At 44.0% G+C, this 144,179-nt stretch overlaps 5 protein-coding genes and 1 long non-coding RNA gene across 7 annotated transcripts in view; 3 read left to right on the top strand and 3 right to left on the bottom strand.

Moving 5' to 3' along the window:
- LOC106580088 (ladderlectin) overlaps window positions 1–726 on the top strand; it is a 996-nt gene extending 270 nt beyond the window's left edge. Inside the window, exon 1 of the mRNA XM_045702981.2 lies at window positions 1–726. This exon is cut by the window's left edge and continues 270 nt beyond it. Coding sequence (XP_045558937.1) covers window positions 1–470 — 470 coding nt within the window. The 3' untranslated portion in view covers window positions 471–726.
- A 3,486-nt stretch (window positions 727–4,212) lies between these two features.
- On the top strand, window positions 4,213–36,852 carry LOC106580086 (guanine nucleotide-binding protein G(q) subunit alpha). Its single transcript, XM_014160719.3, has 7 exons — window positions 4,213–4,641; window positions 21,780–21,964; window positions 24,459–24,613; window positions 24,723–24,851; window positions 27,208–27,337; window positions 36,034–36,187; window positions 36,373–36,852. Exons 1-7 carry the CDS (start codon window positions 4,506–4,508, stop codon window positions 36,561–36,563), a joined length of 1,080 nt encoding a protein of 359 aa, XP_014016194.2. The 5' UTR covers window positions 4,213–4,505; the 3' UTR covers window positions 36,564–36,852.
- A 5,559-nt stretch (window positions 36,853–42,411) lies between these two features.
- LOC106580085 (guanine nucleotide-binding protein subunit alpha-14) lies at window positions 42,412–58,408 on the top strand. Its single transcript, XM_014160718.3, has 7 exons — window positions 42,412–42,840; window positions 54,104–54,288; window positions 54,449–54,603; window positions 55,708–55,836; window positions 56,156–56,285; window positions 56,515–56,668; window positions 57,123–58,408. Exons 1-7 carry the CDS (start codon window positions 42,717–42,719, stop codon window positions 57,311–57,313), a joined length of 1,068 nt encoding a protein of 355 aa, XP_014016193.2. The 5' UTR covers window positions 42,412–42,716; the 3' UTR covers window positions 57,314–58,408.
- On the bottom strand, window positions 43,145–44,303 carry LOC123729128 (uncharacterized). The gene is made up of 2 exons (XR_006760862.2): window positions 44,088–44,303; window positions 43,145–43,804 (listed from the first exon to the last, which is right to left on the bottom strand). It is a non-coding gene; the product is annotated as an uncharacterized LOC123729128 (long non-coding RNA).
- A 62-nt stretch (window positions 58,409–58,470) lies between the features above and the next one.
- LOC106580084 (intermembrane lipid transfer protein VPS13A) lies at window positions 58,471–113,777 on the bottom strand. Of its 2 annotated transcripts, XM_082966217.1 has the most exons (70): window positions 113,473–113,777; window positions 110,341–110,384; window positions 110,186–110,228; window positions 109,788–109,883; window positions 109,613–109,714; window positions 109,336–109,445; window positions 109,176–109,235; window positions 108,917–108,976; window positions 108,721–108,801; window positions 108,548–108,602; window positions 108,191–108,318; window positions 107,717–107,823; window positions 107,298–107,469; window positions 106,362–106,424; window positions 105,956–106,091; window positions 103,487–103,581; window positions 103,215–103,357; window positions 102,637–102,838; window positions 102,361–102,475; window positions 101,933–102,069; window positions 100,920–101,052; window positions 100,592–100,709; window positions 100,340–100,484; window positions 100,128–100,212; window positions 99,827–100,005; window positions 99,535–99,691; window positions 98,923–99,002; window positions 98,739–98,798; window positions 98,405–98,600; window positions 97,940–98,056; window positions 97,496–97,599; window positions 97,185–97,352; window positions 96,682–96,989; window positions 96,263–96,410; window positions 95,961–96,141; window positions 95,744–95,868; window positions 95,459–95,628; window positions 90,866–91,107; window positions 90,420–90,739; window positions 89,899–90,261; window positions 89,152–89,253; window positions 88,849–89,001; window positions 86,863–87,124; window positions 84,745–84,905; window positions 84,353–84,456; window positions 83,711–84,005; window positions 83,137–83,571; window positions 82,868–82,972; window positions 82,539–82,685; window positions 82,160–82,291; window positions 81,871–82,004; window positions 81,257–81,334; window positions 80,140–80,266; window positions 79,185–79,414; window positions 78,823–78,976; window positions 78,509–78,655; window positions 78,230–78,311; window positions 77,428–77,497; window positions 77,229–77,343; window positions 71,881–71,994; window positions 71,510–71,655; window positions 66,990–67,071; window positions 66,661–66,774; window positions 66,426–66,501; window positions 66,101–66,264; window positions 65,584–65,868; window positions 62,568–62,653; window positions 62,314–62,437; window positions 60,709–60,783; window positions 58,471–60,524 (listed from the first exon to the last, which is right to left on the bottom strand). In XM_082966217.1, the coding sequence occupies exons 1-70, from the start codon at window positions 113,570–113,572 to the stop codon at window positions 60,474–60,476; spliced, it is 9,798 nt and encodes a 3,265-aa protein (XP_082822343.1). In that variant the 5' UTR covers window positions 113,573–113,777; the 3' UTR covers window positions 58,471–60,473. The 2 variants fall into 2 exon arrangements, with proteins under 2 accessions (XP_082822343.1, XP_082822344.1); XM_082966218.1 differs by lacking the exon at window positions 81,257–81,334 and having other exon boundaries at window positions 95,985–96,141.
- A 29,026-nt stretch (window positions 113,778–142,803) lies between these two features.
- Window positions 142,804–144,179, bottom strand: part of LOC106580267 (forkhead box protein B2-like) — a 1,733-nt gene continuing 357 nt past the window's right edge. The window contains exon 1 of the mRNA XM_014161087.3: window positions 142,804–144,179. This exon is cut by the window's right edge and continues 357 nt beyond it. Coding sequence (XP_014016562.1) covers window positions 143,081–144,016 — 936 coding nt within the window. The 5' untranslated portion in view covers window positions 144,017–144,179 and the 3' untranslated portion in view covers window positions 142,804–143,080.

Genomic DNA, 144,179 nt, shown 5'->3' on the forward strand with positions numbered 1-144,179 from the left:
AACTGGTAGAAAACAAAGTAGAGCTTGCTCTACCTGAAGAGGGGGAAGCTGAGGCTGATGCTCTTGCGCTGGTCCAAGCACCAGCGATAAGGTTTTTGCACTGCCCTGACGGTTGGTACCTACATCAGTCACGCTGTTTCCTCTTTGTGAACTCATACTTGTCGTGGCACAACGCAGAGGAACACTGCAACACTCTGCATGCAAACCTGGCCTCCGTTCAGAACCCCCGACAGTATCGCTTCCTACAGCAGTTAACGACAATGGCCAACCGGCACAGCGCGTGGATCGGTGGATTCTATCTCCAGGACAGGTGGCTGTGGATCGACCGTGTAGGATTCTACTACGAAAACTGGTACACACACCTTGATGTGGACCGCAACGCTTGCATCCATCTGCGCACTTCAGTGGGCTGGTCAAATGCTCACTGTGGCACAGGTCTCCCATTCATCTGTGTGAAAATGTCCTGTTAGTCAAGATTGTGCTTCCTGCCAGCAGCATGATTTCAGTACGAGAAAGCATTGTTAGTTGGTTGATGTTATTTCTAACTGCTTTCCGAATTTTAGCGCAATGAATGCAGTCTGCATCACATCCGGCCGTGATTGGGAGTCCCATAGGGCGGCGCACAATTGGCCCAGTGTCGTCCGGGGTAGGCGTCATTGTAAATTAGAATGTGTTCTTAACTGGCTTGCCGAGTTAAATAAAGGTTCAATAAAAACATTGATTTTATTATTGACTTTATTCAGTCACTCTGGATGTCTGCCAAAAGGCTAAATGTGACGTAGGCAAGATGCAGTCATAGGATTCCATTGATCCAGGTTTATTCTACAAAAGCAATGACGCCCAATATTATTATATTATATAATATTGCGACATGTGTAATGCAAACGGCAGATATATGATACATTTATGAAAGATCAACAACATTTTTATCTCTTCGACAGTGGTGGATTTTTATTTTGTCGAACTTTCATTATTGCAACAAATAATGGTGTTTTTCGAATAAATAATGATTGCAGAATAATTTTGAAGGTAAGCGGGGCACGTGATGTCATCACGTAACTTATAACGCTCCACACTTCATTCTAAATGCCTGCTGCTAGCAAAATCCCTTTTTTCCACTCTAAAAAATGTTTCTTTTCTGGGGGGGTGACATTATGTCCAGCTGTTTTTTATCGACACAAGATAGTTAAATGGAAGTGCACCGTAGTAGGCGATCTATTTTCTATGCGAACTTTCTAAATGTCTACAACAAAGCACTGGACAAGTTAAAATGGAAACACAAAGTAGCTACTGATGATGGAAACTGTGCTCTTCGAATAAATATGATTGCCGAATAATTTTTAAGGTATGCTGGCACATTATGTTATCAACTATAAAACTCCACTCAACAATAACAAATAATGTTTATTTTTTGCGGGACAAGGATTGTATTGACTTTCAAAAATGTCTGAGTTGCTTCACATTGCAATTCGAAGTTTCAACATCAAATTGCTTCAGATCATCTAGGCCTGAGTGACTGCAAGTTACACCATGGCACGGACAGTGGCGATAAATTGACATATGAGAATGATAAGAATATGGCAAATATTAGTCAATTTTTGTATTATATCCATCCTGGCTTTTGCGGGCTACCTGAGACATGAAAGATAGGTGGGCTGGGCATACAGGCTGTAGCCACTTTATTAATGCGCAATATGCCTAATAAGATGATGGATACACTTCAAGCACATTTATATTCGACATTTTAGGTTTTTGCCCCGCAAATTTTAGGGGGGGGTGACGTCATTACTTCCAGCTGTTTTTATCGACACAACAGTTTAATGGAAACGCACCGTGGTAGGCAATTGTAGCGTCTGTGAATTAAATGTCAAGAAAAAAATCACTGGACAAGTTAATGGAAACATAGCTATTGCAAGTTTTGATTACCTATGTAATTGCTTTCCTGTTATAAAGATGTTATGGATTTGTTTTATTCTTTCTTTCCTCCTAGTGTAGTAGTTAACATACCATAGCAGACTGGCAGCAACACTTTGGCTAATGTTTACCTGTGAGTGTTGCCCTTCATTTCAGACACAGGTTTACTTTTTATTTCATTTAACCAAGCATGCCAGTTAAGGACAAATTCTTATTTACAATGACGGCCTACCCCGGCCAAACCCAGACGACGCTGGGCCAATTGTGCTCCGCCCTATGGGACTCCCAATCACGGCCAGATGTGATGCAGCCTGGAATCGAACCAGGTACTGCAGTGATGCCTCTTGCACTGAGATGCACTCGGGAGCCTGAGTGACTGGTGTCCCCTGACAGCAGATCTGGGACAAGGTACATTTCCCTAAACGCTCCTCACTCTTTTTTTTTATGACACCATTTCATGGCTCAAATGGGTTGCTTAAGTTACCAACACTCAATTCCTCAGTGAGATAAACTCAATTGTAACTGTTAGTTAGTATGCAAATAGAGCATCCAAAACTGCCAATGAGAGGAGCCACAGGGCTTAAATAAACATAAGTCTATTTCCATGGCTCAATAATAATACTTTACATAGTATAATATGTTTTACATATAATAATGTTTAAAATAAAAAGTTGTACATATCATTATTTGCTCTATAGGCCTACTCTATTTTGGAGCAGACTTGTCATGGAAAATGAACATCCTCCAACTCCGTAACAAACATGATGAAAAACAAAGGAAACATCAACCAGCTCATCAAGAACTAGTTCCATTAACTTTCAATCACTGTAGCTACATTCATTCCATGACCTAGGTAATGATCCATCACGCAGAAATCATTTGCCCATGTGTTTTTTCAGTGCTGGTACAGAAACCCAACCTGTACTATATTAAGGAAGGGTTGCTAGACCTGAAGCATGGACCAGTGAGGCTTTTTTAAGATGACCAATTGAATAGATGTAAAATGCCTTTGCTGCTCATTTAATTAAAATGTGCATAATAGAAGTACTCAAGGAAATTTGAGAAGTGCAGTATCCTGTCCATTACCCCCATAGACAGGAAGCACAGCAGTGCCCTATGATTTGAGTAAACACAGCGAGTGAAGAAGCACAAGTTAAAGTTAAGAACTGCAGTGGCTGGTAGTCCGTGTTCAAAAAGGTAGTCCGTGCACATTAGCCTATAGGCCTACAATAGATCTGCAATAGGTCTACGGGCCTTGAACAGGTTTGTGTTCCACTCACTCAGCAAAATGTATTTTCCTTTCCTTGCAATCATGTTTTTAAATCCTGTGAGTTTGCAGTGCCGGAGTTCAGGGATTTTAAAAGATTCTATGAGGTTGTGTGGGCTTCAAGTCATAAATTGCACTTATTCCATGGCCCTAACTGTGACACTGAAAATAAACAGCAACTTAGATACTTATAGGGCATTTTGTTGTTATTGTTGTTGATTAAAGGTCAAGTTGTGCAACACAGACCAATTCACTACTGATAACATGGCATAGCATTTCTCAGATAATGGTATGCTAGATGAGCCTATACCGCTTTAATCTGCTTACCTTGGGTTTTTCTTCTGCTATGCAATAATGCCAGTCTCTTTGCATTACTTTTTTTTTTTTTACATGCAGCTACTACCATCATGCAAATGTAGTATGTATTATTCTGTACAGCCTTTAGGTAGAGCAGGTAACATCAACCGCTTGTTATGGGACTAGGCCCACTTTCGAGTCGCTTTTCTTCTGAGGACACTCCCTACCACTGTCCGACGTCACCGACCAGGAGTGAATGGTCTCTGTAAAAATACATGGAATTGATGAAAGGGAAAGGCTCAGGGCTGTACGAAACATGATCGTTTTTTCTATTTGTATTATAGGCAAACGTGGAGCGGAATAATCGACGTTTTCCTATTCATGAAGGCACACGGATGACGAGTTTTTCCGTTTTGTAAAGTAAACATGCGATTTGTGTTGCGTGTTTTTTCGTGTTGTTTTTTTGTTGTTGTTGCGAGTGAGAGATAACTGTATTCATGTCTAGCGGATTGGAATGAAAGTCCGCCATATTCTGCTTTACCACGCCCGGGAGTCGAGCTATTGGAAATAAAGCGGACACGTTTATTCATGTATTTTTTTTCATCAAACGGATGATATGATAGGACTATATTGGACGTAGGATATGAAGACATGCCTTTTAATAAAATACGTGAAAAGGATGACTGGGCAAGAATGAGAATGCTTATCACAAAGACTACGGACGGATCTGTTGATCATATTTAGAAGAGAATTCACACTACCCATTACCCAATTAGAATTTTACTGACATCTAGTTAACTCCCCGAGCCACTGTCTTCTGACTGACAGGCGATCAGAAAGGACACGAAACGGGGGTCAACACAAATATACATTTTATTTTCACCACATCTAGGCTATGTCCAATTTATATTAAACGCGTCCATGTTTTTTTCTGCAGCTGTGAGGGCGTGATATGATATTCGTTAACTGTTATAATTTATTGCAAATGGAATCTGCATAAAGAAGCAGGAAAAGTGATTTTAAAAGAATGACCCTTGACTCCATAATGGCGTGTTGCCTCAGCGAGGAGGCGAAAGAAGCCAGGCGGATCAACGACGAGATCGAAAGGCAGCTCCGCCGGGATAAGAGGGATGCTCGGCGGGAGTTGAAGCTGTTGCTTCTCGGTAAGCTAGTGGTGATGATGAGATGCAAGTAAAGCCCAATATTCCATTTGGGTAGTGATACGCGAGCTACGCCTGCGAATCAGCCTGTTAACTTTGTAAACAGCCACACATGTCGAATTGCAGTTTTCAATCTTAAGTGTTCCAAAGCCATCTTATTTGAATATATACTGAACAAAAATATGAAAGAAACAATTACAAAAATGTTACTGAGTTACAGTTCATATAAGGAAATCAGTTAATTTAAATAAGTACATTTGGCCCAAATCAATGGATTTCACATGACTGGGAATAAAAATATGCATATGTTGGTCACAGATACCTTTTTAAAAAAAGTAGGGGTGTGGATCAGTAAACCAGTCAGTATCTGGTGTGACCACCATTTGCCTCATGCACCAAGACACATCTCCTTTGCATAGAGTTGATCAGGCTGTTGATTGTGGCCTATGGAATGTTGTCCCATTCCTCTTCAACGGCTATGTGAAGTTGCTGGATGTTGGCGGGAATTGGAACACGCTGTCGTACACGTTGATCCAGAGCATCCCAAACATGCTCAATGGGTGACATGTCTGGTGAGTATGCAGGCCATGAAAGAACTGGGACACGACAATGGGCATCAGGATCTCGTCACGGTATCTCCATGCATTCAAATTGCCATCGATAAACTGCAATTGTATTCATTGTCCGTAGCTTATGTCTGCCCATACCATAACCCCACCTCCACCATGGAGCACTCTGTTCACAACGTTGACATCAGCAAACCACTCGCACACACAACGCCATACACGTGGTCTGCGGTTGTGAGGCCGCTTTGACGTACTGCCAAATTCTCTAAAACAACTACGTTGTAGGCATCTTATGGTAGAAAAATAACATTAAATTATCTGACAACAGCTCTGGTGGACATTCCTGCAGTCAGCATACCAGTTGCACACTCCCTCAAAACTTAAGACATCTGTGGCATTGTGTTGTGTGACAAAACGGCACATTTTATTGTCCCCCAGCACAAGGTGCACATGTGTACTGATCAAGCTGTTTAATCAGCTTCTTGATATGCCACACCTGTCAGGTAGATGGATTATCTTGGCAAAGGATAAATGCTCACTAACAGGGATGTAAACAAATTTGGGCACAAAATTTGAGAAAAATCAGCCTTTTGTGCATATGTAAAAAAAAAAGTGGGATCTTTTATTTCAGCTCATGAAACATGGAACCAACACTTTACGTGTTTATATTTTTGTTCAGTGTATTTAGCTACCATTTTTTTAATCACTCGCACCATCCAACAGTTGATTTCAGTGATAGTTGAGGATGATAGTTGTGATCCCTAAATCATTCCAAGTGGTTTCCGTCTGTTTACTGATGAGGCCAAAGTCTAGGCGTTTTATTGGTAGCAGTTACAGGGTCTAGAACTCCTGAGATAAAAGCGTGTTTACAGTGGTGTTTACCTGTTGGCCTACACTATTAAGCATGTAGACATTCCTGCATGTTTCGAGTCCGAACAATTGGCCCAACAATCTGTGCACGCCACTCGCCCAAATCTCTGAAATAGACAGCTGTTTTTGAAAAGCTTCAGGTGATAGAAATCTGAACGCACTACCAGCGCTTTGAAAAGTTGCACGTAATTATACTTTCCTGTGGATATATTGTCTCACATTCTGCTTGTGAGAGGACATTTTTTCCAAACAAATGTACAACATTAATCTCACACTGTGAACCAGAGGTATCACAGTCTGATTATCAGGCAAGCCTACCCATTGTCTCTTGAAGAAGATGCCTAATGTTAACACAACTGTCCTTTTCTATCATACCCACAAAAAATAAGGTTTTATTACTGTTTACAGACAAGAAGACCGCAAGCAAGAATAATAGCTATAAAATATGTTTAGAGCTATCATGTGGATGTCATGGATTGTCAGTCCTTGCATCTAGAACGCTGGCTATATGCCTATACCTATACCAAAACAAGTGGCAGGGACCACGTTTGACTGCATATCTAATCCCAGAATGTAGCTTTAATGGACTATCTATTACAAAGTTACTATTAATGACTAAATGTAGTCTATTTGATCAACGTTTCATATATGGCCTACTGTATGATGAATGTTACTTACGTAAAAAGGCTGGGGGTTTTAGGTCTTTGGCTTGTAAATTAACTGGGTTTAAAAGGGGCAGATGTAATCAAATCAACTCCTAGCTGCCTGAACTGAAAGCCTGCACTCATAGGCCTACGGACATGGGTCAGTAAGCTGGATTTCCCTCACATTTGTTGCACGGCAGCAGCGAATCAACAATTCCTTGAAATGCAGTATGGGTAATTCACAGAAAAACCACTCATGTGGGAGGTCATTACTAACACTCTAACATTGACCGTTCACTTTAGTTTTACGAGTGTATCAAGGAAGCAATTAGGGTTAAGTGCCTTGCTCAAGGGCACATTGGCCAATTTTTCACCTAGTCGGCTTGGTGATTCTAACCAGCAACCTTTCGACTACTGACCCAACACTCTTAACCGCTAGGCTACCTGCCGCCCAGATATAGCATCGTTGCCATTGTTTTAACACTGTACTGTAACTATACCAGATCATTGGCCTTGTGTCAACAGTTTCCTGACTCAAATGCAACCCCTCAAACACCACTCAGAATACAGGCTCTCTAGAACCAGGCACACACTATAGATTTTTGACTGTCCCCTCTGAATGCAAACAAGTGGGACCTCTTTCTACTCATTGGCTCTTTGTCATCACACTGGAAGAAGGTTATTCCACAGCCTCTTGGTGTTCTATGAAAACCGAGGCTGCGTTCCAGCCTGACTACATTGCAGACGCCTGCCATATCTCACAACACCCGGATAGGTGTTTAACAGTTCAGCTAACCGCATCATATGACAAAGCAATCTGATGCCCAACTGTGCAGTCAATGGCATGGCGCACATCCATTGGTTGATGCAATGCAAAGACTGCAATGTAGTTGGCCTGGAAGGTAAGGAGGAGATGGTGGTGGAGACCCTTTCTTCCTTCCTCCCGCTCTCTTTACTTTTGAAGCGGAAGTGTCATGGGGATGATCTTATACTTAAGTTATCCCGATGGGAGCAAGATCTCCCCTAGAGCTGTCTGTTTGTGAATTCAGGTGGGTAACATGTATGTATAGTAGACCTCAGATACATAGTATAAGAACATCCAACATTAGAATGAAAAGCACTAGCTATATAAATTACATGTATTATGTGATCGGTCCAGAAAGGTTCCAATCTATAGCAGGGTGTGGTGTATACAGAGGAAGAGTCTGCTTTTTATGATGTAAAAATCTAAAATGGTATATTTCATGTTCATATCATGGCACTCGGCAGGTTCAAGAAAGGGGAAATAAAAACCTAGCTCGGTTCAGAGCACTTCACTTATAAACCAAAGAGTATTTCAAAAATCAACAAAATAAACAAATCTCTTTTGTGTCTAGGCTTGACTTGGCTAGGCTTGACTTTGGCTTTTGGCTACGGGAATCACTCACGCACGTTCTTCGTCTTTTAATGCATTATTTTTCTTTGTCTCAATGTCCTCTTCTTTCTTTTTCTTGTTTCTTTGCTCTATATTTCTCCTCGTTTCTTTGTCGATTCGTTCCTTGCCTTCCGTGTCTCCATTGTTCTCTTTTGTCCGTGCGTAATTGGCCCTGTGCCTTCCCCTGCGCCGGTAATAAGGGGTGTGGGGGAGTCTTGTGACATCGTCAGGGATTCCCTGCGTTCCCCCGCCCCTCTGACTCCCATTGACCGCCACACCTCTGGATGGCTCACACCCCCGTCCTCAGAATCTACCCAGCAGGTCGAGTGCCCTCTCGCCGCGGCGGGACAATAGTCTGCATTTCCATGATGGACCCTGAATCTGTAGTTACCCTACAATTCTCTTTGTTTCTCGACATTTTTTGTATTATTTTTTTATTTCACCTTTATTTAACCAGGTAGGCAAGTTGAGAACAAGTTCTCATTTACAATTGCAACCTGGCCAAGATAAAGCAAAGCAGTTTGACACATACAACATCACAGAGTTACACATGGAGTAAAACAAACATACAGTCAATAATACAGTAGAAAAATAAGTCTATATACAATGTGAGCAAATGAGGTGAGATAAGGGAGGTAAAGGCAAAAAAAAAGCCATGGTGGCGAAGTACATACAATATAGCAAGTAAAACACTGGAATGGTAGATTTGCAGTGGAGGAAAGTGCAAAGTAGAAATAGAAATAATGGGGTGCAAAGGAGCAAAATAAATAAATAAATACAGTAGGGGATGATGTAGTTGTTTGGGCTAAATTATAGATGGGCTATGTACAGGTGCAGTAATCTGCCATGCAGGTGAGTGGTGCGTGATCAGTCAATAGAGGCAATTTGCTTCCTAACAGATAATAGCGCTAGCCCCTCTCTTTCAACCGTGGCATATTTTCTTTTTCTCTCGGAGAGTTTACAGCCGATGTAGGCTATGGGGTGCTTGTCCTCTCCCAACCCCTTGGAGAGCTGCTCCTATGCCGAAATCAGAGGCCTCTGGCTGCATAATGAAGTCCCTGTCCAAGTTTGGTGCGCTTTGTACTGGTTTTGCGCACAGGGATTCTTTCAACTTTTGGAAAGCTATTTTGGCTGCTTGAGTCCACTTCACCTGGGTGGGAAGGTCTTTCTTTGTCGGGTCGGACAGTGGAGTGACAATAGATGCATAGTTGGGTATAAAGCACTGGTTGTAACTTGTGATCCCTAGGAAGGATCACACATGCTTTTACACACTGGCCTTGGCCACTCCCAGATAGCCTCCACTTTCTTTGTCTGGGGGCATATGAGACCACTCCCAATCGTGTAGAGCGTAGAGAACACTTTCTTTCCCTTGTCTTCTGGAGCCAAAGGCACCTGCCAATAGCCTTTATAATGAAATCTAGGTTAGTTATGTAGCTCGCTTCTCCCAACCACACTATCAGCTCATCTACCCTCGGCATTGGGTATGCGTTAATTTGGAGATGTCATTCCTTCCTCAGAAGTCCTTAACAGAATCTCATCATTCCGTCTGGCTTCGGAACGAGAACTATCAGACTGGATCATGCGCTGTGGAACGACTCAATAACTCAAAATCAAATCAGATTTTATTGGTTGCATACACATATTTAGCAGATGTTATTGAGGGTGTAGCGAAATGCTTGTATTCCTATCTCCAGCAGTGCAGTAATATCTAACAATGCACACCGATCTAAAAGTAAAAGAATGAAATGAAGAAATATATAAATATTAGAACGAGCAATGTCAGATTCCGGGAGTATAAATATATTTATAAACTGGGTGGTTCGAGCCCTGAATACCGATTGACTGACAACGGCGGTATATCAGACCGTATACCACGGGTATGACAAAACATTTATTTTTACTGCTCTAATTACATTGGTAACCAGTTTATAATAGCAGTAAGGCACCACAGGGTTTGTAATATATGGCCAATACTCCGCGATGCGCCATTTCTAAAAATAGCCCTTAGCCATGGTATATTGGCCATATACCACACCCCTTTGTGCCTTATTGCTTAAATATGTGATGGGATGTATAGACATTATAGACATTATGGACAGTGTGAGGATAGAATATTTAGTATATCTGTAGAATACGTAGGATAGGATAGTATATATGCGGCACTAGTTTAATAGGATGAAATATAAAATGAATTAAACAGTATGTACAGTTTTAATAAAGTGACCAGTGTTCCATTATTAAGGTGACCAGTGTTCCATGTCTATGTACATAGGGCAGCACGCTCTCTCCAGAGCGCTGCAGGGTTGAGTCAACCGCGGTGGTACGGCCCCCCGGCTAGTCGACCCAGTGACCTAGGAGTTGCAGGGCAGGGTACTGGCATGCGAACGCCTGCGCTAGTGACTGGCTACTTAACAGTCTGATGGCCTGTGAGATAGAAGCTGTTTTTCAGTCGCTCAGTCCCAGCTTAGATGCAGCTGTCCTGACCTCCTGGATGATAGTGGGGTGAACATGCCATGGCTCGGATGGTAGATGTCCTTGATGATATTTTGCCTTCATGTGACATCAGGTGCTGTAGGTGTTCTGGAGGGCAAGCAGTGTGCCCCCGGTGATGCCTTGGGCAGACTGCACCACCCTCTAGAGAGCCCTGCGGTTGCAGGCAGTGCAGTTGCCATACCGGGGGGATACAGCCCGACAGGATGCCCTCAATGGTGCATATGTAAATGAGGGTCTTAGGGCCCATAGCAAATTTATTCAGCCTCCTGAGGTTGAAGAGGCGCTGTTGCGCCTTCTTCACCAGTCTGTCTGTGTGGGTGGACCATTTCAGATTGTCAGTGATGTATACGCTGAGGAACTTGAAGCTTTTCAACTTCTCCACTGTGGCCCAGTCAATGTGGATGGGGGCGTGCTTCCTCTGCTATCTCCTGAAGTCAATGATCAGCTCCTTCGTTTTGTTGACGTTGAGGGAGAAGTTATTTTCCTGGCACCACTCCGCCAGGGCCCTCACCTCTTCCCTGTAAGCTGTCTCGTTGTTGTTGGTAATCAGGCCTACTACTGTTGTGTTGTCTGCGAACTTGAGTTGAATGATTGAGTTGGAGGGGTGCGTGGTCACGTAGTCATGGGTGAACAGGGAATAAGGGAGGGGGCTGAGCATGCACCCTTGTGGGGCCCCTGTGTTGAGGATCAATGTAGCGGAGGTATTGTTTCCTACCTTCACCACCTGGGGGCGGCCCGTCAGGAAGTCCAGGACCCAGTTGCACAGTGCGGGGTTCAGACCCAGGGCCCCGAGCTTAATGAGGAGCTTGGAGGGTCCTATGGTTTTGAAGGTTGAGCTGTAGTCAATGAACAGCATTCTTACATAGGTATTCCTCTTATCCAGATGGGATAGGGCAGTGTGCAGTGCGATGGCGATTGCATTGTCTGAGGATCTATTAGGGCGGTATGCAAATTGAGGTGGGTCTCGGGTGTCATGTAAGGTGGAGGTGATAGGATCCTTAACTAACCTCTCAAAGCACTTCATGATGACAGAAGTGAGTGCTACGGGGTGGAAGTCATTTAGTTTAGTTACCTTTGCTTTCTTGGGTACAGGAACAATGGTGAACATCTTGAAGCAAGTGGGGACAGCAGACTGGGATAGGGAGAGATTGAATATTTCTGTAAACACTCCAGCCAGCTGGTTGGCACATGCTCTGAGGATGCGGCTAGGAATGCCATCTGGGCCGGCAGCCTTGCGAGGGTTAACATGCTTAAATGTCTTACTCACGTCGGCCATGGAGAACGAGAGCCCACAGCCCTCAGGAGCGGCCCGCGTCGGTGGCACTGTGCTTTCCTCAAAGCGGGCGAAGAAGGTGTTTAGCTTGTCCGAGAGCAAGACGTTTGTTCCCACGACATGGCTGGTTTTCCCTTTGTGATCCTTGATTGCAACTCCACTTTCTCTGTACTGACGTTCTGCCTGTTTGATTGCCTTACGGAGGGCATAACTGCATTGTTTGTATTCAACCATATTCCCAGTCACCGTGCCGTGGTTAAATGGGCTGGTTCGCGCTTTCAGTTTTGCATGAATGCTGCCATCTATCCACGGTTTTTGGTTTGGGGATGTTTTGATAATCACAGTAGGAACAACATCCCCTGTACACATCCTGATGAACTCAGTCACTGTGTCTGTATATACGTCAATGTTATTCTCAGAGGCTACCCGAATGGAGTCGTGAACCTTGTTGCCATCCCAGAAGAGAGAGTAACAATGGTTGAGAATTTCGGTTGCGTTTTCCTTCATATTTTCTTTGTTAAAGTCCCCAGCAAAAATAAAGGCTGCCTCAGGATATGTGGTTTCCAGTTTGCACAAAGTCCAGTGTAGTTCCTTGAGTGCTGTCGTGGTATCGGCTTGAGGGGGAATATACACGGCTGTGACTATAATAAAAGAGAATTCTCTTGGAAGGTAATACAGTCGGCATATGAGGTATTCTAGGTCCGGTGAATAAAGGACATGAGTCCCTGTACGTTATCACAATCACACCATGAGCAGTTAATCATGAAACGTACACTACCACCTTTCTTCTTCCAGGAGAGTTATTTCTTCCTGTCTGTACGATGTACTGAGAACCCAGCTGGCTGTATGGACGGGGACAGTATATCTGGAGAGAGCCCTGATTCCGTGAAACAGAGTATGTTACAGTCCCTGATGTCTCTCTGGAAGGAGATCCTCGCCCTGAGCTCGTTTACTTTATTGTCCAGGGACTGGACATTAGTGAGTAATATACTCTGAAGCGGTGGATGGTGTGCATGGCTCCTGAGTCGGACTAGAAGTCCACTCCGAATACCTCTTCTCCGCCAGCAGCGTCTTGCAGCAGCCTCTGGGATAAGTTCAATTGCCTTGAACAAAGGATCCATTTTGGGAAAGTCGTATTTCTGGTCGGAATGCTGGTGAGTTAGTTATTTCCATCTGTATGTAGTAACACAAAAATAATTATAGTCTAATATTGTAAGAAATAGCAAAAATTTAATTAAAAATCCTGCCAAGTTCCTTAGGAGCTAGAAGCAGAGCTTCCATGACTGTCAGCGCCATCTCTCACTCCCTCCTTGATGATTTATCATCACTCAGCAGGGATTCTGTAAGGCCTTACATTTACTCTCTTGCCTGGCTCTGTGTATAAATTATGCTGGATGAGGTCTGTATTCCCTGGGAGGGGGGAAAATACCTCCCAGTGTCGGTCAACTAGGGCCCGTAGGTTCTGCTCTTGCTCGCACGTCAGCAACCCCAAACTTCGGGGCTGGGCAGTCCTGTTGTAGACTCTTTGTTACGCTTCCTGCGCACTCTCCATGTGTTCCTTCACTATTGGCCACACCGTGGCCATCGGGTCTCGCATTAGAACGACAGTGTTCTGTGGAGACACGGCTGGGATTCCCACGCCTCCTTGGCGAAGTCCTGGATCCCTCTGCACTGCCTCCCATATAACAGATAGAATCGAGAGAAGCCCGTTGACGAATGGGGCACCTTCCTAAGAGCAAACAACAAGTGAGGTAATAACATGTCTCAGTTCCTCCCGTCTCACTCAATCGCCTCCTTCAGCATAGACTTAACAGTTTTAATCAGGCGTTCACATAAATCATTGCTCTGGGGATGATATACACTTGTGAGTATTTGACTCATATTGTGTGCAAGTCATATTGTGTGCAAGTCTTTCATTATGCGGGACATAAACGGGGTCATTTGGTCCGACAAAATAGAGGAGGGTAGGCCAACTCTGGAGAAAATCTGAAACGGCTCCTTTGCAATATCTTTAGTGGACATATTACACATGGGTATGGCTTCCGGTAGTGTGTTACGTATTCGATTACCACCAGTATATATTTGTGCATCCATGCTGATTTGGGAATAGGACCCACCAGACCCATTGCTATCTGCTCAAAGGGTGTTTCATTGGTGGGATGAGCAGGTTTCTGTAATTGACATCGGGGGTCGTCTTTTGGCACTGGTCGCATGACTTACAGTACTTTTCTACCTCATTCGTAATATGGGGCCAGTAGAATCTACTCATGATGCGCTCTTTAGCTTTGTTAACGGCCAAGTGGCCTCCCAGCACTTGCTAATGCTCCAGGTACAGTAGAGTACAGTGTCTTTATATGATCCAGGCACCATTAAGAGATCTAGAACCTCGTCCCTCCTCTTAACCACCCAGTACAGTAAGCCCTTCTTTATGCAGTAATACAATGATTTACCTCGTTGATGCCCTCCCTACAAGTGCTTCCCATCCACTACTTTCACTTTGCGCCGCTCCAAGACCAGGTCTGTGTCCTGCAACTGTGCGGTGCCAAACTGTACTATCAACTCATCAGATTAAGGAAGATCTTGGCTGTCTATTCTCAGTGGGGCCCTTGGTCTCCTCCGCTCTCTGTTGGGAGACCTGGGCACGTGTCGTCCTCTGTCGTTTCTTGAAACAGCTGCCTGAGCCTCTGATCTAAAATGTCCTTTTTCTTCCTCCCCAGCACTCGATCTGGGTGAAGAAGAGACGTCTCCCTGCAGTGCCAGTAGGGCGCAGCGAGTGCGCGCCTGTTGGGGATGTGTTTTCTCCAAGTGTGCCAGTGACTGCTTCACATTGCTTATGTGTATCGAGGCGGTTCTGTTTACTCTGCCATAGGCTCTCGAACAGCTTACAGTATCTCCTAGCAGTACTGGTAAATGGTTCACCACCCCCATTTTCATAGTGCACTTGCCTTTGGTAGTAACTAACGTAACCTGCACCACTGGGTATCTGCGTGTCTCACTATGGATACAGGAGACTGGCATATGTTTCTGACACAAATCTCCCTCCTGTACTGTGACAGAACTAGGCTAATCTTACTACCTGAGTCGAGGGCTGTGGCAGTCACAACATTTTGTCAGCCGGTTATTGTCATGCAAAAGTATGCCAGTCTCATGGTAATTGACTGTTAATTAACATAAACAGGTTTAGCATATCTAGGCCTCCACGCATACAAGCCACGCAAATTTTAAAAAGTCGAATAAATCAATGTAATATACATCATCACAATAAATCCATTATTTATTTTAGTCAGGTCTAAAGAAACATTGTGGTATGAAGAAAATGTATTTCAGAAGAACAGAATATGTTGGCTTACTGTATGTTATCTGGCTATGATCCATGCAATAGGCTGTAGGCTTGTTCATTTAGCTGACAAGATTTGCTTATAAGTCAAGTGCCATTATTTTATATTATATGATTCTCTAGTAAGAAGAATATAATTTAACTTAGTTGAATGAAATAGAAAGGATATTTTTCCCATTCCGGAGCAAGTGCGCATTCGAAGTGGCTATGTTGAGTGTAAAAGTGATAATTTGAAACATTTACATTTACGTCATTTAGCAGACGCTCTTATCCAGAGCGACTTACAAATTGGTGCATTCACCTTATGATATCCAGTGGAACAACCACTTTACAATAGTACATCTATATCTTTTTTTTTGGGGGGGGGGGTTAGAAGGATTACTTAATCCTATCCCAGGTATTCCTTAAAGAGGTGGGGTTTCAGGTGTCTCCGGAAGTTGGTGATTGACTCCACTGTCCTGGTGTCGTGAGGGAGCTTGTTCCACCATTGGGGTGCCAGAGCAGCGAACAGTTTTGACTGGGCTGAGTGGGAACTGTGCTTCCGCAGAGGTAGGGAGGCGAGCAGGCCAGAGGTGGATGAACGCAGTGCCCTTCTTTGGGTGTAGGGACTGATCAGAGCCTGGAGGTACGGAGGTGCCGTTCCCCTCACAGCTCTGTAGGAAAGCATAATGGTCTTGTAGCAGATGCGAGCTTCAACTGGAAGCCAGTGGAGTGTGCGGAGGAGCGGGGTGACGTGAGAGAACTTGGGGAGGTTGAACACCAGACGGGCTGCGGCATTCTGGATGAGTTGTAGGGGTTTGATGGCACAGGCAGGGAGCCCCGCCAACAGCGAGTTGCAGTAATCCAGACGGGAGATGACAAGTGCCTGGATTAGGACCTGTGCCGCTTCCTGTGTGAGGCAGGGTCGTACTCTGCGAATGTTGTAGAGCATGAACCTACAGGATCGGGTCACCGCCTTGATGTTAGCGGAGAACGACAGGGTGTTGTCCAGGGTCACGCCAAGGCTCTTAGCACTCTGGGAGGAGGACACAATGGAGTTGTCAACCATGATGGCGAGATCATGGAACGGGCAGTCCTTCCCCGGGAGGAAGAGCAGCTCCGTCTTGCCGAGGTTCAGCTTGAGGTGGTGATCCGTCATCCACACTGATATGTCTGCCAGACATGCAGAGATGCGATTCGCCACCTGGTTATCAGAAGGGGGAAAGGAGAAGATTAATTGTGTGTCGTCTGCGTAGCAATGATAGGAGAGACCATGTGAGGATATGACAGAGCCAAGTGACTTGGTGTATAGCAAGAATAGGAGAGGGCCTAGAAATGAGCCCTGGGGGACACCAGTGGTGAGAGCACATGGTGCGGAGACGGATTCTTGCCATGCCACCTGGTAGGAGCGACCTGTCAGGTAGGACGCAATCCAAGAGTGAGCCGCGCCGGAGATGCCCAACTCGGAGAGGGTGGAGAGGAGGATCTGATGGTTCACAGTATCAAAGGCAGCAGATAGGTCTAGAAGGATGAGAGCAGAGGAGAGAGAGTTAGCTTTAGCAGTGCGGAGAGCCTCCGTGACACAGAGAAGAGCAGTCTCAGTTGAATGACCAGTCTTGAAACCTGACTGATTTGGATCAAGAAGGTCATTCTGAGAGCGATAGCAAGAGAGCTGGCCAAGGACGGCACGCTCAAGAGTTTTGGAGAGGAAAGAAAGAAGGGATACTGGTCTGTAGTTGTTGACATCGGAGGGATCGAGTGTTGGTTTTTTGAGAAGGGGTGTAACTCTCGCTCTCTTGAAGACGGAAGGGACTTAGCCAGCGGTCAAGGATGAGTTGATGAGCGAGGTGAGGTAAGGGAGAAGGTCTCCGGAAATGGTCTGGAGAAGAGAGGAGGGGATAGGGTCAAGCGGGCAGGTTGTTGGGCGGCCGGCCGTCACAAGTCGCAAGATTTCATCTGGAGAGAGAGGGGAGAAAGAGGTCAAAGCATAGGGTAGGGCAATGTGAGCAGGACCAGCGGTGTCGTTTGACTTAACAAACGAGGATCAGATGTCGTCAACCTTCTTTTCAAAATGGTTGACAAAGTCGTCCGCAGAGAGGGAGGAGGGGGGAGGAGGGGGAGGAGGATTCAGGAGGGAGGAGAAGGTGGCAAAGAGCTTCCTTGGGTTAGAGGCAGATGCTTGGAATTTAGAGTAGTAGAAAGTGGCTTTAGCAGCAGAAACAGAGGAAGAAAATGTGGAGAGGAGGGAGTGAAAAGATGCCAGGTCAGCAGGGAGGCTAGTTTTCCTCCATTTCCGCTCGGCTGCCCGGAGGCCTGTTCTGTGAGCTCGCAATGAGTCGTCAAGCCACGGAGCAGGAGGGGAGGACCGAGCCGGCCAGGAGGATAGGGGACATAGAGAGTCAAAGGATGCAGAAAGGGAGGAGAGGAGGGTTGAGGAGGCAGAATCAGGAGATTGGTTCGTCCATTTCCGCTCGGCTGCCCGGAGCCCTGTTCTGTGAGCTCGCAATGAGTCGTCAAGCCACGGAGCAGGAGGGGAGGACCGAGCCGGCCAGGAGGATAGGGGACATAGAGAGTCAAAGGATGCAGAAAGGGAGGAGAGGAGGGTTGAGGAGGCAGAATCAGGAGATTGGTTGGAGAAGGATTGAGCAGAGGGAAGAGATGATAGGATGGAAGAGGAGAGAGTAGCAGGAGAGAGAGAGCGAAGGTTGCGACGGCGCAATACCATCTGAGTAGGGGCAGAGTGAGTAGTGTTGGAGGAGAGCGAGAGGGAAAAGGATACAAGGTAGTGGTCGGAGACTTGGAGGGGAGTTACAGTGAGATTGGTAGAAGAACAGCATCTAGTAAAGATGAGGTCAAGCGTATTGCCTGCCTTGTGAGTAGGGGGGGAAGGTGAGAGGGTGAGGTCAAAAGAGGAGAGGAGTGGAAAGAAGGAGGCAGAGAGAAATGAGTCAAAGGTAGACGTAGGGAGGTTAAAGTCACCCAGAACTGTGAGGGGTGAGCCATCCTCAGGAAAGGAACTTATCAAGGCGTCAAGCTCATTGATGAACTCTCCAAGGGAACCTGGAGGGCGATAAATGATAAGGATGTTAAGTTTGAATGGGCTAGTGACTGTGACAGCATGGAATTCAAAGGAGGAGATAGACAGATGGGTCAGGGGAGAAAGAGAGAATGTCCACTTGGGAGAGATGAGGATTCCAGTCCCGCCACCCCGCTGACCAGATGCTCTTGGGGTATGCGAGAACACGTGGTCAGACGAGGAGAGAGCAGTAGGAGTAGCAGTGTTTTCTGTGGTAATCCATGTTTCCGTCAGCGCCAAGAAGTCGAGGGACTGGAGGGTAGCATAGGCTGAGATGAACTCTGCCTTGTTGGCCGCAGACCGGCAGTTCCAGAGGCTGCCGGAGACCTGGAACTCCACGTGGGTCGTGCGTGCTGGGACCTATACACCTGATTTAGAGTTATTTGGCAACTTTAGTTGTGAATGATACAAACCTTAGAATGTCTTATAAATCAAACATTTACAGACTGCATGATGCGACTATAGGCTATTTGAGAAAGTCAAAAACAAAAGCTTGCGATCTGTTTCTTGCCTCAGGCTGCACATGCTGTTCTCTCATCAAGTGATCATATTTTCACCCATCAGACTATTCTCAACTTAGTCTTGTCTTTACTAATATGTACAATTGGTTTCAATTTAGAATGTCCCATTTTGAAATGGGCAGGAACAGGGGCAGGGGATAAAAATACCTGTCATGTGTATGCAGTCGAATAGCAAATGGAGTCCGCACGCTATTCCACGGTCTGTTTTTCAATGATGCCAGGTAGGCTACAACGGTTTTATAGCGCAGCATGTGCTTAACATGAACAGCTGAGAAATAAATATAGGAACACTTATATTAGTCCATGTATCAACCACTGTTTGAGGAACATGCTCACGCTGCGCAACAGGTGATATTCCGGCCTAAACTCTGTATGCAATGGGCTCTCCAACCCTGTTCCTGCAGCTACCCAGTGCTTCATTTGGGAAACCAAATTAAATCTGTTCGGGAGCATCGATAGTAACATGTTTTCACAACAAAAGATATTTCACTAAACTGTTGACAGCCCCTCTGCACGCTCTAGTAAGGAATAAGGGAGCGAGAGGAGGAGATATTCTGTATCGCTAAAGGTAATGTGTCACCCAATTAATTATGAAAATATAAAAAATGCAAATTCACTATAATTGTAGGCTAACTCTCTGTAAGCCTCCCTGCACAATCAATGAACCAACAGCATCTCCTGGGGCTATACGTTCTCTCCCAGACTCATGGATAGAAATGTTGGAGCGTAGCATAAAGCGAGATTGTAATCCACGTGAGACGAGCTAGTAGAATGATGGGGGAAGACTGCTGCCTTGATAAAGTCCATCCTTAGAACACATACTAATTGGTATCTATAGTTTAGGCGGGGTTTACCTGCTGCTCTGTTGGTGACAATCACATCCCTGTCATTTAATACAGTGTCACCTTACCACATACATAAATGTATCATGAAGCTCCTGATGAACAGTTCTTGTGCTGACATTGCTTCCAGAGGCAGTTTGGAACTCGGGAGTGAGTGTTGCAACTGAGTAGAGCCGATTTCTTTACTTGCTACACGCTTCAGCACTCGGCGGTCCCATTCTGTGAGCTTGTGTGGCTTACGACCTTACGGCTGAGCCTTTGTTGATCCTAGACGTTTCCACTTCACAATAACATCACTTACAGTTGACCGGGGCAGCTCTTGCAGGAGAGACATTTTACAAACTGACTTTTTGGAAGGTGGCATCCTATGGCAGTGCCACGTTGAAAGTCACTGAGCTCTTCAGTAAGGCCATTCTACTGCCAATGTTTGTCTATGGATATTGCATGGCAGTGTGCTCGATTTTATACACCTGTCAGCAACGTGTGTGGCTGAAATAGCCAAATCCACTCATTTGAAGGGGTGTCCACATATGCAGAAATTGCTCCGCCATTTCCTGGTTGCTAAAATTCTAATTGGTTGCCTAATTTCTGTTTATGTGACAAAACAAGCAAGTATAGTGTAGAGAATCACTGTACCATCTAAACTGCTGTGTAATATATTTTACATAAACAAAAATATTGTATTTTCAGCTGTTTGAAGCTGGTGTACAAAACTGAAAGTAAAAGACGCAAAAACTAAACTTACGAACGGTATGCATAGAAATAGCGCATGTAGAACAGATTAACACTTCTTATACTTGCTTTCAATAAGAATGATAGATCTATAACTGTTTTATGTGCACTATTTCTATACTTCCCATTCTAAAGTTTTGTTTTTGTGTCTTTTACTTTCAGTTTTGTACACCAGCTTCAAACAGCTGGAAAAATATATATTTTTTGTTATTGAAAAGAGATTTCACAGCAGTTTAGATGGTACAATGATTCTCTACGCTTGTTTTGTCACATAAACTGAAATTAGGCTAACTATTAGAATTTTAGCAACCAGGAAATGGCAGAGCGATTTATGCGTAGTGCATATTTAACACTATGATTTGACTATTAGATGTCAAAGCAACGAAATAACTAGGACTTTACAATGATGGTAAAAACTTGAGACATTTGGGAGTGTGGGTTAAAGTCACAGAGGGTGCACAGAGGGAAATGCATTATATCACATAGATCACATAGATCAAGTCTTTAATCAGATTCAAAATCAGATTTATTGAATTCTCAATGTGGTCTATATTAAAGGTCACTTCATTTAATTTAAAAGGCTTTTAAAATGTAATATTGGTGCACAATTTCTATTTAACATATCAAACGGACGCAAAAGGCTATCATTTTGTGGAATGATCCAGTACACGTTAAATTCTGCCCATTGGACGTAGGTTGCAATGCTCTCTTCAAGTTTGTTTGTTTATTTGTCAAATGCACATTAAAAACATGGAGTCACTACTTGACTGATAATATATAATGTTTGTAGTCATTTTTGTAGTCATTTAAATGCATTTTAGTGCCTTTGGTACGTGTCAGGTACAATGAAAATGCATTTTGACAAAATATATAATTTGGACATTTTTTTTTTTATTTGCCATACGTTTTAATTAAAATATATATTTCTTGCAAATAAATGTAAATGCATGTAGGAATATTTCACAAAACATTACCAAATACATTTTAAAATGAATTGACCTAATATTTTGATAAATACATATATTTCATAATGTATTTTGAAATATATTAAATAAATCTTACGATGCAGTTAACATATATTGTGATTTACAGTTTACAAACATTTAAAATACATTCCGTAATATATGTTGCAATGTGTTTAAAATGTATTGAATATATATATATATATATATATATATATATATATATATATATATATATATATATATATATATATATATATATATATATATATATATATATATATATATATATACACATTATTTGGCCAATTTTAAATATTTCAAAACATGTACATTTTAAAACTCAGTATCGGTAAATAATGCCTCACAATTCTTCAAAGACCCATGTATTCCTTCCTTCCCCCTCCTCTCACCCATCTCCCCCTTTCCCAGGTACTGGAGAGAGTGGGAAGAGCACCTTCATTAAACAGATGAGAATCATCCATGGCACGGGCTACTCAGAGGAGGACAAGCGCGGCTTCACCAAGCTGGTGTACCAGAACATCTTCACTTCCATGCAGTCCATGATCCGCGCCACGGAGACCCTCATGATCCCTTACAAATATGAGCACAACAAGGTAAGGAGGGTGGGAGAGGGAAAGAATGGAAGTTGTGGGAAAGAGTGGGAACGAAAGCTGTGTGTGAATGTGAGTGTGTGTGCGAGAGAGAGATGTGTTAGAGTCATCTTCTTATGCTCACTATCTTTCATAGTCATGGAACAGCCTTCCACATTCACATCCTGTCTGTTTTGGTACTTCCTGTGTCTTCCTGTCACTCTCAACCCATTCCATGTCATCCAGCCAAGGGTGTGTGTGTGTGAGAGAGAAAAATAGTTATCTGGTGTACTGAGGTCATATTTCTCGGTTTCAGTTGTCTGCGTAGACTGAAACTGCTCATATGAATTCCTCTACTTTGATTAAGACTGATGCCCTTTATCCTAAGCCCAAGTCTAATTCTGGCTATCATTTTGGTTACAGAGAAAAGAGAGGTCTCAAAAGTAAAGTTTAGATCTGCAGGTAATTCCACATGAAACAGTCCGATTGAGGTACTGAGGCCTATCAGTAATTGACGGGCCATGTCTTATATGAATCACTAGGCCTGGTGTGACATCTGACCATGTAATCTCAGGTTGTTAGTAGAGGATAGGGTCGTTCCCTTATGTATGTTACATTGTATACATATTATTCTTTAGTGCTCATATAGTCATCACAAGTTTTAAGTGGCCTGGATTGTATATGAAGCCTGTGGTATTTTCCTGGTGTGTTATGTTGGCTTAAGGATTGTATATGAAGCCTGTGGTATTTTCCTGGTGTGTTATGTTGGCTTAAGGATTGTAGATGAAGCCTGTGGTATTTTCCTGGTGTGTTATGTTGGCTTAAGGATTGGGGGCAGTAGCATGTCATTTTCCCCGGTTGTCACCGGTCAAAAACAATCACTACCTTTTGGGATTTTGGTGTACAAGGTACAGTAGAGATAAGTAATGAGGTGAGGTCAGATAATGAAGTGAAGACAGTCATGTGACTCGGGGGAATTCAGAATAAATCATTTAACTTTTTCGAAGCAATAGTAGAACGAAATACTGCTGGAGTTGGGCTAGGTGGGCTACGTGGTAGCTTAATATTAGGCCCTTAGAGTCCTCTGTGCAGCGGCATATAGTGAAACAAATAGGCTGTGTTCTTTTTTTGCAGTTGCACTCACTGTGCATCTCAGAAAATTACTATATCATATTAAATTGCTTCCTAATGTCACGGATCCCTCCGGAACTGTCATTACGCACACCTGGTCCCTATTCCCATTGATTAGTAATTGTATAAGTGTGCCCTTTGTTTACCATTGTCCTGTTGATTATTGTTCCAATGTCCGTTGGTCGTGTGAGTACCTGTGCTGTGTTGTTTTGGCTTTCGTGCTGTGTGTATTGTGCAGATGATTACGGGTCTCGTCTGGTGTGATAATCACTGTGCGATTGTGTATTTATTCGAGGTACTCCTCGCTCTTTTGTTTGGGTCTCAACCCTGTGTTTGGTTTACGTGTTTGTTTGGTCTTCGTCCCTGTGCCTTTACACGGTAATTTGGGCAATAAAAACCCCTATTACGCATTCCTGCGCCTGTCTCCCGATCCCTTATACCAGCGTGAGACCTAACATGCTGACCACACCGCTCACGTCGCGTGCGCGAGTGTTGCAAAATAAATGTACACATACATGTTATTCAATCATTGCACCCACACTGCTCTCGCGCGCCAACGAGGGTCTGCGTTGCCAAGCACAAAAATAGAAGTCAGTTCTATTTGTGACGCTGAATGCAGTGCAAGTCCTGCCTCTCCCATCTCCTCATTGGTGTATAGAAGCAGATACCCAAGTGCCATCTCCTCATTGGTTATACCCACGTGGGTGATTGAAAGATGAACTGAGGTCAGTCGGTCGTGGTAATACACCTATGAAAGTTAGATGCCAATCGCCATATACAGTGCAAAGAAGAAAAGGCCTGGAAGGAGGAGAGATGACTAGAAACGATTCGGTTGACCGTTTTATGTGTGGATTAATTGTCGGAGTAGAGGACCTTGTGCATTTCAGGGAAAATAACTCAACGTTTATATCCCAGGACAAATTAGTTAGCAACAGCAAGCTAGCTAAATAAGACAAATTAGCTAGTTAAATTGCCATAAATGTTTCATGCTTTTCGACCTGTCCCCAAATTAATATAATTGGTTCAGAGTTTGTTTTGATATTTCAACCTGCGTGCCGTGATCGCATTTAGTGTCGGGGGACAAAATCTATTTGCGCACGATGGCGCACGCGCGTTTCCGGTCTGGGCATTGTGTTAGACGTTAATTAAACACCTATCCAAGTGTCGTGAGATCTGATCGTCTCCGGATTACAACTGCAAAATAGACCACCCGGAACGCGGCCATACTCACCGACAGGATTGTTTGCCTGAGCCTGGGTCATGCTTTAGTACCAATTCAGACAGACAGAACCTTGAATTGATGCCATTTAATTTGTATATTTGTTTCTGTCGACTAAAAGTCTGACCTGGAGAAGTGTCTCAATCAGTTTTTTCTTCCCTCCCTCAGGGCAACGCTAACGTGGTCCAAGAGGTGGACGTGGAGAAAGTCTACACGTTTGAGAACCCCTACATAAACGCCATCAAGTGTTTATGGAATGACCCGGGCATCCAGGAGGCTTACGACAGGAGACGGGAGTACCAGCTGTCGGACTCCACCAAATAGTGAGTAAATGAGATCTCTAACTCTACTACTACATCACATTTCCCCTACTGCTAGGCAGTGGGCACTCACAATACCCCCCCCCCCCCTCATTTTTTCCCGTCTCCATAGTTACATGAATGCGTTGGACCGGATCGCAGAGACCTCTTACCTGCCCACCCAGCAGGATGTGCTGAGGGTTAGGGTCCCCACTACGGGCATCATCGAGTACCCCTTTGACCTCCAGAGTGTCATCTTCAGGTATGCCAACCCTCAATCTCACTGAGCTATTCAATTCTATTCTACTACACTACATTATATTCTATTCTATACCCGACACAGTGAGATTGAGGTTTGTCTCTGTTCTCACACTAGGCACTGCTTATATGTAGCCTTCAACTTCCGTACTGATGTAGTGGGGAGAACAGACCAGAGGGTGGAGCTCTATCAATTGATGTTATGTTCTTAGGGTATCTACAGTACAGACTTGCAAGTTCACTACAGCTCATTCTTAGATAAACATGTGTAACAATGGTTCCATTGAAACAGTAGCTCATGCCTTGCTTTACTGTGTATACAACAACATTAGGGATGATATTTTATCAGCTGTCCAGCGAAAATAGTAATTTTAACGGTCTAGATGAAAATAATAAATTGTGTGAAATTTATCAGGTAACAATCATGTAAATAATATGTATGGTATTTTCTTTTTTGATGTACCATGTTTGACTGTTTGTTTTTTAGTATCTAAAAAAGCTATTTGAGTGTTCCACAATATGTTTTAAAAAAAATCTGTATTTTCAATTATTGTATCGTTGTGTAGTGACACTTAAATACACTTTCCGAAACACTAAACTTCTACCACGGGTTGGTCAAAATAAGCATTGTGATTGCTTGAGATCCGTTCTAAGCTGATCTAAAAAAGCCATTAACAACAGGTACATCGCAAAAAACACTTGTTTACTGTTCCATCCGAAATGTCATTGCTTTTCTTGATACCAGGGCAAATGATAAGAGAAAAGCAATATGGCTTTTATTTAACACATTATTACCCCTTGTTCTAGCTTAACGTTTGGTTTGCAACAACGGGGGTTTCTACAAAGGTTGCTGTCTGCCTCTCCAACCTTTGCAACATTGTATTTTTTTATTTATTGTGATCTCCACCATCGTGTAGACTAGAGAATGAACGTGTCTGTCAGGATGAGACAGACAGCTTTTCTCATACTGGAAAAATCATACATCAACACAATTTTCATGGTTATATACAAAGAAATGCCAATATAAAAACAAGTCAAACGAATCGAAATGCTGCTAGTTTGCTGTCTCTCCAGCTTCAGTTTGAAGTGATTGTGTGTAGTGGTGGAGTGTCAACTCCAAAAGAGTCGATATCTCGACTCCTTGACCACCGAGAGTTGGAGTCGACTCCAAAAATCCTGGAGTAGTCAAAAGAAAGGTAGCCTAGCTACGCTGACGTAGGCTACTAGCCTTAAATATTTTGTTGAGTAGAGATTGTCAGATGGCTCTCTATGCATTGCTAATCAATTACCCAAATCAAATCAAATTTGATTTGTTACATGCGCCGAATACAACAGGTGTAGACCTTACCGTGAAATGCTTACTTACAAGCCCTTAACGAACAATGTAGTTCAAGAAATAGAGTTAAGAAAACATTTACTAAATGAAATAAAGTAAAAAAATATATAAAAATTAACACAATAAAATAACAATAACGAGGCTATATTCAGGGGGTACCGGTACCGAGTCAATGTGTTAGTCAAGGTAATTTGTACATGTAGTTAGGGTTAAAGCAACCTAATGAACCCAGAGTGTGCAAAGCAGTCATCAAGCCAAAGGGTGACTATTTGAAGAATCTCAAATATTAAATATATTTTGATTTGTTTAACACTTGTTTGGTTAGTACATGATTCCATATGTGTTATTTCATAGTTTTGATGTCTTCACTATTATTCTACAATGTAGAAAATAGTGAAAATAAAGAAAAACCCTTGAATAAGTAGGTGTTCTAAAACTTTTGACCGGTAGTGTACATTGTACAACACAGCAGCTTTTTTAGCATGGTTTTGTATTTAAAAAAATTATAGACGTTAGCTCTTTTTCAATGGGAGGGAGGGTCAATGGGGAAGACAGATTGTTTTCCCCCAAAGTGGGCGTGGTCTAGGGGAATTCCTTCTTATGACGTGAATATTGACTGGGACCATTGAACAAACGACCAGACGGCTCGGCTAGCAACCCTAGATTTGTGTCGGGACTATCCTTGTGGAAGGATGAAATAGTATGAATACATATATCAAACAAAAAGTGAATGAAAATATGTCACACATTGTTTTAATGTTATGTTGGTACTCAGCTCCGCCTCGTACCTACGACCGCAGCACAGCCGTGCTAAAAAAGTAGTTTAACACATCCTCTCGTGTACAGTTGCTTTAAAATGAGTCTCAAGCATGTCTTTGCTGTTTTTTTTACACCAAAATGCTATGTTTAAATGAAACAATAATCATCTAGCAAACACGAATAGGAACTAAAATATATTCCCATATCAACTGTAGTTGTATTCTACTCATCTGTGCTTGATGTTGTTCCTCTCATCCTATGACAGGATGGTGGACGTGGGGGGTCAGAGGTCAGAGAGGAGGAAGTGGATCCACTGCTTTGAGAACGTCACATCCATCATGTTTCTGGTGGCACTCAGCGAGTATGACCAGGTGCTCGTAGAATCTGATAACGAGGTGAGCTTTGTTATTAACAACCGTACAGTATGCAGGGCTTGACTTTAACTTTTTTTTTACTTGTCCAAAAGTTGTATGATCATTGTATGATGCAAGGAACCATTATACAAAACTAAAATGCGATAGAGAATCAGACAAAAATGTAGGCTATACTCTGCCTATTGGCTTCTTTGCATATTCAAGCCTGTTTAAAAAAAAAAAACACTGCCCCTTTAAGGCTCTCCTGGAGGATGGTTGGCCAACCTTGGTAGCCTATAAAATATTGCAATATTACAATTACAAGTCTACAGTTCAAAACAAACTCTGGGACAGACCACTGCACACCGCACGTAAGAGTGGTTTCATGTGGCAGAAATGAAAATATCTGTTAGAAATTAAGAAAGGGTAAAGATGCATCAACTAGCATGCACTCTGAGGAAAAAAAGGTTCCTTATAGAACCAAAAATGGTTCTATCGCTTGCTTCAAATATGGAACCACTAAACGTTCTATATATTGATCAGAACCCTAGAGGTTCTTCTTCACTGAACCAAAATGCTTCCATATAGAACCCTGCATGGTGCCATTTATAAATGATGGCTACTACTATTAAATATAAATGTTTTTTGCTAAGAATATCACTTAATAAATAATTAAACAATGGACAAAATAATTATCAGCATTGTTTTTTAGAATGTATTATCATAATATGCAAACAGATTGGAAATGTGCACTGGTGTCCAGGGAGGCATCTCTTCGTTTGAATGATGGTCCATGTCAACTCTTGCTAACTTCTTTACAATACAACTTTGTTCATTAGTTACAGTGAACAACAAAAATGTGTCACTGCTCAGTTTTCAACCCCCCCCCCCCACAAACAGCAGACCTCACCCCTCCAGTTGAGACAGTCACCACCTGGATGCTCAAGGGTCCAAAGGTAGGGGAATGTTTTTGAGCATGAGAAACCATCAGCCCTCCAGTTATCAGATACATTTCGTCAATTTTTTTCCAACTGGCCACCTTTCATCCACAGGTAAAACTCCTGCCACCGGTCCAACTCCTTAGCCACTGGGCTATCTACCGTCAGTACAGTATGGGTTATTGCCTGACTGGTTCCAGAGAAGAAGAAAAGAGGAGCAAAAACATGAGATAATCATTAGAACTAAGCATGAGTTCATCTGCCAAAATGAAGACAAAATGCTATGCAGGCATAGAATTACTATGATGTAGAAGAACAACTTACACGCAGTTGTCAGCAGCAGCAGAAAGAGAGATCCCCTGGCTCTGTTAGTTCTGGGTTACTGCCAGACTGAGCAAAACATAAACAGTGTGTTTAAAAGTCATGTAATGATTAACTAGGCTGTTAAATGATGTATTATACATCATTTATTATAAATAATTTATACATACCTCCTCTCAGTCAGCAACAGTCTTCTAATGGCTTCATGAAACATAGTCCCCTCAATTGACTCCACACTGGAATAAAGTAACAATTAGCAAATTGCCAATGTCAGGCTGGGTCTGTTGCTCTATTTGGCATATCCCATAATAAAAAAGTATGTTTATTTGAAAGAGTTAGCTGGCTAACTTGTAAAGTGGCAAATGCAAGTAGCCTAGCTTTTCTTTGTTTAGTTAGCTAAGTTAGCTAACGTAGCTAGCAATCTTACAAACATGCTCAAATTCTTTAAACTTTATTTATCTTGCGTATAGTTTATCATATGACTTTGATTTCATTTCATATTGTTGAATTAAATAATCAACTTTGTTTACCTTAATATATTGAAAAATAACGTGCTTATTGGTAGGCGACATGCAAGTTGGTTCAATCATCGTCCTCTTGCGTGGTTATGCTGGAATGACAGTTGGTTTCCATATAGAACCCCTTTTAAAATCTAAGACTGTATGCTTTCATTAAACACATTATTTCCTCATGCTTCTAGATATCATTTAGTTTGCAACAGCACTGGTTTGTATCAACCTTGCTGTTTGTCACTCGGCAAAAATGTTTCAAAATATGAAATCGATCATCCTCCTGCCATAGAGGGCTAACGGTTTCAGACGTCAGCTAGCCATCTTTCTGACCATGCCAAAAAAAACATATTTCACCTTTATTTAACCAGGTAAGCCAGTTGAGAACAAGTTCTCATTTACAACTGCGACCTGGCCAAGATAAAGCAAATCATGCAGCAGCATCATTAATATGGCTATAAATGTCAATGCAAAACAGCTGAAACAAATTAAAAGGGAATATTAGCTGTCATTTCAGAGTTTGATGTGACTGGGTTAGCTTTTGTTAGCATTTTATTTCTAAAATCCCCATTATACTCAAAGTTCTTTACTGGGTATATATAGTTCAGTGCCTTCAGAAAGTATTCACACCCTGTTACGGGTGTGTAAGGGGTTACGGGTGTGTAACAGGCGCACTTTTATTCCGTTCCAAAAACGACATCACAGAATACAATAAACGTGCCCAAAACACGGAACATGAACAAAATACAGGCGCGTGGTAAAATACCCACGTAACATACAACAATATCACACAAAGACATGGAGGGGAACAGAGGACTAAATACATGCAGTGTGATTAGGGAATGAAAACCAGGTGTGTATGGAACAAGACAAAACAAATGGAAATATGAAAAATGGAGCGACGATGGCTAGAAAGAAAGCCGGTGACGTCGAATGCCGCCCGAACAAGGAGAGGAGCCGACTTCGGCGGAAGTCGTGACACACCCCTTGACTTTTTCCACATTTTGTTGTTTTACAAAGTGGGATTAAAAGGGATTAATTGTCTTTTTTTTGTCAACGATCTACATAAAGTACTCTAATGTCAAAATGGAAGGAATATTTTTAACATTTGTAAAACATTTCTGAAAAATAAAACAAATATATCTTGATTAGATAATTATTCAACCCCCTGAGTCAATACATAGAATCACCTTTGGCAGCGATCACAGCTTGAGTCTTTCTGGGTACGTCTCTACGAGCTCTCCACACTTGGATTGTGCAACATTTGTCCATTTTTCTTTTAAAAATACTTCAAAATCTGTCAATTTGTTTATTGATCATTGCTAGACAACCATTTTCAGGTCTTGCCATAGATTTTGAAGCAGATTTATGTCAAAACTGTAACTCGGCCACTCAGGAACATTCACTGTCTTCTTGGTAAGAAACTCCAGTGTATATTTGGCCTTGTGTTTTAGGTTATTGTCCTGCTGAAAGGTGAATTAATCTCCCAGTGTCTGGTAGAAAGCAGACTGAACCAGGTTTTCCTCTATGATTTTGACTGTGCTTAGCTCCATTCCGTTTCTTATTTTTCCTGAAAAACTCCCAAGTCCTTAACGATTACAAGCATACCCATAACATGACTCAGCCACCACTTTGCTTGAAAATATGGAGAGTGGTACTCAGTAATGTGTTGTATTGGATTTGGCCCTAACATAACACTTTGTAGTCATGACAAAAAGTGAATTGCTTTGCCATATTTTTTGCAGTATTACTTTAGTGCCTTGTTGCAAACAGGATGCATGTTTTGTAATATTTTTATTCTGTACAGGCTTCCTTCTTTTCACTCTGTCAATTAGGTTAGTATTGTGGAGTAACTACAATGTTGTTGATTCATCCTCAGTTTTCTCTTATCACAGCCATTACACTCTGTAACTGTTTTAAAGTCACCTTTGGCCTCATGGTGAAATCCCTGAGCAGTTTCCTTTCTCTCTGGCAACTGAGTTAGGAAGGTCACCTCTATCTTTGTAGTGACTGAGTGTATTGATACACCATCCAAAGTGTAATTAATAACTTTACCTTGCTCAAAGGAATATGCAATGTCTGTTTGTTTGTACCCATCTACCAATAGGCATTAGAAAACCTCCCTGGTCTTTGTGGTTGAATCTGTGTTTGAAATGCACTGCTCGACCGAGGGACCTTACAGATATTTGTATGTGTGGGGTACAGAGATGAGTAAGTCATTCAAAAGTCATGTTAAACACTATTATTGCACAAAGAGTATGTCCATGCAATTTATTATGTGATTTGTTAAGCACATTTTTACTCCTCAACTTATTTAGGCTTGACATAACAACAGGGTTGAATACTTATTAACTCAAGACATTTCAACTCTTCATTTTTAATTAGTAAAAATGTAGAAAACCCAAATTCCACATTATGGGGTATTGTGTGTAGGCTAGTGACCAAAAAATCTAAATTTAATACATTTTAATTTCAGGCTGTAACACAGCAAAATGTGTAAAAAGTCAAAGGGTATGAATGCTTTCTGAAGGCCTTATTTGGTAAAGGGTTCTTTAATCTTGTCCAAAGAACCAAAAGGTTTTATATAGAACCCCAAATAACCCTTTTTTTCTAAGATTGTGGGTTACTGGTATGACTACGATTATGCCTTTGGCTGCTGGTCAATAAAATAATGTTGATTTGAAAACCAATAGAATATGAGAAAAATTATTCTTTCAATGGCATATTAATTGTTTATAAAATAATTCCCTCAACATTTATATGGTTGTATTTTGGCTAGCCTAGGCTACTTTGAAAAAACTTCCATGTTATAAACAATTAAGTTTATGGTTAAATAATTTCAAAATGCTGACCTCCGCTCAGGTGGATGATGTGCTCCACTGTTCTTCACTGTCCGGCCTTGTGACCATTTGATCTGAACGGACAGTGCCATGAGTAGGCCTATTGTCGACAGAATCAAACCTTTAGACACTAATGTTAATTATCTTTCATTATATTTGCCAAACATGACTAGCGCTTAGCCTATATTTACGTAATTTAAAGTGTGATTAAAGTTTGGCTACATTTTCTGGCGCCTCTCTCGTGTTAGCATCCGTTTGGCCAATATGCGTATCACCTACACTTTGACATGTATGCTTTTTTATTTATGGACTTGAAACATTTATTTTAATATTTATTCCAGTGTTGGCCTCACTGATCCAATTTTGATCGGAGTAATTGTTTGATATTGTGATTCTTCTTCTTGTCTGACAATTTTGTTTTACATGTTCCGGACAAGAAGACAAGCACAAATGTCGAGCCCTGCAGTATGTTTAACTAACACACACACACACACACACACACTCAGAAAGTACATCTATTTTACTATTTAGATAACAACAGCACTTTGCATGAAGTTACATCATTTGACAATAGGACTTCAAGTAATCTCTAACAAAGTAAGTTAATTTAGGTCTGTGAACCATTGTACAATTCAGTCTTTCTACTCGAATTACATTATTCCCATGTGCAAAATAATGTGAATATATATATGGCTATGGTCTTCTCTCTCTCAACTATGGTGTGTATGGGTGTTTTAGAGGCACACCTCACTGTGCTTCTGAAAGAGAAAGGCTTGTCCTTATTTAAAATAATGGAAATAAGACACTGCTTTTTCATGGCTTTTTCCAGCTAGACCTCCCTTTCACTTGGAAAGCAGTTGTAAATTACTCCTACAGCTGTTTTGAATACAGTCTACGGGCGACAGAACTTCTTCAAGAGAATGCACACCATCTGTGTGTTCCCAGCATGCTCTTGACTTTTCCACTTTGTCAGTGGAAACCTGTGTCCATAGGATAAAACCAGAGAGAGACCATTAAAACATCTGTAATCAGGCAATTAATGTTTACAGTGACGATACAATATAAATAACATAAGACCAGTTGGTTGAATGTAAAGCTATATTAAAAACATGAGCTGGCGCACACTCAGAGAAAATGATTTTATGTAGAGGTGCTGACTAACGGCGAATAAACAAGAAGCTATAAAGATAAAGAGAGTCGCACACTCTCTATATAAACTCCCAGTAATTTATTGGGTAAATCAAATCAAATGTTATTTGTCGCATGCACCAAATTCAACAGGTGTAGACCTTACAGTGAAATGCTTACTTACAAGCCCCTGACCAACAGTGCAGTTTTAAGAAAATACCTAAACTAAATAAGAGATAAGAATAACAAATAATTAAAGAGCAGCAGTAAATAACAATAGTGGGGCTATATACAGGGGGTACCGGTACAGAGTCAATGTGCGGGAGCACCGGTGTCGAGGTAATTGAGGTAATATGTACATGTAGGTAGAGTTATTAAAGTGACTATGCATAGATAATGACAGAGAGTAGCAGCAGCGTAGAAGGGGTGGGGGGCAATGCAAATAGTCTGGGTAGCCATTTGATTAGCTGTTCAGGAGTCTTATGGCTTGGGGGTAGAAGCTGTTTAGAAGCCTCTTGGACCTAGACTTGGCACTCTGGTACCGCTTGCCATGCGGTAGCAGAGAGAACAGTCTAGCAGAGAGAACAGTCTATGACTAGGGTGGCTGGAGTTCCTTGCGGTCGGAGGCCGAGCAGTTGCCATACCAGGCAGTGATGCAACCCGTCAGGATGCTCTCGATGGTGAAGCTGTAAAGCCTTTTGAGGATCTGAGGACCCATGCCAAATCTTTTCAGTCTCCTGCGGGGGGATAGGTTTTGTCGTGCCCTCTTCACAACTGTCTTGCTGTGCTTGGACCATGTTAGTTTGTTGGTGATGTGGACGCCAAGGAACTTGAGGCTCTCAACCTGCTCCACTGCAGCCCCGTCGATGAGAATGGGGCGTGCTCGGTCCTCCTTTTCCTGTAGTCCACAATCATCTCCTTTGTCTTCATCACGTTGAGGGAGAGGTTGTTGTCCTGGCACCACACTGTCAGGTCTCTGACCTCCTCCCTGTAGTCTGTCTCATCGTTGTCTGTGATCAGGCCTACCACTGTTGTGTCATCGGCAAACTTAATGATGGTGTAGGAGTCATGCCTGGCCGTGCAGTCATGAGTGAACAGGGAGTACAGGAGGGGACTGAGCACGCACCCCTGGGGGGCCCCCGTGTTGAGGATCAGCGTGGCAGATGTGTTGTTGCCTACCCTTACCACCTGGGGGCGGCCAGTCAGGAAGTCCAGGATCCAGTTGCAGAGGGAGGTGTTTAGTCCCAGGGTCCTTAGCTTAGTGATGAGCTTTGAGGGCACTATGGTGTTGAACACTGAGCTGTAGTCAATGAATAGCATTCTCACATAGGTGTTCCTTTTGTCCAGGTGTGAAAGGGCAGTGTGGAGTGCAATAGAGATTGCATCATCTGTGGATCTGTTGGTGCTGTATACAAATTGGAGTGGGTCTAGGGTACCTGGGATAATGGTGTTGATGTGAGCCATGACCAGCCTTTCAAAGTACTTCATGGCTACATACGTGAGTGCTACGGGTCAGAAGTCATTTAGGCAGGTTACCTTAATGTTCTTGGGCACAGGGACTATGGTGGTCTGCTTGAAACTTGTTGATATTACAGACTCAGACAAGGAGAGGTTGAAAATGTCAGTGAAGACACTTGCCAGTTAGTCAGCGCATGCTCGGAGTACACGTCCTGGTAATCCGTCTGATAATCACCAACGTTTCAGCTGCCGACTCTCTTTATTTTGATAGCTTATGGATGTAAATCTATGACATTTTACCGTTTTCCCCCTGTACGTCAAACCTGCAGTTTAAACCTCCATGCAAATCAGAGGTTTGGAAGACCTGAAAGGTTGTTTGTAATGCTTGTGAAGCACCACACACAAATGTTTTATTTGTCACATGGACAAGTACAGTGAAATGCTTCAATTGGAACCGCTACCCAACAGTGCAGTATTCAATATCAAAATAGTATAACTAATAAACATTTTTTTTTTTTAAACAAGAGAAATAAGAAACAGAGTGGAAGATATATACAGGGCCAGTGCCAGTACCAAATGTACATTGTGCAGGGATACTGAAGTATTTGTGGTAGATATGTACATGTAGGCAGCGATTAGGAGGAAGTGACTGGTAGCAGGATAAATAATAATAATAATAATAATAGTAAACAGTATGGCAGCAGCATAAGTGGTGGGTGGGAGTGTGCGTGGTGGTAAGTGTGTGTATGTAAGCGTGTGGTTAAGAGTATCAGTGTTTGCCTGATAGGCGGAAATGTAAACAGGGCTGAAAATGTGTGGGTGATGTGGGTGTGCACCCTCCCCTGTTTCCTGTAGTCCACGATCAGCTCCTTGGTCTTGCTGATGTTGAGGGAGAGGTTGTTGTCTTGGTACCACACTGCCAGGCCTCTGACCTTCCTCCCGACAGAATCAAACCTTTAGACATCAATGTTAATTATCGGTGTTGAACACTGAGCTGTAGTCGATGAAGAGCATCCTCACATAGCTATTCCTCCTCTCTAAGTAGAACAGGGCAGTGTGGAGAGCAATTGAGGTTGCGTAATCTGTGCATATGTTGGGGCGGTATGCAAAGTGGAGCGGGTCCAGGGTGTCTGGGTCTGGGATGATGGAGTTGATGTGTGCTATGACCGGCCTTTCAAAGCACTTCATTGCTTACCGAGAAGGATGGTAGTCAGCTTGAAACGTGGGAGATGTGTGACAATACTCTTGTTTAAATGGTGATGACACCATAGAACAGACTTTTTGTGGACCATTTAATGTGCTTAAGGTGGTGTGTGTGTGTGTGTGTGTGTGTGTGTGTGTGTGTGTGTGTAAATGTTAAAAGAAAGTAAATAACAGCCCAGTGGTGAACTGAAAAAACATCTGGAGGCCTCTCTCTCTCTCTCGGGCTGTAAAAAGTTGATTAAAACCTGTACTTAACGGGATAGTATAGCGAAACTGAACTATGCATTCTAATGATAGCAGCTGGACTTAACTGTTTTCTTCTCTCCTCGTTTCTCCCTCAGAACCGAATGGAGGAGAGCAAAGCCTTGTTTAGGACCATCATCACATATCCCTGGTTCCAGAACTCCTCTGTCATCCTCTTCCTCAACAAGAAGGATCTACTGGAGGAGAAGATCAATTACTCCCACCTGGTTGACTACTTCCCGGAGTATGACGGTGAGTGGCCGCACCCGTTTTCTATTTGGAGTCAGGGGCCCCGACCACAAATGAAATTCCCTCAGGAAAAATAAAGTTCTCTAAAACTGTACTAGCCTCTATGCTTTATGACTTGTTAAAAGCACGAATGAGCCTTCATAATGTGTTATAACAAGGCTTGTAATATGTGTATGTCTCTAACATAGGTCCCCAGAGAGACGCCCAGGCGGGCCGCGAGTTCATCCTGAAGATGTTTGTGGACCTGAACCCGGACAGCGACAAGATCATCTACTCTCACTTCACCTGCGCCACGGACACAGAGAACATCCGCTTTGTTTTCGCCGCCGTCAAAGACACCATCCTGCAGCTCAACCTGAAGGAGTACAACCTGGTGTGAAAGCCATAGAGTTAGAATCCTAGAAGGGACTTCTTCGGCATGAGCGGAGCACGACTGGGGCCGAGACCCTTCTCCAACATTGACTGACTGAATGTCAAACTGACTGTCAAAACAAACATCTAATGGTTGCATAATGCTAATTTATTGCCATTGTTGACCCTTCCTTTCTTTTGTCAGCACCGTTCCTCCAATTGTTTTAGGCTAAGCGTTGTGACTTTTTATTTTGAAGACACTGAAAGTGACAGCTGGGTTTTGTCCAGCTCTGATCTTGATTCCAAGGTGCTCCTGCCTTCTGTGTTTCTGATTCGACCCAGTCGGTCCTTTCCACCGCCAGTATGTGGCGTCCATTCTTCTGCCTAATACTTCTTTTCCTCAGAAAAGGTGAAAAGGGTTGATACTGTGATTTTTTTTTTTAAATGATTGTTTTTCATTATTGCATCAAATGATTTGGTAGCGTTTGACGTGGGAGTCGTTTGAGCCACACAGCATGGCGGGAGGTTAGCCGTGTAACTAGGTTGTGGAGTGAGCACCATGATACTCATTGTCCATCACAGGCCCCGGGGTCAGGAAAAGGTTATTGATGAGACAGTGTTGACGTCGCGCTGTGCCACGCTCACTTTTTTAAGGTCCTGTTTATTGCCTATGCCAAAAGGACGTACAGTAAGGTTAACTCGACGCTCCGCTTTGCACAGTTAACTAGAAAGTGTAATTAGAAGCGCGACGGGACACAGCCTTTTGAAGGCACCAAGAGTTGCCAATGCACACGTGACCATTTTAAAGTGTTTTCCCCCCGTTTTTGGTTATACACTCCTCCCCCATCTCGTATTCATCGTTGAATGCCAAACCACTCGTTTGAGTCAGTATGCCAAGCCTGACAAAACACACATTCACTAGAGTTCATAGAGTTGTGTTGTTAATGCCAAATTGAGTGGCCAGCCGTTTTGTGGTCATTGTATGGAAATTATAATACTATTGACAGTAGAAGCTGACGTCCTCTTGTGACCAGCTGTGACCAGTTGTGATTATGTGGTCGGTTGTATTCCATAGGCCCATTTTTCTCCAAGTCTTGGGTTTGGTACACCTTACACAGTACGAAATGGTTATTTTCTTTTGACCAGACGGAGGCGGGGACCAGGGGGATGGAGGACCTTGCTCTATTACTGATGAGTCACACAGATTCAGTTGTGAGAATCTGCTTTTGTCAAGGGCTCTTCTCTCGTAGAGGGGCTGCTAGTCTTCTCTCACTGCCTGGACTGAGCTGGGCCACCGCAAAGGCAGCTGTGGCAGCCAATCACAGTGCCAGTGTCTCGCATAGACTGAGAAATCACAATGCAGCTCTGTCCTTTTGACTGTCCAATTACAGGCTAGCTGTCTGACTGTTTTAGTTTGTTAGCAGTGGAGATGATTAGCCGTTTCCCACGTTCAAAGGGGCAGTGGCTCTGACTCCCAGTTATTTCTCTGAGTATATACATTTGTTGTAACAATTCCCTAAACATAACCCTGTAATTGACATTTTATTGAGGTATAGTGCAATTATGAATGCTATAATCATTTTACATACATCTCTCTCATATATGTATGATATGTATGTATGTATGTATGTATGTATGTATGTATGTATGTATGTATGTATGTATATATATATATATGTATGTATATGGCAGCATCCATGTTGGCTTTGTAGTCATTATTTTTTGGCAGATTGAATGTGCGGTATTGAAAAAATGTATCTATGTAATTGTATTGTATGTCTAATGTATGGCTAATTCGTTTGGGGGGAAAAATATTTACGTTTGTTTGTTTTTAAAAGGAGAATGTATATGTTTTCGCCAGTTCATTTCTCAACAAGAAATGAAGTGCAGTTTCAGAACTGCTTAAGGAGTAATCAATATGATCTAACGAAACGATATGCCAGAAGCTGCAATCGCTTTTGCTAATTGACTTTCGTATAAAAAAACTGCAGACTCAAATTACAGAGCTAATTCCATTGGTTCAAATCTAAATACTGGCTTCAGGAAAAGAGCACTTGTCATGTAGGAATGACCACATCATGCATTCTCCGACTCCTTTCTTTATTTGACTACATTTGTTAGCTATTTTATTTATTCAAACAGGGCCTTGGAGACAGCACTCTGCAGTTTCCCCATTTCCCCTTGTCATCCCCACACTGGGACTGTGCGTTCCGTTGGGGCTAATTGTTCATTGGCCATTTAACGTAATGCTGCACCCCCTGAGGTTTCTTATGTTAACATTTAAGACTGAGCTGTGGCCAGGAGGACATTGCTCCAATGCCCAGTAAGAACAAGCCATTCGCCTCTCAAAAACACCTTCCAGTGTCTTTTTGCTGTCGAGGGTCCACGAAAACCACCTCTACATTCGAACCACCCCCTAGTCCCTACATGCTTGAACTTATCCTGGGTCGTGTTCATTATGCATGCAACAAAAATGTTTTTTTAACAACAGAACAAAAAAAAGAGTTTTTCTTATTGGACAAAGCCCGGTTTCAGTTGATGTTTTACGTTTGGTGCCTATTCAACGGAGTTAAGAACGTATGGTAAATTCATTCCTCAGCTAGCGTAAAATGTCGCCAATGGAGCTAACCAACTGGTACCTTTTTGTATAGCTCAAATGGTTTGCACGTTGTCAAGCGGGCGGTCACGTGTGTTGGCAAGGTAGAGGACCCTGGTTCAGTCAGAGGCAAGTTCTGGGAGGCAGCGCTATATGCTAAGCTAGCACACTGATGCCAGCTACACATAATAAACACGACCTAGTGCGTTCAGATCTATAACACTGAAGGGGTAGGGGGCTAGGGGATGGAACATGTGGGCACTTGATTACTGGGGTGGGTGATGGGTTAGAATGCAGGTCGGGGACCAAATGTGGCACTTGCCAAAAAAAGAATGTGCACCACGCTCACAATATGCTAGGAACCCAAATTTGTTTGAATGGATATATTAATGGATGGTACACTAATAAAAGCTTTTGCTTTTGTTTTGATGGCCATTCATCAGAATGTACAGATTTGTTTATTAACTACATACAGGTGATAGAAAAAGTTAACTTGTACATGTTGTCTTATTGTGGGAGCTGTGCCTCCTGCTCTCATTTAATTAAGGAAAATTTCATCATATGTTACCTCTCTCTGAATGAGACTCCTCTGTGAACATGTTTCAGTATTCACACAGACCAGAAGGCTAGGAAGCCAGCTAGAACTTTTCCCAGGGAAGATAAATAAAGTGAGTACAGCAAAGTATTTTCCGACAATAAATTTGCAACACAAACACATACATAGAGACAGTGCAGATAAAGAGGCCATAAAGAACTCCTATCCTGGAGTCACTTGCCGGATATTTACCTTGTGAGGTGACTGGCTTAGTTGCGACAGACAGGTAAACCCTGCAGAGGAGTTCAAGAGGACTCATATTTATGTTACATTTGATTGAAATGTTAGACTTAATATAATTAGCCCAAACAAAGAATTCAACTAATCTTATTTCTAAAGCAGGAAGACTGTAAATTGGAAGTCTTGATGTAGTGTTCCTGTTATCATTTTGTCATATGGTCCTAGATATCCAATTGGCCAGGTCAAATATTGTTACATTACAATGCTTCCTGCCAGGGCCGGTTCCAGGCATAAGTGACATAACCCCCGAGCAGGGGGCCCCTGAACAAGAAAAATATACAGTACCAGTCAAAAGTTTGAACACACCTACTCATTCAAGGGTTTTTCTTTATTTGCACTATTTTCTACATTGTAGAATAATAGTGAAGACATCAAAACTATTAAATAACACATATGGAATCATGTAGTAACCAAAATGTTATATTTCAGATTCTCCAAAAAAGCCACCCTTTGCCTTGATGACAGCTTTGCACACTAGGCATTCACTCAACCAGCTTCATGAGGTAGTCACCTGGAATGCATTTCAATTAACAGGTGTGCCTATTAGTTCTATTAGTTCATTTGTGGAATTTCTTTCCTTCATGCGATTGAGACAATCAGTTGTGTTGTGACATGTTAGGGTTGGTATACAGAAGATAGCCCTATTTGGTAAAAGACCAAGTCCATATTATGGAAAGAACAGCTCAATTAAGCAAAGAGAAATGACAGTCCATCATTATTTTAAGACATAAAGGTCAGTCAATCTGGAAAATGTCAAGAACTTTGAAAGTTTCTTCAAGTGCAGTCGCAAAAAACATCATGATGAAACTGGCTCTCATGAGGATCGCCACAGGAATGGAAGACCCAGAGTTACCTCTGTTGCAGAGGATAAGCTCATTGGAGTTACCAGCCTCAGAAATCGGCGATTAACTGCACCTCAAATTGCAGCCCAAATAAATGCTTCACAGAGTTCAAGTAACAGACATATCTCAACTGTTCAGAGGAGACTGCGTGAATCAGGCCTTCATGGTCGAATTGCTACAATTAAACCACTACTAAAGGACATAAATAATAAGAAGAGACTTGCTTGGCCAAGAAACACGAGAAATGGATATTAAACTGGTGGAAATCTGTCCTTTGGTCTGATGAGTCCAAATTTGCGATTTTTGGTTCCAACCAACGTGTCTTTGTCAGACACAGAGTAGGTGATCTCCGCATGTGTGGTTCCCACTGTGAAGCATGTAGGAGGAGGTGTGATGGTCTGGGGTGCTTTGCTGGTGACACTGTCTGTGATTTATTTAGAATTCAAGGCACACTTAACCAGCATGGCTACCACAGCATTCTGCAGCGATACGCCATCCCATCTGGTTTGCGCTTAGTGGGGCTATCATTTATTTTTCAACAGGACAATGGCCCAAAACCCACTTCCAGGCTGTGTAAGGACAATTTGACCAAGAAGGAGAGTGATGGAGTGCTGCATCAGATGACCTGGCCTCCACAATCACCCGACCTCAACCCAATTTAGATGGTTTGAGTCAGACCACAGAGTGAAGGAAAAGCAGCTAACAAGTGCTCAGCATATGTGGGAACTTCAAGACTGTTGGAAAAACATTCCAGGTGAAGCTGGTTGAGAGAATGCCAAGAGTATGCAAAGCTGTCATCAAGGCAAAGGGTGGTTACATTGAAGAATCTCAAATATAAAATATATGTTGATTTGTTTAACACTTTTTTGGTTACTACATGATTCCATATGTGTTGTTTCATAGTTTTGATGTCTTCACTATTATTCTACAATGTAGAAAATAGTAAAAATAAAGAAAACTCTTGAATCAGTAGGTGTTCTAAAACTTTTGACCGGTAGTGTATACATTTTAGGAACTGGAGTCGGGGTCTCAACTTACTATTGAGTGATAGAATAGTAAAATACACCAGGTGTAATTTCATCAGCAGTTTTTATTTTGTTATTTCAGTCACTGACAGCTACTTAATTAGCCATGTCATCTACCAATTTTTACATTGTTAGTTAATCTAGCCAGCTATCGAAACTTATAGTAATCATGGCCAACTACCTACCAGCTCACGGGGCCTGACCTCCAGGGAGCCCTGTTGATTTTGTAAGTCATTCTAACTCAGATACAATATTAACATGGCATAAGTCATTCCAAAATGGCTAGAATTGCAGGAAATTTGCTGTAAAACTGCTAAATGTTTCCCTCCGACTCATGACAAAATGTGTAGAATTGCAGGAAATGAACTTTCCTCTCCACCATCAACAGGGGAGCTGCTAAAATATTTTGTACAAGGTGGGGGGCCCCCAACCAAACCTTGCTTAGGGCCCTCAAAGGCTAGAACCGGCCCTGCTTCCTGCAGGCTCCTTGTAAGTAACTATATCATAGTCAGGCATCTACTGTAGGCGCGCCCGTCCCCGCCCCGGTGGAGATGTGTCCTACTGCCTTGGATAAAGTTCAGGATGTGACCAAGCGCCAGGAAACATATGCGCACTGCCAGTCTAACGTTCACCCACAGCTTGTAGCTGTTACCTGTAGAGCAGGTTAGTATTCCTATACCGACAACTGGGAAGGAGACGAACTTCAGACAGAAAGATCAAAGGGGAAAACGAAAATAACAATTTATTTGCTATGCGCATTCCGACTGGGAGGAACTAATTGGACAGACAGGTTGGCCTTTCATTGGGACTCCCGTGTCTACTGCTCCATCTTCTCCACTGCTGTAAGTGCAAACAGAGGGGACATTGGACAGTGACTGCGTCAATGATGGCTGGATGTTGTATGTCGGCCGAGGAGAAGGAGAATCAGAGAATCAATCAGGAGATTGACAGGCAGCTGCGGCGGGACAAGAAAGACTCGCGTAGGGAACTCAAACTGCTGCTATTAGGTGAGAGCTATCACATCTGTCAATAGGTGCACACTGCTTAGTGCATAGCCAGGGCTGTAGCCAGGGTCCAATACATTTGAAGAAAGTTGAAGCTCATTTACTTAATTTCTATACAATTTAAAAACGTTAAAATGCTATTTGGAGAACAAAAACAAGCAAAAATGACCCCAGCCATTATCAATCACATTGGTTGCTGCAGCTTCATTCACCTCAGTCGATCTACAAACACAGCCTATTAGCTGTAGCTGCTACACATGAACTCACATTAACTCAGCACCGGGATTAAAAACTACAATTGAATATGTACAGAGGGGAAAGTATTTTATTAACAAATGGTAAACACATACATTTGCTTGACATGTTTTTATTGTTGCAGTTGTAAAGCACATTTTATGAAATTCTACACAATTTGCAATGACATGTTAAGTGTGGGTCCCCTGAGCAGGTGCCCTGTGTGCCCAGTCGGTACTTCATGTTTAGATAGCGGGTTTAGTTAGACTAAATTGACAAATTTATCCCCCAAAAATTACTGACATGGGCTAACTGAGTGACTGTCAGTGAAGGAGATATAACAAGAGGAAAACTGTTGACGCACAACCAAGTTTCTAAATTGGCTACTAGGCAAAGCGTGGACCACACCTGGCCATAGGTGTCAAGTCAGGTGAGGAAAGGATCAGTAGGCTAGGCTATCAGTGATGTAGACGTGCTAATACAGTCTGATAATTGTTAGACTATAACACATTTCATATGTTAAGTAATAGGTCTATAATGTGTCCATGCTCATGCTGTGCAGATGTGGGAGCACATTCCTTTTTTTTTATCTCCTTTTAATTTCATTTCCTTCACCCAGACTTCACCCTCCCTCTCCGGATGTGGTTGTGGTGCGCTCTGGCGCTGTTCACTGAGCTTGGCACAGTTGTTCCACATTGTTCCATGTCAGCACTGCACAACTTCTTAACATAGCCTAGAAAAAAAAAGTGTGAGTGCCTAGGCTATTAGCATAACTTAAAAATATATATATTGCCAAGGCTTACTAAATAAACAGTTGTGCTGCTCAGATAGAAGGCGCCTTTGCAAGTAGCCCATTCATAGACAGCAATGTTACACATATACCGTGTATTTACGAACCTGTCTGCCGTAATGTCAATACGCCTCACTTGCAATACGGTTTTGGAAACATTTGGTACTGAACTTTCAAATCGACGAGAAATCATTTTCAAAAAACAAAAGGTTAAATTACTACACACCTTTATAGAGTTAGAGTTCCGGCTCCTTAACCGTACATTATTGGGCTACTTTGTACCCAGTCGAGAGAGGTGAATGAAATTGTATTGGTGAAAAAATGTGTTGGCTTCACTTTCATTGTCAACAGATAGAATAGCTTACTTTACTAACAACTAATAATAACTAACTGCGAAGCTTTCAATTACGAAATGTTGGTGGCTTGCCTTGGGGCGTTGGCCACCGATGTGTTTGTAGTCGCAGGTAGCTGGTGTGCCACGGTTATTTTCTCATGCAAAGTCATGCAAATACAGCCGAGAGTATCGTTTCAGTTTTGCCTGATCAACGCTCCTGGAAAGTGTGCTCCAAACACACACACACACACACACACACCACACACACCCCCCAAAAGTCTACAATGAAAAAAGAAGGGCTTGTAACGCACATTCTCATATAAACAACTGGATATCTTATGTTTCTAATAGACCTTCACCTGTTAAACACCACAAAACCGTTATAAAAGCCATATCTTATGTTAAGAATACATCAGAATGTGTCAGACATGTCTACAACTTGAATAGCTTTGTTTGCCATATAGCAGACAAACATAGGCCTAGTTGTGCTATAAGGAAAAACCTTAGATGGTGCTCTTCTGTCCAGTGTGTGTGTGAGAGGCAGTGAAGTGTGTGAGCTGCTATGTCCCTGAAGGTATCATTAGACCAGTGACTGCCCACAGTAAAACCCACAGGAGACATTCAGCACATGATAAAAAGGTAAATACTGCAGGGTTTCTGGGCCAGACCAACATATGATCACCATGTGTATTGTGTAACACTTTGAACTATTGCTTGTTAGCATTGGTGAACAGAGGGCATCAGTCATCACCGCAGGCAAAGTAACTTACTTTTCACGTGAGTGTGGTTCAATGGACCACCTCTGTTTTTACACCAGCATCTGCCTCCTCATGCTTCAGTAAGAGACTATACAGATTCTGCAGCAGGGCTTTGTGTAGGCTACTGTCCTCACACCTTAGCTCCCACAAATGAGGAAGTGGAGGTTTGTGTGTCTGTTTGTGTGGTCAGGGGGGCAAGCTGGGTGGTTATGGTTATAGCTAATGCCAGTAATGCCCACAGCTGAATGCTCCTCTGAGCGGGGGAGGGGCCAGCTGGGCAGGCAGAGACAGACAGACAGACAGACAGACAGACAGACAGACAGACAGACAGACAGACAGACAGACAGACAGACAGACAGACAGACAGACAGACAGACAGACAGACAGACAGACAGACAGACAGACAGACAGACAGACAGACAGACAGACAGACAGACAGACAGACAGGGAAGCGGACTGGTGGTGGTAACCACAGTGGTACTACTGGTATGGTAATAACCCTATTTCACTATTACATCACCGTGTAAACCAAGGGGGAATAACATATGACCTTGCGCTCCAGATGAGGGCTGAAATCCAATTCAATCCGTCGTAGTAAGAAACTAATAGCCTGAATCTCTTTTAGAATATTCTTGGTTTTGGTTAAAACAAACTACTAACAGTTTAACTTAAACCAGATAGAAACTGTAGAAATTATCATTTACCTTTGTATATATTTTCAAAATAATTCATAATTCTTTGAACTATAACCTGACATGTCAACTTCTAAACACGGGATGTTAAAGGGATAGTTCAAATTACAAAATTACATTTGTTTCCTTACCCTATAAGCAGCCTATGGACAAGGTAGACCAGAAATCCATGCTTTGGTTTAGTTTCCCTTGTGTGGTTTCCAAATGCTAATGTTTTAGCATTTGTGGCACAAATCCCATTCAGGTCATGGAACCGATATTAGCATGTTCAAATTGTCACGACTGTCTGAAGAATGGGACCAAGGCGCAGCGTGTGTTTCGTTCCACATTTTATTTAAACTGTGAAACTATGCAAGACATACTAATAAACAAACCGTGACGAAGAGGAGCAATATACACTTACTCAAAATAATCTCCCACAAACCCAGGTGGGAAAAACAACCACTTAAATATGATCCCCAATTAGAGACAACGATGACCAGCTGCCTCTAATTGGAGATTATGACAAAAAACAACAACATAGAAATACAACAACTAGAACCCCACATAGAAATACATAAACTAGACAAAAAACCCAACATAGAAAAAAGAAACTAGAACCAACATAGACATAAATAAACTAGACAAAACCCTCTGTCACGCCCTGACCTACTCTACCATAGAAAAATAAAAGCTTTCTATGGTCAGGACGTGACACAAATCTTCTATAAGTGACTTTGTTGAGCTTCACAATCAAATGTAGATACTTTCGGATTATTTGAACTATCATGCAAACACACAGGCAGCTTTTAAAATTGCACTGTAAAGTTACAGAATAGATGTCCCAAATTCTATACATATCTGAGAGGATTGGACAGGTGTAAGCCATACAACATCATTTCTAGTAGCCTATTAGAGGGCAAGTTGGAGCTACTGTCATATCGCTTAAACCTGTCACATCCTCTCACATCACGACAATTGTCTAGGGGGCAGGGACTAGGGGTTGTTTCTGGATAATGCCCTTAAATCTCCTGCCTGCTTCTCCAAACATTGCTATGAAATCTTAACCTTTGACCCATGTCTCCCTGTTGAGACTGCCTGGCAGACTGAATCATGCCTTCACATCCTATATTAGAGATTCATTCAGAGAAAATTTTACAGTGATGTGCTCAAACATACAGTGCATTCAGAAAGTATTCAGACCCCTTGACTTTTTCAACATTTTGTTTCGTTACAGCCTTATTCTAAAATGTATTAAATAGTTTGTTTTTCCCATCATGAATCTACACACAATAGCCCATTATGACAAAGCAAAAACATGTTTTCAGAAATGTTTGTGAAAAAAACGGAATAATCACGTTTACATAGGTATTCAGACCCTTTACTCAGTACTTTGTTGAAGCACCTTTGGCAGCGATTACAGCCTCGAGTCTTCTTGGGTATGACGCTATAAGCTTGGCACACCTGAATTTGGGAAGTTTCTCCCATTCTTCTCTGCAGATCCTCTCAAGCTCTGTCAGGTTGGATGGAGAGCGTCGCTGCACAGCTATTTTCAGGTCTCTCCAGAGATGTTCGATCGGGTTCAAGTCCGGGCTCTGGCTGGGCCACTCAAGGACATTCAGAGACTTGTACCCAAGCCACTGCTGTGTTGTCTTGGCTATGTGCTTAGGGTCGCTGTCCTGTTCGAAGGTGAACCTTCGCCCCAGTCTGAGGTCCTGAACGCTCTGGAGCAGTTTTCATCAAGGATCTCTCTGTACTTTTCTCTCGTTCCCTGAATCTCCCAGTCCCTGCCGTTGAAAAACATCCCCACAGCATGATGCTGCCACCACCATTACATTTTTTTATTTCACCTTTATTTAACCAGGTAGGCCAGTTGAGAACAAGTTCTCATTTACAACTGTGACCTGGCCGAGATAAAGCAAAGCACTGCTACAAAAACAACAACACAGAGTTACACATAAACAAACGTACAGTCAATAACACAATAGAAAAATCAATGTACAGTGTGTGCAAATGTAGAAGAGTAGGGAGGTAAGGCAATAAATAGGCCATAGAGGCAAAATAATTACAATTTAGCATTAACACTGGAGTGATAGATGTGCAGATGATGATGTGCAAGTAGAGATACTGGGGTGCAAAAGAGCAAGAGCATAAATAACAATATGGGGATGAGGTAGTTGAGTGTGTTATTTACAGATTGGCTGTGTACAGGTACAGTGATCGATAAGCTGCTCTGACAGCTGATGCTTAAAGTTAGAAAGGGAGATATAAGGCTCCAGGTTCAGTGATTTTTGCAATTCGTTCCAGTCATTGGCAGCAGAGAACTCGAAGGAAAGGCGGCCAAAGGAAGTGTTCAGATTTGGGGATGACCAGTGAAATATACCTGCTGGAGCGCGTGCTACAGGTGTGTGTTGCTATGGTGACCAGTGAGCTGAGATAAGGCAGGGCTTTACCTAGCAAAGACTTATAGATGACCTGGAGCCAGTGGGTTTAGCGACGAATATGTAGTGAGGGCCAGCCGACAAGAGCATACAGGTCGCAGTGGTGGGTAGTATATGGGGCTTTGGTGACAAAACGGATGGCACTGTGATAGACTACATCCAGTTTGCTGAGTAGAGTGTTGGAGGCTATTTTGTAAATGACATTGCCGAAGTCAAGGATCGGTAGGATAATCAGTTTTACGAGGGTATGTTTGGCAGCATGCGTGAAAGAGGCTTTGTTGCGAAATAGGAAGCCAATTCTAGATTTAATTTTGGATTGGAGATGCTTAATGTGAGTCTGGAAGGAGAGTCTAACCAGACACCTAGGTATTTGTAGTTGTCCACATATTCTAAGTCAGAACCATCCAGAGTAGTGATGTTAGTCGGGCTGGCGGTTGCGGGCAGCAATCGGTTGAAGAGCATGCACTTAGTTTTACTAGCATTTTAAAGCATTTGGAGGCCACGGAAGGAGTGTTGTATGGCATTGAAGCTCGTTTGGAGGTTTGTTAGCACAGTGTCCAAAGAAGGGCCAGATGTATACAGAATGGTGTCGTCTGCGTAGAGGTGGATCAGAGACTCACCAGCAGCAAGAGCGACATCATTGATATATACAGAGAAGAGAGTCGGCCCAAGAATTGAACGCTGTGGCACCCCCATAGAGACTGCCAGAGGTCCGGACAACAGGCCCTCAGATTTGACACACTGAACTCTATATGAGAAATAGTTGGTGAACCAGGCAAGGCAGTCATTTGAGAAACCAAGGCTGTTGAGTCTGCCGATAAGAATGCGGTGATTGACAGAGTCGAAAGCCTTGGCCAGGTCGATGAAGACAGCTGCACAGTACTGTCTTTTATCGATGGCGGTTATGTTATCGCTTAGGACCTTGAGTGTGGCTGAGGTGCACCCATGACCAGCTCGGAAACCAGATTGCATAGTGGAGAAGGTACGGTGGGATTCGAAATGGTCGATGATCTGTTTGTTAACATTCAAAGATTTTAGAAAGGCAGGGCAGGATGGATATAGGTATATAACAGTTTGGGAATTTGCAGCTCTTTCAGAACATAAGCTGTCTGGATTTTGGGGAAGGAGATTGTGCCAGGTCTGGACACTGTGCTAACAAACCTCCATTATTGACCATAGGGATGGTGCCAGGTTTCCTCCAGACGTGATGCTTGGCATTCAGGGTAAAGAGTTCAATCTTGGATTCATCAGATCAGAGAATCTTGTTTCTTATGGTCTGAGAGTCCTTTAGGTGCCTTTTGGCAAACTTAAAGTGGGCTGTCATGTGCCTTTTACTGAGCAGTGGCTTCCGTCTGGCCACTCTACCATAAAGGCCTGATTGGTGGAGTGCTGCAGGGATGGTTGTCCTTCTGGAAGGTTCTGCCATCTCCACAGAGGAACTCTGGAGATGACCAAAGCCCTTCTCTCCCGATTGCTCAGTTTGGCCGGGCGGCCAGCTCTAGGAAGAGTCTTGGTGCTTCCAAACGTCTTCCATTTAAGAATGATGAAGGCCACTGTGTTCTTGGGGACCTTAAATGCTGTGCCTCAACACAATCCTGTCTCTGACCTCTACAGATAATTCCTTGGACCTCATGGCTTGGTTTCTGCTTTGACATACACTGTCAACTGTGGGACCTTTTATAGACAGGTGTCTACCTTTCCAATTCATGTCCAATTAATTGAATTTACCACAGGTGGACTCCAATCAAGTTGTAAAAACATCTCAAGGATGATCAATGAAAACGAGATGCACCTGAGCTCAATTTCGAGTCTCATAGCAAAGTCTGTAAATAAGGTTTCTCTTGTTTTTTTAAACCTGTTTTCACTTTGTCATTATGGAGTATTGTGTGTAGATTAATTGAATCCATTTTAGAATGAAGCTTGACGTAACAAAATGTGGAAAAAGGGAAGGGGTCTGAATACTTTCTGAATGCACTGTACATTCATACAACATATTTGTTGAACCAGCTCAGGCTGGTAGTGTGTGAGGACGTGGTGTTCTTGCAGTAGGACTCGGAGAGGAATGCTAGCAGCGAGAGTGTGTGATGGGGTCTGCAGAGAGGAGCTGAGAGAGCCGATAAACATGTCCAAACAACCACAGACAGAACCTCTGACAGTCTACAGAGCATCACCCTCCCTCACCCTCACACCACACACACACACACACTTCTCTTTGCCCAACAGATTGGCCATCACAGTAACACATACGCACGCAAGATTGTGCACACACACAAATGTAGGTTCTTATGCAGCCCATTTTTTTGCCTGAAGACTCATTCTGAATTGTATTCTTCTGCTCTAGCAATCACTCCATAAGAAAGGCTAGTAGGTGTGGCGTTTGTGGATGGGTAGTCAGGCTAGCTCTTTTTAACTGCAGGTTCAACAATGTTAGTTTTTCTTTAAATACAATGATCAGTTCACACACTTTGCCCTTTAGTGATGCTGGGTGACCTATGGGTGGGTAGCCAAATAATTACCAACTTTATCTTCCCGGTGTTCATTTTTTTGACACAAGATCAGGAATCACTGAGAGTGAACAGTTTCCAGAGTATAATTCATCATCAACAATCATCTACTATATATTTTTGAAGGCAATGGCCAATAGAAATGGTCAAATCAAGGGTTTTCTGCATGGATGGGATGCTGCATGTATACTGAACAAAAATATAAACGCAACATGCAACAATTTCTAAGATTTACAGGAAATCAGTCAATTTAAATACATTAATTAGGCCCTAATCTAAGTATTTCACATGACTGGGAATACAACCATTTATCTGTTGGTCACAGATACCTTAAAAAAAGGTAGGTTGTGGATCAGAAAACCAGTCAGTATCTGGTGTGGCCACCATTTGCCTCATGCAGCCCGACACATCTCCTTTGCATAAAGGCAGATCAGGCTGTTGATTGTGGCCTGTGGAATGTTGTCCCACTCCTCTTCAATGGCTGTGGGAAGTTTCTGGATATTGGCGGGAACTGGAACACACTGTCGTATACGTCAATCCAGAGCATCCGAAACATGCTCAATGGGTGACATGTCTGGTGAATATGCAGGCCATGGAAGAACTGTGACATTTTAAAACATGAGGTGATGGCGGCGGATGAATGGCACAACAATATCTCTGTGCATTCAAATTGCCATCAATTGTGTTCGTTGTCCGTAGCTTATGCCTGCCCATACCATAACCGCATCACCACCATGGGGCACTCTGTTCACAACGTTGACATCAGCCAACCACTCACCCACACAACGCCATACACCCTGTCTGCCATCTGTCGGGTACAGTTGAAATCCGTGAAGAGCACACTTCTCCAGCGTTCCAGTGGCCATTGAAGGTGAGCATTTGCCCACTGAAGTCTGGTACGACGCTGAACTTCAGTCAGGTCAAGACCCTGGTGAGGACCTGTTGTGAGACAAAACTGCACATTTTAGTGGTCTTTTATTGTCCCCAGCACAAGGTGTACTTGTGTAATGATCATGCTGTTTAATCAGCATCTTGATATGCAACACCTGTCAGGTGGATGGATTATCTTTACAAAGAATAAATGCTCATTAAAGGGATGTAAAAAAAATTCTGCACAACATTTTAGAGAAATACATTTTTTGTGCAAATGGAAAATTGAACTGGAAATCATAAAGTTCTTCGATGATGGGTGGTGGGCTTTGTGTTATATTATATTTTTTAAAAGTAGGGGTCTGAAAGAATGCATAATTAATGTTAGCATAAAATAGTAGGTGTATTGGCCTATAGCTAAATCCTGTTCTGTTCTCTGTGTGAAGGTCCTAATGGATGGAATTAAGTTGGTATATTAATATAATTAATATAACTCATTGTATTTATTTGGAAAACTTTCTAATCTCAATGGCAAAACGATGGATCAGCCCTCTCCAGTACAGTGTTTAAAATATAATTCAATGGAACATTGATATTGTATCTCTATGGTTTAATAGGTCATGAGGGTAAGTGTCAATACCAGCTCCCCCTGTGACTGCTTTGGACAGTTGTACATGCTAACTCTCCCTTTTGATTGGTCAACTTAATATTCACAAGTGCCTGTGACCTCTTTGATTGGTCATGGTCAGGCACAAGTCCCTGCCCATTATGTCTGACTGATGGATGGATGTGGCAGCTTATTGAGGACAGGTTTTCATGTTGTTCTCATTAGGATATTGACTGGCTAATTTTTGAAAGTCAAATTCATTCAAATTTGTCAAAGCCTATGTACAGATGTCTGCAAATACAGTTTCCTTAGCAACAACTTACTTATTTGGTTTTAGTCTCTTTGAAACCCTCCATCGCAACTCTCACACGTACAAACACACTGTAAAGAAGCATTTTTGAAGACCACTTCCATTGTCCTCCAAGAGTAGCTTAATGTTTGGCTGGAAGGTGGGTGTTTGAGTGAGGTGCATTGGATTCACAAGCAACTAAAGACAGAGGAGACCCAGCAACAGAAGAACTTGTGTTCTGAATCTGTTGGTGTCTGGTGTGTGTTGGCAGCATTTATTCCTATGCTGACATGTTTAAATCCCGAGGGGCTCCAGGAACTGTGACTAAATGGTGGTCAGGAATGAGCCCGTCTTTGACTTCCTCTCAGAAACGACGCTAAACAGTTTACAGAACGAGAGAAGACTGTTACCCAGCTGGCCCCCTCTTTAAACAGCATACTTCTCAAGAACATGCTTCTCTCCTCTCCCCATCCCCCTTTCTCGCCTCTCTTTCCTTTCGCTCGTCTCTTTTTCACCTCGGGCCTATCCAGGTGAATTCCTCTAAACTGACAATCCGGAGTCACTTTCTTCCATTTCTCAACCACTTCAAGAGAAGTTAACAATCTGGTTGCAACAAGAGTTATGTTTAATACATGCTCCGTTACAGCTCTTCCCTGTTTTGGGTCTACGAGTGTCTTCATAATATATTTTTGATCAAGATCCCTATTCTATTCGTCAATGAATCTGCCAATCATGTATGGCCTCAGAGCAGTTCACTTAATATGTGTTGCTGTTGCCCGACTCATTTGATAATGTGTGTGTGTGTGTGTGTGTGTGTGTGTGTGTGTATCAGTGCTGTGATTGGGGGATGAGGTTCAACCTAATCCTGCCATAGTGCTGATATAATGCGTCCAGATTTATATTTTCAGAGGCACAGAAACAAAAAGCTGGGAGTGAAGGCTGCCGTGCTGCTAGAGCACTGCTGCTGCTGGGATACATACAAAGGACAGAGGCCCTGGCTCTAAGGTCTCCTTGTCAACTAGACACACACACTACTCATTGTTCTTACAGTGTGTGTTTACATCCTGGTGTGGTTGTTTTGTGATGGAGTTAACCGCGGGTGATTCATAGAGCAGCGCAGGTGGGGTTATACAGTCACAGGCTCTGCTGTTCTATCTGCTGGACACTCATTGCTCTCCTGGCCCTCTCCTCTTCCCTGGGCCCTACTCATTCCTCTGCAGCTGTAGTAGCATGTATTGGCAACTCACTGAAGACCACATTAAGTGTTTCCCTGTGACTTCAGCAGACCTGGAATTCTTATATATTTTGTATGCTTTATTGGGACAGTTATGATGAATGAATCAGAAAGGGAGACAGGCCATTGGGAAGGGGGGACGCAGAGATCAAACCCCCGTCTCCGGCGGGGAGAGGTATACACTGTATCTAGAGCCAGGAGCTTTACCGCTAGACCACGGGCTCTGCACTGCTCTAGTGCAGGTCCTGTTGGATAATGAGATTGAGTACTTTGGCTTTTGATATGTCGCTGTTGGTGGACCAGGTGCTGAGCGTATCTAGTTGCTTCTGCATTGATGATGGTTGCTGCAGCTTGCCTGTTTCAAGTCTATTTATGTCACTGACATATTTCCACACAGGGTCAGTAGCCTTTTATGCAGCATCATTGATGAGGGCAAGGAGTAGGACTGGGCCAAATAGAGTGCCTTGGGGAACACCACATGTAAGGGGCTGTATTGTGATCAACCCTGTCTCTTTCCTCCATCCTTTCTGTCAGGTACTGGAGAGAGTGGGAAGAGCACCTTCATTAAACAGATGAGAATTATCCATGGCGCCGGCTACTCAGACGAGGACAAGCGCGGCTTCACCAAGCTGGTGTACCAGAACATCTTCACTGCCATGCAGTCCATGATCCGCGCCATGGAGACCCTCAACATCCCCTTCTCTGATGCCCAGAATAAGGCAAGAATCCCAGCAACATTACACTTCAGCCCTACCTCAGTACTGGCTGATCACAGAGCCAAAGACTTTTGTTTTCCTTTGTGAAGTGTTTTAAAGCCTTTTTCCGTTGCGTGCCCTAAGGAACAGGCCCCAACCATCTTGTTTGCTCCCTCCCTCCCAGGGCTATGCCAGCATGTTGAGTGAGGTGGAGGTGGACATGGTGAATGATCTGGAGAGAGGCCACGTGGACGCCATCAGGAGCCTGTGGATGGACAGTGGAGTGCAGGAGTGCTACGACCGTCGCAGGGAGTACCAGCTATCTGACTCCGCCAAATAGTGAGTAGACTTAGGTCATAGGGCCAGGAGTTTTTCTTGAACTGGTCATGATCAGGAAAACCACAGGTCAGGTAACTTGGCCTTAGCCAAAGACAACATGTCTATTGCCAAAAAGTAATGACACTATAACGTAAGACTGCAAAGCCGTAAAAAATGTTAGTCCCTGAGCCAAGTGGTTGCTTCCAGTCCTGTTGTGTTGAGGGGGCTGTTGTGAGTGGGTCGTGTGAGTGGGGCTGTTGTGAGTGGGTCGTGATGCGGTGATTATTGAGACCAGGGGGCTGTTGTGTGTGGGTCGTGATGCGGTGATTATTGAGACCAGGGGGCTGTTGTGTGTGGGTCGTGATGCGGTGATTATTGAGACCAGGGGGCTGTTGTGTGTGGGTCGTGATGCGGTGATTATTGAGACCAGGGGGCTGTTGTGTGTGGGTCGTGATGTGGTGATTATTGAGACCAGGGGGCTGTTGTGTGTGGGTCGTGATGTGGTGATTATTGAGACCAGGGGGCTGTTGTGTGTGGGTCGTGATGTGGTGATTATTGAGACCAGGTCCAGTGACTCCCATTCTTGTGTCCAGGTGAGAGTTGTGTTGAAGTCATCAGTGGGTGCGTCTTCACAAATTGGCGCGTCAGGTGTGGGGCATTGAAGACTATTTCAATCATTTTGTGGGTAGTTTCGAGTCTCGGGTGTATGGGGGGGATGTTTGTCAGGACAGGGAGTCAGGAAAGCGGGTAGATCGTTGTGTGTCAGTGATGATGTGCTTGGCGCCGTTTAGCTGGGTCAACTCTGTGTGCGTGTGACAACCTTGACCAGACAGGTGCACAGTACTCTGCCGTTCAATGAACCTGAATTAAAGATGAAACCTGTGCTGCTGCAACGTTTCCCCTGCACGCTGTATAAGAGAACTAAATCAATATTCATACTGGAATGTGAATATGCTGCCAACAAGCCCTGTTTATTTAAATGGACAATATTTGGACTCTAGCTGGGTTTTCTTCAGCGTATACCAATGTAAAGTGTGTATATCATTGGTTGTGGTATCATTGTTCTTCTCTTCTCTCGGCGAGCACACATCATTCCTTTAAACTTTCTCTTCATGTGTTGTTCAGTTATCTGAGTGACATGGACAGGATCGCAGAGCCCTCCTACCTGCCCACCCAGCAGGACATCCTGAGGGTTCGAGTACCTACAACGGGCATCATCGAGTACCCCTTCGACATGGAAAACGTCATCTTCAGGTGAGGGACACTTTGGTTCTCCAATCGCCACGAGAAACACTACAGACCCATTTCCTGTCTGTGTCATGACAAGTTGCGTGGGCAGTTCCAAATCAGAAAGGGGTGTGTTAACATGGGAGTGGATAGAGAATGTTTTCATGGTCATCAGTCACTGTTAAGTTTAGCAAGATCCCAACTTCAGCGTTAGCTATCCTGCTACAGAGCTTTTTGGCTGATGCGCGCGTCACTCGAATGAGACGTTTGCTTGCAAACAACAAATATGTCTGCTGTCTATTGGTATACAATAAGCAGCGCTCCAATCATTGGCTTGTTGTGACAGGATGGTGGACGTGGGGGGTCAGAGGTCAGAGAGGAGGAAGTGGATCCACTGCTTTGAGAACGTCACATCCATCATCTTCTTGGTGGCGCTTAGTGAGTACGACCAGGTGCTGGCTGAGTGTGACAACGAGGTGAGCTCCCGTCAGTCAGAGCAGTTACCGGGCCTTTGCCTGATACACTTGCAGGCCGCATTCGCTGAGCTAGCACTCTGTCGTGTGAAATTGATGAGTAAAATAAGCTATTAAGTGAAATGTACACATTACTCACATGTACTCACATTAAAATGCATAAGTTAAATGTATCTCACAAATTCGACGAGTATGGGCCATCACTTACTGTATGTGCATCAACTTCCCCTAGAACCGTATGGAAGAGAGCAAAGCCCTCTTCAAGACCATCATCACATACCCCTGGTTCCAGCGCTCTTCTGTAATCCTTTTCCTCAACAAAACTGACATCCTAGAGGAGAAGATCACACACTCCCACCTTGTCAACTACTTCCCAGAATACACCGGTAAGCTCTAGTAGTGTTTGTGTTGTGTGTGACCGCTATACTGATTTGTATAGCTACTGTATATAGCCTGTCTATTTCCTGTTGTTTTATTTCTTTACTTACCTATTGTTCACCTAATACCTTTTTTGCACTATTGGTTAGAGCCTGTAAATAAGCATTTCACTGTAAGGTCTACACCTGTTGTATTCAGCGCACGTGACAAATAAACTTTGATTTGATTTAGTAAGTGAACACATTACTTAACACACACACACACACACGTGACCAACCTGGTATCAAAAACAGGCTGCCACATGACTCAAAAACATGTTAGCCCACTGAGCTAAAGCCTAGGCATTCGGTTCTGGGAGCTAACACATTTCCAAGTCTCAGGCAAGGTTACTCATCACGAGTGTAGTTCATCCAGCAACCTCCTCTAGGCACACACGCCATAACTAAAGCTCTTCGTTTCCAGGGCCACAGAATGACCCTAAAGCAGCCAGGGAGTTCATCCTGAAGATGTACCAGGAGCAGAACCCAGACAGAGAAAAGACTGTCTACTCCCACTTCACCTGCGCCACCGACACAGAGAACATCCGCTTTGTCTTTGCTGCTGTCAAAGACACCATCCTCAGACACAACCTCAAGGAGTTCAACCTGGTTTAGAGGAGAGCTAGGGCTCCTGCAAGGTTAGGAGACATCTAGACTGGTCCGAGATGATGTGCTTCAGCCAACTTCTCTATCGTTGACATGAGTTGGTTAAAGCACATACAGATCTGGGATCTGGCTAGGAGACCTGAGAGTAGATGTATAGGGTTAGGTTGGGAGGTCAGATTGATGTGCTAGAAGAATATGCTCGGACTGCCAGATTTGTAGTGCGGTTTTTCTTGTCCAGGGTGCTTTTTAGGTTGAGCATCTATACCAAGAGAAAAGCTCCTCTAGATAACTTTTCAAAAGGATGAAAATTCTACTCATATGTATAGTGACAGGGCTGCCAACGTTACATTTTATTAAGTAAAATATATTTTTATTGTATGGTCGTCATACCAAAAACGTTTTTTCTTTGAAATGGACGACTTTAATTTATTTGTTGTGGAGTTAGCACAGAGGGAGGAGTTAAAGTATAGCACCTTTTGATTTATGTAAAACTATGATCTAACAATTACATACAACACTCCTCAGGATATCTTTCCTTGAGCATTAGTGATGACAGTGAGAGTGCAAGTGAAATTGTGAATTCAGTCCAAGTTTTTTACTTGTTTAAATGTGAGCAACACTTGGCTGTAAAAATGCAATGTTTTCATACAGATACTGTATTTATGTACTCCGTCTTATATCTAAACGGCGAAGACGTGCATATTTTAGCCAAGTAATCAGTCTAAAGTGCCTTGTTTGTGAGAGGAATAACAGAATAATTCCAGTGAACTATAGGGACATTTACCGGAGACCTTCATTTAGGAGCAAATCCTTACTTCCACTTGATTCAAATTTTCAGTTGGTGTCAATGGGAAACTAAGTGAAAATTCAAATATGAAGTGGGAGTTATTTATGCACTTTGGGGTGAATCCTATGAATAGGTATTCCTAACAACTGATTTTGGGTCATGAAAGAATTCTCCATTCATAGATTATGACCACTTACTTATTAAATATGTGCATCAAGTCATTTCTACATTGTTACATTTCAATAAATTGTTAGTCAAATATACAATTTTTATTGGTTCGTCTCAGATTAAAAAGTGTCAAGCAGAACTTGGAGAAATATGTGCTGATTGTATGTCTTTGTAGATCCCATCATGACAGAAAGACCCAATACCAAACAAATGAAATAGACCCTTTATTTTTCAAAAGAATTGCAGAATTTTATCTGCACCAGTGATTTTATACTGCCTCACAATGAGAGCACTTGCTGACAAAGGCAAAACAGATTAAATAATTTAGTTACATCAAGTGACCCCAAACCAAAACAAACCCTTAAAACATTTGAGTATGAATGTAGCAGCTGACAATTTATAATTTATTTTAAATATATGTCTCTCCATTGCATAACTCTTCATCGTTAATGGCATTGCATACCTGTGGTATAAAAACATGAAAATCGCAAATGATGATATACAACCCCTCAATAGATCATCTTAAATCACAGCAGGCTGCTGAGGGGAGGACGGCTCATAACAATGGCTGAAATGGAGTGAATGGATTGGTATTAAACACATGGAACGGTACAGAACAAACACATGGTTTTCACGTGTTTGATACCATTGAAATGTATTCCATTCCAGCCATTACTATGAGCCCGTCCTCTCCAATTAAGGTGCCGCCTGCGTCTTAAATAGAGAGAGAGATATCTATACACATAACTTCCAAAATAACGGAAACACTTGAGTAAATGAGGGGTACAAATTATATTCAAGTCAGGTGCTTCCAAAGGTGTGGTTCCTGAGTAAATTAACCATATCCCATCATGCTTAGGGTCATGTATAAAAATGCCCAGTTGCCCATGAGGGGTCTCAAAGGAGCATAGGGGGTTTAAAGGATGGTGTGGATGTCTCAGCCACCAGATCCTAAGCATTGTCCACCACCATCAACAAAACAAAAATATTACATTTATTGTGGAAGAATGGTGTCGCATCCCTCCAATAGAGTTCCAGACACTTGTAGAATCTATTCCAAGGCGCATTGAAGTTGTTTGGGTGGTCCAATGCACTATTAAAGACACTATGTTGGTGTTTCCTTTATTTTAGAAGTTACCTGTATACACACAGGATACTCTATTGAAATCATTTTACAGCAGATTGACATGTAACGTATAAAAATAGCATGCTTTTTTTTCTCCGATCGCGTGCAAAGTCAGCTTACAGAAATGTATAGAAAAACATAAGTTAGTGATTTAGGAAGAGGGGGAGTATTGGTACAGAATAACTCTCACAACAAGCAGATGAACGTTTGTTTCCCCCCCATCCAATATCAACCAGTAAAATAACAGTGTAACATATACACATCAAGGCAGTTAAACCCAGTGTGCCGAGTCCCACAATAATACTTCATATTTGGCCACAATCTCTTTTCAAGCACACCACTCAGTAACTGGCAAACGGATTGAAATGTGATGGATAGGGCTGCTTCAACAGTGGCAGTTTGAAAAGTCATTCAGGTACCCTACTTTTTCAACGAAAAAAACCTCAAAAACATTTATTTGGGGAAAAGGAGAAATCTCTATCACGTAGTTGTGTACAAATCGGAGCGGTGACAGTGTGTAGGGTTTTGTGTTCGCCGTTCACAACACATTGTTTTACAGACAAGACTGCAAGCTGATATAGAGATAGAGGCTGACTCCACACATCAGAACTAAAGCTCTTCGTTTCCAGGGCCACAGAATGACCCTAAAGCAGCCAGGGAGTTCATCCTGAAGATGTACCAGGAGCAGAACCCAGACAGAGAAAAGACTGTCTACTCCCACTTCACCTGTGACGCCGACAGAACATCCGCGAGAGGTTTGCCGCCTTCGAATACTCCCGCCGCGGCCTCGTCGGGTACAACCTCATGCAGGATTACGGTAGTGCAAGGAGTTAGCCGATATTCCTGCCATATTGCTGTGCATAACCGAAACAGTGATGGTGTTTTTGATAGTGGAGTCCGTGTGTGTCTGCAAGATGACCAGACAGACCGTGTGTGTGTGAGAATGAAAGAGAAAGTCTAACCTGAGAGTTAGTAGTACACTGATGGAGGCACACCCTACTCTCCTAGCATGCATACACACTATAACAGTCAACGTTGTACTTTTGTCATGTCTCAGTGCTGGTTGGTGGCCCTATTAGAGTGGCCAATCAGTATTTGTGTAGACTCTCCCTGGCGTCTTCAAGCTTGGTAAGAACCCACTGCAGATAAACAAAACCACACATATTTAAAAACCACACCATCAAAAGTCACATTACAACTTGGAACCACATCCTAAATAAACTATTGTGTAAGTTTTGTGTTGTTCACTGACAAATACTGTTTGCTATGTTTAAAAGACAGAAAAATTTGGCAGCAGTTTATATTTCTGTTATGCTAACCCACCTTGGCTATTTCTGGACTTCTGAAGTTTATAATCTTCCCAAACTCTTTGGCATGAAACACAGACTTCACTCTCTCCTGAAACGCACACAGGAAATAGTTTTTAGTTCAACTCAACACGAGTTCTGAGAAATGGGGGGGGGGGGGGGGGGGTGTACAGTGAGATACTGTCAGCACTAGAACCTCTAAAACAGTCATTTTGCTTGGTTATGAATGTATTGATTTTATTACTCTGCTATTTTTTAAAGTCATGTCCACCTCTGCCCTTGACTTTTCCTAAATAAGTCTATAGAACACACTGCCCGTGTTAGAATCTTAATATCACAAAACAGAACTGGAGTTATAAACAGTTTTAGGAAGGCATGTCATTATTTGAATTGTTTTCCTACTTCTCCCAGTAGGGCCTGCTCCACTCATTCTCCCGACATTGGAATAGAGCTCCCTCACTCCGCACAAAATAAGGCACACGCACCGCCGTTGTACTCCACAACGGCGATAAAGAATGACAAGACAGCACTCACACTTTACCAAAGCAGGCCAAGAAATATCATCACTGTCACGAGCACCATGCAGCCGACAGTTGCCGTCGACGGAGACGCGGTAAGAGAAAACCGGATACTACGACATGCTACAACCAAGCAAAGGCATGTCAATACTACATAATACGCGTCGCCATATATAGATAAACTTATGCGACGCATTATGCTCTTCTGTATAACACGTGTTGTTTTTCCTATGGGAAAATAATGCTCATGTTTTACTACTCCATTCTGTTCCATAGTGTGTGCATCTTAGAAGGCACGGCTGTACTCTGAAAGCAGGCACCCGCCAGCTTGCCTGTTGCTGTCTTCTATAACAAGCTTGACTTGGCTGCTATCAACACGTAAGTGTTGTTCAAGCAGTGCATCAACACCAGCATGCCCAGGAGACTTCATCATGAGCCTGGCATACGGGCTACGTGGCCAGAGACATGAGGTCCAAGGCAGCAGCGAAGAGTCCACGCGAGCCAAATTGCGCACAGCTCCCAGGGGAGGACACAGCGCCGCGTGGCCAGACGCACAAAGAACAGAACCCAAGACAGCTGTTTGTGGGATGTGTGTCATGCGAGTCAAAGTGGCGAAGATTCGTGTCCACTGTCAAGACAAAAAAAAACATGATTTCTGTTTCATAGTTGTAACGAAAGACCAGACTATAAAATTGATTGAACAGTTCAATTTGTGCTTTTACATATAGCCTACAGTAACAAACTAATGAAAATGCTATTTTATTATTATAAAATGTTACTTAACGCCTTCATGAACACAACCAAATGATTATTTTACCAATAGCATATATGAAACTTATTAATTACATTGTTAGAAAGTTGTAGTCAGAATGACTGCTCATTAGCTTGAAGGGGTGTCCCTCGTGTTAACACAGAGGCACAAACAGTTTGGATGCAAATGAGTGAAGGGCTATTTCCTAGGCAGGTGTGAGTATCATGATGGTTGGAAACGGGAGTGGTTATTCAGATGGACATGATGAGCAGTTTGATAAAGGAGAGTTTCATGGGGTAGTTATTCATTCGTGTGTTCCTGTGTACGGATGACGATAAGCAGATGAGGATACCTTGGCCTCGATCCGAAGCCGCCTCCCCTCCACGATCATGGGCTCCTTGGTGAACTCGTCGAACAGATACTGCCACTCGCAGGTCAGCTGCCCAAATGTACCTTTGGTCACGAAAAAGATTCCCCTGGTGAAAGGCAAGGTAGAGGCTCAGAACATTCACTGACAGCCAAGACGGTGACACGGGAAGTGAAACAGCAGCACTCTGTAGATCAGTGCAGTCCACTTTTAGAAACAAACCCCAGCCAGCCTCTTACCTTTTGGTGATCATCAGGAAATCGGACTCGTTCACTTTGGCGTGCGCAAAGTATCTGTACTTGGCGAACCTTCCATTTTCAATTTTCTAAAAAGAGAAATATTAAACTTATCAGGTTTGTTCAAACATTTTCTAGAAAATATGTACAATATTTATCAAATTGGGTATATAAAAACACATGCTATGCTAAGTCTACTGTCGATATGATACATAAATGAGTCACTCGGTACCTTTTTCCAAAGTTAGATTAAAATGGCTTCAGGATGTTCACCATTCACACAGGCTCTGGCCGATGATCTGATTGGTATTGTTACTGATCTACATCTACGTTCCCTCCTGATCTGACAACTTGTATACTGGACACATCCTAGGGTCTTTGATTACGTCCTTCCTTTCTCCCTTCTTCGAAGAAATTCCTGATCTGACATGGCTGGATTGAAGAACGCAGTGCTACAACACTTGCTTACACATCAAATTGCATAAGATCGGTGATCACTTCAAGGGAAGCAAGGTTGCTTTTAAAAATATTAAAAAAAAAAAAACAGGGCCATCGTCTTTGACCCGGAGACACTGATACTTCCTTGAGTCCAATGCATACCTGTTATAGAGCGTTTATAAACTGCTCATAACAGCATGTTAATGAGTGGTGATGAAGTGATGGGAAAAGGTAGGGATGAGAAGACGATGAAATAGATGTTTCAAAATGCACTTTATTCAGAAGGGAAGTGGTGCTAGCTATGAGTATGTGACTGCGCGCATAGCAAGGACTCTTATGAAAGAGGGAAGAGCCAAAATGCCAAGAAGGAGGACTGCTGACTGACTATTGGATGAATCCAGTCCAGACCAATACAATAGATTTCATATTAACTTAAAGATGGAATCTGCATTAGGGGAAACAGCACCACTGTCCACCCCAGTACCTTTGTTATTGTTTTTGTTTTGTGGACAGAGGTGAGCATGCTAGCTGATACCCATAGACTTCCAGTCATTGTGCTAATGCTAGTTAGCATTGGCTTGCAAAACTACCTCCAACTTCCTTCATACTGGACAGAGAGACATAAAAATAGTATCCACTAGTTCATCTGACTCTGGGGAAGTAGATAAAAAAAATCCAGAAGTGTTCCTTTAAGGATTCCAGCTTTAATATGAATAATATCAACTTGCTCTGAAATAGAATATTCTGATTGACGAGTCTCTTGGCTTTCTGACTCCTCCCCCTTACACGATAGGGTAGAAGGTTGGATGACAGAAGACGATTAAAGTAAGTAGAATTATGGTTTTACGTGACAAAATGCAAGGGGTCCTGCAGAGCAGCAGAATCCTGAGAATACATGGGTGTTTTATAAAAACGATTGAAATACAGTGCACGTCTAGAGTTAACAGAAAATACGAACAGCCGAGAATGACAAATTGGCTGGCAGTTGGTTATTCGTGTTATTCGGGATGCATTGAATGTTAAAATATCCTGCTGGAGCAGGCTACTCCACATTGACTGACAACACATTAAAAGCTATGGAAGACTAAAGCATCAACTAGGACTTAGCAATTCCATTCTAGCTGTCATCATCATCATCATCATCATCATCATCATCATTGCCAGTCCTACTCCATTCAGTGAAGGCCACCCTTTTCTGTGGACATGACAAGAGAGAAGACAAAGCCAATGTCAGAACAGACAAGCCTGTCTCTAATCATCTCTAGCGCTACAAAAACATTGAGTTTCCACTGAAGCAAACGATCACATTTCACCACTCAAGAATGCCAGTACAGTGGTACAGTGGAGCTTCAAGATAAAGTATGAAAGACCAAAGCATTAACTAGTGCTTATCAATTCCATTCTACTTGTTATCATCCACATCAACAATAGTAACAATAACACATTTGATATGTATAGCACTTGTTCATCATCATCATCATCATCACTGACAGTTCTACTCCCTTCAGTGAAGGCCACCGTTTTCTGTGGACATGACAAGAGAGAAGACAAAGCCAATGTCAGGACAGACAGACACACGCACATACAGACAGAGACTACTATTAATCTCCAGCTCTACGGATATCTTGTTTTTTTTTGCATTGAATAAAATGACGACATCACTTCAGCATTCTCAGTGAAACATCAATACAGAAGTACAGTACAACTTCAAGATAATCTGTTAGTACTCAAGCTACAGCTAGAAACCACAAGTATAGTGACCCCACAACTTCACAAAACTAAATTACAGCCAACACCTCAATGCCTTAGCTCACTACAGCTTCTGCTCACGACAGTCCCATTCCACTACAGCCCTACAGGCCACTGACAAGGGTTAGGTCCATTCCAATTAAACTCAGAGTCAAATTGAATTGACTGAATTGAAAATCGGACCAAACTCCGGTCATGTTCCTGCTCGACTACATCGCAGACGCATGCCCGATTTTACAACGCCTGGATAGGTTATTTAACATATCAGCTAACCACGTCATGTGATATAGCAATCTGATGCCCAGTCAATGACGTGGAATGCAACCATTGGTTAATGCAATGCAACGCATGCGTATCTAGTCGGGCAGGAGCTCGACCTCTGCCATTCACATCACTAAGTGGGACTCGCACACAGAGAGCTACAACAGCCATGCGCTATGGGAGAACTTTAGAGCAGGTGGGTGAAAGCACAGTCACAGGATGAAAGCCATAATGACGATCAATATCTATCTGGACTGAAAAGCAATAAGGGGTTGAGAAGTGGAGCGAGAGATGGAGAGCAAGGGGGTGTTTCTATGTGAGGCCACACTCATTAACATGAACCCTGACCTCAGGGTCGTGTTCATTAGGACACGAGAGGGAAAACCCTTTTCAAAAGTTTTGCAACAGAAAACGAAGATGAGCGTTTCTTATTGGACAGGTTCGTGTAGTCCCTTCCCGATGTCAGTTTTTTTCCTTCCATTTGGTGCCTAATGAACACCACCCTGGTCAGGGGAGCCATCTGTTTAGAGGAAATAAGGGTTAGTTTTGTTTTCCCGAGAATTCCTGTTACCTGTAGCATCTGGCTGCCGATGCCCTCTCTTTCCTTGTATGGTCGGATGACCCCGTCCTCGTGGATGAAGCGAGGCGGACGCAGACTCTCCACATCTTGGGACGTCTCAGCCGCCCTCTTGATGCCCTGGAAGGTGCTGCTGGCCATGTCGATGATGCCTCCAGTGGGTCTGGCCACAGCACCGACTAGCCCCTTGCCCACACCCTTAAAGAAGCCCGCCGCGCCCTCCTTCTGAGCACCTTTAATGGGCTTGGTGACAATCCCTGTGATCCCACTGACAAAGCCCTGAGACGGAGAAAAGGGGAGTGTCACAGACAGAGCAGCAGATTTGAGAGAGAACCGGTCTGAGAGACTGTTTCTACTGCTCAGTTATACTGGTTGAGTTCAATTGACAACAATGCTCATCTACGTTGGGTCCTACTGAACAGGGCCCGGTTGTGCTGGTGTTGCTGGGTCAGACTATCTGACACCAGTTAGGCTGTACTGGTGTTAGCATACTATAGTAGGTCAGACTCACAGAGACCAGTCCTTTGCCTCCGCGGGTCAGGCCCTCTCTCAGACCGCTAGGCTGCTTGTTCATGGCCTCCCGTCTCTTCTGCTGGTACTCCTCGTCCATCGTCATGGCAGCCACACCCTTCGCCATGGCGCCTGTGATCCTGGAGGCAGCGCCCGCAATGCCACCTGGGAGAGGGGACAGAGTGAACACACAGTGGAGAAGAAGAGAGAGGCCAAGTAGATAAGAGAGAGAAGAGAGAGATACGTCAGGGGGGATACACAGTTCAGTCGGAAGTGGAGGGATGGCAATGAAGGAACTAAAGAGAATCAAGGTTAGCATTACTTACCTACTGCTCCTCCAACCAGCGCTTTCACCCCCAGCGCCATACCCTCCACAAACTCCTCTGGCCCCTGGATAGCTCCCTGTGGAAGCCCAAAACAGAGTTACTCAGATACATGCCATCTACATGGATAACTACCGCACTGTGTCAAGTACTACACATCCATACTGGTTGTGTTCGGTGCTACAAGTGATTTAGCGCCTACCTGGTGTGGTTCATATTGGTTGTACAGTGGTCTCACCTGATAGGGCTCGTAGAAGAAAGCCTCCACTCCCTCCGACAGACCTCGGATCAGTCCAAAGGGGTTTCCCAGCACGTCCAAGCCCAACACCAGCACATACATCTGCTTTATCGCCTGGGACACAGACGAGAACACGGCTCAGTCGCATATCATTAGGAACTCAACGAGTTGTTAGAAAGGAGAATCCTAACATGAGGAACCTGGCTTGAATTAACATTTTTCACATGAATCATTCATTGAAGTGGGAACATCTGCGTTGGACGTGCACATTTCCAGTTAGGATTTGGCCATTAGAGCCCACTTGGAGTGGAGTGTGTGCGAGATGGTACCTGTTTCGAGTAGTGTCTGATGACCTCCCATTGTAGTTGCTGGCGAGTGCGAAACTGGAAGGTCAGCTGGAAATAGGCCAATCTAGGGAAGTTACAGAAAATGACTTTGGGTCAGACACTAGCGAAAATGTATACAAAAAAAGGACATGGTTGAATAAAGCCTTGCCATAAGCAAATAATTAGCATTAAGTGGTTTTGTAGAGTCTATGTATGGTGTGTGTGTGTGTGTGTGTGTGTGTGTGTGTGTGTGTGTGAGCCATTGCCATTTTACATGATACATTCTACTCTGGTTAAGCCACTATTTCCTATATTCTCAGAGTTGACCCTGAGTTGGCTCTAGAAAATGTCTCCTACATATTTATTCTCCTGGCAGATGAACACACCCCATTAAACAATTCAGAGTCAAAAGATAGAAAACCAAGGGTTAGCTCTTCGGGGCTATTTGAGCTCATCCAGATGAGGAATCAGGTCTCGGCCAAAGAAAGGAAACATGACTTTAGTGGACTGGAAATCTTTCAGACAATTTAGAAAACAGACGTACTATCTCAAGTAAAAAAGCCAAATCAAGCCCCATCTCTGACTTCTGGTGATTCTTCAAAATTGTGGAAAACAAATGCACAGAAGTGTACAAATTCCTCTTTTTCCCTGCCATGCAAGTTGTCTGACTGGCATCACAACTGAGAAGAATGGGATAAGTGATGCTTTTATTCATCATCATCATCATCATCGACAGGCTTTTTATTTGAGAGAAACGGTGATTTAATTGACCCTAGTCGGTCAATCAACTGCTCTTCCCTCTGCCAGCCCTTAACAGATTCACTAGAAGTTGAATCAGCTTTCATTTCAACAATTTACTATCTGTCATGTGCTAGATGCCTTGCTTAAGATTGATGTAAAAAAAAAAATAATTGCTGGGGCTGATATGCTTGATCCATTGTGTGATTGCTGAATCATTAACCCGTATTTTTAAACTGACGATTATATCTGGCACTATCCTCAAGGTTTTGAAGGTGGCCCGTGTACTCCCCCTTCAAAGGTGGTGATCCTTGTGAACTAATTAATTAATTAATTAATTAATTAATATATATATATATATATATATATATATATATATATATATATATATATATATATATATATATATTTTTTTTTTTTTTTTTTTTTTTTTTTAAATCGCCCTATTTCTAAACTTTCTTGCCTAGCTAAAATATTAGAATCCTTGATTAATTCTCAGGTAAGATTTTTCTTATCTTTGAAATGTATTCTAAATGTAAATCAGTCAGGTTTTAGACCAGGTAGACACTAGCTCTGCTGCATCCCTAGTTGTACGGATAAAAGGCAACATTGTGCTGCCCTCTTCATTGACCTGTCAAAGGCTTTCGATACGGTTGATCACGCACTGCTAATTTAAAGGTGTTCCTCAATTGGCCTAGACCAGGCTGTATCTACAGATGGTGTTAAAAATCAGGCTTCCTGGATATTACGAAAGGTGCCCCGAAGGGGTCAATTCTGGGTCCTGTAATTTTTACACTAACAATATCGATTTTCAACCTGCACTTGTATGCCAATGATACTGTTTTGTATGCTATTGCCCTGACGGTTGACCAGGCTCTCTGAACTACAGTCTGCCTTCATTCTATTACATAATAACTTTGACCTGAAATTAGTAATGAATGCAGTATACATTATTTTCTGGAGCAGATAAATATACCTCTGATGATTTAAGCATACAGTGGTTCTTCCTTTAAAAGTTGCGTCATACTGCAACACACCTTGCGTGCTGCCGCAGAATTCTATGGCACGTTATTCAATTGCCAGCCATTGTAACCATTAAAGCTAGTTAGTGCTAGTTTGACCACCAGAGGGCATATTTGAGAAGCATTTGATAGCCTTCAATAGTGGCTGTACTAGAGAATTTAAAACCTTTTATGTAAGAACACAGTATATGGGATTGATTTTAAGATATTTAGCTTAATTAGAATAATATTATGGTAATTCTATTCCAAGAAAAATGAAACCCTCAGGGTTTCCGTTAGGAAGGAAAGTAAAATATGGAGCTGTACAACGTGACGGTCTGGAGAAGGCTACAGTACTAAGAGCATAACATTTCCACACCCTAATTGTAGTCTAACTAATACCCAAACTGAGATTCAGTGAAAATAAACATCTAATTGATTTATCAAGACCAGTCCCCATGCTTGTCTCAGAGCAGCGCGAAACGGTGCTGAAATAGTTGACCACAGCAGGTAGGCTATTGCTTCAAATCCTATTTCCTATTGCTTCTAACTTCAATATGCTTTTTAAATAAATAAGACCTACACTTTTAACAGCACATTACTCAACACTAGTGAGACACATGTCGCCTATGGTAGGCCTACAGTATATCTACAAATATTTATTTTCAATGACGTGACTATCAGCCAATAATTCGATTTTGAGGATTGGAGAATTCTAAATTAATATCTAAGGGGCATATCTGATCTGTGAGAATATCTAACGGGCTTTTTCAACGCCGATACCGATTATTGGAGGACCCAAAAAAAAGCCACTGCCGATTAATCGGCCGATATATAATAATGACAATTACAACAATACTGAATGAACACTTATTTTAACTTAATATAATACATAAATAAAATCTATTTAGTCTCAAATAAATAATGAAACATGCTCAATTTGGTTTAAATAATGCAAAAACAGTGTTAGAGAAGAAAGTAAAAGTGCAATATGTGCCATGTAAAAAAGCTAACGTTTAAGTTCCTTGCTCAGAACATATGAAAGCTGTTGGTTCAATATTCCCAGTTCTTCAATATTCCCAGTTAAGAAGTTAGGTTGAAGTTATTATAGGAATTGACGCGTCAACTATTTCTCTCTATACCATTTGTATATACCTTTGACTATTGGATGTTCTTATAGGCACTATAGTATTGCCAGCCTAATCTCTGGAGTTGATAGGCTTGAAGTTATAAACAGCGCTGTGATTCAAGCATTGCTAAGAGCCGCTGGCAAACGCAGTAAAGTTTGAATGAATGCTCCGAGCCTGCTGCTGCCTACCACCGCTCAGTCAGACTGCTCTATCAAATCATGGACTTAATTATAATAAACACAGAAATACGAGCCTTTGGTCATTAATATGGTCAAATCCGGAAACTATGATTTCGAAAACAAAACTGTTTATTCCTTCAGTGAAATACGGAACCGCATCCCTAAGTCTAAATATTGCTGTTACATTGCACAACCTTCAATGTTACTTCATAATTATGTAAAATTCTGGCAAATTAGTTCGCAACGAGCCAGGCAGCCCAAACTGTTGCATATACCCTGACTCGGCATGCAATGAACGCAAGAGAAGTGACACAATATCCCTAGTTAATATTTCCTGCTAACATGAATTTGAAAGTGTCTTAGACCGCTGCGCCACCTGGGCGCTGTACAACGTGACCGGTCGGGAGTAGACTACAGTACTACAGTAAGAGCAAAATAATCCTAACATTTCCACAGTCTAAGTTTCTCTTAGAATAAAAACCTTAGTGTAACAACAGTTTAGGTAAGTAATACTGAAGTCATGCACAACTATCAGTTTCTATTTAGGTTTATGTCGCCAATTCATTGTCAGTTAGAGAGACAGTAGTGCCTTGGGACCCAAAAGCATAATCCATGCTCTAACTCCCCCTTGTGGTGGTCTGGAGCAATGACGCAGTGACAAAGGGTACCGTACTAAACCACAATTTACCTCTAAATCCCGCAGCATAATCTCAAAACCTTTAGTTGAGCAACCACTGTATGTACTTTGGATGGTGTCTACATTGTTCATGTCCCTTACTACAAATATCTGGGCATCTGGATAGATGAAAAGCGGTCTTTTAAAAATAAAATGAATGAGTTAGTTAAGAAGCTGAGAATAAAAACGGGCTTCTATAGAAATAAGCCCTGCCTCTCGCTAAATAGTAGAAAGCAGATTATTCAGTCAACGTTCCCATCGGTCCTAGACTATGGCGACATCTATATGAACGCACTTCATTAAAGCAGTTAGATGCACTGCGCTTTATTGCGGGCGCCAATTTTGGCTCTCTTATCATCACGTCCAGTAGGTTGATACATTGCTGTGTTTTCATTTATAAAGCCCTTTCACAAAAAGTCCCACTGTACCTAACCTCTTTACTAAACTTTAGACATTTGAGTTACCACACCAGTCTCAGGGATGGTTAAACTCTGGAAACTCCTTTGGTCTCTACCGAGTTAGGTAAATCAGCTTTTAGTTTTCTTGCACCTTATTTGTGAAACAATCTTCAGAATGTTCTTTAATGTGATGTTCTGGTGCCTCTAGGGAAATTCAGAAAGCTGATTGAGGACCTTATTACTGATGAATGTGTTTGTTCTTTCTGCTTGCATTTCGTATTTATATTGATGCGTGTATTTTCTGTAATTCAGGGCTGTATCTGTAAAAGAGACCATGGTCTCAGTATGACTCCCTGATAAATTAAAACGTTAAATAAAAACAAAATTGTATGTGTACATACTTGAAGACGACATCCTGCACGTCAGTGAGGGTTGCTCCGATGCTTTTCAGCAGCAGATTGAGGGACTGGACAGGGATGATCTCGGTCTCCCTCTTCTCCTTGTTACCATCCTCTCCACCAGAACTCAGAGAGAAACTCAGGTGCAGCTGCCAAACAAACATGCCTCATAGGTAGATCATCCCTAGGGCAGTTTTCCTGACCCGATGATGTGACCAGGAAGAAGTCCAAGGGCTGTATCCAGGCACTCCGCGTTACGTCGTGCATAAAGACAGCCCTTAGCCATGGTATATTGGCCATATACCACACCTACTCGTGCCTTATTGCTTAAATAACATACACAGTAAACACACTGTGGTGACACCGAAGCTTACCTTGATAGGAGAGATGTGGAAGTACTCATAGAGACTGATAGGGGACGTGTCAGTGGCTGAGACGTCGTTGAGCTCTGTCTTCAAATACTCTATGTCCTTCTCAAACAACTCCACCTGAACACCACACACAGAGGCAGAAAAGAGAGAGAGAGATACAATGGAGTCTTAACCCTGATAGGCTCTTTGCACATGCTAGTTCAATTTAGCTTTCTGGTTCATTACGAACTGCTGCCTTATTTATAGAACTTTCCAAGGCCATAGACACTGTTGACCATCACATTCTCATTCAAAAGTTTACCTGAATTGGGCCTGGATCAGGCTTCTTGGAAGTGGTTTGAGAATGATCTATCAGACAGGACACAATGTGTGATTTCTGATGGTGTTCAGCCTAGTTTCCTGGGTATTCCGAAAGGTGTACCGCAGGGGTCTGTATTGGGACCTGTTCTCTTTACTATTGCTATAAATAATATCAGTCTGTAAATATGAAGCTGTATGCAGACAATACTGATATCTATGCCATCGCCCCAACTGTAGACCAGGTGTTGTTCGAGTTGCAATCTGACTTTGCCTTACAGAAAGCCCTGGTTGGTTTAAAACGTGTACTTAATGTGGGTAAGACTAAATATATATTGTTATCTAATTCTCCCAAAAATGTTTCAGATGGACTGCATATTTATTAATTTAACGGTTCTCCAATCGATCGGGTTCCCGCCAATAATTATCTGGGCATTTGGATTGACAAGGATTTAACAAAAAAGAATAACTTTTTTTTAAACTGATGAAAAAAAGCTAAGATTTAATGTGGGCTTTTTTAAAATTTTTTTTTTTTTAATAGATCTAGATTATCCCTAAACACCAAGAAGCAGATTGTACAGTCAACTTTCCTGACAGTTCTTGACTACGGTGACACCATTTACCAGAACGCAGCCGCCACTCTTAAACCTTTGGATAGCATCTACCATAGCACCCTTACTTTCATCACAGGTAGGGCTGACCCCAATTAGTCGACTGATCGATTGTTTGGTCGTTAGGCTGTTGGTCGACCGAGATTGTTTTAGTCGAGCAGTAACAAATATATTTGCGTCCATCTCAGTGAACTAATCCATTGCGGAGGCCGAGACTAAAAGCCAATTATTGCTCAACTCGAAAATGTGGACAGAAGCTCCATATGGAGGGTTTGACGCAACTGCAGAGCCTCCAGAGGCCAAATCGAGCTCCGTACCACATCACTATGCGCCTCCAAAACTCGAACAATGCAGAGGGCTCTGTGTAGCTCCGCATTGACAGGATTGGTTGACGGTAGGTGGGGCGGTACGTCCAGTACCAACACAAACTCACTTGACAACAGCTCTGTGCTGCTCCGTGAAGCACAAGTAGTATGAATGTCCTGACTTCTGATGAGGCCATATCGCCATACATGCTGCATGGCCAATGCAGACGTTGGATTGACCATGGCCCAGATGTACAATGCACTTCTCTCTCTCCAGAACGCGTTCTCCCGTCAATTTGTGAAAATTTATTGTTTCATAACTTCATTGTGCGAATTGTTTGCGTTTGATTGTTAGTGTATATCTTTTTGTACTTTTTACCCCCTTTTCCACCCCAATTTCGTGATATATCCAATTGGTAGTTACAGTCTTGTCCCATCACTGCAACTCCCGTACGGACTCAGGACAGGCAAAGGTTGAGAGCCATGCATCCTCTGAAACATGACCCTGCCAAGCCGCACTGCTTTTCGACACACTGCTTGCTTAACCCGGAAGCCAGCAGCACCAATGAACAACTGGCGAGCACGAGGAGTCGCTAGAGCGCGATGGGACAAGGACATCCCGGCAGGCCAAACCCTCACCTAACCCTGTGCCACTCGGAAGGCCTATCAATTCCTCATTAGGTATACAGTGCATTCGGAAAGTATTCAGAACCCTTGACTTTTTCAACGTTACAGCCTTATTCTAATTTGGATGATTTTTTTTACAAACAAGACCACAATGTCAAAGCAAAATCAGGTTCAGAATATTTTTTTTATACATTTGCAAAATTAACTGAAACATCACATTTACATAAGTATTCAGACCCTTTACTCAGTACTGGTTTACGCTTATTTATAAAGCCCTCTTAGGCCTCACTCCCCCTGTCTGAGATATTTACTGTAGCCCTCATCCTCCACATACAACACCCGTTCTGCCAGTCACATTCTGTTAAAGGTCCCCAAAGCACACACATCCCTGGGTCGCTCGTCTTTTCAGTTCGCTGCAGCTAACGACTGGAACGAGCTGCAACAAACACTCAAACTGGACAGTTTTATCTCAATCTCTTCATTCAAAGACTCAATCATGGACACTTACTGACAGTTGTGGCTGCTTTGTATGATGTATTGTTGTCTCTACCTTCCTGCCCTTTGTGCTGTTGACTGGGCCCAATAACGTTTGTACCATGTTTTGTGCTGCTACCATGTTGTGTTGCTACCATGCTGTGTTGTCATGTGTTGCTGCCTTGCCATGTTGTCTTAGGGCTCTCTTTATGTAGTGTTGTGTCTCTCTTGTTGTGATGTGTGTTTTGTCCTATATTTATATTGTATTTATTTATTTTAATCCCAGGCCCCCATCCCTGCAGGAGGTCTTTTGCCTTTTGGTAGGCCGTCATTGTAAATAAGAATTTGTTCTTAACTGACTTGCCTAGTTAAATAAAGGTTAAATACATTTAAAATGTATTTAAAAAATGGTCAGAGTTGTTTAGGTGCTTTTTGGCAAACTTCAAGCGGACTGTCGTGCCTTTTACTGAGGAGTGGCTTCCGTCTGGCCACTATCATAAAGGCCTGATTGGTGGAGTGCTGCAGAGATGGTTGTCCTTCTGGAAGCTTCTCCCATCTCCTCAGAGGAACTCTGGAGCTCTATCAAAGTACTTGGTCACTTCCCTGACCAAGGCCCTTCTCCCCTGATTGGTCAGGTCTAGGAAGAGTCTTGGTGGTTTCAATCTTCTTCCGTTTAAGAATGATGGAGGCCACTGTGTTCTTGGGGACCTTCAATGCTGCAGAAATGTTTTGGTACCCTTCCTCAGATCTATGCCTCAACACAATCCTGTCTCAAGCTCTATGGACAATTCCTTTGACCTCATGGCTTGGTCTTTGCTCTGACATGCAGTCAACTGTGGGACCTTTTATAGACAGGTGTGTGCCTTTCCAAATCATGTCAAAATCAATAGAATTTACAAAAGGTGGACTCCAAGTTAAAGAAACATCTAAAGGATGATCAATGGAAAAAGGATATACCTGAGCTCAATTTTGAGTATCATAGCAAAAGGGTCTGAATACTTATGAAAATAAATGTATATATTTTTTTTTTTATAAATTAGCAAACATTTCTAAAAACCTGTTTTTCCTTTGTCATCATGGGGTGTGTAGATTGATGAGAATGTTTTTTTTAAACCGTTTTAGAATAAGGCAATAACATAACATGTGTAAAAAGTCAAGGGGTCTGAATACTTTCCGAATGCACTGTATCACAAGTAGTACATTCAACATTTATTCCTAATCTACAATATTTGTTACTTTGGTTACGGTCCTTTCTTTTAATGCATTCAATATTATTATTCCAGTCTTCCCGTTTTCATTGTCAGGAGTGGACACATTGTGCACTCCGCAAACAAACAATCTATGATACACTTGTGAGAAACAAGTTTAAGATTATTTAACTCCATTTATGAGTTCCGTCAATTTAGCCATTGTCTTTTGTTTGGAGCGCTCCTGTCGATGCTGCGTAAGGATGAGCACACACAGAAGTAGGCCTATAGGCTACCTTGCCTGCTCGCAAATATAATCATTTAAAATGTACCCATTTGGGGATCTGATAGTATTTCTGATTGGCTTAATGCACCACCACTAATGACATGAGGAGCTTCTCAAAGTGACATTTTCTTCACTTCAATTACAATAGTTCCTCAATGCATTTGAAAAATATTTCCAGAGGTCTCCATTTCGATAACCACTCAGCGTGAAAGGGAAAAATGTCATGCTCTGATCCAGTGGAAACGTCATAAAATAGGCTTCTTATCAGTGTTTGACTTGGACTGAAATAGGTTCCGGGACTCATTTTGGGTGTGGTACTGTTTATATTTAGGTGCAGGAGCTCCACAATACTTTTAAGCTAATATTCTATAAGAGGAACAGGAGCTCAAGCAGTAGAACATTTGAGGTGCCGGTACTCAGCTCCGGTGAGCTCCTGCCCAAGTCAAGCACTGCTTCTTATCCCTTGCGCAAATAGCCTACAGCGGTGCCTGTCCCGAGCTCACAGGCACAGGAAACTCTGAGGGCCCCGACTATTTTATACAATGTTGTAATTTCACTAGCACAAGCTTCGGGCTAGAGCCAAGTTAATACAATGTTTCAAGTTCGTTGCAGACAGGCCATGTGTAGCCAATGTGATTTATAGGATATTTATTTTTTAAATCAGGATATTTTCTACCTGCAGACTGCAATGTTTTTATTTGTTGGCTTTATGTAGGCTATTTTCACATAGTTGGCAATAGAAGTTACTTTTTAGGTTTGTATCATTTTCATTTAGATTTGGATGGAATTTGATTAACCACATGACAATGAGATATGAAGATTGGTATAAGTGGTCAGATAAATTGGCATTCCACATGAGAAAAGGTTGCCGACGACTCATGCGGCCTATTATCGGCAACTTCAGGAGAGTAATGGCAGAATCTGCGAAAGCCAGCTGGAACGGGAGGAGAGTATATAATTGGGTCAGGTAAAGTTTTTTCTTCTTCTGGTTATCTAGATCTGGTGCCCTCTTCAGGCAAAAAAAGTAAGCTTAAAGCATCAGACATTCTCAATGAATTTTGCGGATTTTATTCAAACACATTGGGTGTCTATAAATGGAAATATACAAGTTTAAACATTTTGAGCAATCGATTGGTAGAAAGAACAGACGACTTTTAATCGACCAAGATTTTTTGGGGTCGGGGACAGCCCTAATCACAGATTAGTTTTTTACAAAGCTCTACTACACAAGCTTCCCACTTACCAAACTTTGTCGCAGAAGTATAAAAACATGAGTTACCAAACCCGGGTCTCCACCGAATTAGGTAATTCCGCTTTTAGTTTTAATGCACCTCACTACTGGAACAATTTACAAAACTGTTCGAGCAATATAAATAATATTTCAAAAATTAATTGAGGACTTAGTAGCTGAGAAATGTAACCGTTTTTCTCAAATTTAGCGTTGTGCTGTTTTATTTGACATTGTATTAGATTGTTGCATTACTGTGATCAGGGCACCCTTGAGAATGAGACCCTTCTCTCAGTGGATTTTCCTGCATAGATAAAGAATATTACAAATAAAAACCTGCTGCTCTGACGTCATCACGCTGGCGTTCTCCGGAGTGAACAGATCCAAGACGGCATAGAGGAAGCCCAGGTCCAACTTCAGATCCATCTCCTGGATTAGCACCTTGAAATACCTGACCACAACATGCCAAGAAAGGGATGTTGGTATGTGTGATTGAGAGATATGGAAAGAACATGAACTATAGCGATGGACTCACTTGATGCGTGAGATATCAGAGTGCCCGGCTGCCCTGGTAACAATGCTGATGTCGGTCAGAGGTTTAGGCTCTACAGGAGAGGGAGAGGAGCAGAAAGATCCATCACAATATGTTTATCCAGAGTACTCCAGTCTAACAATGCCTATACAGGTGTCCCCAATCGCTCCTTTTGCCTATGTTGCTATTTACAGTGGGGTCCAAAATTAGACACCCTTAATACAGATGAGCAAAAATGACTAAAATAACTGAAATAATGAGCATGTATTGTACGCTCCAACATTTTTTGAAAAAATGATATTATTTTATACTAATATAATTGCTCAGAGAAAGAGGTTTTGTTTAACAAGTAATACAAAACAAGAAATACAAAAAAGATGGGCGTCAAAATGATTGACAGCCAGTTTTCAATACCTCCCCCTGCGAGGGTAATGGCACTCGAGCCTTTTTGTAGAATGTTTTATGAGACTGGAGAACACATTGGGAGGGATCTTAGACCATTCGTCCCTACAGAATCTTTCCAGATGTCCACATGACATCTGTGCTTCTGGAGTGCCTTCTTCAATTCAATTCAATTCAATTCAATCCACAGGTTCTCAATGGGATTCAAGTCCGGAGACTGAGATGGCCATTGCAAAACGTTGATTTGAACCATTTCTTTGTGGATGTTGTGGTTGGGGTTATCGTCTTGCTGGAAGATTAGTCATTTTTTGCTCATCTTTATCAAGGGTGTCAACTTTAAACCCCACTGTATGTGAGTGTAAATGCACAACACAGAGAGACTTGGACAGAGCTTGGGACTGACCTGAGTCCATGGTGACAGACTTAGGTAGTTTTATAGGGTAGAAGACATATGGGAAGATTGCTCCAGGTAGCTGATTCTGGATCTGTGGAAAAACAAAAGCACTCAAAATAATTCCCTCCAACCATGTCTCCAATAGGTCTGCATGAAATTATTTTAATTGAAACGGTTGGCAAAATGAACAAACAGTCAATGTAAAAACTATCGTATGGTTGGTGGTCGGGTGGGGACCCACCATAGAGTTGGATAGAATGCACACTTTGCAACTCTCTGGGGACCCACCTGTATGCGGTTGATCTGGACACGGTAGGCACTCTGGCGGGCCGATACGCTGTACTCCACCTTCACCCCTGGCAGGAAGCTCCTCCTGATTGGAGCGTCATATGGCTGCATCATCCTCATGTCTTGCCCATTATGCGTCAGAGACACCTGATAACACAGTTAGACTTAGGACACACACACACACATAACGGTTCTACTGGAGCTGTGCAAAACTAGGAACAACAAAATTTCTAAAGCTTTCAAGGGGTTGGTTATCAAGGGGTTGGTATGGTATACATGGTACCATACAGAGGCCTAGCCAGCCGCTGCCTGACCTGGAAGTTGTTCTCCAGGTCTAAGATGGCGTTGTCCACTGGTCCACTCTCTGTGTACTCCTTGAAGTGGGTCTCCAGCAGCTCGGCATCTTTTCCACTCAGGGGTTTCCAGCGAGACTTCTTCTTTGGCTTGGACTCCCACACCACGTCTGAACTACACACACAGGAGGAAAGCACACCGAAAGTGCTGCACTGAATTTGAAAAAGCATGTTTCCACTCAAAGTAGTCAACTGTAGCACAACCATACCATTCTGAGTGAGTGTATATACTGTGTTTGTATGTAGGTGTGTGGGGTTACACATGTTTTGTGTGTGTGTGTACACACACACACACACACACACACACACACACACACACACACCTGGTAATACCGATGAAGGACACCTCCTGGCGGCTGCTGTTGTTGACCAGGGAGATGCCCACGTCTTGCAGGGACAGGATGATCTCCTGTTCGGCCAGCTCGGCCTTCTCACTCTCACACAGCAGCTTGTATATGCGTCTGTCCTCGGTGAACAGCGCCACCCGCTGGAGCCCCTCGTAGAACGAGATGAGGTACAGCTTACCCTCCTCGTTCACGTCCAACCGCAGGTCCTACGCACGGATCAAGTGCCCATCAGATGGGAAGTAATGCGCGTTTCACTTTTAAGTTGCTCGTCTGCTTTGTAGCCACAGCCATAACTCACGCAACACAAAAATGATAAACCATAATCAGCTTTTAACTGAGACGTCAGGGAACTAAATGAGTCCAGGCAACAACAGTTGCTCTCATTGGACAGACGATTTGATTTCAACAATATATACACATCTCTGGTTATACGACGGTTTGCATTTTGTCTCACCACTGGGGCTGACATGCCAAAGCACCCAATCTTGTAATGTTTTAACTGGGTACCACCATACGTTGCTTCCCTTGTAAAACTGCTCAGGTCATCAAGCCAGTATAAGGGGGAAGAAAATTCAGTAACACTTAACTTTCTGGCGGACTTCGCTAATCCCGACACTAATCCTATTGAGGATCGGAGCCTTAATGAAGGTCTGATTAAAGCTCTGTGTGTGTGTGTATATAATGATGGGCTAAGCCATATTAAGCAGCTGTTAAAACACTAAGCAGAAGATCCTAATCTATGGTTAAGTCTGACACCAGTGTTTCATATTGGTCTAAAGTACATGATACAAGTGTGCGTCGAACTAATAAGAAAACGCTGGTATAAATGAAAATCAGACTTAACCATAGTATCAATCCAAATGTTGGAGAACGTAACATTCCACCACCGTTAGAGCCAAAGGGGAGTAAATAGAAGGCTGTGGTACGATACCTCTTCGCTCTTCAGCTCGCCGCTGTAGCTGCCACACTGCCAGGCCAGGGAGCGCGACCCAGAGGGCTCAGCCCAGGTGTAGTACATTGCCTTCCCGGGGCTTAGCTTGTCCTTCTCCTTCTGACTACTACACACACACACACACACACACACACACACACACGAGAACCCCACCAAGAGGAAGACAGATGACGGTCAGGAAAAAAAGCTGCAGTCATGAGAACGTAGCTCCGTTACACAGCCCAGGCACCATGGAAAGAAACCCAAGAGCCTATTTGCCAATCAACACTATGGAGAGAAGAAATCTGACCCATTAATGGAGATGTCAAGGCTACTATCCGATTTGATCATGTTGTCGTTCTTCCTCCAACAAACGAAAACAACCCCCCCCTTCCGATCAAAGAGAAAGAATGATTCAAATCATCATTATTGCAGAAGACACAGGGAAAGAGGAGGATGAAGAATGATTGGCAGGACTGTTGGGGTGGGGGGAATGGAAATGGGGGCATTAGGGAAAATGGAAGGCGTATGGAAGCAGAGGTCAGATCCCATTGGCAGAGTCCCATCCAAACAGCAGCAGCCAAAGCTAAGTCCCACTATAAAAGCAAAGACCTGGAATTAAGGGGGAGGTCAAAGAGCAAACGGTCATGAAACTGAAGCCGGAGCTCCTCCTTGATCACTCCACTTCCTGTAGTTTGGTCACTATCAAATCAGATGACTTGGTCTGTTGAACCATACAGTGGTATTAATGTAATGAAGTATTTTTCAGCTTTAATAAAACGCACATTGTCCATTTCCTTGTGGAGTGGCATGTAGGGAGTAGATCCGGCTCAGACACCAAAATGGGAAAGAAAAGCTCTTGCCCTACACCTTCGGTTACCTGGGGGTCCAGCTCTGTCCACACTCTGACCACAGCTCAACGATGAAACGGGAACACAGAGACCACAAACCCCACTGAATGTGTGCATGTTCAAATAGAGATCTACGGACCATGCCTTTTTGCATTAGTCATTGTATGCTAGGGAAGGCATTTGAAGTTCCCCAATAAGTCCACCCTTTCTGTGTCAGGGTCAGAGTGGGTGAGAGCAAGAACCCTCGTGGGGCCGGGTCCTGCTACCTGGGCTGGGTCTCCTCTACTGAGAAGGAGAGGCCGAGCAGCTCGTCTGCCACCCATTCTGATGAATCTCTCCGAAATCTGCCCGGCCAAGAGGGGAAAAAAAACCAAACAAATCCATCAACACAAACTGTCAGACAAAAAAAAGTCAGTTACAAAAAAATGTGGATTGAAAAACAAATTGAACAAAATAAGGGTCCGTCACAAACCAAAGGAAATGGATCCATGCAAACAGGGAAAAAAGACAAACCTACATCAACACAAAAGCCAAGAACACGAATACCTTGTATCAAAACAAATACATGCAGAACATCCTGGGAAGTTTGCTAAATATATATATATATAACATGCAGGTCTCATTCAGAAACAACATTTGAAATAGTACATCATGTAACACTAATTATGTATTGTTTACTTCTATCCCCATAAATAATTGCCACCATCTCATGGACATTTCTAAAAGGAAAGATTTGAGACATCCCAAATTTAAGATGCGACAAATAGTTGTTTTTTTTTAGGGCATTGCACCTGTTTTGAGAACGTGACCTATATAATGAAACACATTTCTGCTTATTGCCCCATTACCGTTCTCCCTCCCCATCCTTCCCCTCCTTTACCTCTGGTAGAACTCCACTGTCTGCTCCTGGGTGTGGTTGATGATGAGGAAGGGGGCGGCCCCGTCGTGGTAGTCAGAGAAACGGATGATAATCGAGTGGTCTGATAGGTTCACATCCACAATGACCCCGCCCAGCTGGAATAGTAAAGCCAAATTAAAAACAGAAGTATTAGTACTTTATTGAACCCAACGTGGGAAGTGGATTTAATTGTCACAAAGCATCAAATTATACAGTAGTTACAAACACGCCAGTACTTACGTGTGTGTGTGTGTGTGTGTAAACTACTCACAGTGTTGTCCAGGTGCAGCAGCAGGCAGTTTTCCGGTTTGGTGAAGTCCATGGTTTGAGGAGTTGACCGACTGCCTTCTACTTTGACTTTGAGCTTCTTGGAGTCCCTCTCAGGCCAAAACGGGATGGCTGCCTGAGAAGCACAGAAAGAAAAAGTGAGAGAAAAGCGAGAGAGGAGAGGGAGGGAGACACAGACAAAGAGGTATCCGTTTCACTACATGGATGTGCTACTGTATGCAGGGTAGGGGTCCATTATTCCCATTTCAAAATTCAGGAAATGAACCGATATTCAATCCATCATTTTAACACATTTTTACTATCAGCGCTTTCTGAATGGACTGAATTGCACTGGCGTTTGTAAGTATCTCTAGTTGTGGTACCTGTTGTGGTCTGGCCTCGGTCCAGTCGTCCTGGCCCTCCTCTCCCACCCAGATTACATGTTTGGTCCTGTTCACTAACAGGTAGTACGGCACAAAGCTTACGATACGGGTCAGGCTGAAACTGCTGGCGTCGATCTTCACTCCGATCTTCAATCAAACCATAGAAAGCCACAATCAACATGAATCAATCCACCCATCTATCGATCGACTGTTCAGCAAATTACACTCAGTGACCAATCTGAAAGGTCAAACATCAACTGACACTGTTCTTTCTGCTGGAGTGTCGTTTCAAATCAAATCTTAGTATGTTTGATCCACCACTCACTCACCACGTAATCTTTAAGCCTCCCTTTGCACTTCACTTCACCATAACTACCCACGGTATCCAGGGAGAAATCATCCGACAGGTCGCTGTCCGAGATCATCAGCCGCACCTGACCCGGAGAGAGAATAGGGTCAGATGTCAGGGAAACAAACATTCGGGGTTATGTGTTATCACTTAAAAGCCCACTCCTTGTTTAAACCCCCCCCCCAAAACAAAATAGCAGCCCAGCTACTTGGCTTGAGCTTGGACCAAAGCTGATCCCCACCCCACTACCTTGTTGTTCTGCAGAAAGTTGTGTGGCTTGAAGGAGAAGAGCAGAGGCATGTCGTAGTCCATGGCGTGTTTGCGGTGGATGTCGTCGGCCTTGTATTGCAGCAGGCGGCCCGTCTTGTTCACCATCCAGTAGGGAGAATGGATGGCCACCTCAGTCTGGCCTGCGTCGTACTTCACATGCACCGCAATATCCAGCTCAGCCCTCTTCCCTTCTCCCCCCTCTCCTAACCTGACCACCTCCTCTTCAACGCGCAGGGAGCTGAACACAATGAAGGTGATCTCGTCCAGGTCGCCACAGAGACCGTAGTGGGCCTGCCAATCCTGCCCCAGGTAGTCGAGGAGGCGGAGTTCCAGGCTGGACTGGTCCATGATGGCGGTGTGCAGCTGGGCCGAGTGGCCGTCCATCAGGGTGATGGGGGTGGGCTCTTCACTGTCCTGTCAGCCAATCAACACACAATACCAATCAATAATAGGCATGTCATGTGAAGGGGAAGCTCTGAGGAAATATGATGGATGAGCTGTAAGTCAATTTCTCTGCTGGTGCGTAGGGATGGAGTAATGTGTGTGTGTGTACCTGTAGGTGATAGGTGATGGGGTAAGGCAGAAGGTTCCGGAGCAGGACGGAGGGCCACAGGTGCAGGATGTAGGGCTCGTCAAAGTGCTCCCCGGCCATTCCCGTGTGTTGGGACGTCACCGTGTCTTTCAGAGGGACGATGTTGACCATGAGGACGCCAGCGCTGTCGCCATGGCGATGACAGGTCTGCTGCACACGTGCACCGGGCTGCTGGCTCACCAACTCGTAGCTGAAACCCTCGGAGCAGTCGTACTGATCGTCTCCCTCGGTTACCGGCTGCAGTCTTAGCTCTGACCTATGGGGGGGGGGGGGTTCAGCACAGTCAGTGTGTGTGTGTGTATGTGTGTATGTATGTATGTATGTATGTATGTATGTATGTATGTATGTATGTATGTATGTATGTATGTATGTATGTATGTATGTATGTGTGTATGTATGTGTGTATGTATGTGTGTATGTATGTGTGTATGCATGTGTGTATGTATGAATGTATGAATGTATGAGTGTATGTGTGTGCGTGTATGTATATGTGTGTGTGTGTATGTATATGTGTGTGTGTATGTATGTATGTATGTATGTGTGTATGTATGTATGTGTGTGTATGCATGTATGTATGAATGTATGTGTGTGCGTGCGTGTCACCTGTAAGAGTCCAGAGGCACACAGAACTCCTCTGTAGGCAGTGAGATCCCCAGACAGGTGGAGCCCTCCATCACTCTGAATGGGATGGAGAAGTGGTTTATGATCTGTAGGGGAGACATGAGAAAGAGACATTCTTCAGATAGAAAATACACTCTCTGGTCAGATAACTGGAGTTCAACACATTCTGGGCTAAGTACAGACTAGAGAAAGTAAAGGGAGAGAGCGAACAGAGAGGGCAAGGGATGCAAGCAGGGTAGATAGAGATGAATGGTGGGAGTAAATTAGTATTTGGGTGGAATCTACATTAGTCAGTCAGAACAGTGAGCATTCTTTGGTGTGAGTTGGAGTAGAGGTGCGGGGGGGGGGGGGGGGGGAGAGAGAGACTAACTTGCCTGGAAGGGAGAGCGGATCTTGATGTACTTGCTTCCCTCCACAGAGTAGATCTGACAGACCAGGAAACGGGTGACACCGGAGTCTTTGTGCATGACACTGTACATGCCACGCCCCACTTTGATCAACGGAATCATGCCTGTTGAAGTGTGGCCCACCGGAGCTGAGGACATGAACATAAAAAAACAGCGCGATCAATGACTAGTGACCCGAGTACTGACTTCTGTTAACCAGGGATACAAACTGCTGAGGGCCCAAAAAGGTGACACTTTTTTTTCTGCACTGAAACATGCAAAACAAATCCCTGCTAGGTGGAAATGCAGCTTTTACCTAATTTAACAACAAAGAATATGATCTACATGATCAGTCTCTGTGTGTAAAATAAAAAGTGGTTCATATGAACCTAACTCACAGCTAAAACTAAAAATGTCAGTTGTCAGACAACACATTCAAATGAAATCTGTCTTCCGCATCTGACCCAACCCATCTGAATCAGAGCTGCGGGGGGGGGGTTGCCTTAATCGACATCCACGTCTTCAGCGCCCGGGGAACAGTGGGTTAACTGCCTTGCTCAGGGGCAGAACGACAGATTTTTACCTTGTCAGCTCTGGGATTCGAACCAGCAACATTTTGGTTACTTGCCCAACGCTCTAAACACTAGGCTACCTGCCACCCCTAAAGAAAGCAATCTAATGCTATTTGTTGCCTAGACTTTACTGCAAATGACACTCAAGCCTTGAGAAAAAAACAATACACTAATATTGCAGTTAGCCATGAAGGCCTTTACAATAGAACACTTGTGACCACACACACATCTAAATATTGCACTTAGGGAAAAAAACATCTTTAAGTAGAAATAGAATGAAACAAACAGGCATTCTATTGTTGCTCTATTATAGTGGCCACTATAGTAGACATCGATCAAGTGCACAAGGCTACATGTGTGCAAAAATAACGTTCATTGAGTAAAAAATGTAATAATCCCCCCTCACTCAAAGTGGTACAGTCCAGTTCAACACAACGAAAGCATTATCTTTGGGCTACACTGAACATTACTACATTGTACACTTCCTGCCTGTGGACATCTGTTCTACAATGTGCCAGCAGAGCATGATACCGTTTGTTGGCATAATTGATCTCTTTCAGGCAGAGTACACCTGGCATACCCCTTTATATCCACTGTATTGAAAAGGTGAGAAAAAGGTTAAGTGTGTGGTGTTCCTTTCACCATACTGTCATCCAGCATAAACCAGGCCCAGCTCCAGCTACACTTGATCCCTGAATCCACTTGTTTAACAAGCAACGCCTCATTTTCACCTAATTCTCTCATTCTGAAAATTAACCACATACTGTAGAGGGAAAGCCTTAGTTTGTTAGCTAGTTAACATTTCACACAGATTGCCAGGGTCCAGTAAGCAACCAGCACGTTATAACTTGAGGAACGGCAAGGAGTCGTATAACGTTACCAGTTAATACAATAGTGAATTGGTTAGGTTACTAACGTTAGCTCATCTGATGATGTGCGGTCTGACTTTATTATCCAGCTACTTTTCACACCATGAACTCAATTATTTGATCAGTTAAGTTGGCTAATGTTGCTCAACATTTCTCTGGCTAGCTGTCTTTCCAGAGCGCGTGATGATACGGTAACTTCTCTCTTCAGTCGCGTGCTGCATTCTGTTGTTATGTGAACGATTGGCTGAGCCTTGGATCGAGCCAGTATTGCTCCAAACTCGCATCACTCGTTCGCATACAGCCAGTAGTCATCCAAATCCCCCCCAAACTTTACTCATCGGATCTACACGAATCACGTAGGTCACCTATTTTGTATTGAAAATGGCGAATTTCGCCAAAAAGGTGACTAGTTTGCATCCCTAGATTAACCCCCCCCCCCCCCCCAAACTAATGCCTGGGCATTAGGTCAGAACCTTAACACGGTTTAGGACCTAGGGTTTGATATCTGACGTCGTATGTATGAAGCGTCTCCGAGCAGGAGGAGTGCTGATCGAGAATCAGGTTCCTCCTGTCCATTAGGATATAAAAAGCAAAACTAGACCGGCAGTACAATGAATACAGACGCTGGTCTGCACTTCTGTAGTGGTTGTAACTGTGTTGCTTACTGGGCTGTATGTAGTAGTCCTTGGCCACCAACGAAGTCATGGCAGAGAACTGGTCTGAGTGGGTGGTGGTGCGACGGTAGTCCATGTTGAGGCTCTCTCCGTTCTGCAGCTCTACCCGGCGCGCTGTGACCTCACGGCCCAGGGGGCTGAACAGCTCACTGTGCACCACCGACACAGTCAGACCTAGACGGTTCTTCACCACGAACGGAGCCTCGTCCTTCTGGAAACTATCCGATGCCTGCTTGGCCGCCTCCGCAAAGGCCTGTCACACACACAAACACAAAACACACACAGGCATGCGCATGCAAACACACCCCCCCCCACAAAAAAAAAGGCATTTTATAGAGCGCAAGTCAACACAACAAGGCAAGCTATTCCATCACATTATTCAAAAACAACCCACTTATATAAAAAGTAGCCATCTTTTCAGCTAGACAATAGATGAGCATATACAGGGCATTGGGAAAGTATTCAGACCCCTTCATTTCCTCCACATATTGTTACGTTACAGCTTCATTCTAAAATTGATAAAATACTTTTTTCCCTCATCAATCTATGCACAATACCCCATAATGACAAAGCGAAAACAGGTTTTTAGAAATGTTTGCAAATGTAAAAAACAGAAATAGCTTATTTACATACAGTACCAGTCAAAAGTTTGGACACACCTACTCATTCAAGGGTTTTTCTTTATTTTCACTATTGTAGAATAGTGAAGACATCAAAACTATGAAATAACATATGGAATCATGTAGTAACCAAAAAAAAAGTGTTAAATTAATATATATTTGAGATTTGAGATTCTTCAAAGTAGCCACCCTTTGTCTTGGTGACAGCTTTGCACACATGGCATTCTCTCAACCAGCTTCATGAGGTAGTCACCTGGGAAGCATTTCAATTAACAGGTGTGCCTTGTTAAAAGTTAATTTGTGGAATTTCTTTAATGCGTTTGAACAAATCACTTGTGTTGTGACAAGGTAAAGGTGGTATACAGAAGATATCCCTATTTGGTAAAATACCAAGTCCATATTATGGCAAGAACAGCTCAAATAAGCAAAGAGAAATGACAGTCCATCATTACTTTAAGACATGTTTCACAGAGTTCAAGTAACAGACACATCTCAACATCAACTGTTCAGAGGAGACTGCATAAAATCAGGCCTTCATGGTCGAATTACTGCAAAGAAACCACTACTAAAGGACACCAATAAGAAGAGACTTGCTTGGGCAAGGAAACACGAGCAATGGAAATCAGACTGGTGGAAATCTGTCCTTTGGTCTGATGAGTCCAAATTTGCGATTTTTGGTTCCAACCGCCGTGTCTTTATGAGACGCAGAGTTGGTGAACGGATGATCTCTGCATGTGCGGTTCCCACTGTGAAGTATGGAGGAGGAGGTGTGATGGTGCTTTGCTGGTGACACGATCTGATTTATTTAGAATTAAAGGCACACTTGAACCAGCATGGCTACCACAGCATTCTGCAGCGATACGCCATCCCATCTGGTAAGCACACAGCCAAGACAACGCAGTAGTTGCTTCAGGACAAGTCTCCGAATGTCCTTGAGTGGCCCAGCCAGAGCCCGGACTTGAACCTGATCGAACATATCCGGAGACCTGTAAATTGCTGTGCAGCGACACACCCCATCCAACCTGACAGAGCTTGAAAGGATCTGCAGAGAAGAATGGGAGAAACTCCCATTCATACCCAACACTCGAGGCTGTAATTGCTGCCAAAGGTGCTTCAACAAAGTACTGAGTAAAGGGTCTGAAATATTTCATTTTTTTAATATAAATTTGCAAAAATGTATAAAAAACAGTTTTTGCTTTGTTATTATGAGGCATTGTGTGTAGATTGATGAGGGAATTTTTTTTAATCCATTTTAGAATAAGGCTGTAACGTAACAAAATGTGGAAAAAGTCAAACGGTCTGAATACTTTCCAAATGTCCTGTACAAGAATGCTGGTGTGTGACGTCATTGACTTACCGTGCCCAGGTTACTGAGCATGCCCAGTCCACACTTGGAGAGGGTGATGTTAAGTTGGTCCTTGCTGCTGATGCTGATCACGGTCTTGTAGTCAGGGATGCTGTAGTCCACATCTTCTGATATACCTGTGTACTTCACTGGCTTTTTCTTCATCTACAGTTCAGGGGAACGCATAGCCGTTAGGTGTGTGTGTGGTGGATAGTGCATTTACACTATCTGTATGAAGGATGTGTGTGGAACATGGGACAGTGTTTGTGAGTGACTGTATGTATGCATGCATGCATGCATGCATGCAAGGGTCACCTTTAATCCCAGGGTCCAGGGTCTGAAGCCGTCTCGGGTCTCGTCTTCTAGGGGCTCCAGCAGTGGCTCCCACACCCCCATCACCTCGTTGAAGTAGTGAACCTAAACACACCATGTTACTGTACACTAAATGCAGTCTAACTAAACCCATGTTCTGGTTGAACAGAGGTTGTGTAAAGGTCATGTAGATGTTGTGTAAAGGGTCGTGTAGAGGGATGTGTAGTGGTTGTGTAAAGGTCATGTAGATGTTGTGTAAAGGTCATGTAGATGTTGTGTAAAGGGTCGCGTAGAGGGATGTGTAGTGGTTGTGTAAAGGTCATGTAGATGTTGTGTAAAGGTCATGTAGATGTTGTGTAAAGGGTCGCGTAGAGGGATGTGTAGTGGTTGTGTAAAGGTCATGTAGATGTTGTGTAAAGGTCATGTAGATGTTGTGTAAAGGGTCGCGTAGAGGGATGTGTAGTGGTTGTGTAAAGGTCATGTAGATGTTGTGTAAAGGTCATGTAGATGTTGTGTAAAGGTCATGTAGATGTTGTGTAAAGGGTCGCGTAGAGGGATGTGTAGTGGTTGTGTAAAGGTCATGTAGATGTTGTGTAAAGGTCATGTAGATGTTGTGTAAAGGTCATGTAGATGTTGTGTAAAGGTCATGTAGATGTTGTGTAAAGGTCATGTAGATGTTGTGTAAAGGGTCGCGTAGAGGGATGTGTAGTGGTTGTGTAAAGGGTTGTGTAGAGCTGTGCAGTGTCTGACCTCCAGGTTGAGCTGGCTGTGCAGGTTGATGAGGGTACTCCAGTTCTTGACGTCACCGTGGAAGGAGGACTTTGCTAGGAGCATGGGGACGGTGCGGTGGCCCACCCCTGCCTCCAGGGTCAGGCAGATGGAGTTGATGGCCAACTGCAGGGACTCACCCTGGGGAATCAGCGGGACCAGGGACTGGGCATCCTCGTCTTTACCCTCCTCCTCCAGGAACCACAGCTTGAGGTCCCGCCAGGACCGGCGCTCCCACAGGTCTGGGGGCACGGGGCTCTCCAGCTCAGACTGGGGTGTCTCGGCACCGGCCGGGCTCAGCACCGACTGAATGGTAATCACTGTGTTGATAATGATGGGCGACACCTGGGGGGGGGCACAGAGGAGAATGGAACGTGAGGCACATCACTCCGGTTTGGCTAAAACACAGGAAAAAGGTGACAATAAGGTCTATGACCAAATGATATGCTCCTAACAGGTATTTTATTAGTAAGACGCTCGTTTTGTTTTTGGCCGCGGCCTACCTTGAGTGTGAGTGCGTTGATGCAGACTTCCATGGCCTGCGGGGAGGTGGAGGACTGTGTGCTCTTGAAGAACACTTGGCAGGGCTGCAGCACAGTGGTCTCTTTGTTCCTCTTCTCCTTCAGGAAGGGGCAGGCCACCACCTTCAGGTCCTTGACCACCGCTGTCATCAGCTGACCGTCCGGGTCACTCTTCATCACCAGCTCGCACTCCGTGGTCATTACCAGGGCCGGGGCGTCGGCACGTGTCAGGTCGGCCACAAACACGATCTCGGGGTTCTTCACCAGAACATTAATCTCGGACTTTGCCACCACCACCGGAGCTGTGTTACGGAAACAGAGAGGAAATCAGGGGCGTGTTCATTAGGCATCCAATCCCAAACTTCACATTGTGCAAACATGACAATTGTGGCGAATATTGTGAAGTGTGACATTTGAATGTGTCATACCAGATTCCTTGGAGGCTGCGGCTGCAGTGGGTTTAGTGCTACTGCTGTTCTTGGGGGTGGCGGAGGAGAAGCCCTGCTGGCTGGCTTTGAGGAAGATGTCGGCCACAGTGAGCAGGAACTCCATGCTGGCACAGAGGTACACGTCCTGCACCACCGTGTCGAAAGAGGTGCCATCGCGGCCCTGCTTGTAGTTCACCTCCACCATCACATTCCTCTCAGCGTCCGGACGCATCGCCATCATCCTGACAGACAGAGGCCAGAGGGACAGGTGGTGAACCTTACAGCAAGGGCACAAACAACAAACCCTATAGCAGGGGCACTAACAACAAACTCTACAGCAGGGCACTGTCATGACGCTCCTGGTCAGGAATCCAAATTACAAGAAAGGAGAGCGGGGGATGTGCCATTTTTATGACACCTCACGCAAATTGTAAATATTATGAAGCAGAGAACCCTCTCCTGCTCTTCAGTACCAACCAAAGGAATGCCTTTGACCTCGAGGAAGCTTTTGCCGCCAAAACTATAATGATCAAGAAAGTAAATAATGGAACAATATTTCTAAGATAGGAATGTTAAGAATGGTCACTGGGGATCTAAATAATAATCATGTCATATTGCTTTTCATTTTGTGATGTTATTAAAAACTGTATGACCCAAATACTGTAACTTAGGAAGGAAGCCCCCTTCGGCTGTTAAGTTTCCATACAATATGAAGAATGATTAAACTATTTTTGTTAAGATATGGAGATTTTAGTTTTCATGTCCCTAAGCTACGCCCCGAATGAGGTCAGAAGAGCGTGTCAGTGTGATGGAACTGCCCTTTTTGACCAGAGTGCTTAAAAGGACTCCCTAAGAATTAAAATGCAGACCAAGACGTGAGACCGTGGTCCACACATTGAAATGGTTGCAAACTCAACACAAGGTGAAAAAAAACTCACTAGACCAAAACATTGACAGTCTGCAGCTGTGCATGTAAAAGGGATCTAGAACTTTGACTAAAGACACGAGATGAAAGGAAGAAAATCCCATCTCAGACAGAGTATCTTATGTTTCACTATATTGGATCACCCAAAATATCAGTATCACTCCGCGGCGGAGGGATACATCCGAGGTGAGGATTTACAGATTCACTCTGGTGAACACCTGTGTCACGGCTGGGGTCCGCCCCTATATATAGACCCCATGGCCTATGGATGCCTGTTTTGTGTGGTGTTCTCAGAACGCCTGCACCTGGCGTGATTGGAGGCTATGCGCGAGTGGGTGAGCCAGGCCCGGGCTCAGGCTGGGGTCGAGCTCCCTCCCTCAGGAGTGGTGCGGCAGCGAGCTGTTAGTCCCTCTACTGGGCCCAGTACCCCTCCCAGGAAGCGTGGCCGGAGCCACCACAGGCAGAGCCCATCTGCTGCCAGTCCTGGACTGGGGCATGAGTCGGACTGCTGGGACTTCGGCCAGTGGCCAGTGGTAAGCTGTTTCTGGGGGACGATGCCGGCACTGTTCACCACCGTGAACGGGGCTACCAGGCCATCAGAAGCCACCAGTGTCTCGAGAGGCTATGAGGAGCCTACTCACTTGGGTAGCCACTGCACTAGAACAGTGGTTGCTTACATCAACCATCAGGGTGGACTGAGGTCCTACCGCCTCAATCTTATAGCACGGGAGCTCCTTCTCTGGGCTGAGGGACATCTAGCGTCTACGTGCAGCGCACGTACCTTGATATCTTGAACGTAGCAGCGGATATGCTCTCCAAGGAGGGCCCGCCACCTTGGGACTGGAGCCTACATCCCCAGGTGGTGCAGCACCTGTGGGACAAGTTTGGGAGGGCGCAGATGGACCTGTTTGCCTCCCTGGACAATGCACACTGCCCCATGTGGTACTCCATGTCGTAGCCACCAGGGCCTCTGGGCTTGGATGCTCTGGCTCATGATTGGTCAGGGCTGGAGCTTACGCATTCCCCCTCATACTGGCCCAGGCGACCCTAGCTCAGCCTTCTCCTGTCCCTGTTGTCTGGGACACCTTGGCAACTGCCCCCGAGACCCGACCTACTGTTTCAGGCCGGGGGAACACTGTGGCATCCGAGACCGCACCGCCTCAGTCTGTGGGCTTGGCCGCTGAACGGCACCAATGGTCCATTTTAGGACTACAGTAAGGAAAACCATGCAGAGGGCAAAGTGACCGGCTACAACCGCAGCATACCAGTTGCGCTGGCGGTTGTTCTGCTCTTGGTGCACTGGTATTGAGGTTGTGCCCGAGTCATGCAGGGTGCAGTATGTCCTCCAATACCTGCAGTCTTGCATGGATGAGGGCTTGGCAGCCTCTACACTGAGGGTATTTGGCCGCTATATCTGCCTGCCATGTGGAGTGGATGGACAGGCCAGTGGGGCGTCTCCAGGTTTATGAAGGGGGTTTGTCGCTTTGTCCAGCTAGGACCCGCTCAATGGCGAGCTGGGATCTGGATGTGGTCTTGGCAGATTTGGCAAAGCCGCCTTTTGAACCGTTGGAGTCTGCCTCCCCGAAACACCTCTCTATGAAGGTGGTTTTCTTGGTAGCGATTACTTCCATAAAGAGGGTGGGTGGGCTCCATGCTTTTTCAGTAAGTTCTGAGTGCTACCGGATGGACCCCGGTGGTAGGAGTATATCTCTCCGCCCCAACCCTTCATTCCTCCCGAAGGCTCAATCAGACAGGCATGTGAACATCCCTTTTATGCTGTCTGCTTACGACCCCCCGACCCCTCCGGGAGGAGCGGACACGGTCAGTGAGAACAGACCAGCTTTTTGTCTGCTATGGTGAAAGAGTCCTGGGTGCTGGGCTATCAAGCAGAGGCTCTCTCACTGGATCGTGGACACGATTACGACAGCATACCGCCTGGCTGGCAGGCCAGTGCTGCGATCTGTGGTGGCACATTTAACACGAGGTGTGGCTGCGTCCTGGGCTCTACTGAGAGGAGTGCCCCTCGCTGATATCTGTGCTGTGGCCAGCTGGGCTACCTCTTGCACCTTTTGCAAGGTACTATCGGGTAACTTGATACCTCCCTCTGCGGTTGGTTCAGCAGTCCTGGGCGTCACCTCCCCTTCCACATTGACAGCCCCTGCGTCTCGGTCCAGCGCTGGGACTTCACCGCTGGCTGGACAGGTCCCTCTAGCACCGACTAAATCTGGTACGGGTATACCAATATATTGGAGTGATCCAATATAGTGAAACATAAAAGGTTACGTATGTAACCACGGTTATGTGAGCTATATGGATCCCTCCAATCCTCTACGGTGCTAGAGGTGCCTCAAAAATGATGTAGAGAACGTGTGTCGCGGCCATGGTGTCTATATATAGGGGCGGCCCCAGCCGTGAACGGGAGTGAATCTGTAAATCCACACATTTGATGTATTCCTCCGCCGCAGAGTGATACCAATATATTGGAGTGATCCATATAGCTCACATAACCGTGGTTATACACGTAACCTTCATTCTATTTGAACACTCCACTACAAGACCAAAACAGAAGGGCAATGTGACTTCCGGTGGACAACCAGAGCCTTACATCCATCGAGCCATTCCCCCGACAGATAAAGACATCTACACGTAAATACATTGCATTTCTTACCAAAACGAGCAGTGGCTCGTGTGCAAGGTATATGGTTACTGTGAGCGTAGTTACCAAATGTACGATAAATGTCCCCGCCCCCTTCTCCCTCCATTTTCCCCTCCCCCTTTTCCATCTTTGTGTAATAAGCCATCATATCTTGTCAGTCGACTAGGGACTTTTGTCTCATGTAAGTGTGTATGTGTATTCTGTGTTATTATTTAGTTCGTAAATAAATATTTAAAATAAAATTTGTGTAAAACTGAATAATCAGAAAAGGCTGGTGTTCAGAATGAGATTGATACGAGGTAATGATTAATAAGTGACATCGCTATATAACATATTTCTTTAGAGTTTAATTCGGGAGATGGTAACTATAAACATTCTCCCGTGGTGCCCCAAATTCCTAATGAGTTAATTGTTCCATGACTAATTTAATAGAGTAACAATTAAACATAGTTAGGTGATAAATAACAGACATCACATTAAATCAAAGTCACGTCACAACAGCACTCATAACAAACCCTACCTTAAGTGCACTAAATACCTTGTAATCTGTTTGTCAAATGAGGTTACATTGAGGAGCGAGACTAACTTTGTAATCATTCTATCTGTAGAATATATTCTCTCAACACAATTGGCATACTTTATCCTTACTCATGGGTTTCGATGGACTGGGAGTGAGATTAACTTAGTTGCTTTGACTATGATGGGGCTGCTAACCAAAGCCATTCATCTTAGCTGTGTGACAGTCCTATGCGAGTAGACAGATGGTGAAGCAGTGATGAACATGATCCCACGCTGAAGAACACACACTGAGCCTCGTACATCAACGCCAGCACCGAGTCACACGATCATATGTTCACAGTACACAAACATCACTCTGTGGCATCTCTCCCAGTTTTTGTGAATGTTTAAGTAGGCTCAGTACCAAATCAAATCTTATTTGTCACATACATGTGTTTAGCAGATGTTATTGAGGGTGTAGCGAAACCAAGGTAACTGTGGGTGTGTCCTCTACCTGGCAGTGATCTTCTTGACTCGGCATCTTTTGTCGTCTAGCAGGCAGTCTGTGAGTTTGACGGAGGCCTTCATGGATCCGTCTGAGAACATATGGACAGATGTAGAGATAGTCCCCAGGGTGAACTCAGCCAGCTTCAGTTGCTCATCCCTCAAGTCCAACACCTGCACCTTGGAGACACACACCAAAAAGTCTCTGTCTGTGGGCGTAAGACTATCCAAGTGGATGGAGTTTTATATGGTCAATGCCAGTGTTTGTGAAGGCGTGTAGTGGTGCAGTAGTCACCTCAGTCCCATTGGGGCTGTACAGGACCAGGGTCATGGAGTCAAACTTGAAGTCAAGTTTGAGTGTGCTCTTCAGCTTGGTGCTCTTCTGGGTCTCCACCACTGCAGCAGTTACCACCGTGTTGCCTATAGACAGGGTTCAACACAATTATAATAACAGCACAATCCCAGCAACACACATCCAGATTCAACCCAGACTGACACACTGCTGTCCTCACCGCTGGTGGGGTTAGTACCAGTACCTCCTGATGCCTGTGAGCCTTTGGTAGAGGCCGTGTCGGAGCGGTCCACTGTACGCGGAGGAGGAGGAGGAGGGGGGGAAGCAGCGTCTGACGTCTCTGACAGGTTCCCACTCAGAGTCCTCAACACCACCGTCATGTCATCCTGACCCAGGATCAGCTAGTAAGACACACACACCGTAACACTGATGCATCAACATTTCATTTCACACTAACATTTGTTCATTGAGAGTTGGCTTTAACTAACACAAACGCATACACGCCGACACACGCACACTCACGTTCATTGGTTTGAGGTGAGCAGTGATCTCTATATCGGGGATGCTGTGGTACCAGGAGGCTGACAGGTTCCTCTGGATGGACAGGTCCAGGTTGACCGGCTTCAGAAGCTGGATTTCCCCCTGAAACCTCCCCTCCTCAAAGGTGGTTCTGGACAATCAATCAATCAATCAATCAATCAATCAAACACACACACACACACACAGCTTTACAAGTTCTGATTTGCTGCACATCCGGGGACGGACCAAATATGCAAAAGTAGGTGAAATAACACAAAGATGTGTCAATAGTTAATCAACACTTCACATCCCAGTGCAAAAATTAAGTAGTCCTTTCATTGTAAAACAACAACGCATCTATGACGTTTAATTCCCATCCTTGTACATCTACAGAATGGCCTGACTACCAGTGTGTCTCTCACCTGTACATCTTGAGGTCGCTGAGGCCCACGGTCATGGTGTCCATGACGGGAGGGATCTTGACGTGCATCTGGGAGGGGACCATGGCGAAGCGGTTCTTGACCGTGACCATACCAAGGTCGGCCACGATGACGTTGGCGGAGGACGACGACTGCGGCAGGAAGACGACAGGAGCGTTGAAGTCCACGTCCAGGGAGATGCGGGTGCTGCGCTCAGCCAGCTCCATCACCCCGGTGGCCGCCTTCTCCGCTGCCTGCACAGTCACCTCAGCCAGGGCCTCCTTGGCCACCTGGAAGTTGTTGATGAAGGCCTGGGGGGAGGAGGAAAAGAAGTCAGGTCATGTTACAAAGTGCTCGTGGATCATCACAGCACTTAGGACAATCCAGGTCAATAGGTTCTGGGGCATTTTTGTACCGGTATTAGTAAAAGCACCGGTTCTCAAAGAACAGGAGAGTATTGGTTAAAAGATAGGTGGAATGAAGAAAGATGGCGGCGGGTCTCTTACCAGGATGGAGGAGACAAACTTGTTGAGGAAGATGACCTGGATGCAGCCCACCGTCAGGGTGATGCTGGTGTCCACTTTACCCATGTCTAGATAGGCGTCGCCCTCCGTGGCTTCCGTGTGGTTCACCATGCGGAAAGCAAACACCTCCTCATCGGCTATGGACACACACTAGGACACAGAATTCGTACAGAAATAACTCATTAGAAGCACACCGGCAGAAAGCTAAAAAGGAACAAATCGCAACTTCTCGGGAATGTTCCCCCTCGACTGGGAAAATAACATGTTGACAAGCGCCCTGTATCCGAGGCTACCTGCTTGTACAAAGCCTCCTTATCACAGTCCAGGATGACTATGTTCTTCAGGTTGGCCAGAACCTCTACCGCCTTTTTCCTCATCAGCACCTCCGACACCAGGCCTGGAACATAGAACAGAGGTAGAGAGAACAGGTAGAACAGAAGGAGGAGGGGTAGGACCATTCTAGAACATAGACAGGTGTTTCAGTACCAGAGACAATAAGACACGATAATCAGTGGTTTATTTATGTCTACCACAAGGTGGCACTAGCATCATTATCATCTGTGTGTGTGTGTGTGTGTGTGTGTGTGTGTGTACGCGTCCTGGCAACACATCACACAAACACACATCATTTTGATATTTGATGCCGAGGACATCATAAGTCACGCATGTAGCTGTTGACTTTATGTTGTGGACGCGTGTTGTGGGCGGGGACTTGTCTTGTGTGAGGCGGCCTTTACCCTCGATGCGAATCTCTGCTATCCTGCGGCTCTGGCCTCGGATGAAAACCTTCAGACAGTTGAGATCGGCTCTGATGTGCAAATTCACCACATCCTCAAACTTTGACTTCTTAGAAGCTAAGGAGAAGGGGGCAGAGAGACATTTATGAAAGAGCTGTTCTGTCGTCAAAACTTCAAAGAACCTTCGATGTGAAAATGATTGTTGGTGCATCAGAATACATCTAATGTCAAGTGGTCCATACAAATGGTATAGAAATGTACATTTCGTTTGCTAGCTAATCTACGTATTAGAATACGCATCTACTCAATATCTCCACATGCAACAAACATAAAGGAAGTATATGACCTAACCGATGTCCCTTCCACTTTCAACTACCTTGAATCATGAAATTGTTAATCAATATCAAAACGCAGAGAAGTCTAAGTTCCAGTAAGCAGAATCGATTCCATGAAACGGATAGTTACAAGTTTTTTTTGCCACGGCCGATTCCTCTTTCTTCTCGCCTTCCTCCCCCTCTCCCTCGTCCTCCTCGGGGATGGTGGGCAGCTCCTCCTGGCTGGGCGCCACCTCCTTGGTCGGGGGGAGGAGACTGATCAGGAAGTTCATGGCATTGAGCAGAGCCTCCGTGTGCAGGTGTATGTCCAGAGACGAGAAGTTCACCTGAGACGTCACACACAAACATACCACCTTCCCTATGAACACACACTAATACAACCAAGCAGAGAAGTGAACTCAAATCAACAACAATTCCAACTGCGGGTTAACACAGTTGAACTGTACTGTATTGCAAGACATTACCTTAACTGATTGTTCAGTGTTCTTGTACTCAGACTTGAATTCTGGCCCATTCTTATCAGCCTGAAAGAGACACTGATGCTATTAGACCTGCTCTACTGTTAAATCTACATTGAATGAAGAATGCAAGACGACAGTGTTGACTGTAGGAAGTGTTCACTGTGTGTGTGTGTGTTTGTGTGTGTACCTTAGTGTACTCCAATGTGAGGAGGTCCTCCTCTGTGTTGTCTAGAGTGGTGATCAGGTGCACTTTCTTCTCCTCTGAATCTGGACACGTTTACAAAGCCAGAAAAGCATATCACACATACACACGTCTGCAGACATGCCACACACATACAACTACCAACAACATATAACAATGTTTAATCTTATGATAGAAAAACAGTTCTGAAAGCACCAGCTGACAGAGATGAAAATCTATGTAAAAAGCGTAGAAAGAGGGGTGATCTAAAGATGCAACTAGAATGGTTAGCGAATAAACATTACTAGAACAGCGCCTTTGAACGCAGTGGACAAGGAAATAAAGTTGATTTGAAAACCAATAGAACAGGAGAGAAACGCTGGTTTCCATGGCATATAAAAAACAGCTCCAGAAAACAGACCCATTCAAGTTTGAACTACCTTTCTGGCGTCACCCCTAACGTCAGAGCTGGTGTGGATATCTAAGGCTGTAGCGAAAGGTGCATATCGCTCACTTCAACATTTACGTCAATCTGTCCAAAATTAGATCAAAAAATATTTTCCCCGATTGTGAATTTCTGCCTCAGTTGACAGCTCTACCAGCCAATCCCTCACTGACCCATGTACTCAGGGCACTCCAGGCAGATCTCTCGTAGGAACGTGTAGGATGTCATGTCGAAGGTACGCAGCTTCAGCTCGGTGCCCAGCCCCTCGATGTCCAGGTGCAACACTGTGACCTCCTCGCCTCCAGACAGACGACACAGCTGAACGGACAGCTAGACAGCAGAAGAAGAAGAAGGGGGAGGAGGTTCAAGTTCATGCACGCACACGCTCCTATACTAACAGAGTGAACGCAACTAAATGAAGTGTTTAGGTACTCTCACACACAGATGTAGATGAGTTAACCATACTTTGCTGATCTCAAACGTCATGAGGAACTCGGTCATGTTCTTCTTGGGGTCTTTCTTGACCAGACCTCTCCTCTTGACCGAGTCGGAGCGCTGCAAGGGGCTGGGCATGTTGTCGGGGAAGAACGGACGGTCTCCTATAGGAGAGCTGGGAGCATCGTAGAACAGGTCCTCCTCTGAGCCTGCGCACACACACACACACGTAATTGCCACACTGTGTATATGCGTATTAAAGTACATACATCCATTTGTAATGTGTACACAGGGCTGTGTGTGTGTGTGTGTGTGTGTGTGTGTCTCTCACCTGATTCCCATATGAGGGAGTTGCGCAATTCAGCCATGGTTGGTTTCCTGGGGGTCAGCTGAGGGGTGTACGACTGCTTTAAAGCCTGCGTCATACACACAAGCAGAGATTACACGCCACACATTGACAAGCTAATAGAAATGTATCTACACACAGACACTACAGGCAGAGTCAGCCTACAGGCAGAGATAGAGGCCCAGTAGAGTCAATACCTTGGATGTTGAGTGAGCGTTGGTGTTGCGCGGGGCCGGCCTGCTCTCTGGCAGCGGGATGCTGTCGATCAGCTCCAGCACGCCACGTACCTTATCATCAGAGATCCTCAGAGACAGGAGGGGTAGCTCCCCGGAGATTTTAAACCTGACACACACACACTTTATTCATATCATTCATCAGACAAACACCACTACACAGTGGCTGCCTGTCCATCACACCAACCCGCACCCCAACCTTTCTTTCCCTCTTACTTGGGCATGCGTGAGTCTGTGACCACCATGGCTCTGCTGAACACCACCTTGACGTCGACAGGCTCCAGGATGTGGAGGGCCGACTGCCTCAGCTTACGGGCTTTCTTCCAGTCCCCATCTAAACACACAACCACTGGCACCGTTAAGCCTCATTTATAGTCTGTCTACCTAATTACCCAACGCAAGAACACAATAAGCTACGCAAAATGTATTCCCTGCATAGTTGCGTCGCATGACATTTGTGGGCAGCAAACTTTCCGATAACTGTGTGTGTGTGTGTGTCTCCATACGCGAGTTTGCGTGTGCCTTCGTCCGTCGGCGTGCGTACCTGGTTTGCTGTAGAGGAACTGTAGGCTGCTGAGCTGGACGTCGAAGCTGTCGTAGGCCCGGGACATAATATCCTCTATAGTACTTCTCCCTACAGAGAGCTGCGGCAGCCCCTCTCTGCTCAGACTAGACACCTGATAACACAAGACGATGCCATAACACCTGGGTGAGGTCCTGATAACACAAGACAATGCCATAACACCTGGGTGAGGTCCTGATAACACAAGACGATGCCATAACACCTGGGTGAGGTCCTGATAACACAAGACGATGCCATAACACCTGGGTGAGGTCCTGTTAACACAAGACGATGCCATAACACCTGGGTGAGGTCCTGATAACACAAGACGATGCCATAACACCTGGGTGAGGTCCTGATAACACAAGACGATGCCATAACACCTGGGTGAGGTCCTGATAACACAAGACGATGCCATAACACCTGGGTGAGGTCCTGATAACACAAGACGATGCCATAACACCTGGGTGAGGTCCTGATAACACAAGACGATGCCATAACACCTGGGTGAGGTCCTGATAACACAAGACGATGCCATAACACCTGGGTGAGGTCCTGATAACACAAGACGATGCCATAACACCTGGGTGAGGTCCTGATAACACAAGACGATGCCATAACACCTGGGTGAGGTCCTGATAACACAAGACGATGCCATAACACCTGGGTGAGGTCCTGATAACACAAGACGATGCCATAACACCTGGGTGAGGTCCTGTTCATTAGGCAGGGATTGCCATTAACGGTTGCCTGGGGCAAGTCAATTAAAACAGTCAGGCAAGTGGATCCTTCTCTGTGGTCAAATTGTGTTGAAGACAACTGTTTTAATGTGTTACCTCCACTGTCCCATTTTTCTGGTGAATTTAGTGACCCACAAGAAGAAGAAGGACAAAGCCAAGTGTGCGCGATCATAATTCTCAACTTCTCCATACATCGTCTCTCAATCACTCAAGTCCGAACCGACCACTCGCACTGAGCACGTTGAAGTGACTTACCTTGAAGTGACCCAGGTCCAATAGCATGAGGTTCTGGGTGGAGTCGTAGAAGCCGGTTTGGGGAACGATCACGTAGGAGGCCATGAGGTTGACGTTCAGATCCAGAACCTTCTGGGTCTCAATCACGTACATCAGTCCTGCAGACAACGACATAGAACGGAGGGCATACTTCAACATGTTCTTACATATGGATACGACAGGGGAGGGAGGCATGCCAGTAGGAAGTATGGAGTGGAGATTGAGGTCAAAGGCTTGTATCCTGTCTGATGAATCAGAGTAAAATGTCCATAGAAAGTCCAATTAGAATAGATCTCTATGTTTGGGTCTGCAGCACACGTCAAAACAAATCTAGCGGTGCCGTGGTTTCTTGTGACAGGACAGGAGCGCGAGTGTGGCCTGTCAGTCAGAGCTAGAGGCGGGGCTCTGACCTGTGGAGGTGCGGTCTCGGAACTGCTCCAGCTTCATGAGAGTGGCGTTGGTCAGCTCGTCTAGCTGGAGGTCATCAGGGGGCGAGAAGAACGCAGACATGCTGTTCACCGTCACCTGCCGGAGAGAGAGACAGGTATCCATGTAGTTACACACACACACACACACAGGTGGTGCAGACTTTCGTTCTAACAACATGCCTGATTGAACCGAGGAACGACTGGAATACAATTATGTATACAGGACACACACACAGAAATGGACAAAAACACACTCACAGCATCATAGATGATCTCCAGAGGCTGGGACTCGACGCGAAGCCGCTGATCAGCGCTCTCGTCCAGAGGGTTGGTCTCAAACAGGATGTCCAACAAGGGGGTCCCCGTTACCGTGGCAGCCTTCCTTGACGACAGCAATGTGGGTGCCGGCCGGTTATTGGCTAGTCCTGTCACCTCAAACAGACTGAGCTGGGCCGACAGCCTGAGAGGAACAACCGCATCAGAACCAAGGGCAGAAAGAGGTGGGGAGAGAGTGGAGGCAGAGAGAGAGGGGGGGGGGGGGGGGGAGTTGGAAAAGCAGAGAGAAAAAGAGATACAGACAAACTGAGAATCGCAAAATGGTGGCACAAGAAAAAAAATAATGAAATGCCAACTATAGTGCATCCCATTGATAAAGCAATAAAACAGAGCAGGGAAGGAAGGGGAAAGTATTTAAATACAGGGTTTGTTCAGAAGCGTAAAGCGTTACCGGCATGTCAAGTAGAATTGGGCAACATGTCAGTTCTATTAATATCTATCTGCAACGTTCTGAACGTTTCACCTTAGGGAACACACCCCAGAGGGCATACTGTACTTACTTAATGGCTTGTGCTCCGGGCCTCTGGGTCAGCATGGATTTCAGATCTTCAACTGTGAGTTTGAGGATTTCATTCTGGTCCTTGTTGTCTTTCATCGAGACAGACATCCTCTCCATGTGGAAATTAATCTTCATATCCTCAAACTGCACAAACAAGACCAGAGAGAAAAAGGGAGACTGAACATTGTCCTGGATTATCTTTCTCTCTTTTGGAAGACGCCAGGGATTGCGATACTGCACTACAGTGTGGGGGAATATACAGTAGCAACTCACGTTCTTTGGCAGGTTATGATTGACAGCTATCTCACTGTAGCCGATGGCGGTGTAGAGTTTGGCCTTCTCAGCAGAAGTCATAAGCTCGTCAAAAGCTGAGGAGAATTAGAAGACAAAAAAACGTCATTCTCCATGCAATGTGGAAATGTGTCTTATGATTTACAATAACAGCATTAAAACACCAGGAGGACCTTATCAAGATTATTTCAAATCAACTTCACAAAAAAGGTCATACGAAGTGCAAAATGCGGTTCCAAGTGCACGGTTAAATCAAAGTCAACAACATCTTCATCCACATTTTGTATGCGAGTAGTCATATCGTACGGAGAGAAAAAAAATGTATCACGACACCTGCGATAGAAACAGGAAGTTCATAAAATGCCGACAGATCATTTGCTCGTGCTCTCTTTTTGTGTCTGTAAAATAAATGATGCGAGAAATGGCGGTGGAAACGCTACAGATATACATGAACATCTTCCAAAACCATCATAATGAGAACCTTGTCATCAACATGATTCAATACTTCATAAGGGTGGGACAGGACAAGTTAAAATGCACAATTGGAAATATTTTTGTCCAGTGTTTTTTATTCGTGGTTCTGGAGACTCACAGGGTCCGCAGGTTTTTTACCTCCAGCCCAACATCAACACCATTGACTCAACCAATCCACTAGATTTCGTTTAAAGGTTATTTTATTGTCATGACCGTCTTCATCGATAATGGTTGGTTATACGGTAATTGTGTCAGCCCTAGTTACACACCCCATGGTTCCCCAGGACCAGGATTGAAGAACACTGTTCATCAAAACTAGTAACTGCAGCGCATTGGCACGCTCCTGACACACTGATGACCAGCTGAATGATTGGCCCGGTGGTCTTTGCATTATCATAGGGGGTGGATTCGGAAAGTATTTCCGACCCCTTGACTTATTCCACATTTTGTTTTGTTACAGCCTGAATTCAAAATGGATTCAATTGATTAGTTTTTTTCCCCTCACTCATCTACACACAATACCCCATAATGACAAAGTGAAAACATATTTTTATTTTATGAAAAACAAAAATATCTAATTTACATAAGTACTGTGTTCACACCCCTGAGTCAATACTTTGTAGAAACACCTTTAGCAGTGAATACAGCTGTGAGTCTGTCTGGGTAAGTCTAAGAGCTTTCAACATCTGGATTGTGCAACATTTGCCCATTATTCTTTTCAAAATTCTTCAAGCTCTGTCAAATTGGTTGTTGATCATTGCTAGTCAACCATTTTCAGGTCTTGCCATAGATTTAAAGTAAAAACTGTAACTCGTCCACTCAGGAACATTCACTGTCTTCTTGGTAAGCAACTCCAGTATAGATTTGGCCTTGTGTTTAGGTTATTGTCCTGCTGAAAGGTGAATTCATCTCCTAGTGTCTGATGGAAAGCAGACAACCACATTTTCCTCCGTTTCTTTTTTTATCCTGAAAAACTCCCATCCTTAACGATTACAAGCATACCTATAACATGATGCAGCCACCACCATGCTTGAAAACATGGAGAGTGGTACTCAATAATATGTTGTATTGGATTTGCCCCAAACATAACACTTTGTATTCAGGACAAAAAGCTAATTGCTTGCCACATTTTTTGCAGTATTATTTTGGTGCCTTGTTGCAAACAGGATGCATGTTTTGGAATATTTGTATTCTGTACAGGCTTCCTTCTTTTCACTCTGTCAGTTAGGTTACTATTAGGAGTAACAACAATGTTGTTGATCCATCCTCAGTTTTCTCCTATCACATCCATTAAAAACTCTGTCATTGTTTTAAAGTTACCATTGGCCTTATGATGAAATCCCTGAGCGGTTTCCTTGCTCTCTGGCAACTGAGTTAGGAAGGACGCCTGTATCTTTGTAGTGACTGGGTGCATTGATACACCATTCAAAGTGTAATTAATAACTTCACCATGCTCAAAGGGATATTCAATGTCTGCTTTTATTTATTTTTTTTATAATCTACCAATAGGTACCCTTCTTTGTGAGGTATTGGAAAACCTCCCTGGTCTTTATGGTAGAATGTGTGTTTGAAATTCACTGCTCGACTGAGGGACCTTACAGATAATTGTATGTGTGGGGTACAGAGATGAGGTAGTCATTCAAAAATCATGTTAAACACTATTATTGCACCCAGAGTGACTCCATGCAACTTATTATGTGACTTGTTAAGCACGTTTTTACTGCTGAACTTATATAGGCTTGAATACTTACTGACTCAAGACCTTCCAGCTTTTCATTTTGTAATAAAAAATAAAAAAACATAATTCCACTCTGACATTATGAGGTGTCGTGTGTAAGAAAAAAATGAATATAAAATGTATCAATTTTAAACTCAGGCTGTAACAAAATGTGGAAAAAGCCATGAGGTGTTAATACTTCCTCAAGGCACTGCATGTACAAAACGGAGCATGGTGATTGGCTACGCGGGCGATCTCACCTCCGGTCTTGACCTCCTTGGCCTCGGCGCCACCGTCTCCTGACCAGCCAGACCACATCCAGCCCAACCAGCCCTGAGATTCCTCCTCCTCCACCTTCACCCCCGGACGGAAGATACGCAGACCCGCTTTGCTTGCCTGGAACAACCGACCAGCGCCAGTCACAGTCTATACATCACACTTCAGCCTCAACCACTAGCTAGAACCACTGTTAGTTCCACTGTGACCACTGACCAGGTGTTGCACTGGTGGTTACGCTACGGCAGTGTGACTGAGTAGGGTCATTTCAGTCATGCTTTTCTGCCATTTTGAACAAATGAGTTAGTAGACAGACATAACTGAATACAGTACGTACAGAGAAGATGGATAGTTCGTCAGGGATTATTCAACAAATTTCTCAATCCGTACCTCCATCTCAGCTTGCTGCCTGGCCAGAGTGATGTTAAAAATATCCAGAGTCCGCTCAGGCTCCTGGGCACACGGCAAGAAAGATGGATCGACTCGTCCATTAAAACAGTTCCCTGACCGTTAAGGGAATCCATCAATTACTTAAAAAGGTAGACTCAGCAAAATACGGAGAAAAAAAAAAAGTATGAAATGTATGCATTCACTACTGTAAGTCGCTCTGGATAAGAGCGTCTGCTAAATGACTCAAATGTAAAACGTAAATGTAAAATGACGTTGCCATGAGCAGCACCGCAGATACTGAGATGAGCGAGATGCAAGACTTCGCTCTCACAGTCACACACAGTATCTGTGTGCACAGGTTCACTTCACGCTGTTACAGCTTGGTAGCTAGGGGACCAAAACAGGGGAGAAAAAGAGCTTCGTGCTTCAACGCTCTTAGTTGTTGTGGAAATTGGCCCACTATGCGGTTTACTTTCTGCATCTACGTCATGTTGCTGAGTCTACCTTTAATGTCCATCATAAATCAATGCAGCAGAGTAGATACAAAGACTGGGGATGCAACTCAGAGCATGAGGACTAGGCCCTTCTCAATCTCCACCACACCTGGGTTCAAATAGCATTTTGTTTTCTTTCAAATAGTTTGAGCACTTGATTGAGCCTAGCTGGTGTGCCAGATGAGCAGGATTTGCACTTTGAGGACTATGCCATAGGTCCAATTACAGACATGCAGGCTCAATCAAGCACTGCTCAAGTTTTGAAAAAAAACAAATACTATTTGAACTCAGGTCTGGGTTGCACTCATTAGGGAATGCAACCGAAAACTATTCAAAACGGATAATGTTAATGAGTGTTTCTTAATTCCCAGGTAGTTCTCCCTGTTTCAGTCCATTGTCTTCCATTTGGTGCCTAATGAACATCACCCTGATCTTTACACACCTCCAATTCCCTGAGCTGCTTCTCAGTGGGCTTCTTGCTGGTGATCTTGGCCTTGTAGAGCTCTCTGTAGTGCTTGACTGTCTGCCGGTGGCAGCGGATGTGCTGCCATGACCACATGTGCAGCCGCGGTTTCACGTCCACCTCCATGATGCCTGTGATCACATACTGCCACCTGCATGACATACACAAGCAGTGACACAGTCACTACGGAACAAGCATGTGTACATCACATTTCCTTCAATCGATTTGAGCTATCGTATCTAATAATATTATACTGGACGGCATAAAACATAACAACGATCAACCAAATGCATTCAGTCATTCACCATCTAAACATCAACAATAACCAACATTTTTGTCGTTGTGACAATTTTTAGTAGAGGAAAGAATTGTAAGTAAAAGAAAAAGTGTGAGCTGACCATAGATAGGCGTTGGTGTGCACGTGGACTTGCGGCCGGTATTTCCTGTAGGGCAGGTTGCGTGACATCATATCCACTGACCCCAGGAGCTCCAGAATGCTGATGTACTGGAGAGAAGGAAGGGGTGAGAGTTCAGGGGAAAACAATAAGCCAGTGACTTTAAAAATGTGTCGAAATTCGAACTCTGGGCAACGCTCATAATGCAAAAGAGCATAGATCTGTGCAAAAATAAAAATACTGTAACACTTCAAATAGAAGGGATGGTATATAATCCAATGCGAGTTCCGATTGGGTGAATGGCATGCATCAGTTTACTTCACTGTGGTTAAATAGTCATCCTATGCACATTGTTGAAGAAATTTTCCAAATTAAATCAGGCTGCAGATTTAAATGATTTTTATGGTACTTTCCTGTGCTCTTTTGCACGATGAAAATGTTGCATCTTTCTCTCTCTCTCATATCTCCCTCCATCACCTGTGGTCTGTTGAGCTCCACGGCCACCTCTCTTAGGTTGACCACCAGGTCCACCTTGGGAGAGGAGAAGTCCACATCTGACCGGGGGTTCATGCGCAGCTTCGCATCAGCCGTTATCGGTCGAAAAACTGCCAGCAACGAACAGGAAAATAAGGTTATTAATATGATACAGAATTAAACAACAATTCCACCGTGGGCCTTCGTAATGAGAAGATATCTTCAATTACAATAAAAACTCCAAGGACTACACTGACTGAGATTTGAATCCCTGTATCAGGTGGGTGACAACATGACTATCAAGACTCCGATCCAGACGTGAATGATGTCACACCCCTATATCGACTGGGTGACACTCACTGAAATCGTGGTTCATGGGAGTGGAACCCCCCGGGATGCTGTCCTGGAGGCATCGCTGTGGAAATGCGACAGACAGGAAGAGATGCCTCGTTAGACGTCATTGATAGACATAATCACTCACTTAAGGGACCTGCCGCTCCGCGACAGCACTGAATGATGGCACTGTGACTCACCAGGGCCTCATCTGGCATGTGATTGGAGTACAGCATCGAGTTCACGTTCCAGTAAGCAAAGAGATTGTCCAACTGGACAAGCTGAGGAGAGGAAAAAGCATAACAGAAAACAGCTTAGAATGCTGTTGACAGTAGAACAGTGTCATAATGGATGTAAAACGCATGTACAGTATATCAATTGCTGTGGACTGACTACCTTGAAAAACAGCTTGGCTTTCTCATCCAGGAGACAAGGCATCCAATTCTCATCTGCTGTCTGTGGGGTCACAGTTATGGGGTTGAGACGTTACGTGATATGCATTCAGGGTCAGACCAGAAACAGATCATAAACCTGACCACAACAAAGATCTCATATCCCACATCCAGACCTTAACTGAACTGAACCAGTGTATTTGAGCTTGTAGATCATCTCCAATGAAGGACCGATTTCACGAGGTCGGGGCCTCACGCATTACCTGAAGGCTGAGGTTCTGCAGTGACACTCCAAATGAAAAGGGGCAATTGGGGTTCGTGACCTGAGAGAGTGAGAGAAGTGTTACAGTAATGAAATACCGGAATAATATACTCATTTAAAATGTTGTATTACAACTGTAGTACACTGGGTAGAATACACACATCATCCTCATAGCGGACGTGGATGTTGGAGATCTTCACTTGAAGGTTCTTGATCACCTGCGTCACAAGTTTCTCCACAAAGGTGTCCTGCTTCTCAAGTGCAGGGTTATCTGTGGAACCAAATAACACATTCCAGTACATGCATTCAAGTCACAGTCCTGAGTCTGTTTTAGCCCGATGCTAGCGCTGCAACTCAATGACATTATGATGACATCTATTTAAGAGCGGTTTGAAGATGTAATGAAAGCATGACTCAGACAGACACATGAACTCTGACCTTGTTCCGCTGCTTTCTGTTTGGTCTCTTCGATCCTCTGCAGCTCCCTCTGGCGAGCCTCCTGGAGCTGTTTCTCCTCCTTCTCGGCATCATACTTTATACCTGAAACACACAAACATTAACACACACACACACACACACACACACACACACACACAACAGCTAGGTTTCTTACTGGCTGTGGGCACGATGAGTAGGTAGACTCCATCCAGTGTGGCTTCCACTGACTGGGTGTACAGATTCTTCCATGGAATCTTCAACTCCAAGCGTCCTGACAGAACCACACACACACACAGTTAATAGGAAAAAGGTTGAAGAGTGAGAAAGATAGAGAGGTATGGTAATGTATGGTAATGGTAGGAGGTGGTCCCGTGTGGCTCAGTTGGTAGAGCATGGTGTTTGCAACGCCAGGGTTGTGGGTTCGATTCCCACGGGGGTCCAGTACGGGGGAAAAAAGATGTATGAAATGTATGCATTCACTACTGTAAGTCGCTCTGGATAAGAGCGACTTACAGTAGTAAGACTAAAATGTAAAAATGAGGTGTTGGGTTGGGTCATCTGGACAAATCTTACCTATATGCCCTGCTCTTACTTTAAAAGGAATGTCAAGTTGACTCTGAAACAAGAAGAAAAGTATTCAGCACAATACAATGTGAATCTACCTACATAATTAACATTTAACCACTGATACATGTAGTAGTAGGCCTAGCCATTCATTTCAAACATACCAAGGCATTTTCCTTTATTTCAAGATTTCTGAGCACTGCATCACCTAGGGAAAAAAATAGAAAAAAAAACATTTGTTTAAAGGGCGACTGCACTTCCTGATTTGGCCTCTTTTTGAAGATTACTCGCTAATGCTAGCGGCCATGACTGAAGCCAAACGAGAGTTGTCTTATTCTTGGGGCTGTGGTTTGATGTAGGTGTGTTATGTTTGCATATCGTACCCTGGCAGGTACTGTTGTTTGCCCCTCCTGAGTCACTGTAGCAACAACAGCCACTTCCTCAAAAAAAAGTCACTTCCTTAAAATAGTCAAGGTAAATCAAGAAATATGTCATTCACTGACGTTTTTGCCGAGGAGGTCTTAGTCGCGCAATTTTACATCTAGCTAAGATACTTGGTGCAGTATTTCTCAAGTTAAAACATTTACATGAAAAACTGCATACAGTCTATTCAGTCGGGAAAGTCTGGCTGTGCGCTCAGGACTGAATTCTTAGAACAATAACATATCTACAACTTCATTATCTGCAAGCTGTCAAACTATCGTAAATAAAGCACAAGCTACACGTTTATCAGTGCCCCAAACCACTTGCTAGCTAGGTAAATTCCAACTCTGTGTTTGTCAATGAAGCTACCAGGTAGTCGCTAGCAGTCAGGCCACAATCAGCTTATCAAGTCACTGGCCATGTGTGTACTTCAGTGTTGTTTTGTACAACTGTCTAACTATTACCAGAATGCGTATCTGTCTCTCAGTGTTTCGTAGGGAATCATGTTACAAAACAGGTCGCGAATGTGTTTTGGAAAATGAATAAAGTTGCAGTTGGGACAACTTGTCAATGATCGGCTCAATTCAAAAAGCGGCAGACTCAAGTGATTGACACTATCAAACACACGAGTAAGTAGCCACTCAATAAAGGGCTAAGGCCAAGGGTTATTTTAACATAGGCGGCTCGTTGTCTTACGTAAACAAGTCTGAGGCGCTGCATAATGTGTAGGTCTGTCTCACTGTCCGGAGGTTCTGACTTATGATTGGATAGAGCTCACACCGCTGATAAGCAGCTGTGCTGATTGCGCTCTCTCTTTTGTTAGTGTGCACCATCGTAATCCATGCCCAAACCTCCAGTAACTCAGTTTTAGAAGTGACTGACTGACCAAAATGATCCTATTTACACTTTGTAGTCAATTTTGACACTATAATTAATGTTTGACTTATACCAATGCCACATTGGCTGCTTAAAACCAGATAAGTTTGTTCTAAGAGGCAGTTGACCTTTAAAATGATTCAATAAGCACCGATACATGAATATACACTGAGTGTACAAAACATTATGAACACCTGCTCTTTCCATGACAGGTAAAAGCTATGATCCCTTATTGATGTCACTTGTTAAATCCACTTCAAATCAGTGTACATGAAGGAGAGGAGACAGGTTAAAAGAAGGATTGTTAAACCTTTAGACAATTGAGACGTGGATTGTGCATGTGTGCCATTCAGAGGGTGAATGGGAAAGAAAATATGTAATTGCCGCTGAACATGATACGGTAGTAGGTGCCAAGCACAACGGTTTGTGTGAAGAAGCGCAACACTGTTTTTTTTTTTTTAAACGCTGAAAAGTTTGTGTGTATCAAGAATGGTCCACTACCCAACAGACATCCTGCCAACTTGACACAACTGTGGGAAGCAACATGGGGCCAGCATCCCTGTGGAACGCTTTCCACACCTTGTAGAGTCCATGCCCCGACGAATTGAGGCAAAAAGGGGAGGGGTGCAACTCAATATTAGGAAGGTGTTTAATGTTTTGTACACTCAGCGTACTTCACAAAAAAAATGCATAGTAACCTGATGTTGGAAACATATGTCCTAGCCTAAGCTGACAAATAACAGCCTAATTCCACTGTACATCTTCCATCCAAAGCAAATATTGGCAAGCGGCGCAGTATGTTATCATGTGCCCAGATAGTCTTCACAGAGCCCGCATTTCAGTAGACAATTTTGTGCTTCGTCTGTTGGCAAGATGTCAGGCCTTGGACTTACAATAAATTATCTCCAAGTATCATATCTTTCTAAAATGAAATATGCCTAGATACTGTTTAGGCCAGTGGTCACCAACTGGTCATCGTGATTTAATACTGCCACTTTAATAATGTTTACATATCTTGCATTACTCATCTCATATGTATACTGTATTTCATACTATCTTGCCTATGCTGCTCAGTCATCACTCATCCATATATTCTTATTCCATCCCTTAGATTTGTGTGTATTAGGTAGGTGTTGTGGAATTGTTAAGAATACTTGTTAGATATTACTGAGGTCAGGACTAGAAGCACAAGCATTTCGCTACACTAGCAATAAATAACATCTGCTAACCATGTGTATGTGACAAATCAAATTTGATTGTTGCTCCGAGACATTTACCCTTCACAATAAGAGCACTTACAGTTGACCGGGGCAGCTCTAGCAGGGCAGAAATTTGGCAAACTGACTCGTTGGAAAGGTGGCATCCTATGACGGTGCCACGCTTAAAGTCAATGAGTTCTTCAGTAAGACCATTCTACTGCCAACGTCTATGTAGATTGCATAGTTGTGTGCTCGATTTTATACACCTGTCAGCAAAGGGTGTGGCTGAAATAACCGAATCCACAAATTTTAAGGGGTAATTTTGTGTATAGTGTAGCTATCTACATAGCTACACTACACTATGGCCTTCCCTGTGGCTCAGTTGGTAGAGCATGGTGTTTGCAATGCCAGGGTTGTGGGTTCGATTCCCACGGGGGGCCAGTACAAAAAAATATATATGTATATATAAAATGCATGAAATGAAAATTAAATGTATGCATTCACTACTGTAAGTCGCTCTGGATAAGAGCGTCTGCTAAATGACTTAAATGTACAAATATCTAACTAGGTTAGCTGGCAGATTCAAGCTAACGTTAGCCAATTTAGCTAGCTAGCTAAAACTAATATACTGTAGCTAGCCAGTTGACTACAAAACCTTGCTAACAAATAAGCAAGTACTGTCTAATGCTAACATCTAAGACGACAATCATGACAGTGACAGCTGCAGGTTTCTGAACTGACGTTTAGCTAACTAGCTAGGGTGGCTAGCAAGGAAGCTAACCGTAACACAATCGTTACCTCCCCAAATCCCGAGCTTGAGTTGTGAGCTGTCAAGGTTTACAACGTAATCCCCTAAAAACCTGTTTAGGACATCTACCACCACGCTTTCGAAGACCATGTTGCTGTTTCGTTCACCTCTCGGTCACCATGTTTACGTTCAGTTTTTAACGCATAACTCGCTCGCCTGTCGATAGTAAATGACAGCTGCTTGGTCCTGTTTCTTGAAATATCCAACGACGCTCGGTCACATGGACGGTCTTGACGCCATGTGGTTGCGTCAATAGATTATTCTCTTTGGAGTATCCCAATGCAAAATAGTCCGTGGCAGAATAGGAACCATAATTATGGTCCATGATTCACAGGGGGCCCTAATTAGTGGTGAACAGGTAGAAACGTGCGGTCATGGCCAGAAAGGTTGCAGCTTTCTTTAAAATGAACGTCACGCCTAGGTCACACCTACGGTGTTTGTGCAAAATGGTTCTCAGGTGGCATCATCTGGACATGTGTGCACCAAAATTTCAACATACACCTTCTGCTTCCATTTCTGTCAAGCTGTAGCAGAAGGTGAACGTTGAACTTGTGTTGCACACATCCAGACGATGCTGCATACCTAGCGAGTGTTGTAGGTGTGATCGATGAGTCAGAGTTGTCGGTTCATAGCAGTTTATGAGAATTAACATATCAGGTTAGATAATTAAATTAGGAAAAGGTTTAGGTAAAATGGAGAACATTTCAACTTTTGACTTTAATTTGACAAAATCTGGATACCTTCTAGCCATGACCCAAGTATGGGTGACTTATATAGATAGAGGACTCGTCTTTATGTTTGTGCCATTGTAAGGTCTGTGACAGCATGGGCAGCGCCATTGATACCTCGATCACATCTACAGTGTTTTTGCGCAAAATGGTATGCAGCATCATCTGGATATATGTGCAACAAAAGTACTGCACCGCTGCATCTCAGCCTTGTGTGTGACTGATTAAGACTAAAGCCGTGGACTTCGAAGATCAGGTTGCTTTAATATATCAGAGTTCACTCTCCTGCATCCAAAAGAAAAGACAGAACATTTGTAGAGCACAAATATGTTCTGCCAAACTTTGCCTCTCTCCAAGTGCAGCAAAATTACTTTAGAATACAAAAGTGAGAACAGCCTCTCCTTATAATGCATCAACACAACGCTCATTTTACATAGATAAAACCTCATACCTGCATCCAAAAGAAAAGGCAAAACATTTGTAGAGAACAAATATGTTCTGCCAATCTTTGCTTCTCTCTACAACATAGACGCACAATACACAATAGCTACAATAACACATAGAGTACCTTAGCTAGCTAGTAACCACATGTTGAATTCAGAATGTTAATATCATCCTAACAAGTACAATTACAATAGCATCTTTACAATACCATCTACTTATGAGTAAACTAAATATACAACATTATTCATGACTCTGTACTTAAAGGAATCTAACTTTCCTGAACATGACAGAAAAAGTGTGCCTAACTCTCCTAGTGGATTAAAATGATTTGAGCACGAGCACGCAGGGCAAAAGGTAAGTATGCGCTCCCTTATTTCCCAGGATGCAGGCATGCATTATAACAAATCACCATGCTATATTAATATATGAACAGGTTGAAATTCACAAAGTATTTTAACAACTGTTACATATGCACCACACAGAACGCACTGCAACTGCCTCTGCAACTCAATGCTGCAAGGCAAACGCAGCGTTCCATTGGAAATGAATGTACTTCTGGTGAACCAAAATGCAAAAACTGTCGGTGTGATTGAGGCATGAGGCTACAACCAAGGGCCCAGTGTTCCGGCCCAGAAGCATGGTTTCGACTTCTCCTACAGGTTTGCTTCGGTACTGCAGTTTAACTGATGCCCGGCCCAGAAAGACAATTTCCGTAGAGGGCCACATAGAGAAATCAGACTAGAAAATTCCTCTAAGACTTTTTAGTCATCATCATTGTGCACAAAACATCCATTGAATTACTAAAATAATTGTCACTGAGGCCAATTTTGTTTTTCATCACTCACAACGAAGATATAAAATGTTAATATTCATCCAATGTCTACCATGTTTTTGGATGACCTGAGGATGTAACTGCTGCTCCCGGTGCACACTGAGTGCTAGTGCGCATGTGATGTTGGTTCATATAAATCGGATGCAACTCAGACATAGACGGTCCACGAATCGGCACATGCAAACGTGAGTAGATAAGCTTGAAAACAACGGTTGGACATCTTGGATGCAGTCTCCAGATCTTATTATACCTCAGTGGCTACAACCCATAGGAATCCCGACCCAGTTGAATATCTTGACCACTTTAAAATGGTGGAAACATGGTGGCCACTAGAGGCCTCCATCATTCTCTACTATGGGGTAACTGTATATGTGGAGTGTCTGAAAGTGGGCGTTGCGAAACAAGTGGGAGGATCAACACCAGTGGGTGTGTCGAAAGTCGAAACCTAACAGCCAATTGGGGAGATCTGTTGCCACTCAAGACTGTTTTGCGTGGCTACTTCCTGCATCCTTGTAGCATTTTAGCTGAACCGGTTAGGCAGGTTAAGATAATTAACATGGCAGGTTAGGAGAATAAACGTAGCAGGTTAGTATAATTAACATGATAGGTTAGGATAACTCATTTAGCAGGTTAGGAGAATTAACGTGGCATGTTAGGATAACTAACATAGCAGGTTAGGAGAATTAACGTGGCAGGTTAGGAGAATTAACGTGGCAGGTTAAGAGAATTAATGTGGGCTCAAAGTGACGGATTTTGATTGGGATTTTCTTATTATGTTACTTAGATTCACGCATGGGTGCGACAATATACTCTTAGGGATTTTTAACTGCTCAACACATATAGCCGCATGTGCTCACTCCCGCGGAAATCATTTGTGGAAAATATACTTTCTATTTGTATTTATTATGGATCCCCATTAGCTGCTGCCAAAGTGTGTGTGTATATGTGTGTGTGTGTGTGTGTGTGGTGTGTGTGTGTGTGTGTGTGTGTGTGTGTGTGTGTGTGTGTGTGTGTGTGTGTGTGTATGCATGTGTCTGTGCCAATGTTTGTGTTGCTTCACAGTCCCCGCTGTTCCATAAGGTGTTTTTTTAATCTGTTTTTTAAAATCTAATTTGACTGCTTGCGTCAGTTACTTGATGTGGAATAGAGTTCCATGTAGGCATGGCTCTATGTAGTGCTGTGTGCCTCCCATAGTCTGTTCTGGACTTGGGGACTGTGAAGAGACCTCTTGTGGCATGTCTTGTGCGGTATGCATGGGGGTCCGAGCTGTGTGCCAGTACTTTAGACAGACAGCTCGGTGCATTCAACATGTCAATACCTCTCATAAATAAAAGTAGGGATGAAGTCAGACTCTCCTCCACTTTCAACCAGGAGAGGTTGACATGCATATGATTAATATTAGCTCTCTGTGTGCATCCAAGGGCCAGCCGTGAGCCAATTGCAATTTTCCCAAGTCTTTTTTTGTGGCACCTGACCACACGACTGAACAGTAGTCAAGGTGCGACAAAACTAGGGCCTGTATGACCTGCCTTGTTGATAGTGTTGTTAAGAAGGCACTGCATCGCTTTATTATAGACAGACTTCTCCCCATCTTAGCTAATAGTGCATCTATATGTTTTGACCATGACAGTTTACAATCCAGTGTTACTCCAAGCAGTTTAGTCATCTCAACTTGCTCAATTTCCACATTATTTATTACAAGATTTAGTTGAGGTTTAGGGTTTAGTGAGTGTTTTGTTCCAAATCCAATGCTTTTAGTTTTAGAAATATTTAGGGCTACTTTATTCCTTGCCACCCACTCTGAAACTAACTCCAGCTCTTTGTTGAGTGTTGCAGTCATTTCGGTTGCTGTATTAGCTGACGTGTATAGTGTTGAGACATCCGCATATATAGAAACTCTGGCTTTCCTCAAAGTCAGTGGCATGTCGTTAGTAAAAATTTAAACAAGCAAGGGGCCTAAACAGCTACCCTGGGGAATTCCTGATTCTAACTGGATTATATTTGATAGGCTTCCATTAAAGAACTGTGTTCTGTTAGACAAGTATTTTTTTATCCACATTATAGCAGAGGGTGTAAAGCTATAACACATATGTTTTTCCTTCAGTAGACTATAATCAATAATGTCAAAAGTTGCACTGAAGTCTAACAAGACAGCCCCCACAATCATTTTATCATCAATTTGTTCTTACTATAAAATAATATAAAATATTGCCTGCTACGTGAAGTAATGTAGCCCACAGCCATATGGCATAGCCAGATCAGGGCCTAAATAAAGACAACTCAGAATATGCTATTCTGTTCTTCAGAAATAGGCTACATTTTATTTATTATTCATAATGTTCCTTTAGACCTAAATAATGGATTTATTGTGATGGTGTAAGATGTATTAAATTGATTTATTTGACCTTTTAAAATGTAGAAGTTCCAAAAGTCTGCATCAGTGGCTTGTACGCTATGCAGTGGAAGCCGGAGATGCTAAACATGTTAATGTTAATTGACGGTCAATTAGCGTAATACCGGCAGTTATTTTCATGACAATCACCTGATGACAAAAGTTCATGACCTCCACAGCCCTAGGTATAAGCATTAAGCAATATAGCATACATGTGTCAGAATCCAAAGGTGAATCAAGTAGCATGTTGCTTATACCTTTCCAGTATGTTAAAATATAGTGGGAGCCAACAGTCTAATTAGGAGGGTTTGAACACACAGAGTAAACCTCAGTATAAAAATATGGAGAAAATATACATTTTATTTACAGTGCAGCCCAATGATAACAGTTCAAAGGTGATAGTCCAACATGGACACAGGGCAACATACCTAGATAGCCTAAAACATACAAGAGAGACAACACACGTTGTTTCACAACCAGTTATCCGCAACAATTGAGGAAGCCATAAAGGCTACCTGAACTTGACACTCCCAAAATGGGCTAAAGCATTCACGATTAATCAAACAGATAGGTTTTTACATGGCCGGTCAAAATGTGCATATCAAAAACATATAGACACAAAACACTATAGACATCATTAATGATAACTGCAGTCACTGACTGTATCAGACATAAATATACCCAAAATGAAATAAACCAATGCAAGAGAGTACCAGAGAATGAGTCATAATGCCCGTAAAGGGAAATGGTTCCAATAGTTTTTCCACTATTCATTTTTTCCATAGTGGATTTTAGAGCACTTAAAATAAGGGCAAGAAATAAAATTAAAAATAAGGACAAATTACTTATCAATACATTCACCTGTATTTACCCCCAACAAATGAGATGCTAACTAGCTGCTAAGGAAGATGAATTATTTTAAATATGCTATTGGACCAAAAACAGATCTGTCTAATTAATCTATATTGGCCAAATAATGATGATCCACACTTTTTTACTATTTATATACTGCTCAAAAAAATAAAGGGAACACTTAAACAACACATCCTAGATCTGAATGAAAGAAATAATCTTATTAAATACTTTTTTCTTTACATAGTTGAATGTGCTGACAACAAAATCACACAAAAATAATCAATGGAAATCCAATTTATCAACCCATGGAGGTCTGGATTTGGAGTCACACTCAAAATTAAAGTAGAAAACCACACTACAGGCTGATCCAACTTTGATGTAATGTCCTTAAAACAAGTCAAAATGAGGCTCAGTAGTGTGTGTGGCCTCCACGTGCCTGTATGACCTCCCTACAACGCCTGGGCATGCTCCTGATGAGGTGACGGATGGTCTCCTGAGGGATCTCCTCCCAGACCTGGACTAAAGCATCCGCCAACTCCTGGACAGTCTGTGGTGCAACGTGGCGTTGGTGGATGGAGCGAGACATGATGTCCCAGATGTGCTCAATAGGTCTGGGGAACGGGTGGGCCAGTCCATAGCATCAATGCCTCTGCTGACACACTCCAGCCACATGAGGTCTAGCACTGTCTTGCATTAGGAGGAACCCAGGGCCAACCGCACCAGCATATGGTCTCACAAGGGGTCTGAGGATCTCATCTCGGTACCTAATGGCAGTCAGGCTACCTCTGGCGAGCACATGGAGGGCTGTGCGGCCCCTCAAAGAAATGCCACCCCACACCATGACTGACCCACTGCCAAACCGGTCATGCTGGAGGATGTTGCAGGCAGCAGAACGTTCTCCACGGCGTCTCCAGACTCTGTCACGTCTGTCACGTGCTCAGTGTGAACCTGCTTTCATCTGTGAAGAGCCCTGTGCCCTGTGCCAGTGGCGAATTTGCCAATCTTGGTGTTCTCTGGCAAATGCCAAACGTCCTGCACGGTGTGTTGGGCTGTAAGCACAACCCTCACCTGTGGATGTCGAGCCCTCATACCACCCTCATGGAGTCTGTTTCTGACCATTTGAGCAGACACATGCACATTTGTGTCCTGCTGGAGGTCATTTTGCAGGGTTCTGGCAGTGCTTCTCCTGCTCCTCCTTGCACAAAGGCGGAGGTAGCGGTCCTGCTGCTGGGTTGTTGCCCTCCTACGGCCTCCTCCACGTCTCCTGATGTACTGGCCTGTCTCCTGGGTGCGCCTCCATGCTCTGGACACTACGCTGACAGACACAGCAAACCTTCTTGCCACAGCTCGCATTGATGTGCCATCCTGGATGAGCTGCACTACTTGAGCCACTTGTGTGGGTTGTAGACTCCATCTCATGCTACCACTAGAGTGAAAGCACCGCCAGCATTCAAAAGTGACCAAAACATCAGCCAGGAAGCATAGGAACTGAGAAGTGGTCTGTGGTCCCCACCTGCAGAACCACTCCTTTATTGGGGGATGTCTTGCTAATTGCCTATAATTTCCACCTGTTGTCTATTCCATTTGCACAACAGCGTGTTAAATTTATTGTCAATCAGTGTTGCTTCCTAACTGGACAGTTTGATTTCACAGAAGTGTGATTGACTTGGAGTTACATTGTGTTTTTTAAGTGTTCCCTTTATTTTTTTGAGCAGTGTATAATAATCTATTGAGCTCACAAGCAACGAAAGAATCTATTATTATGGTGGGAGATTATAATACGGCTTTAAGTACCTCAATGGATCGTAAAGGAAATCACTCTACAAACTATCACCCTAAAGCACTTAAGGAGACCACAAAGATCATGGATACATTATAACTAGTGGATATATGGAGGTTGAAAAACCCTGACCTAGTGAGGTATACATGGAGGAGGCTTCTTGATTACTTCCTAGTCTCATTCTTGCTGGCATCAAAAGTTTTAAAAAGTATTAATAGGAGACCGAATGTGATTGGACCACCATTTAATTGGCCTCCATGTAACTCTCACAGAATGTTCACGTGGACGGGGATGGACGACAACTTGTTCTTACCTAAGACAAAATAATTCATCATTTACTTTTTTTTTACAACATAGGTACAGCAGATCCCCTTATTGTATGGGACACTTTCAAATGTACTTTTAGAGGCCATTCAATACAATACTCATCATTAAAACAAAAGCAGTTTAGGACAAAAGAGATTAGACAAATAAAGGAAATAGAGGAAGGACCGCGCAGGTAGATGGTAATGGAAACTGTACTATAGAGGCACAAAAGCATATGTTTTCTTTTCAGTCTCCTCCATTTCCACTGAATGATGTTAACTGTAAGGATTTATTTCCTAATAATAATAATAATAATGTAAAAGTAACACATTTACAGAAAGAACTGTGTGAATGCCAACTTACAGAAGAAAAACTTTTTGAGGCAATAAAATATTTTCAGTTTGGAAAAATACCAGGGCTTGACGGTATACCAGTAGAGGTATATCATACCTTTTTTGATGTACTCAAAGATCCATTATTTACGTTTTAATTACTCTTATACAAATGGTAGACTTTCAGGTACTCAACAAGAAGGTCTGATTTCATTACTACTAAAACAAGACCTTGGTGGTAAGTATAAAGATCCCATCCATTTAAAAAACTGGAGGACCCTCTAAAACGTCAATGTTGAGATGCGAACATCCTGGTGAAGTGCATAGCACATAGAATAAAAAAGGTTTTACCAGATATTGTTCATCCTGATCAGACAGGTTTTTTACAATTACTTGAAACAATAGAACATTCTGAAACATTGAAGATACCAGGCCTGGTCTTCATAGCAGATTTTGAAAAGGTGTTTGTTATAAAGTACGACTAGAATTTATATATAAATGCCTGGATTACTTTAATTGTCATGAATCTCTTATACAGTGGGTTCAAGTTATGTACAGCAACCCCAGATGTAAAATAGTAAATAATGGTTACTTCTCAGAAAGTATTGAGCGTTTAAGAGAAGTAAAACAAGGCTATCCGTTGTCTCCATATCTATTTATTATGGCCATTGAACTGCTAGCTATTAAAATTTGATCTAGTAAGAACATCAAGGGGTTAGAAATCAAAGGGATAAAAACAACTGTCAATGTATGCTGATGACGCTAGTTTTTTCTTAAGTCCGCAATCTGGATCCCTGCACAGTCTCAATGAAGATCTTGATCTCTTTTCTAGCCTCTCTGGACTGAAACCTAATTATGACAAGTGTACCATATTATGTATTGGATTGTTAAAAAATACAGTGTTTACACTACCTTGTAGTTTACCAATAAAATTGGCGGATGGTGAAGTAGACATACCTATCTCAAAAAAGATAAATTAACTTACCACAATTAATTTCAATAGATAGTTAGCAAAAATAGATAAGATTCTGCAACCATGGAGAAGTCTATTTATGGAAAAATCACATTGATTTACTTACATAATAATGGCACTGCCTACTCCAGATGACTCGTTATTTAAGTCATATGAGCAAAAAAGATTTCATTTTATTTGGAATGCTAAACCAGACAAAATTAAACATGCCTATTTATATAATGAATATGAGTTTGGAGGGCTAAAATGATTAAATATTAAAGCTTTAAACCTCTCACTTAAAGCTTCACTCATACATAAGTTATACTTATACCCAAAATGTTTCTCCAGTAGATTATTAAGAAAGGCTCATCCTTTGTTCAAAAATGGCCTTTTTGCCTTCATACAGATTACAACTTCTCATTTCCGACTAATTGAAAATGACATTTTGTTTAAAGTATCGCCCTTTCTTAAATAAGCGATAGAAAGCTGGTTACAATTTCAGTTTTATCCTCCAGAAAAGATAGAACAAATATTACAACAAATGTTATGGTTAAACTCAAATATACTGATTAATAAAAAAAAACATTCTTTATGGAAAAAAATGTTTAAAAATTGTACTATATTTATTAATGTTATTATGAATAGAAACAGAAGAGTTGTCACATATGCAGTTATAGAAAATATATGGGAATATCTGCTCAATCCAAATTTACAACCAACTGATTGCAGCACTACCACAAAAATGGAGGATGCAAGTTGAAAAGGGAGAAGGTAGGGGAACTTGTTTGCCTGCCATATATTAAAGATAAAAATTGGCTGAAAGGAACTGGAAAAATATACCAGTTTCATCTGAGGACAAAAATGTTGACAGCTGCACCATACAGGTTGGAAAATAAATGGGAGATTTTCGATGTAACAATTCCTTGGCATATGGCTTATGAACTGGTACAAAAAACGACACTTGATTCAACACTTAGAGTTTTTCAATTTAAATTATTATATAATAATTCTTGCCACCAACAGAATGCTATATATATGGGACATACAAAAATCTCAGTTCTGTATATTTTGCTGGAAGAGACAGAATCAACAGATAATTTATTCTGGTATTACCCCATGTAGCTTGTTTCTGGTCACAGGTTCAGTAATGGTTAAAAAAATCACAACATACACTTAAAATTAACCTTACTGTCAAACGGTGGGTGTAGCTGGTGCATGGAAGTCAGGTGCAGGAAAGCAGAGATGAGTGGATAAAGCACTTTACTGAGGCATTTATATGAACAGAACGCAACCACGTCACAAAAACAAATGCCCAAAGAACAAGTGAGGCAGCACATAGTACAATAACCAAGTACAAAGTACCGGCTGCCACAAAGCACGGGTGTAAAACAAAACCCGGCGCACACCGGGCGGCGTCCCATGTCTCCTCCACGCGCCGGAACCAGTCGTCCACCACAGGAGCATCGGTCTGACTCTGATGCCAAGGAGCCAGAACCGGCTGATACCCCAGTACACACTGGAAGGGGGAGAGGTTAGTGGAGGAGTGGCGGAGCGAGTTCTGGGCCATCTCTGCCCAGGACACGAACGCCGCCCACTCCCCCTGGCCGGTCCTGGCAATAAGACCTCAGAAACCTACCCACATCCTGGTTAACTCTCTCCACCTGCCCGTTACTCTCGGGGTGAAAACCTGAGGTAAGGCTGATCGAGACCCCCAGACGTTCCATGAACACCCTCCAGACCCTCGAAGTGAACTGGGGACCCCGATCAGACAGTATGTCCTCAGGCACCCCATAGTGCCGGAAGACGTGCGTAAACAAGGCCTCCGCAGTCTGTAGGGCCGTAGGGAGACTGGGCAGAGGGAGGAGATGGCAGGACTTGGAAAAATGATCCATAACGACCAGGATCGTGGTGTTACCCTGTGAGGGAGGAAGATCGGTAAGGAAATCGACCGACAGGTGCGACCAAGGCCGTTGTGGAATGGGTAAGGGGTGTAGCTTACCTCTGGGCAGGTGCCTAGGAGCCTTACACTGAGCGCACACCGAGCAGGAGGAAACATAAACCCTCACGTCCTTAGCCAAAGTGGGCCACCAGTACTTCCCACTCAGACAGCGCACCGTCCGACCGATGCCTGGATGACCAGAGGAGGGTGACGTGTGGGCCAAATAGATCAGCCAGTCACTGACAGCAGACGGAACGTACATATGCCCAGCGGGACACTGGAGGTGAGCGGGCTCTGCACGTAACGCCTGCTCAATGTCCGCGTCCAGCTCCCACACTACTGGCGCCACCAGGGAGTATGGGGGTGGGATCCATGGGCCGCTCCTCTGTGTCATACGTTCTGGGAACCTAGTCTGTAAGAAAGGGTGAAAACAAAACGGGTGAAAAACATGGCCCACCTTGCCTGGTGAAGGTTCAGTCTCCTCGCTGCCGGATGTACTCCAGATTGCGGTGATCAGTCCAGATGAGAAAAGGGTGTTTAGCCCCCTCAAGCCAATGTCTCCACGCCTTCAAAGCCTTGACAACAGTCAACAGCTCCCGGTCCCCCACGTCAGAGTTTTGCTCAGCCGGACTGAGCTTCCTCGAGAAGAAGGCACAGGGGCGGAGCTTTGGTGGCGTACCCGAGCGCTGAGAGAGCACGGCTCCTATCCCAACCTCAGATGCATCCACCTCCACTATGAACGCGAAAGAGGGATCCGGATGGGCCAGGACGGGAGCCGAGGTAAACAGAGCCCTCAGGTGACCAAAAGCCCTGTCCGCCTCAGCCGACCACTGCAAACGTACCGGGCCCCCCTTCAGCAGTGAGGTAATGGGAGCTGCTACCTGACCAAAACCCCGGATAAACCTCCGGTAGTAATTGGCAAACCCTAGAAACCACTGCACCTCCTTTACCGTGGTGGGAGTCGGCCAATTTCGCACGGCTGCAATGCAGTCACTCTCCATCTCCACCCCTGAGGTGGAAATGTGGTACCCTAGGAAGGAGACGGACTGCTGGAAGAACAGGCATTTCTCAGGCTTGACATGCAGGTCATGCTCCAACAGTCAACCAAGCACCCTGCGCACCAGGGACACATGCTTGGCGCGTGCAGTGGAGTATATCAGAATGTCATCAATATACACCACTAAACCCTGCCCGTGCAGGTCCCTGAAAATCTCGTCTACAAAGGCTTGGAAGACTGATGGAGCATTCATAAACCCGTACGGCATGACGAGGTACTCATAATGCCCTGAGGTAGTACTGAACACCGTCTTCCACTTGTCTCCCCCCCGGATATGCACCAGGTTTGTAAGCGCTCCTGAGATCTAGTTTGATGAAGAAGCGCGCCACGTGCATTGACTCAATCGCTGTGGCTATGAGAGGTAGCGGGTAACTGTACCTCACAGTGATCTGGTTTGGGCCTCGATAGTCAATACACGAGCGCAGACCTCCCTCCTTCTTCTTCACAAAAAAGAAACTTGAGGAGGTGGGTGAAGTGGAGGACCGAATGTACCCCTGACACAGGGATTCAGAGACATATGTTTCCATAGCCGCCGTCTCCGCCTGTGACGGGGATACACGTGACTCCTGGGAAGTGCGGCATCTACCAGGTCGATGGGGTGGTAATTGAGTCGCCTTCCTTTTGGAGAAGGCGAGAGCCAAATCTGCATATTCGGGGGAATGCGCACGGTGGAGACCTGGTCTGGACTTTCCACCGTAGTAGCACCAACGGAAACCCCTAAACACCTTCTCGAGCACTCTCACGAATACCCCGTGAGAGCCCTTCGTTGCCATGAAACAGTGGGGTCATGACAGGCTAACCAGGGTAGGCCCAGCACCACGGGAAACGCAGGAGAGTCAATGAGAAAGAGACTGATTCTCTCCTTGTGACCCCCCTGCATCACCATGCCCAGGGGAGCGGTGGCCTCCCTAATCAACCCTGACCCCAATGGTCGACTGTCTAAGGCGTGAACTGGGAAGGGAACAGCCACTGGAACAATGGGGATCCCTAAACTATGTGCAAATGCTCTGTCTATAAAATTGCAGGCCTACTCCTGATGGACATCCTCGCGCAAGCTGCAGCGATAGTGGTTGATCAGGGCCCTGTCGTTCCATCCCGCTCCGGCGGCCAGGGTCCGAAAGTCCAGAGCGAACTTCTGGGCGCTCCTTGTCCCCTGCCGCAGGGGGAAGAGACGTTCACCCGCCGCTCTACCCTCAGGCGGGTGGTTGAAGACTGCCTGGAAACGACGGGTGAACTCCTCGAAGTGGTCCAGCACCACATCTCCTTCCACCCACACAGCGTTGGCCCACTCCAGGGCTTTCCCCGAGAGGCATGAGACGAGGGCGGACACCCTCTCACGGCCCGAAGGAGCCGGGTGGACGGTCGCCAGGTATAACTCCAACTGCAGCAGGAAACCCTGGCAGCGGGCAGCCGTCCCATCGTACTCCCCGGGGAGGGTGAGGCGAATCCCACTGGAACCAGGTGCGGGGGGAGCGAGTAGTGGAGGCCCCTGTTGTGCTGGTGGAGGTGCTGGAGTGACTCCCTGTCTCTCCCAGCGGTCCATTGTTTGGACGACGCGGTCCATGGCGGCGCCGAGATGATGGAGCATTGCTGCGTGTTCCTGGATGCACTCCTCTACCCTGACAACAGGGGCACCTGCTCCTGCTGACTCCATCAAGAACGGTGGGGTATTCTGTCAAATGGTGGGTGTAGCTGGTGCATGGAAGTCAGGCGCCAGAGAGCAGAGATGAGTGGACAAAGCACTTTACTGAGGCATTTATATGAACAGAATGCAACCGCGTCACAAAAACAAATGCCCAAAGAACAAGTGAGGCAGCACATAGTACAATAACCAAGTACAAAGTACCGGCTGCCACAAAACACGGGTGTAAAACAAAACCCCACACAGACATGGCGGGAACAGAGGGATAAATACACATAGTAATTATGAAGAGATTTAAATCAGGTGTGCAGGAAAACAAGACAAAACAAATGGAAAATGAAAGGTGGATCGGCGATGGCTAGAAGACCGGTGACGTGGACCGCCGAACGCCGCCCGAACAAGGAGAGGAACCGACTTCGGCGGAAGTCGTGACACTTACAAATAGCAGTGTTGGGCGATTTGGAAAGCCATAGTCAGTCAATAAATAATATAATAATACTCGTAGGAAAGGTTTTCATCTTTAGCTCACAATCTGTGGGTAATATACAATTAGAAAGGTTCCAAAATTTTGTAAAACACCACAGCACAATTATATATGGCACATGGAAACAAAACGAGGGAGGTCTATGGTGATAGGTGGGATGGGCTGAGGGTTGGGATTAAAGAGTTTATGTTTGGTAATGTATTTTTGTTATGTGAGTGCTTTATATAAAAGTACAATGTATGTAAAATGTATATGTAAAATCTGTATGTATATGTTGCAAAAAAGCTGTACATTTAAAAAAAAATATTTGTCCTTAATAGTTTTTTATATAAAACTAGCTGCTAACTTGGCAATCATAAAGAACTTCAAATGCCATGATGATCTGGATGAGACTGCCGAATTGAGGCAAAGGTAAGAATCTATGGATGATCTAATGTTAGTTAAATGTAGTAAGTAGTTAAATGTAGTAATGAATAAATTGGCAACATTTCTTTACATTTACCTGTTAACAATGGTGCGAGCTAGAGATGGAGCTTGCAGGGATTTGTCATCTTGCATTGTGCCTACTTTGGTGATAATTAGCATTTTTCGAATCTGAGAGTAAATAGAGTCCGAATATATTGATAAAAGCCACCTTGTCCGAGAGAGATTTACATGGTTATCAAAACGTCACCAAAGGGTAAGCCTACATGAAACACAGCCATTATTTTAAGTGTTTCTAAAATCCCCTGTGGGAAAAAAGGAATGGTGGAAAAACGATTGGAACCATTTCCCTGTTTGACCGCTAGATTTTATGGGTATTACACCTCCACTGTGGGTATTATGGGTATTACACCTCCACACCTCCACTGTGGGGCTCTATTACCGGCGTCACCAACGCAACATAATGAGGAAGGGTTCGTTCCTCTGCCCAGGCGTTGGTGAAAAATGCCAGATCTGTATAGGTATTTTAAGTATCAGCATGTTAAAGCTTTAAGGAGTAGTTCTCTCTCTGTGGGTCTAACCTCAAGAAGTTCTGGAAAACGGTTGAAGACCTGGAGAATAAACCCTCCTCCTCACAGCTGCCCATGTCCCTTGAAGTTGATGATGTGGTTGTTACTGACAAGAAGCACATGGCTGAGCTCTTTAATGACCACTTCATTAAGTCAGGATTCCTATTTGACTCAGCCATGCCTTCTTGCCCGTCCAACATTTCCTCATCTCCCACCCCTTCTAATGCGACTATCCCCGATGCTTCTCCCTCTATTTCCTCTGCCCCGCAACAAAGTTTCTCCCTGCAGGCAGTCACTGAGTCCGGGGTGCTAAAGGAGCTCCTGAAACTTGACCCCAAAAAAACATCTGGGTCAGATGGTTTAGGCCCTTTCTTCTTTGAGGTTGCTGCCCCTATCATCGCCAAGCCTATCTTCAAACTTTTTAACCTGTCTCTCCTTTCTAGGTAGGTTCCCATTGCCACAGTTTGTCCTTTATTTAAAGGGGGAGATCAAGCTGATCCTAACAGTTATAGGCCTATTGTCACGTCCTGACCAGTAGAGGGTGTAGTTGGGTCAGGACGTGGCAGAAGGGAGTGAGTGTTTTATTGTTTCATTTAATTTTGGCCGTGTGACTTCCAATCAAGCACAGCTGTAGAGGGTTGTGGTTGATTGGGAGTCACACATAAGTTGCCTACGTTTCCGTTGTGTGGTGTGGGTAATTGTTCTTGTCACTGTTGTTGCACCTGACAGGACTGTGTTGGCTGTCAGTTTTGTTGTTTTGTGTATTGCATAGTGTTCGTAACATTAAAAATGACGAACCCTAACTCCGCCGCATTTTGGTCCACTTCTTCCGTAGACAGCCGTTACAGAATTACCCACCAAACCAGGACCAAGCGGCGGAAGAGGAAGGAGCAGCAGGACCACTGCGTTATGGACAAATGGACGTGGGAACAGATCCTGGACGGAGAGGGACCATGGACTCAGGCTGGGGATTATCGCCTCCCACAGTGGGAGATTGAAGCGGCGAGAGCGGAGAGGCGATACTACGAGGAGAGAGAGCGCAACGAGCGCGAGAGGCAGCCCCAATAATTTTTTTGGGGGGGGCACACGGGACAGTCGGTGGAGCTGAGGTCGGAACTAGAGCCAGTCGGGATGACATTGGAGGTGTGCGAGGGTTATGAGACAGAGACTGTGACGGGGTTAATGGGAAAATTAGGAGAGAGAGAGATGAGAGAGCTGCTAGTGTGGTGCATAAAGTACGGCATTCGCCCTAATGAGCGTGTCGTGGGTATGATGTCACCTGAGGCAGCTCTCCATACTCGTCCTGAGGTGCGTGCTGGTTGTCTGGTAAAGACTGTGCCTGCGCCCAGAAACAGGCCTCCTGCATGTCTTCCCAGCCCTGCACATCCTGTACCTACGCCCAGAACCAAGCCTCCTGCATGTCTTCCCATCCTGGTCAAGCCCGTGCCTCCTCCACGGACCAGTACTCCAGTGGGTCTCCCTATCCGGGTCAAGCCCGTGTCTCCTCCACGGACCAGTCCTCTAGTGGATCTCCCTATCCTGGTCAAGCCCGTGTCTCCTCCACGGACCGGTCCTCCAGTGGGTCTCTCCACCCTGGTCTCTCCTGTGCCACCTCCTCAAACCAGGCCTCCAGCGGGCCTTCCCAGAATGGTGAGTCCAGGGCCTGCGCCCAGAGCCAGACCTCCGTTATGTCTCCCCAGCCTGGTGAATCCTGAGTCGGAGCTGCCCGCCAGTCAACAGTCGTCGGAGCTGCCCGCCAGTCAACAGTCGTCGGAGCTGCCCGCCAGTCAACAGTCGTCGGAGCTGCCCGCCAGTCAACAGTCGTCGGAGCTGCCCGCCAGTCAACAGTCGTCGGAGCTGCCCGCCAGTCAACAGTCGTCGGAGCTGCCCGCCAGTCAACAGTCGTCGGAGCGGCCGGACTGCGCTGAACTGCCGGAGCGGCCGGACTGCCCTGAACTGCCGGAGCGGCCGGACTGCCCTGAACTGCCGGAGCGGCCGGACTGCCCTGAACTGCCAGAGTGGCCGGACTGCCCTGAACTGCCAGAGTGGCCGGACTGCCCTGTTCTGCCAGAGTGGCCGGACTGCCCTGTTCTGCCAGAGTGGCCGGACTGCCCTGTTCTGCCAGAGTGGCCGGACTGCCCTGTTCTGCCAGAGTGGCCGGACTGCCCTGTTCTGCCAGAGGTGCCCGCCTGCCCTGATCTGCCAGGGTGCCCGGCCTGTCAGGATCAGCCCGAGTGGTCCTCCTGCCCTCCGGCCCAGCCCGAGTGGTCCTCCTGCCCTCCGGCCCAGCCCGAGTGGTCCTCCTGCCCTCCGGCCCAGCCCGAGTGGTCCGCATGTCTTCCGACCCAGCCAGAGTGGTCCGTCTGCCAGGGTCAGCCCGAGTGGCCCGTCTGCCCGGCGCAGCGATCGGCGCCAACAGAGTGGGCGACGCCGAAGGTGGAGCGAGGTCCACGTCCTGCACCTGAGCCACCTCCAGGATAGGTGGGTTGGGGAGGGAGGGTGTAGCACAGTGCCGTCGGTGACGGCAGCCACCCTCCCTTCCCTCCCTTATTGTTTAGGTGTTCCTTTTTGTTGGGGATTTTTTTTGTGTTTTCCTTTTTTTAGGTGCATCCCGGGGTCTGCACCTTGAGGGGGGGGTACTGTCACGTCCTGACCAGTAGAGGGTGTAGTTGGGTCAGGACGTGGCAGAAGGGAGTGAGTGTTTCATTGTTTCATTTAATTTTGGCCGTGTGACTTCCAATCAAGCACAGCTGTAGAGGGTTGTGGTTGATTGGGAGTCACACATAAGTTGCCTACGTTTCCGTTGTGTGGTGTGGGTAATTGTTCTTGTCACTGTTGTTGCACCTGACAGGACTGTGTTGGCTGTCAGTTTTGTTGTTTTGTGTATTGCATAGTGTTCGTAACATTAAAAATGACGAACCCTAACTCCGCCGCATTTTGGTCCACTTCTTCCGTAGACAGCCGTTACACCTATTTCTATTTTGCCCTGTTTATCAAAAGTGTTGGAAAAACTTGTCAACAATCAACTGACTGGCTTTCTTGATGTCTATAGTATTCTCTCTGGTATGCAATCTGGTTTCCTCTCAGGTTATGGATGTGTCACTGCAACCTTAAAGTTCCTCAATGATGTCACCATTGCCACTGATTCTAAGCAATGTTGTGCTGCTATTTTTATTGACTTGGCCAAAGCTTTTGATACGGTAGACCATTCCATTCTTGTGGGCAGGCTAAAGAGTATTGGTGTCTCTGAGGGGTCTTTGGCCTGGTTTGCTAACTAGCACTCTCAAAGAGTGCAGTGTATAAAGTCAGAAAATCTGCTGTCTCAGCCACTGCCTGTCACCAAGGGAGTACCCCAAGGCTCAATCCTAGGCCACACGCTCTTCTCAATTTACATCAACAACATAGCTCAGGCAGTAGGAAGCTCTCTCATCCATTTATATGCAGATGATACAGTCTTATACTCAGCTGGCCCCTCCCCGGATCTTGTGTTAAATGCTCTACAACAAAGCTTTCTTAGTGTCCAACAAGCCTTCTCTACCCTTAACCTTGTTCTGAACACCTCCAAAACCAAGGTCATGTGGTTGGTAAGAAGAATGCCCCTCTCCCCACAGGTGCGATTACAAACCTCTGAGGGTTTAGAGATTGAGGTAGTCACCTCATACAAGTACTTGAGAGCATGACTAGACGGTGCACTGTCCTTGTCTCAGCACATATCAAAGCTGCAGGCTAAAGTTAAATCTAGACTTGGTTTCCTCTATCGTAATCGCTCCTCTTTCACCCCAGCTGCCAAACTAACCCTGATTCAGATGACCATCCTACCCATGCTAGATTACGGAGACATAATTTATAGATCGGCAGGTCAGGGTGCTCTCGAGCGGCTAGATGTTCTTTACCATTTGGCCATCAGATTTTCCACCAATGCTCCTTATAGGACACATCACTGCACTCTATTACTCCTCTGTAAACTGGTAATCTCTGTATACCCGTCGCAAGACTCACTGGTTGATGCTTATTTATAAAACCCTCTTAGGCTTCACTCCCCCCTATCTGAGATATATACTGTAGCCCTCATCCTCCACATACAACACCCATTCTGCCAGCCACATTCTGTTAAAGGTCCCGAAAGCACACACATCCCTGGGTCGCTCTTCTTTCAGTTTGCTGCAGCTAGCGACTGGAACGAGCTGCAACAAACACTCAAACTGGATAGTTTTATCTGAAATTCTTCATTCAAAGACTCAATCATGGACACTCGTACTGACAGTTGTGGCTGCTTTGCATGATGTATTGTTGTCTCTACCTTCTTGCCCTTTGTGCTGTTGTCTGTGCCCAATAATGTTTGTACCATGCTGCTACAATGTTCTGTTGCTACCATGCTGTGCTGTCATGTTGTGTTGCTGCCTTGCTATGTTGTTGTCTTAGGTCTCTCTTTATGTAGTGTTGTGTTGTCTTGTTGTGATGTTTGTTTTGTCTTATATTTCTATTCTATTTTGTAATTTTTTTAATCCCATCCCCTGTTCCCGCAGGAGGCCTTTTACCTTTGTGAATAAGAATTTGTTCTTAACTGACTTGCCTAGTTAAATAAAGGTTAAATACAAATAAATAAAATAAAAATAGCAATCTGGTGCCTGACGGCACAGTCGCTGTCTAGGCACGTTACCATTGGTTGATGCATGCATTCACGCTATACATCCGCATCACACAGTGAAACATAGGAAGTCATTGGGCGCCTTCGAGCGGATCACTTTTATCAAGTTGTTGACCATCGTTGGTCACTGCCTTTCCAAGTCTGTTGCATTATGGTTAAAAAAATTGTCTGACTTGCCGACTGCATGAACTTTACAAAAATGATGTGCTCAAAGGTCCTGCAGTTTTTGATTGTCACCTTCTTGTCGCTGCAGTTGCTTCTCATGAACTGCACCACCTGCATTGTGAGAAGCACTATTTGTCAACCAATAATTTTTTGTTTGACCCATACAAACATGGCAAAATAAGTGACTGAAACAGGGAACCAACTTTGCCCGATTCTAAAACTACAGGGGATACAATTTAAAAGTGATATTTGAAACCTCTTTCTAACCCACGTGTCAAACTCATTCCACGGAGGGCCGAGTGTCTGCGGGTTTTCGGTCCACCCTTGTACTTGATTGATTAGTAAGGAACTCCCCTCACCTGGTTGTCTAGGTCTTAATTGAAAATAAAAAATGAAACCCTGCAGAAACTCCGCCCTCTGTGGAATGAATTTGACACCCCTGCTCTAACCAACGAGTTGTACACATGTTACGTTTCCAGTTGGTGAGTGTGTGATATGGGGGTATAGAATCGTTTATTTCAACATTTATACAGACAAACTTTTCTAAACAATAGCAGCTATGTTGACACTGCCATGTTGATCTGAGCCTTGCTGTTGGAAAACCAATTCCGTGTACGACTTTCGGCTGTGGCAGATGCACCTCCCCAGACTTTACTCGCTGTCTTTGTCTACGGTCGGCTTCATTAGGCTTGCAGCTCGATCACACCCATTCACTTTCAGTGGAAGGAAAGTGAGAGAAGCAGAGTGGGCGGGATGGGACCGTTTAGCGATTCGAGCATGGGCGCGGGAGCTGAACGGGACAGGAGAGTGACCAATCAAAGCTCACCATAGCATCCAACCCTTACTGGACTGGCTGACAATGGCTGTTAATACCATAGAAATAGATAGAGGACTCATCTTTATATCTCTGCCATTACAGCGTCTGTGACATCATGGGCAGCTCCATTGAGGCTAAAACCCATAGGAATCCCCACCCAGTTAACTATTTTGACTACTTAAAATGGCAAAATTCAAAAGGCACTCGCACATCTGAGCAATCTTTTTGCAGGTGCATGGCAACAGTTGAACAAGATGAAGGAAAAAGGAAACCGCACACTGCTCTTGATAGTATCACTGATATTTAATAAGCTTACGTATCGTCCTCACGGCCTTCGTCAGAGCTCTGACGATACGTAAGCTTATTAAATATCATTGATACTATCAAGAGCAGTGTGCGGTTTCCTTTTTCCTTCAACTACTTAAACTGGCAGAAGCACGGTGGAAGCCCTCAATGCCGCTGACCATGCTTAAATGGCCTTTTGACCACTAGAGGCCTTTTTCATTCGCTATGGTTGATATGTTGAACTACCTGGCTTGCTTGCTAGCTTGTTAACACCCACATGAGGGCGAGACTAGCGTGGCTAGGCGACTGCCGCTTTTGTAGTGTGAACGCTCTGTGACGTTGCATTTCCACAAAACACAATGGGTGTGATGAAATAACGGAGCCCAATTCATTTTCAACGGAGGGAGCACGAACAGAGAGGCACCAAAGTTTGGTAAAGCTGAACTTTATGCAAACGCTATTGACCAATCGAAGCTCACTATAGTTTCCAGCCCGTACTGGATTGGCTGTTGATACCTAGCACTACCTAGCCTACTTGCTAGCTTGCTAGGACTGACATGAGGGCGAAGCTAGAGTGGCTATCCAAATGATCGTGTTATGTGGAAATCCCTTCCCGAGCAGGGGAACAAGACTGATCTGTTGTGTGCGTGCCCCCTTTATACAGTCCGGCACAACTGGAGATGGCAAACACAGACACTGGTTGTAAATTAAACGTTGCGATGTAACTTGTAGCACAAACTGTACGCACTCAAAAGCAAGCCCTACAAAGTTCCAGACTGTCAGAATTCTATTTGTGTTTGGCGCAGTATGGAAGTGGGGATTGATGGTGTGGCAGACGTCCCACTGCCACACAATCCCTTTAGGTCTCTTCAGGTGTATAGGGTGTAGGTAGGGTTTAGAAGTTGATTTGGGATCGGACCAATGTTTCATTTGAGGTTTTGTCCATGAAAACATGAACCCTAATGGCCACTAGAGGGTGCAAGCAGACTGAATGTAACCTTTTCAGACTGAATTTAACCTGGGTGATTTTGCTATTGATGTTTTCATGGACCAAAATCTTGATTTATTCGTATAGGGCAGATCTTTGGGGTTTTGAACATTTTGCCAGAAGCGTTTCTTTTTTTCAATGGATAGATATCAAAGTCAAAATTCACAGTATCTCAAGTGTCTTTCAATGGATGGTTTTTGATTATTTCCATGGGTCCAGCTAAGCACAGCAACAATTTGTTTATTATAAAAATGAAACATTGTGTAAAATTAAAAGTCCGACAATGAATAACAAAGTGACACAAACTTGTGTGCAGTTACAGAGAGAGAACATGCCTTGACACACATGCATGCTCAAACACACACACACACAAACACACACACACACTACGCGCCGGGGTCTTTGTCTGTGCGATTAATCCAGTTCCCCTTGTTTGCCTAATTAAAGATAACAGTAATTAAGTGATTGGGAGGAACAACATGCCCGTGTTCCCTCACGCTCCGAGTGAGATGATGAATATGCAGAGGGAGTCGGGGGCCCCACCGCGCTCAGGGGTCAGGTGAGTTAAGATAGACTTTATTGCACCAATAAAAACCCAAGTGCTTCCTCTAATGGAGAGATAAATGATCCGGGAGTCAGTGGAGGACCTTTCCTTTAACCGCTGCCACAGCCGCAATTAACACTAACGAGAGACTAGAACAGTGGGTCGTAGCTAGACCCCGCCGTTCCTGCGTAGCTACCGTACCGGTAGCCTCTGCTGCAAGGTCTGGGTCAGTATTCATAAACCATCTCAGAGTAGGAGGGCGGATCTAGGACCAGGTCCCCCCTGTCGATGATTATAGTCTAAAAGAAAAAACTTATCCTAGATCAGCAGCACTTCTACTCTGAGAAACTTTATGATTACGGGCCCTGTGGCATAGGAAGCGTGCCTACAGTATATTGTGAAAGCAAGCACCCTAATGTTTACGTCAACGTCAAACTGCAGAAGACAGATTGTCACTCATGATGAAGAAACCTACACCTACCTGTAATATGAGATCCTATCGCTCTTGAGTACCTATATCCTCCCCTCACTCTTTCTCCGTCTCTGCTCTTAGACACATTCACTCATACATTACATACGAGCACACACAAACACACCCTCAGGGCTCATGTGATTGATGCGAGCTTCGGAATTAAACCTGCTCAAGCTTTGCCATAATTATCCATTCCTTTGTCTGTGTGCTTTATCTAAGAGTTCATGCCCAGGTCTAATGGCCCTCTACTGCCATACAATACAAACACACTCATATTCTCCTCTCTCTTTCCCTTTGTGTGTTTCTCTCCTAAACCCATAACTACCCAGACATGCACATCCTCACGCATTCATATCGCACAGACACGACATCATGGAAATACACATACTGGTCCATCTCTCTGTTTCTCTCTTTCCTCCCTCCCTGCAGGTCCGGTAACTCCATATCTGTGGCCTTGGGCAGGGAGTGTCCTGTTGTCTGTACTCTCTTACTGGACAAAGAGGCTGCGGTGCAGTCGGATGGTCTGACATCCACCTATAGATCCTTAACGTCACCTGAGGTGGATAAATTTGTATATTTAACTAGGCAAGTCAGTTAAGAACAAATTCTTCTTTACAATGACGTCCTACCCCGGTCAAACCCTAACCCGGACGACGCCGGGCCCATTGTGCGCCGCCCTATGGGACTCCCAATCACGACCGGTTGTGATACAGCCTGGAATCAAACCAGGGTCTGTAGTAACGCCTCTAGCACTGAAATGCAGTGCCTTAGACCGCTGCACCACTCGGGAGCCCCTGACAGGGATGGGAAGGGAAATGGCTGGAATGGGTCTGAGTGTAGAGCCTATTCATTAGGACACACTGTAGCAAAACGTTTTGCAATGGAAATTGGTTGGACAAGTTCAGGTTATCCTTCCCGGTTTGAGTCGTTTCTTTCCGTTTTTGTCTAATGTATACGACCAGTGTGTGAAAGTCTAGTAGGCTGCAGTAGATTTGTTTCTAACTGTTCAAAACTGGAATTGTTCATACTTCGGGTTTCTGAGAAAAGCCAAACGTTTGCCTTTCTCTTTTCAGCACTTTTTGAGTACTTTACCCTCCATTTCTATTGTTGAGGCCATGAAAAAAAATATGAACACTTACCCTTACCCTCCTCAAAAGGTTGGAATATTTTTGGGAGGTTAAAATGGACCTCTTCTCCAAGTAGACTGTGTCCCCATGTGAGAAAGTGAGAGATGAAAGAGGAGAAAGGATTGAAAAAGGAGAAAGCATGGGACGGAGGCCAACAAGAATGCCCCCTGACCCCTTTTTGTAATCCATAATGAAGTGTAATAATCTCTAATCAGGTAGAATAATGTGAACCATTAACGCCGACAGCAGAATGGAGATTGGATGAGTTGCGTCAGAGGACCTTGTACAAAGGACAACCAGAGGGCATCTAGACCCTCACCTCTGAGCACTGAATCACCCTGAATCACAGAGAGAGAGAGAGAGAGAGAGAGAGAGAGAAGAAAGGGGGGTGTAAGGGAGAGAGAGAAAGAAAGGGTTGGAGAAAGAGAAAGCAAGATAAAAGGCCGTGCAAAAAGTGAACGACAATGAAAAGAGAGAGTTATTGTAATCTGCGGTCCTCTCTGGGTGACCTGCCGTTTAGAGTGCCATCGCTGACAGCTTCTCTCTGTTGCTGGGGCCGATGGTTAATGCTAGGTGAGTTTTTCATTAGCCGGGCTTTACTGTCTCGACGGGCAGCAGACACGTCATGTGCCAACTATCCCCACCATCGATGGGCTGGCGTGGTACAGACGGTGAGGCAGCTATTACCGAGTGGCAGCAGCTGTGGTCCGTACTCCCAGCGCCCGCTGGCAGTGAATCATATACGTTAGCATGTTAGCATGACGAGGGTAACTCATCCAGGCAATCTGCGAGGCTGGCTTTGAAGGCAGCTGTGTACAGATGTAGACTATTGGAGTGCAATACTGCCTCATCAACAAAATAGTAGTCTCCTTGTGTGTGGGTGTACTTTAATGGCCTCTGCCAAGAGATGTGTGGACCTTTATGGCACATGAGGTAGAGTGCTAGGCCTCTAATCGAAGGCTTGCAGAAGTTTGTCAGGAGTGACATTTAAGTAAAACGTCAGCATAGGTGACACACAGTAACTATGTCAGCAGGTGACATATACTATAACTACAACGGTTTGAAAAAACGATTTTAATTTATTCTAGTGTTGCCGATCGAGTGTATAAAGTTTCTCAGTTGCACAGTGGAGTTACTCTCTCAAGGTCCTGAGATACGTATCCTCTGAGGTCACACTTTCCCTGGCACTGGAAATTCAAGTTGATAAAGAAACCTCTTAAGAATATTATAATTTCATTAGTGCTGCTATATGGTGAAGCCCTCGTGCCCTTGTGGGGGTCTTGTTCTGCACTGTATGCTGTCTTGTAAAGCCACGAGTTTGTGCAGAGACAGAGAAGAATGCATGCTTGAGATCGACTACATTGCAGTTGGCAACTGCAGACTGATTGATGATCTAGACTACCGGTCAATTTTTTTCAGAACACCTACTCATTCAATGGTTTTTCTTTATTTGTACTATTTTCTACATTGTAGAATAATAGTGAAGACATGAAAACTATGAAATAATACATATGGAATCATGCAGTAACCAAAAAAGTGTTAAACAAATCCAAATATATTTGAGATTTGAGATTCTTCAAATAGCCATCCTTTTCCTTGATGACAGCTTTGCACACTGTTGGAATTCTCTCAACCAGCTTCACCTGGAACGTTTTTCCAACAGTCTTGAAGGAATTCCCACATATGCTGAGCACTTGTTGGCTGCTTTTCCTTCACTCTGTGGTCCGACACATCCCAAACCATCTCAATTAGGTTGAGGACAGAGGATTGTGGAGGCCAGGTCATCTGATGCAGCACTCCATCACTCTCCTTCTTGGTCAAATAGCCCTTACACAGCCTGGAGGTATGTTGGGTCATTGTCCTGTTGAAAACAAATGATAGTCCCACTAAGCCCAAACCAGATGGGATGGCGTATCACTGCAGAATGCTGTGGTAGCATGCTGGTTAAGTGTGCCTTGAATTGTAAATACATCACAGACAGTGTCCCCAGCAAAGGACCCCCACACCATAACACCTCCTCCTCCATGCTTTACGGTGGGAAATACACATGCGGAGATCATCCGTTCACCCACACCACGACTCACAAAGACACGGCGGTTGGAACCAAAAATTTGGACTCCAGACCAAAGGACAAATTTCCAACGGTCTGATGTCCATTGCTCGTATTTCTTGGCCAAAGCAAGTCTCTTCTTCTTATTGGTGTCCTTTAGTGTGCAAAGCTGTCACCAAGGCAAATGATGGCTATTTGAAGAATCTCAAATATAAAATATATTTTGATTTGTTTAACACTTTTTGGTTATTACATGATTCCATATGTGTTATTTCATAGTTTTGATGTCTTCACTATTATTCTATAATGCAGAAAATAGTACAAATAAAGAAAAACCCTTGAATGAGTAGGTGTTCTAAAACTATTGACCAGTAGTGTACAAATCACATCACATCCTAAATGACAGCTCGTTATTATTTGTAGATCAGCTAGACTGCAGACGCCAACTGCCGTCGATCCCAAACACACACCTTTTCCTGATGGATAGACCTTAGTTTGCGTACACACTGATGGTTTAACTCGAGTATAGATAACTGCAGCGATGTAATTGTAATTGCTCACCCTAAATGCTGCTGGTGTCACGTCCTGGCCAGTATAAGGGTTCATTGTTATTGTAGTTTGGTCAGGACGTGGCAGAGGGTATTTGTTTTATGTGGTTCGGGGTGGTGTGTTGGTAAAAGGGCGTTTGATTTATTATTTCTGGGTTTTTGGTTTATGGTCTATGTTTATGTATTTCTATGTGTAGTCTGGTTAATGTATTTCTATGTTAGGTTGATTGGGGTTTGGGACTCTCAATTGGAGGCAGGTGCTTCCTCGTTGCCTCTGATTGAGAGTCCTATATATGGGTAATTGTTTGGTGTAGGTTTTTGTGGGACATTGTTTCTTGTCAAGCGTGTATGAGCCTGAGAAGACTGGTCGGTGATCGTGAGTTTGTTTTGGTGTTCATTTTGAGTTTAATAAATGTTCAAGATGAACAAACACAGTCCTGCTGCATTTTGGTCCTCCTTTACCAGCGATAACCGTGACAGCTGGATTAAACGATGAATCTATCAATGCAATTATATGTTTTTATCTATTACCACAATTTCTCTCATACAATGGTATCAACATAGTACATTTTATTATCCGTTTCAGAGAATGTTACATCTCTGCTCTGCTTAATATGTGTGTGTGCGCGTGTGCGTGTGTGTGTGTGTGGATGAATGAGAGCATTAATGAATTAAGCTGCTCATTATAATGGTCCGCTCTTGTTGGTCATTAAAAAAACTCATGTAGAATTTGTCACCCTGGCCCCGATGGAGTCTGGGTAATTATGGTTAATGTCTCATCTCCTATTCAAGGCTGGAGCGTTATGCTTAGGAGGGTCGTGCAGCAACGACCCCCTGACCTCATATTTTATTCATCTTAACAGTCATATTATTCGTGATTAGCAGATTTTCACAGAACAAAATCAGATTCATGTCATACAGTTTAGTTAATCCGTTTTTCTAAGCTATAAGGACGTATTTGCCTTGCGCAAACGAAATATTGTCATCTCACTTTCAGCCCCATTCATATTCATTTTATCTCGTTGTCTGTGGTCTCTTGATTAGGTACAACTTGATATGATAGGTTTATTACTGTGCTATTGTACCGAGTAGCTGTATCATGGGACACACACACACACACACTCACACACACACACACAGGGACCCACTTAGAGTAGCCAGGAAAACTGAATGTGCGAACATACACATGTCAGATGGTCATGTGATATTCTGAAGCCAGAGGATCAGCGAGGATAATTGAGACATTATTACGCCTCTTATTAGCTGGTAATTAAGAGGTGTTTAATTATACAGTAACACTGGGAGAATCATTAGAGAGACAACACAGATTAGGGTATTACCTCCTCGTAACAATATCACTCGGTATAACTAATATACTGTAGGTCAACCTAGAGAGAGAGAGAGAGAGAGAATGGTCTCCAGATGCTTTTTCAGTTCACCATTGGGCTGTTATTTAGAGAAAGTCATGGGGTATTATACAAAAAGAGAAGGATTTGAGAGACAGTGCGTGTGTTTGTGTACGCATGTGCGTATGTGACAGATACCTCATTAATAATGACACAGACCCATTTTAATCCTAACTCCCACATCTTTCCTCCACTTGTACGTCTCAATTATTTGTTCAGAGGCCGGTGTGACAATGGAATGGGTTATGGTTGCCTTTGGAATGCTAAACTGGAAGCCTGAAAGTAAGTCTCTGTCAGTGGGCAGTACCAAGCCCTTTGTGTTCTGGAGGGGACCTGCTCCCTGGACTTCAAAGGTGGGATTATGTTGGAAAGAGAGAAACAAAAGAAAACTTCATCTAATGCCCACTTATGAAGTTATGGAGATATATAATACAGCAACCAGGTCTTACACACACACACACACACACACACACACACACACACACACACACACACACACACACACACACACACACACACACACACACACACACACACACACACAGTAATCTAAGGTTCAGTGCTACATCTGGAGTCCTTGCAAAAACGGAAGTTAATTGACATATATGTAATGACCTTTAAGCTACATCTTACCACACTATTGGAAAAAAAGTACATTTGATGTTAACATAGCCTAGCAGTTTAATACCAGATATCTCAATATAGTTCCATGTGTGGGACGCTTGTTTTCTGCTTGATTGTATACAAAAACGGTGAAATCCCTGGTTAATAAACTGTCTCTATTGGAGAACTGGCAACAGGTGCCCCGCGCGTCAGGCCGTTTTTCTCCCAGAGTTCGGCGCTTTACTGCGCTCGTTTATGTGCGTGATTATGTTCATATGATTCAAACATAATAACAATCATAATAATCATAAAGGCATAAACTCATCTACTCTTTATCTTGGTGACGAGCTCTGTGAATATCATGATACCCCTTAAAGCAAACATTGGCCTACATTAGGCAATGAGACCATATTTATATTACAACATGTTCGAGTGGGTGAATGATTCTCTAATCTTGAATTCGACCACATAAATTGACACCTGAAATATCGTGTATAATAAGTGCAAGATAGTGGGACTTGCTCTCATGCCTTTCACGCGAGGTGTCACACTATTGAGGAAAACCAGCAAACAAACCAGCATCAGAAAAAACGTCTCGATAATTCAAACGAAACAATCCACAAGGAAATGCTTACAAAATAACTCAGACAGATGATGAATTTCGTTTAAAGTTCTTTATAAATATCTTAAGATAAATCATGTTATTTTACAGTCATAACATTTATCGTACATGTTATATTCATTTAGCGTGCTAATAAGAACAGTCCATAATAAACATGTGTGTTATTATTAGACAACACGTTCCATTTTTCAATTAAATCTAATGAACAAAAACTTTGAAATAATTTATATTATCCGCTCATACATTTAAAAACTGAGGCAGCAAGTTTTGATTTTCTTCTTTATTTTGATTGACTAAAATTATTATTATTAAATTAAAACTCTCTTTGGGTCAATTCCTCATTGTGTTTCAGTGCCACATGTAATGTCATAAATACCTTCACAAAATGTGCTAATAATGGATTAAAGAAGAAATGATGTTGAAATACGTGGTAGCCTACAACTCATCACTATGAAGATACAGTCTGAATTCCTTTACAGCTCTCCATACCTGCTCAACATCTAGGCAACTATACATGATTAACATTTTAGATACTGCTCTCGTTCCCTCGTAGATATAGAATCGAGTTGTTGATGTTTTACCCGGTTAAGACAGCAGAAGAGCCGGGTGTATCGCGTTGCCCTTGCCCTCCAAAGGGTCGGAACCATTCTTCTCCAGCATGGATGAAGAGGAGCAGAGCTGCGCTGGGCCGGACGGAAGGCCCGAAAGACCGGGCATCGGACACATAGACGGGGTGGGTTTGATGGGCACGGGAACAGCGGGTAGCGTCTGTCCACTGGCGTGATGGTAGAGACCCTTCATGGACACGCCAAAGGGAGCATACTCTGAGGAGACTGGTATGGCGCTCATGGAATCTGACAGCATGCCGACGTGCGGCCACATTGAGTTGACCACACTGCTGAGCTGCGCGGGCATAGGGTAGCCCAGGTGCTGCATTACCGAAGTGATGGGCAGCCCGCTCGTCATCACGCCCTTGTAGTCCCGACCTATGATGTTCTCAATGGCAAACGGGTGCTTGAAGCCGCCGGACTGTCCGCAGTTGATGCTGCCGTAGCTCTGAAAGTGGGGGAGCCTGCCCACCGCCGCCGCAGGGCCTGGATGCTCATGGTGCCCTCCACTCAGCTTGCCCTGGTGGTGGAAGTAGTGCATCATCGGGGAGCTCTTGCAGGCCATGTGCTCAGCGCGCAGCAGTTTAAAGCGCTTCCGCCTGCGTAGAAAGCTGCCGTTTTCGAACATGTCCCCACAGTCTGGGTGCAGGGCCCAGAAGCTGCCCTTCCCCGGCTGGTCGGGCCGCCGGGGGATTTTGATGAAGCAATCATTGAAGGACAGGTTGTGTCGCAGAGAGTTCTGCCACCGCTGTGTGTTCTCCCGGTAGTAAGGGAAGCGGTCCATAATGAACTTATAGATGTCGCTCAGTGGGAGCATCTTCTCCGTTGAGTTCTGGATGGCCATGGCTGTCAGAGAGATATAGGAGTAAGGCGGCTTCTGGTCACTGTACGAGTTCTTCCCCGGACGAGGCATGCTTTTGGTTACTAAGCCTATTTATGATTTAGCTCTGCTGTTTATTTTCTGATGAGGGCGCCTGAATATTGTTGCAGGGCTTTGGTCAGTATCAGTGACGTTGCGCAAGACTTTCCAAAGTTTGGAGACTCCAAAATCATTTATTTCCTGGCATTGTGTGTTC

This window comes from Salmo salar, chromosome 20 (genome assembly GCF_965601325.2).
Source record: "Salmo salar chromosome 20, fSalSal1, whole genome shotgun sequence".
NCBI lineage: Eukaryota > Metazoa > Chordata > Actinopteri > Salmoniformes > Salmonidae > Salmo > Salmo salar.

Bases quoted from the DNA above. Each gene is read 5' to 3' on its own strand.
- LOC106580086 (XM_014160719.3), top strand. From the start codon at position 4,506: ATGACCCTTGACTCCATAATGGCGTGTTGCCTCAGCGAGGAGGCGAAA. The intron at 4,642-21,779 runs GTAAGCTAGTGG...CCCCTTTCCCAG, and splicing joins GTTGAAGCTGTTGCTTCTCG to GTACTGGAGAGAGTGGGAAG. The intron at 24,614-24,722 runs GTGAGTAAATGA...CCGTCTCCATAG, and splicing joins CTGTCGGACTCCACCAAATA to TTACATGAATGCGTTGGACC.
- LOC106580085 (XM_014160718.3), top strand. From the start codon at position 42,717: ATGATGGCTGGATGTTGTATGTCGGCCGAGGAGAAGGAGAATCAGAGA. The intron at 42,841-54,103 runs GTGAGAGCTATC...CCTTTCTGTCAG, and splicing joins ACTCAAACTGCTGCTATTAG to GTACTGGAGAGAGTGGGAAG. The intron at 56,669-57,122 runs GTAAGCTCTAGT...CTTCGTTTCCAG, and splicing joins CTACTTCCCAGAATACACCG to GGCCACAGAATGACCCTAAA.
- LOC106580084 (XM_082966217.1), bottom strand. From the start codon at position 113,572: ATGGTCTTCGAAAGCGTGGTGGTAGATGTCCTAAACAGGTTTTTAGGG. The intron at 109,884-110,185 runs GTAAGATTTGTC...TGGTTCTGTCAG, and splicing joins AGTAAGAGCAGGGCATATAG to GACGCTTGGAGTTGAAGATT. The intron at 102,070-102,360 runs GTCAGAGCCCCG...CGTTGTCTGCAG, and splicing joins CCGAGACCGCACCTCCACAG to GACTGATGTACGTGATTGAG.